We start from the raw sequence: 144179 nt of genomic DNA, 5'->3' as shown, positions 1-144179 counted from the left end.
GGTGGAGAGAAATCAGAGGAAAATTAAAACCTCCAAACAGGCCAAATTCCTAAAGGACCTGGAAGAATGGAAGGGAGGGGAATTTTTTGATTACCTCCCAGGTGGAAAGAGGTCCCGTGTTGGTAGTAAGCCAACCCCCTCAGGTGAAGAAGGTAGTAGTGTGGGATCCTGCTCCCCTGTATCATCCGCCTCTGGGAAATCGATTTCTTTTTTAGAGGAAAGCGACGACGAAGACGGCGTCGAAATAACCAGAAGAAAAGGGAGAGGAAGAGGGAAAAAGAAGAGGCAAGGAAAAGAACAGAAATTGAAACCTATCTTAAGGGTTCAGCCACCCAGGAAGGGGAAGAATCAATAGTCAACACCATGTGTGCACCAAAGTGGTTAGGTGACAATGGTGATGTTCTTTTGCCGGCCTCTCGTGACCCTACTGACTTACCCCCTCTGAATAATGATCTTTTATGCAATGTAATCAATTTATCAGATTTTCCTTTGGGTCCTGACCACATTTCCCTCCTTGGAAAGGGCTTGTCTTTTTCACCAGTTCATGGGGGGGATGAGTTTGAAATTCAAAAAGATCTCCATTTATTTGCTCGAAGGATCATGTTGAAACTTAAATATGGCCATAGTAAATCTGATGAAGTAGATGGGCAGGGAGAGAATTTGTCCCAGGAAATATTAGACCCCTTGAGCGCTAATTTAACCATCCATGATAGAAAGTCACTAAGAGAACTGGAGGCCCTGAAAGATGAGACATATCATACCAAAGAAGAGAGGCTGGTATCCGACACTTTTGGTGAGATTTCCTTTACATCCCTCAGGAAGAAATCTAATTTTATGCCCCCACCAGGTAGCAATAAGGCCCTGGGGATTTTTTTTGAAATTAGTTTCAGACGACCTTAAAACAGTCAATTGGAATCATAGAGGCCGTGATAATCTTACCCAGGGTGAAAGAAGGGCATTGATAGAATTGAGGGAGTCGCAGGAAATTGTTATTAGACCAAGTGACAAGGGGGGAAATGTGGTACTATGGACAAAGGAGGCATATTTCGCAGAAGCGAATAGACAATTATCTGATATTAACACCTACACAAAACTCAGATGTAATCCCTTTGAGAGGATTACTATGGGTGTCAATCAATTAGTGGATGATGCAGGGGAAGCAGGGATTCTGAGCCCTGTTGAAAAGGACTATCTTAAAGTGACCACATTTTCTGTCCCCCTCCTATACCTCATTCCCAAGGTTCATAAAAACCTTAATCAACCCCCAGGGCGCCCCATTGTTAGTGCCATTGATGGGCCTACTGAACGCTTAGGGAAGTGGATTGATGCTAAGATCCGTGATATTGTGTCCTCATTACCGTCCTTTGTTTTGGACACCCGGGATGTTTTGAGAAATTTGGAGGATGTTAGGATTGAGGGGGGTGATATTCTCGTGGGGATAGATGTAGAGAGCTTATATACGTCTATTCCCCACGAGATAGGTTTGGCGGCCCTGGATTTCTTTTTACAGGATGCCCACCCTGATTTGGTCGCCCACAATGAATTTATCTCCCGGGCGATGCGATATATATTGGAGCACAATTGTTTTCTGTTTGGCGGCTCCCACTATAGGCAGGTGCGTGGCACGTCGATGGGCGCGGCATGCGCACCTGCCTATGCCTGTTTACATCTGGGCCTGTGGGAACGCCAGGACGTTTATCCTATGGAGATGTTTGAACGTTACGTCCGGGTATGGCTTAGATACATGGATGATGTGTTGGTGGTGTGGAGTGGAGGTGAGGAGAGGTTGGAGATGTTCATTGATTTGTTGAACCAGAACCAGAGAAATATTAACCTTACCTATACATGTAGCCGTTTGGGTATTTCCTTTTTGGATTTGTGGATCTGGATGGAGGGGGAAAGCCTGGTTACCAGGACCTTCCGCAAACCAACGGCGGGAAATACTCTCCTCCACGCCACCAGCCATCATCCACGCAGCCTTAAGAATGGTATACCCACGGGCCAGTTTTTGCGGATTCGCCGTAATTGCTCGCGGGATGATGATTTCGGGTTAGAGGCTAGACTTATGTACGACCGTTTCCGTGAAAGAGGGTATCGGCATGAAACTTTGTGCTCCAGTATCAATAGGGCCACTAACACACCCCGACAGAGTCTTCTTGAAGGTGGGGCAAAAAGCAGGGAGAGGTCTTCAGATGTCACCCGCTTTATTAGCCCCTTTAATGCCCAGTGGCATAAAATTCGGGAGATCTTGGATAGACATTGGGGCATTCTATTGACGGATCCTGAGTTGTTTAAAATAGTGGGTGAAAGACCTTTGATGGTGGCACGTAGGGCCCCAAACTTACGTGATACTTTGGTACACTCTCAGGTGACCATAAAAGGGCCTGACACCTGGTTAGGGAGTAGAACCCCGAATGGAATGTTTAGGTGTGGAGGGTGTTCAGTGTGTGCGTATGTGGATGTGACAAAGACCTTTCTGAACTCGGCAGGGGACAGGGAGTGGGAAATTAGAAGCTTTATCAATTGTAAATCTGAATGGGTGGTGTACCAGCTCACCTGTCCATGCAAAAGGATATATGTAGGTATGACCACAAAAGCGTTGAAGAAACGCATTGGACAACACTTAAGTGACATCAGGTGTGGAAAGCAAAAGAATGGGGAATATAGAAGTACGGTAGCGGAGCATTTTGGAGTGGCGCATAAAAGTAATCCCACTGGTCTTAGATTTAGGGGCATTTACAGACTACCTGATAAAGGAAGAGGAGGTGATAGAGAGAAGAACCTCCTGCAAAAAGAGAGTCGCTGGATATATACACTGAACTCATTAGAACCTGTTGGCCTCAATAGTGAATTGGATTTCGCACCGTTTCTATGAATTCTCCACAAACCTTCCACAAAAATCTCTCATTAAAACCTTTACAAACTTTTACAAACCCCTGTATTGGACTATGTATGGAAAAGTTATGTGAGATAATGCTTACCCCTTAGGGAGGGAGATATATATATATATATATCTGGTGGAGCTGTTGTGTTTCTCTTTTCCCTATTTATCTCCTTTTGCCCCCGTTTGAAGGTGAGGGGGATTTGGTCGCATCCAAGACGTGTGGGAATCCTGTGTTGTGCATACAAGTAATGAGGAGGTCTGCTGTATCTGGCAGCCGGAAGAGACTGAGACAGGCAGAGACAGGAAGAACCAGTTTGAAACGCATATATAAAGGGAAGTGCCTTATTTTGACCAGCTACACCCAGTTGAAGCCCGTAGAAGGCGGGCGCAACGCGTAGGTGGGCGGGGTCTCAACCCGCAATCTGTACTGGAGCTGCCTGGAGTGTCTTCAGCCGGGTACACCCTTGGTATTGCACGCGTGCCGCCGGAGTCCTGCCGACCGGAGACTAGTGTTGGGCGAACAGTGTTCGCCACTGTTCGGGTTCTGCAGAACATCACCCTGTTCGGGTGATGTTCGAGTTCGGCCGAACACCTGACGGTGCTCGGCCAAACCGTTCGGCCATATGGCCGAACTAAGAGCGCATGGCCGAACGTTCCCCGAACGTTCGGCTAGCGCTGTGATTGGCCGAACGGGTCACGTGGTTCGGACCCGAACGCGCTCTGATTGGCCGAACTGTCACGTGGTTCGGGTAAATAAATACCCGAACCACGTCATATCTCCGCCATTTGTCTGTGGGTTTAGCTTTGGGTAGGCAGGCAGGGTAGTTCGCGCTCCAGCCACGCTAGCCAGGGTCCCCCTCAGTCATTGTGTGTCGCTGCTGGGAATAGTAGTACACCGCTCGCTCAGCATTCTGTTTACTGCCACTCTGTGTACCTCGCTCAGCCACACTATATAGCATTCTGTTTACTGCCACTCTGTGTCTGCTGGGAATAGTAGTACACCGCTTGCACAGCCACACTATATAGCATTCTGTTTACTGCCACTCTGTGTACCTCGCTCAGCCACACTATATAGCATTCTGTTTACTGCCACTCTGTGTCTGCTGGGAATAGTGGTACACCGCTCGCTCAGCCACACTATATAGCATTCTGTTCACTGTTCTGTGTCTGCTTGGAATAGTGGTACACCGCTCGTTCAGCCACACTATATAGCATTCTGTGTACTGTTCTGTGTCTGCTGGGAACAGTAGTACACCGCTCGTTCAGCCACACTATATAGCATTCTGTGTACTGTTCTGTGTCTGCTGGGAACAGTAGTACACCGCTCGCTCAGCCACACTATATAGCATTCTGTTCACTGTTCTGTGTCTGCTGGGAATAGTGGTACACCGCTCGCTCAGCCACACTATATAGCATTCTGTTCACTGTTCTGTGTCTGCTGGGAATAGTGGTACACCGCTCGCTCAGCCACACTATATAGCATTCTGTTTACTGTTCTGTGTCTGCTGGGAATAGTGGTACACCGCTCGCTCATCCACACTATATAGCATTCTGTTCACTGTTCTGTGTCTGCTGGGAATAGTGGTACACCGCTCGCTCAGCCACACTATATAGCATTCTGTTCACTGTTCTGTGTCTGCTGGGAATAGTGGTACACCGCTCGCTCAGCCACACTATATAGCATTCTGTTTACTGCCACTCTGTGTACCTCGCTCAGCCACACTATATAGCATTGCGTACTCTGCCAGTCAGTGTGTATATTGCTGGGATCAGTAATACTCCACTCACCGTCAACCACTATATGAGCTCAACATGAGTTCCCCAGAGACCTCCGCTGTGAGCAGCACTCCCAACAACAGCAACAGCCAACGCCCCACGCAAGCTATAACATCCACCCCAGCAGCCAGTGGTCAGCAGCAGCCCTCCCCGGAGGAGAACGTTGTGTCCATCAGTCCGTCGCCAGAGCGATTAATGAGGGCTGCCATTGAGGAGATGATGGGGCCTGATGTGGAGGAGGAGGTCTGGCTCAGGCCAGCATCCCAAGTTAATGTTGAGGACGATGAGGGGTCTGTGTCTGGGGATGTTGGGGTGGCAGAGGTGGTGGGTGGGTCAGACTCAGGAGAAGAGTTGTATGATGAGGATGATGATCGGGACCATCTGTATGTGCCTCAGAGTCCGACCCCGGAAAACATGTTGTATCGTGTGTTTAGGTACTAAAATCTGCGTTCCCTCCCAGTAGTGTTGGGCGAACAGTGTTTGCCACTGTTCGGGTTCTGCAGAACATCACCCTGTTCGGGGTGACTATATAGCAGACTATATAGCATTGTGTTTAATGCCACTCTGTGTACACGGCTCAGCCACACTATATAGCATTGTGTTTACTTCCACTCTGTGTCTGCTGGGAACAGTAGTACACCGCTCACCCGCCACTGTATAGCATTGTGCTCTGTGTCACTGCTGACAATAGTGGTACACCGCTCACCCACCACTGTATAGCATTTCTGTACTGCCACTGTACTGCTGCCAGTCAGCGTGTACTTTAAGGATAAGTGAAATGAGGAAGAAATCCGGTGAAAGAGGGAGGGGCAAGGGAAGAGGTGTTTCCCCTGACGGTTCACGTACAGGCCACAGGGGAGCACCCAAGAAAACCCACTCAATACTGCCCATGTTGTCCAGGACAACAACCCTCACAGATCCAAAAGAACAGGACCAGATAATTACTTGGATGACCTCTCAAGCGTCCAGCAGTGGGTTAAGCAGCACCAGCACATCACGCACGAGGTCCGAGTCCTCAGCCAGTTAAAGTCTGGGCTTTCTTTGAAGACTGCACTGAGGATGTTACCATGGCGATTTGCAAGGTGTGCAAGACCCGCCTGAGCAGGGGGAAAAGTATTAACAACCTCTCCACCACCAGCATGAGCCGCCACATTCTATCCAAACATCCCACTCTGTGGGCAAACGCGGCAGGACAGGGTACCACCAGCAACACTGCCTCCCTTGGGTTCACCAGACTCACCACCAGACCCGCCTCAGCAGCAGCAGTAGCCCAGCCATTGCGTGGTTCACAACATTCACAAACATCAGACGATGCTGACACTGTCACTTTCCGGACTAGTGCTCTTGAGGTCTCCCAGTGTTCATCAAACACAACAACCAACAGCCCTTCGGTGTGCAGCGCTACGGTTGAGTTGTCTGTTTCTGAGATGTTTGAGCACAAGAGGAAATTGCCAGCAAATGACCCCCGGGCCGTGGCAGTAACAGCCAGCCAGCATAGCCAAGCTTCTGGCCTGCGAAATGCTGCCATATCGAGTGGTGGAGACAAACAGCTTCAAGGGCATGATGTCAGTGGCCATCCCACGTTACGTGGTTCCCAGCCGCTACCACTTTGCGCGCTCTGCAGTGCCTGAGTTGCATGAGCACGTGGTCAGCTAAATAACCCGAAGCTTGAAGAATGCCGTTGCCTGCAAGGTTCACCTCACCACTGACACCTGGACGAGTGCGTTCGGCCAGGGTCGATACATCTCCCTTACCGCGCACTGGGTGAACCTTGTGGAGCCTGGCAGCGATTCCTCACCTGCTACGGCGCGGGTGTTGCCCACGCCGCAAACAGCTGGATAACAACAGCAGCACCTACCTCTCTGACTCCTTCTCCTCCAACGCATCTCAAAGCTGTACCTCATCCGGAAATGCTAACCCAGCACCAGCAGCAGTAGGATCGTGGAAGCAGTGCAGCACAGCTGTTGGCATGCGTCAGCAAGCGTTGCTGAAGCTGATCTGCCTTGGGGATAAGCAGCACACAGGGGAGGAAATTTGGAGGGGAATAAAGGAACAGACGGATTTGTGGCTGGCACCGCTGGACCTGAAACCGGGCATGAAGCTAGACACCTGGCACGAACTGGCAATGTACGCAATAGAGGTGCTGGCTTGCCCGGCAGCCAGCGTTATGTCGGAACGCTGTTTCAGTGCTGCCGGAGGCATCATCACAGATCGGCGTATCCGCCTCTCCACAGAAAATGCAGACCGTCTGACTCAAATTAAAATGAATCAATCCTGGATTGGAAACGACTACGCAACACTCCTGGACCCCAACCAAGTAACATGACCGATGAACATCTGGGATGGTTTAGCGTTTCCGGTCCCTGTTTATTGAACCTCTCATCTGTATTACATTTATGACTGCATGGCGGCAAAAAGCATTGCTGCTATATCCGCACGCTTTTTGTCCTCATGCAAGGCCTGGGTTGTTGTGTCTCACAAAGCGTGGCCTTCTCCTCCTGCGCCTCCTCCTGTTCCATCACGTGTGCTGCTGCTGCTGCTGCTGCTGGGTTAGCGTTGCCGCGTGGTCCCTGTTTATTGAACCTCTTATCTTTATTACATTTATGACTACATGGCGGTACAAAGCATGCTATCCGCACGCTTTTTGTCCTCATGCAAGGCCTGGGTTGTTGTGTCTCACAAAGCGTGGCCTTCTCCTCCTGCGCCTCCTCCTGTTCCATCACGTGTGCTGCTGCTGGGTTAGCGTTGCCGCGTGGTCCCTGTTTATTGAACCACTTATCTTTATTACATTTATGACTGCATGGTGGTACAAAGCATGCTATCCGCACGCTTCTTGTCCTCATGCAAGGCCTGGGTTGTTGTGTCTCAAAGCGTGGCCTTCTCCTCCTGCGCCACCCTCCTCCTGTTCCATCACGTGTGCTGCTGCTGGGTTAGCATTACCGGTCCCTTTTCCTGGAACCTCTTATATGTATTACATTTATGACTGCATGCCGACAAAAAGCATGTTACCTGTGCAAAGAAAACAGACATTTCCCGCATTTAAAAGACAGTTTTCCCTTTGAAACTTTAAAATCGATTTTCTCAAAAACTATAAGCTCTTTTTGCTAAATTTTTTTTTCCTCTTGTACCCACTCCCAAGGTGCACATACCCTGTAAATTTGGGGTATGTAGCATATAAGGAGGCTTTACAAAGCACAAAAGTTCGGGTCCCCATTGACTTCCATTATGTTCGGAGTTCGGGTCGAACACCCGAACATCGCGGCCATGTTCGGCCTGTTCGGCCCGAACCCGAACATCTAGATGTTCGCCCAACACTACCGGAGACCTCTCTTTCACGGATTGAGGTCCGGCAAAGGAGTGAAGATTCCTGCTGTGCGCACAGCTACGCTTGGAGGAGGACATAGGGAGGAAGAGTGGTGAGTCCCGCGATGCGGGTGAAGATTATCACTTACCCTATGCTGTTATCCCAGGAGCCATTGTTGTTGTTCACCCCGGTTTAGTAGTCTGACACTTTCCGGACAGCCTGCATCTCCACTCCGCTTGCTTCTTTCCCTGCAGGGTAGAACCCCGAATCCTTGTTCTGGTACCGGTACCCCTGTTTGGATGGACTGAGTGAGTGTGTTTGCGGCTTGTCTGGGCACGGAGCGCTCCAGTTGTTTTAATTGGTTTTATTGGCTTATCCCAGTGTGTGTTTTCCAACAATAAAGTTTGTTATACTTTTGCAGCCTGCTGAGTGATGGAACATTTTTTTCATTTTCATTAACTCAATATACAGAAGACATCCCCACTCTCCATGATGTTATTGGCCTCAATTCACTAGGATCATACTGGAGATAATAAGGCAAGAGAAAACTTACCACCACACATCGATCTTGCCTTAATTAAGGTGTAGAGATAAGTTTTCACAGTGAAAGAGTTATCTTATCTCTTCAGTCCTAAGTTACATCCTCTGTAGTTCGCTTCACATGCAGTTAATTAACAGCCTGTCTTTAACTTTAGAATTCTGGAGTTATTTTAAGGATTGAAGAGTTAACTTAAGAGATCTCACCTTAAAGTGAACCTCCAGACTAAAAATCTGCTGAGCAGCACTGAAAAGGCTTGATGTTTCTTTAACAGTTTCGCAGCATCAGAACTTTGTTTTTCTTACGTAAGCCTTATTTTTAGCTGTACAAAAGCTAAGCTCCGCCCCATCAAAGACAACTGCCCAGGCATTTTTCCCCTGATGCTGTGCAAAGCATTATGGGATTTCCTATGTTGCTTTTCATGTTGCCTAGCAACTGGGAGGGGTGATAAGCACAAAGGACAGTTGGAACTGTGTCTCATGCTCCCTGTCACCTCCTTTCAACCAAAAAGATGGCTGCCCTCATGAAATCAAACATTTACCTGTTCTTTTAAAACAGGGTGGGTAAGAGATTATATTACCTATCTATTTTATTTAACATAACTAATGTAACTTAATGACAGTATGTTTGTTTAGGCTGAAGTTCTTCTTTAACTTAAAGACAGAAGAGTACTTTAGGTTTGCCTGAGGTAAAATGTTTCCTGAATACTACACACCTTATCACCATGGTGATAACTCTAGAAATGTTATTAAAGGCAGGAGATAAGCTTAGTGAATTGCCTCATGGCCTCCATGGTCCTAATGCAGATTTTCTGTAGTTTCATATTAGTTCCACAATAAAACAATTACATCACAGAACAGGAGCAAGAGATTCTGCCCAATAATGTACAGGCCTATTTTCCCAAGGAAAATATAGTCAAAAAGGCCCTATAACTAGTTTACAAGATGTTGGGCAGATTTATCACTATGGTCCCTGTTGCCCTTATGGCCCTTATTGAAATTTCATATCATTGTTTTGTATTTATACCTTATTGCTGTGCTAACCAGCATTGTAAATTAAGGTGCTAAAATTACCCTACATTGGCCTAAATTCACTAAGATCATGCTGGAGATAATAAGGCAAGAGAAAACTTACCTCCACACAGTAAGAGAGTTATCTTTTCTCTTCATTCCTTAAGTTACCTCCTCTGTAGTTAATTTACCTCCTCTGTAGTTAATTTACCTCCTCTGTAGTTATTTTCACATGCAGTTAATTAACAGCCTGTCTTTAACTCTGGAGTTATTTTAAGTAATGGAGAGTTAACTTAAAGACAGAAGAGTTAACTTTAGGTTTGCCTGAGGTAAAATGTTTCCTGAATACTACATGCCTCATGACCATGGTGATAACTCTAGAAACGTTATCAAAGACAGGAGATAAGCTTAGTGAATTGAGGCCATTGCTTTCTTAAAGAGAATCTGCACTGTCCGATTTGTCCAATAAAAAACATACCAATCGAGTTACTGTAATCTCCTGGATCCCTCTTTGCCATCTCCAACGTAGTGTTGGGCGAACACCTGGATGTTCGGGTTCGGGAAAGTTCGCCGAACATGACCGCGATGTTCGGCATGTTCGGGCCGAACCCCGAACTCCCCGAACATCCCGCTTTTGGGGGCCCTATGGGGTCGCAGGCATAAGGGGGGAGCATGCCCCGATCGCGCGGGGGGGGGGGGGGGTCGGAAATTCCCCCCACCCCCTCCGCTAGCGCTCCCCCCTCTCCCTCCGCTAGCGCTCCCCCCTCTCCCCGCTTCCCCATACAAAAGTTTAAGGAAAGTACCGGGAGTAGTGGATGGCCTGGCAGTGGCACTGTGGAGTGAGGAGGAGGAGTCCGGAGAGTGACGCGTTGAGGGAGGCCGGGCAGCGGGCGGTTCAGCGGTAGTACCCTTGTGGTACTTCCGCCCTTTCTCTGACCTCACGCCCGCTGCCCGGCCTCCCTTAACGCGTCACTCCCCGGACTCCTCCTCCTCACTCCACAGTGCCACTGCCAGGCCATCCACTACCACCAGTACTTTCCTTAAACTTTTGTATGGGGAAGCGGGCAGAGGGGGGAGCGCTAGCTGAGGGGTGGGGGGAATTTCCGACCCCCCCGCGATCGGGGCATGCTCCCCCCTTATGCCTGCGACCCCATAGGGGGGCCGTATTCGGCCGAACAGGGCCCTGTTCGGCCGAACAGGGGCCCTGTTCGGCAAGGTTCGGCCAGGAATTGAGCCGTTCGGGCGAACGCGAACAGTTTGGCCGAATACCACCAGGTGTTTGGCCGAACTCGAACATCACCCGAACAGGGTGATGTTTTGCAGAACCCGAACATTGGCCAACACTGTTCGCCCAACACTACTCCAACGCTCCCTGCTGCGATCCTGGCTTTTAATCGCCAGTTTTAGGCAGTGTTTACAAACAAAAAACATGGCCGCTAACCAGGAAGTGATGTTTGTATATATATATATATATATATATATATATATATATATATATATATATATGGGTGTGTATATATGTGTGTATATATATATATATATATATATATATATATATATATTATATATATATATAATAGAGTAAGTGCCTCAACCTTCAAGCAAGAAGAGGAAGTAGCGCCCTGCCCCCAGGGCCGGTCTAAGCAAGAAGAAGGGGCTGGTCCAAGCAAGAAGAAGAAGTAGTGTCATATCAAACCAAGGGCAAGGAGGGATAATTTGCATATTCAGTAGCAGTGCATTGTGGGTAACCACAAATGTTCACTTATAGCTGAATTATTGCAGATCTGCTTCTGTTTTAAGAAGGAAAATTACACCAAGCTTTGCTTTTTTTAGTAGGAGGGCTTTTTGGTCTCTTTTATCCTCCTATACATTCTTAGTAGTTTGGGCCACCCTGAGCTGCTTGGTTACTCTTTTGTACTGGTCCAAGCCCTATCTCATACAGCCTTATCAATTCCTGCTATGTATTGATGAGGACCAAACCAGGGATGCTCATCCAAATCCGGGTACCCGACCATTTTTACACTATCCGGGTCGGATCCAGATCCAGATACCTGGGCCAATATCTGGATAGCTCTATGCAGGTATCTGGGCGCATAATCTGGGTACTGTAACAAGGGAGATGATGTCATTGAGCCAATCGGAGGGCTCCCAGCAGAAGCCCTAGCAACCAATTACAGAGGGGAACTCTGGCCAGCCCCACCTTACCTCATTGAGCCAATTAGAGGCCTCCCAGCCTAAGCCCTGGCACCCAATCACAGAAGGGAACCCTGGCCAGCCCCCCTGTGTAATAAGGAGGGCTGGCATGATGAGACAGATCGTCCTTGCTTGTGTGGCTGGCTGGCTGGTCACTGACAGACTTGCTCCAGTGCTGTTGGCTTAGCAAGTGCTGCCTGTATACAGTGATAAACCTAAAGCTTTGAGTGCTAAATACCTTCACTCTACTATTGTTCTATTGTTTTTTTTAGCTAGCTAGTGTAATTGTTTAATTTCATTCACTCAGTTAGGTCCTGTCTGTGTCTGTGTGTGCTGTGCAGGCCAGCAGGACAGTATAGGTTAAGGAATAGGATTACTGTGTTATTGTATTATATAGTTAGTTAGTACTGCAGTTAGTTTTTAGAGAGTAGTACTGTATTAGTTTACTACAGATTACTGCAGTGCTGCTGTGCTGAGCATTGTCAGTGTGATAGTTAGACAGATAGTGTGCACTGTCTGTCCTCTACTCTGCGGTCTGTCACTCCGTGCTGATTTGAAGTCCAACCCTGATTTCATTAAAGTAAAAGTACCCCACATCATCTGGTGACATCATCACGTATAAGTTGTACTATGTCTGCTGGCACTGGCAGCCGGGGGAGGGGCAGTAAGGGCAAGAGGACAGGGAGCAACATTACGGCCACCCTCAGAAGGTCTGCCGTGTCAGTGTCGACCCCAGCGGGCAGCCTACCCTCAGTCAGCGAGCTTTTCACTCCAGGCGCCACGATTGAACTCAGGGCTGTTAGCCGCAAAGAGATTGAGGAGGATGTTCTGGGTTTTGAGGAGGGAGGGTATGATGTTGATGATGAGATGAAGGACCGTGACTACCATCCACAGGATGGGGATGTAAGCTCTAACTCTGAGGAGCAGGATGCATCGGTGGGTTTGGCACGGAGGATCAGCATTGCAGACAGTGGCCGTGGAATGCGGGACCCACCACATCCTTCTGCCGCTACCACCAGCCGCACCAATCAACCCCCAACCGCCACAGGGAGAAAAGCCGCAGCATCCCATTCAGGCCGCAGGGGAATCTTCACCTCCCCAATCTGGCGGTTTTTCACTCTGCCCTCATTGGACAACAAGTTTGCCATATGCAATGTGTGCAAACTACAGATGAGCAGAGGTTGTGACCCCTACAAGTATGGCACCTCCAGCTTCATCACCCATCTGGCCAAAAAACATGTTGTTGAGCATGAGGAGTTCAAGAGGCTGAAGCAAGCTGGCGCTGGCTCCCACCGCCACGGTGCCACAGGCCACTGCTGCTGATACCACCACCTATATTCAAACCAAAACACAATTGCAGTGTCATTTTTTGGAGGAGTCTGGGCTGAAAACTGTCATGTCCCAGTTGTGCGATTGGACTTTGGACGCAATGGGCTTGATTCACAAAGCGGTGCTAACCTACTTAGCACGTCTAAAGTCTTTAGACGTGCTAACCAGGGTGCTTAGTAGGTTAGCACCGAATTATCTGATTCAGAAAGACTTTAGACGTGCTAAGTAGGTTAGCACCGCTTTGTGAATCAAGCCCAATGTGGGCTGCACGACCGCTGTCTGGAACCTAGTCCTGATGTTAATTGACAGCTTTTTTTTTTTTTTTTTCCCCATTTTATGTCCATCAAATAATAAATTAGTGTTTCCCTTTAAAAAAAACATGATGCTACATGCATCATTTACCCTAAAAACCCTTTTTAAAAGGGCACCATCGGTTTTTCTATCCAGATACCCGAATAGGTCGGGTACCCGCGGGTAATTTGGTCCGATATCCAAATTCACTCGGGTATCCGCAAGGTTGGATCCGGGTACCAGAATTGGATCCAGATAACTGGGTACCCGGATCCGGGCGGGTATTAAAAAGTACTACCTGAGCAACCCTAGACCAAACGTCTGAAATAGGCTGTCACATGTGGGTTTGATATAACTGTGTAAAACTTAAAGCTATAGGCCTTGACTTACCAAGGGTGAAAAGGAATAATTTGCATATTTAGTAGTGGTGCATTGTGGGTAATCACAAATGTTTACTTATAGCTGAATTATTGCAGATTTTCTTCTGTTTTAAGAAGGAAAATTAAACCAAGCTTTGATTTTTTTTTAGTAGAAGGTCTTTTTGGTCCCTTTTATCCACCTATACATTCCGAGTGGTTTGGGTCACCCTGAGCTGCTTGGTTACTCTGTTGTACTGGTCCAAGCCCTATCTCATACAGCTATATCAATCCTTGCCATGTACAGATGAGAACCAAAAGTCTGAAACAGGCTGTCACATGTGGGTTTGATATGGCGCTGTAAAATTTAAAGTTATAGGCTTGCTATACACCAGTGGTTCTGGATGCTTGCTTGGCTTACTAAGGGTGAAAAGGAATTATTTGCATATTTAGTAGCAGTGCATTGTGGGTAACCACAAATGTTCACTTATAGCTTAGTTATTGCATATTTCCTTCTGTTTTAGGAAAGCAAATTACACCAAGCTTTGCTTTTTTTAGTAGGAGGTCTTTTTGGTCCCTTTTATCCCCCTATACATTCCGAGTGGTTTAGGTCACCCTGAGCTGCTTGGTTACTCTGTTGTACTGGTCCAAGCCCTATCTCATACAGCCGTATCAATCCCTGCCATGTACTGATGAGGACCAAAAGTCTGAAACAGGCTGTCTACATGTGGGTTTGATATGACTGTGTAAAATTTAAAGCTATATGCTTGCTATACACCAGCGGCTCTGGATGCTTGCTTGGCTTACAAAGGGGGAAAAGGGGTAATTTGCATATTTAGTAGCAGTGCGTTGTGGGTAACCACAAATGTTCACTTATAACTGAATTATTGCAGATTTCCTTCTGTTTTAAAAAGGCAAATTACACCAATACAGTGTGCGGCATTGCAGGAAGTGACGACAGTGGAACGCAAGATGGAACACGGAAGAGGTGAGTCATCCCCTCCCGCTGCCTCTTACTAATAGTGGCGGCTGCTACTGTGCTTAAGCAGGAGGGGGAGCATACATGGGGACCCAGGTGAGGGGGTGGGGGGCTTCCTGCTGAGCTTAAGCTGGAGGGGGAGCACAAATAGGGGACCCAGTTGAGGGGGGGTCCAACCCCCCTCCCCGCCGCTGTGCCCAATACCCCCTTCCTGCCCTCTACCCTCTTATGTGGTGTATGCTACTAGTATACTCTCTTATGCGGCTAGTATATATATATATCATGTTACAGTATACTACAAGTTTTTATTACATAGTGAACTCCAGTCAGGGATTCTCACAGTTTCTCAGTATGGGCAGCTCCCTTCCCCCCCCAGACAAGCTGAAATTGAGAACAGAGAGCTGTCTGTGACTAATAAACAAAGCACACACACAGAACCTGCAGGGGCAGTGCATTCCTCTTTTGCTTGACAAAGCTTGACAAAGAAAAGAAGATTAGATATATTACAGAGACAGTGCAACTAGAAAAGGCTGCAGTAAGAGCATTAGAACAGGTATAGGAACTTATAGGATAGAAGAAATAAGGCTGAAAATTTTGTTACAGAGTCTCTTTAATGAAACTGGACTGTGATGCCACCTCCTGCAGGTATTAGTCCAAGCATCTGCATGTTTTGCCTATGCTAAAAAACAGTCATGTACACTGTCAGAAACCGGCCACGGCACGCCTGCGTATACGGTTCCCGACTGCGGGTTTTACCAGATCAAGCGGGGAGCAGCCTTATTCAAGCTAAAAACAAGTCTGTGACCCCTCTAACACTTCTTACTGCCACCACTAGCTGTTGCTAGACACGTCCACTCAGCTGTCGAGTGCTCAACACGCAATCTGCCTTTTCGTATTCGGGTCAGCTTTGCACTTTAGGCCGAATACGAGAACGCCACACACACAGTTGCAATCTTACACTGTAGTGAAGAAAAACCACTAATAGTCGTTCCGAACGATACTGTTAGACTTCCCACTCTGCTGTCGAGCGCAGAAGTGCCCCATACACACAATGCAATTACAATCTTATACGGTAGTGTTGCTCAAACGTACAATCAGGCATGGACTTATACACAGTTACACTTCAGTCTCTTCTAGGCTATGAGAGTTAGTTTAGTACAGCAGAAGTCAAACTTATTAAATAATGATTTAATATTCCAGGAAAAAAGTGGAACAATGCAGAAAATAATATATACAAAAGATGTACAAAAAACAAAGTAAAAAGTTACAAAATAAAAGTTACAACGATACACACAAGGATATTTGCATAAAAATAAAAATGGGATATAATGTTACCACGTAGGTTAGAACGTGGTTGGCGGGAGAACACCATTCCGATTCGCTCGGGATCCCTCTAGCTATGCGCTACCTCCAAGAGAAGATCATTTGTGACTGTAGAAGGCTGACTCTTATAGTCCCAAGTGTTGCCCCAGGCAAAGGATGTTTCATCCCACAATATAACGCAGTTTCCCCGTTTGTGACATCACGGTCTGCCGAGCCCCTTGTCACATCTGGGCTAGCTGTGACATCCGAATTTCAAGGCTTTTCCTGTCCACTTTGAACTTGGCAGACTCTTACCTTAATACAAAACATCAAAGCAATGCACCACATTTGCAGGATGCCAGACAAAAGGGAACCGAATTACCTGTTCCTGGCTGTCCACAGGAACTGTATGCTAATGTGCAAGCTCCCTGCTTCCAGAGGAATTCAATGCAAATGTAGGTCTATTGACACACACACAATCACATTACCAGTTTCCATGAAGCTAGCTGCCAATACCTTCAAAGCCAGACTGGCTGACATACCCTAGTGTTGGGCGAACACCTAGATGTTCGGGTTCGCGAACGTTCGCCGAACATCGCCGCGATGTTCGGGTGTTCGAGCCGAATTCCGAACATAATGGAAGTCAATGGGGACCCGAACTTTCGTGCTTTGTAAAGCTTCCTTACATGCTACATACCCCAAATTTGCAGGGTATGTGCACCTTGGGAGTGGGTACAAGAAGAAAAATTTTTTTAGCAAAAAGAGCTTATAGTTTTTGAGAAAATCGATTTTAAAGTTTCAAAGGGAAAACTGTCTTTTAAATGCGGGAAATGTCTGTTTTCTTTGCACAGGTAACATGCTTTTTGTCGGCATGCAGTCATAAATGTAATACATATAAGAGGTTCCAGGAAAAGGGACCGGTAACGCTAACCCAGCAGCAGCACACGTGATGGAACAGGAGGAGGGTGGCGCAGGAGGAGAAGGCCACGCTTTGAGACACAACAACCCAGGCCTTGCATGAGGACAAGAAGCGTGCGGATAGCAATTTGCATTTTGTCGCCATGCTCAGCTCTTTACTATGTTTTAATTTATTTCCGGCCAGCTGCTCCCACTTAACAGTTTTGCTTTTGGTGTATATGCAGAGCTTCTGTTTGGTTCAAGGTGCGTTTGCAGTCTCTGGGGGGGCTCAGCGCATCTCTGAGTTGAGGCCAATCGGTGGCGGCCTGGTGATGCGCTGATCCCACTTTTTTACGCAATTTTCAATTTTACTTGGTAGCGCGCCCAGGCTATGCATATGCATAGGTATAATTTAGTTAGTGTTAGGTCCCCTCCCATGGAGGAAAGACTTCTACGACAGTGGGAGGGACGAGTACCTAACAAGTTGCATGCAAGCTGTTAGAGGAAACCAACATCCTCCAAGCGGTAGACAGGTCATGTGTGTGCTCAGTGTGTACTTTATCCCATTAGTGGGGCTTGCACACTTTTGCAGGTAAGCATTCATCTGTTTTTAAGTAGCGCTGCTCAGCTCTTTACTATGTTTTAATTTATTTCCGGCCAGCTGCTCCCACTTAACAGTTTTGCTTTTGGTGTATATGCAGAGCTTCTGTTTGGTTCAAGGTGCGTTTGCAGTCTCTGGGGGGGCTCAGCGCATCTCTGAGTTGAGGCCAATCGGTGGCGGCCTGGTGATGCGCTGATCCCACTTTTTTACGCAATTTTCAATTTTACTTGGTAGCGCGCCCAGGCTATGCATATGCATAGGTATAATTTAGTTAGTGTTAGGTCCCCTCCCATGGAGGAAAGACTTCTACGACAGTGGGAGGGACGAGTACCTAACAAGTTGCATGCAAGCTGTTAGAGGAAACCAACATCCTCCAAGCGGTAGACAGGTCATGTGTGTGCTCAGTGTGTACTTTATCCCATTAGTGGGGCTTGCATACTTTTGCATGTAAGCATTCATCTGTTTTTAAGTAGCGCTGCTCAGCTCTTTACTATGTTTTAATTTATTTCCGGCCAGCTGCTCCCACTTAACAGTTTTGCTTTTGGTGTATATGCAGAGCTTCTGTTTGGTTCAAGGTGCGTTTGCAGTCTCTGGGGGGGCTCAGCGCATCTCTAAGTTGAGGCCAATCGGTGGCGGCCTGGTGATGCGCTGATCCCACTTTTTTACGCAATTTTCAATTTTACTTGGTAGCGCGCCCAGGCTATGCATATGCATAGGTATAATTTAGTTAGTGTTAGGTCCCCTCCCATGGAGGAAAGACTTCTACGACAGTGGGAGGGACGAGTACCTAACAAGTTGCATGCAAGCTGTTAGAGGAAACCAACATCCTCCAAGTGGTAGACAGGTCATGTGTGTGCTCAGTGTGTACTTTATCCCATTAGTGGGGCTTGCACACTTTTGCAGGTAAGCATTCATCTGTTTTTAAGTAGCGCTGCTCAGCTCTTTACTATGTTTTAATTTATTTCCGGCCAGCTGCTCCCACTTAACAGTTTTGCTTTTGGTGTATATGCAGAGCTTCTGTTTGGTTCAAGGTGCGTTTGCAGTCTCTGGGGGGGCTCAGCGCATCTCTGAGTTGAGGCCAATCGGTGGCGGCCTGGTGATGCGCTGATCCCACTTTTTTACGCAATTTTCAATTTTACTTGGTAGCGCGCCCAGGCTATGCATATGCATAGGTATAATTTAGTTAGTGTTAGGTCCCCTCCCATGGAGGAAAGACTTCTACGACAGTGGGAGGGACGAGTACCTAACAAGTTGCATGCAAGCTGTTAGAGGAAACCAACATCCTCCAAGCGGTAGACAGGTCATGTGTGTGCTCAGTGTGTACTTTATCCCATTAGTGGGGCTTGCACACTTTTGCAGGTAAGCATTCATCTGTTTTTAAGTAGCGCTGCTCAGCTCTTTACTATGTTTTAATTTATTTCCGGCCAGCTGCTCCCACTTAACAGTTTTGCTTTTGGTGTATATGCAGAGCTTCTGTTTGGTTCAAGGTGCGTTTGCAGTCTCTGGGGGGGCTCAGCGCATCTCTGAGTTGAGGCCAATCGGTGGCGGCCTGGTGATGCGCTGATCCCACTTTTTTACGCAATTTTCAATTTTACTTGGTAGCGCGCCCAGGCTATGCATATGCATAGGTATAATTTAGTTAGTGTTAGGTCCCCTCCCATGGAGGAAAGACTTCTACGACAGTGGGAGGGACAAGTACCTAACAAGTTGCATGCAAGCTGTTAGAGGAAACCAACATCCTCCAAGCGGTAGACAGGTCATGTGTGTGCTCAGTGTGTACTTTATCCCATTAGTGGGGCTTGCACACTTTTGCAGGTAAGCATTCATCTGTTTTTAAGTAGCGCTGCTCAGCTCTTTACTATGTTTTAATTTATTTCCGGCCAGCTGCTCCCACTTAACAGTTTTGCTTTTGGTGTATATGCAGAGCTTCTGTTTGGTTCAAGGTGCGTTTGCAGTCTCTGGGCGGGCTCAGCGCATCTCTGAGTTGAGGCCAATCGGTGGCGGCCTGGTGATGCGCTGATCCCACTTTTTTACGCAATTTTCAATTTTACTTGGTAGCGCGCCCAGGCTATGCATATGCATAGGTATAATTTAGTTAGTGTTAGGTCCCCTCCCATGGAGGAAAGACTTCTACGACAGTGGGAGGGACGAGTACCTAACAAGTTGCATGCAAGCTGTTAGAGGAAACCAACATCCTCCAAGCGGTAGACAGGTCATGTGTGTGCTCAGTGTGTACTTTATCCCATTAGTGGGGCTTGCACACTTTTGCAGGTAAGCATTCATCTGTTTTTAAGTAGCGCTGCTCAGCTCTTTGCCATGCAGTCATAAATTTAATACAGATGAGAGGTTCAATAAACAGGGACCGGAAACGCTAACCCATCACAGATGTTCATTGTTCATGTTACTTGGTTGGGGTCCGGGAGTGTTGCGTAGTCGTTTCCAATCCAGGATTGATTGATTTTAATTTGAGTCAGACGGTCTGCATTTTCTGTGGAGAGGCGGATACGCCGATCTGTGACGATGCCTCCGGCAGCACTGAAACAGCGTTCCGACATAACGCTGGCTGCCGGGCAAGCCAGCACCTCTATTGCGTACATTGCCAGTTTGTGCCAGGTGTCTAGCTTCGATACCCAATAGTTGAAGGGTGCAGATGGATTGTTCAACACAGCTATGCCATCTGACATGTAGTCCTTGACCATCTTCTCCAGGCGATCGGTGTTGGAGGTGGATCTGCACGCTTGCTGTTCTGCGTGCTGCTGCATGGGTGTCAGAAAATGTTCCCACTCCAAGGACACTGCCGATACCATTCCCTTTTGGGCACTAGCTGCGGCTTGTGTTGTTTGCTGCCCTCCTGGTCGTCCTGGGTTTGCGGAAGTCAGTCTGTCGGCGTACAACTGGCTAGAGGAGGGGGAGGATGTCAATCTCCTCTCTAAAGTCTCCACAAGGGCCTGCTGGTATTCTTCCATTTTGACCTGTCTGGCTCTTTCTTCAAGCAGTTTTGGAACATTGTGTTTGTACCGTGGATCCAGAAGGGTATAAACCCAGTAATTGGTGTTGTCCAGAATGCGCACAATGCGTGGGTCGCGTTCAATGCAGTCCTAGGCCGAAGAGGTCATAGCCTAGGGTCACAAAACCTGTTTATTGGGCAATTTCAATGGTGGCGAGTCTGACGTACATAAATCGCAGCAATGGCCGTTAGCAAAGTCTGAATCTCACGAAATGTCTCATGCAGGTAGAAGACATATTGTTAGACTTGGATTCCAAAGATGGGGTCCCTACATCTCTGCAAACCAGAGTTACAGGGGTCCAAAATTGGTAAAATCCCCCATAGGATTTCATTGGCTCCCTATTTCACTTTCCAAAATCTCACATCTTTTCAAAGGGCAATGGCTCAGCAGTACCAAATTTTCTAGCATTGTAGGGACCCTTAGGGGGAACATGACTGGTGAGTTTCGGGCCCCTAGGCCGAAGAGGTCATAGCCTAGGGTCACAAAAACCTGTTTATTGGGGCTATTTCAATGGTAGTGATGGTGACGTACATAAATCGCAGCAATGGCCGTTAGCAAAGTCTGAATCTCACGAAATGTCTCATGCAGGTAGAAGACATATTGTTAGACTTGGATTCCAAAGATGGGGTCCCTACATCTCTGCAAACCAGAGTTACAGGGGTCCAAAATTGGTAAAATCCCCCATAGGATTTCATTGGCTCCCTATTTCACTTTCCAAAATCTCACATCTTTTCAAAGGGCAATGGCTCAGCAGTACCAAATTTTCTAGCATTGTAGGGACCCTTAGGGGGAACATGACTGGTGAGTTTCGGGCCCCTAGGCCGAAGAGGTCATAGCCTAGGGTCACAAAAACCTGCTTATTGGGGCTATTTCAATGGTAGTGATGGTGACGTACATAAATCGCAGCAATGGCCGTTAGCAAAGTCTGAATCTCACGAAATGTCTCATGCAGGTAGAAGACATATTGTTAGACTTGGATTCCAAAGATGGGGTCCCTACATCTCTGCAAACCAGAGTTACAGGGGTCCAAAATTGGTAAAATCCCCCATAGGATTTCATTGCCTCCCTATTTCACTTTCTAAAATCTCACATCTTTTCAAAGGGCAATGGCTCAGCAGTACCAAATTTTCTAGCATTGTAGGGACCCTTAGGGGGAACATGACTGGTGAGTTTCGGGCCCCTAGGCCGAAGAGGTCATAGCCTAGGGTCACAAAAACCTGTTTATTTGGGCTATTTCAATGGTAGTGATGGTGGCGTACATAAATCTCAGCCATGGCCGTTAGCAACGTCTGAATCTCACGAAATGTCTCATGCAGGTAGAAGACATATTGTTAGACTTAGATTCCAAAGATGGGGTCCCTACATCTCTGCAAACCAGCGTTACAGGGGTCCAAAATTGGTAAAATCCCCCATAGGCTTTCATTGGGCCTCCTATTTACCGTTCCAAAATCTCACACCATTTCAAAGGGCAATGGCTCAGCAGTGGCAAAACTCACCAGTCATGATCCCCCTAAGGGTCCCTACAATGCTAGAAAATTTGGTACTGCTGAGCCATTGCCCTTTGAAAAGATGTGAGATTTTGGAAAGTGAAATAGGGAGCCAATGAAATCCTATGGGGGATTTTACCAATTTTGGACCCCTGTAACTCTGGTTTGCAGAGATGTAGGGACCCCATCTTTGGAATCCAAGTCTAACAATATGTCTTCTACCTGCATGAGACATTTCGTGAGATTCAGACTTTGCTAACGGCCATTGCTGCGATTTATGTACGTCACCATCACTACCATTGAAATAGCCCCAATAAACAGGTTTTTGTGACCCTAGGCTATGACCTCTTCGGCCTAGGGGCCCGAAACTCACCAGTCATGTTCCCCCTAAGGGTCCCTACAATGCTAGAAAATTTGCCACTGCTGAGTAATTGCCCTTTGAAAAGATGTGAGATTTTGGAACTGTAAATAGGAGGCCCAATGAAAGCCTATGGGGGATTTTACCAAATTTGGAGCCCTGTAACTCTGGTTTGCAGAGATGTAGGGAACCCATCTTTGGAGCCCAAGTCTAACAATATGTCTTCTACCTGCATGAGACATTTCGTGACATTCAGACGTTGCTAACGGCCATTGCTGCGATTTATGTACGTCAGACTCGCCACCATTGAAATTGCCCAATAAACAGGTTTTGTGACCCTAGGCTATGACCTCTTCAGCCTAGGACTGCATTGAACGCGACCCACGCATTGTGCGCATTCTGGACAACACCAATTACTGGGTTTATACCCTTCTGGATCCACGGTACAAACACAATGTTCCAAAACTGCTTGAAGAAAGAGCCAGACAGGTCAAAATGGAAGAATACCAGCAGGCCCTTGTGGAGACTTTAGAGAGGAGATTGACATCCTCCCCCTCCTCTAGCCAGTTGTACGCCGACAGACTGACTTCCGCAAACCCAGGACAACCAGGAGGGCAGCAAACAACACAAGCCGCAGCTAGTGCCCAAAAGGGAATGGTATCGGCAGTGTCCTTGGAGTGGGAAAATTTTCTGACACCCATGCAGCAGCACACAGAACAGCAAGCGTGCAGATCCACCTCCAACACCGATCGCCTGGAGAAGATGGTCAAGGACTACATGTCAGATGGCGTAGCAGTGTTGAACAATCCATCTGCACCCTTCAACTATTGGGTATCGAAGCTAGACACCTGGCACAAACTGGCAATGTACGCAATAGAGGTGCTGGCTTGCCCGGCAGCCAGCGTTATGTCGGAACGCTGTTTCAGTGCTGCCGGAGGCATCGTCACAGATCGGCGGCGTATCCGCCTCTCCACAGAAAATGCAGACCGTCTGACTCAAATTAAAATGAATCAATCCTGGATTGGAAACGACTACGCAACACTCCCGGACCCCAACCAAGTAACATGAACAATGAACATCTGTGATGGGTTAGCGTTTCCGGTCCCTGTTTATTGAACCTCTCATCTGTATTACATTTATGACTGCATGGCGACAAAATGCAAATTGCTATCCGCACGCTTCTTGTCCTCATGCAAGGCCTGGGTTGTTGTGTCTCAAAGCGTGGCCTTCTCCTCCTGCGCCACCCTCCTCTTGTTCCATCACGTGTGCTGCTGCTGGGTTAGCGTTACCGGTCCCTTTTCCTGGAACCTCTTATATGTATTACATTTATGACTGCATGCCGACAAAAAGCATGTTACCTGTGCAAAGAAAACAGACATTTCCCGCATTTAAAAGAGTTTTCCCTTTGAAACTTTAAAATCGATTTTCTCAAAAACTATAAGCTCTTTTTGCTAAATTTTTTTTCCTCTTGTACCCACTCCCAAGGTGCACATACCCTGTAAATTTGGGGTATGTAGCATGTAAGGAGGCTTTACAAAGCACGAAAGTTCGGGTCCCCATTGACTTCCATTATGTTCGGAGTTCGGCCATGTTCGGCCCGAACCCGAACATCTAGATGTTCGCCCAACACTACACGTGACCCGTTCGGCCAATCACAGCGCTAGCCGAACGTTCGGGTAACGTTCGGCCATGCGCTCTTAGTTCGGCCATGTGGCCGAACAGTTTGGCCGAACACCATCAGGTGTTCGGCCGAACCCGAACATCACCCGAACAGGGTGATGTTCTGCAGAACCCGAACAGTGGCGAACACTGTTCGCCCAACACTAGCTATGACCTCTTCGGCCTAGGGGCCCGAAACTCACCAGTCATGTTCCCCCTAAGGGTCCCTACAATGCTAGAAAATTTGGTACTGCTGAGCCATTGCCCTTTGAAAAGATGTGAGATTTTGGAACTGTAAATAGGAGGCCCAATGAAAGCCTATGGGGGATTTTACCAATTTTGGACCCCTGTAACTCTGGTTTGCAGATATGTAGGGACCCCATCTTTGGAATCCAAGTCTAACAATATGTCTTCTACCTGCATGAGACATTTCGTGAAATTCAGACGTTGCTAACGGCCATGGCTGAGATTTATGTACGTCACATCACTACCATTGAAATAGCCCAAATAAACAGGTTTTTGTGACCCTAGGCTATGACCTCTTTGGCCTAGGACTGCATTGAATGCGACCCACGCATTGTGCGCATTCTGGACAACACCAATTACTGGGTTTATACCCTTCTGGATCCACGGTACAAACACAATGTTCAAAAACTGCTTGAAGAAAGAGTCCGACAGGTCAAAATGGAAGAATACCAGCAGGCCCTTGTGGAGACTTTAAAGAGGAGATTGACATCCTCCCCCTCCTCTAGCCAGTTGTACGCCGACAGACTGACTTCCGCAAACCCAGGACGACCAGGAGGGCAGCAAACAACACAAGCCGCAACTAGTGCCCAAAAGGGAATGGTATCGGCAGTGTCCTTGGAGTGGGAAAATTTTCTGACACCCATGCAGCAGCACACAAAACAGCAAGCGTGCAGATCCACCTCCAACACCGATCGCCTGGAGAAGATGGTCAAGGACTACATGTCAGATGGCATAGCTGTGTTGAACAATCCATCTGCACCCTTCAACTATTGGGTATCGAAGCTAGACACCTGGCACAAACTGGCAATGTACGCAATAGAGGTGCTGGCTTGCCCGGCAGCCAGCGTTATGTCGGAATGCTGTTTCAGTGCTGCCGGAGGCATCGTCACAGATCGGCGTATCCGCCTCTCCACAGAAAATGCAGACCGTCTGACTCAAATTAAAACCAATCAATCCTGGATTGGAAACGACTACGCAACACTCCCGGACCCCAACCAAGTAACATGAACAATGAACATCTGTGATGGGTTAGCGTTTCCGGTCCCTGTTTATTGAACCTCTCATCTGTATTACATTTATGACTGCATGGCGACAAAACGCAAATTGCTATCCGCACGCTTCTTATCCTCATGCAAGGCCTAGGTTGTTGTGTCTTAAAGCGTGGCCTTCTCCTCCTGCGCCACCCTCCTCCTGTTCCATCACGTGTGCTGCTGCTGGGTTAGCGTTACCGGTCCCTTTTCCTGGAACCTCTTATATGTATTACATTTATGACTGCATGCCAACAAAAAGCATGTTACCTGTGCAAAGAAAACAGACATTTCCCGCATTTAAAAGACAGTTTTCCCTTTGAAACTTTAAAATCGATTTTCTCAAAAACTATAATCTCTTTTTGCTAATTTTTTTTTCCTCTTGTACCCACTCCCAAGGTGCACATACCCTGTAAATTTGGGGTATGTAGCATATAAGGAGGCTTTACAAAGCACGAAAGTTCGGGTCCCCATTGACTTCCATTATGTTCGGAGTTCGGCTCGAACACCCGAACATCGCGGCCATGTTCGGCCCGAACCCGAACATCTAGATGTTCACCCAACACTACACGTGACCCGTTCGGCCAATCACAGCGCTAGCCGAACGTTCGGGTAACGTTCGGCCATGCTCTCTTAGTTCGGCCATATGGCCGAACAGTTTGGCCGAACACCATCAGGTGTTCGGCCGAACTCGAACATCACCCGAACATGGTGATGTTCTGCAGAACCCGAACAGTGGCGAACACTGTTCGCCCAACACTAACATACCCATGTGACACAGCCAGAAAAATGAAAAAGACGCTTTTGTGCGATACCATACGGCGGCAATACTCTGCATATTATCGTACATATCATCAGCACCCCAATATTTCACCACATACACCACTGTGATTTACTGCGTCCTCTGTTCCTAGAGGAAATGGCCACACCAACAGATGACACCCACCTAATAAGAGCAGATCTTAATTCGCTGATATCATCACTTGTGGTACCGGTAAAGCTGGACTGGTAGATTAGCAATGCATGTCCTGTATGAAGAATTCTATCCTACATGTGCAATCACTGTACTTACATGGAGTTGCAGATAACAGGGGCACGCTCTATCTTGTGAAAGTAGAAATAACCATTACGTAGCATGATCCCCTCTGAGAGGACATTGAAAGAAGAAGAATCCACGGGAGGAAACAATGTTCACAGTATGAATGTGATGCTGAAGACATTTAGGAGCTTGGTGGGAGTCAATGAAAGCAACTGTGAGACTTCATTTTATTTGATATCAAAAGTATTGGCCAAAAATAAAAGAAAATTCTCGTGCCCAAACCAGTGTTTCTCTTCTCCCCATGCTAGGCACATAATTAAATAAATACAGAAGCCAGGGCTTCCTGAGCTGCTCTTACAATGGGCCAAGAGACCCCTCCGTTCCTTTGTGAACTGCCAGTGACATGATATAAACGCTACACTATCATTTCGCCAGGAAGATCAAGTACAGATACAATGTAGGAAATAAAACAACAGCTTTCCTCTCCACAAGGCACTGACTCACAGTGACCTAGAAATGAATCTGTGAGCATTTTTCTTCTCAAAGCCATTTATAAAAAATGCCACAATGCAACGTTATGTTGCTAACTGAAGGCTAGCTTATCATATACAGAAATGCATATGATAAAAAGAAGGTGAATCATTTTTTTCCTGCAGTGCACAAAATAAGGAGACCTACAGAAAAATAAATAAATCAGATAGTTTATAATCACTTTAGCTCCATTTAATAAAGTCTGTGTTAAGGTGGCCACACACCATATAATTTTTAAAATATCTGTTCAATTCAAGAATAGCAATCAATTTTTCTGACGGATTGTAACATTTCAAAAATCTGGCCAATGTACCACATACCTATGTTCAATTTTTCCCAAATTATGATAAAAATGTTTGGACAAAATTGCTAGGTTGTGTATATTAATAAATTGACAATCTAACACACACTATACAATCATTAGAAAAATTGAAGAAAAATATCTGGCATTCCGGATCGATAAAAATCAAAGAAAATGGGAAATCCGATCCGATTTTTCAGTCGAATGAAAAAAAAAAACGTTTTTTTCGGGAGATCCGATCGTTTTTATCGAATTACTGTAAAATCGGATCATTTTATTGTATCATGTGTGGCCACCTTTAGAAATACTGAGGTGTATGCAGTAAACTGTGTTAAAGGGATCCTGAAGCCAGAGGTATCTGGAGGCTGCCATATTTATTTCCATTTAAACAATACCAGAGGCGCTCGGCCACGCTATAGACGCTATACTGCATTCTCCAATATATTGCCTGATGAAGTGGGATTGAGACCCATGAAACGTGTTGCACGCTTGGAGTATCTAATAAATGTTACTGTGAATTATAGTAACGACTGACTGTCTGTTTTGTTCTACGAGGGAGGTAAGTCCACCAACTTCCCCCTTTTAAATGGATTTTAAATAGTTTTTATTCTTGTTGGCGCCTCTGTTTACATATCTGCAAATACCAGTTGCCTGGCAGCCCTGCTGATTTTTTGGCTGCAGTAGTGTATGAATCCCCCACCTGAAACAAGCTTGCAGCTAGTCTTGACAGTTTTTTTTTTTCAGAAACACGATCTGCAAATGCTTGTTTAGGGTCTATGACTAAAAGTATTAACGGCAGAGGATCAGCAGGCTATCCAGGCAACTGGTATTGGTTAAAAGGAAATAAATATGGCAGCCTCCATAGCCATACCTCAGGCTTTCATCTGAGCAATGCTCCCTAACGATCGGCCATTGCATGAATGAAACCGGCAATAGAATTTGCTGTTAGTCCTCGCGCGATGGCAAGGTGATAAGTAGCTCGCATCTGCAAGCTACTTATCACCTGGAATAGGATATGGACCTATGGCCCATATGCAAGTACATTTTTTCAACTTTTCTCCTAGGTGATATATTCATAACTTGTAAATAAAATGTTTTTATACCACCAGCAAACAAAAAAATACTCAAAATAATTTTGATAGTACTTTTTCACCTACTTTTGGGAACGTTTTCAATTGCAAAGTGCTGAGAAAATATTTTAAATAGAAGATAGAACATTATCTCCTAGGCAGGGCCAGCACTGCCATAGCATACCTCCCAACATTTGAATGATAGAAAGCGGGACACTTAGGCCACACCCCTGGCCACACCCCAACCCCCTAACCACGCCCACCAAAAAGGTTTTGTAAATAAATATTTTTAATTAATATTAATTACTAGCGCAAGGGAAGGCACGTGAGGGTGCCAGTGGGTGGGGAGGAGGGTGAGGGTGGCCGTGGGTGGGCAGAGAGGGAAAAAAAAAACGATCGAGGCACCAGCCCGGGGATGCGGTATGTGGCATGGATGGCCGCCGCCATTAAACTTCTCCCTCCCTCCCTCCTATTGTGCCCCCAGTGTCCCCCCCCCCCCTGCCTGCAGAGTAAAAAAAATGTGCAGCGGAGCGGGCTGTAAATCTTACCATTGCCTCTCCGCACCGGGATCTCATCTGGTCTTCTCGCTTCCTGGTTCCTGTGACGTCAGGGCTTAGATTTCGAGCTGCTTCCAGGGACAGCCGAGTGTCCCTTGTACAGCACTGCACTAGATTGCAGCGCTGTACAGATGTAAACAAAGGGGATTTCTTTCCCCTTACATTTACTAACAGCCTGCTAGCCGCAACAAGGCTAATCACGGCAGGCTGCTCCGTGAACCAGCAGGAAACGATCACGCATGCACACACACGTTCCCTGCTGAACTGCAGCTCCAGGACCTGACGCCAATCGGCATTAGGCGGTGCTGGGGCTGCCACCGCGGTCACGCCCATCGGCGTGACGCGGTCGTTAGGTAGTGAAACCAAACTTAATTGTAAATGACCTTTAATGATTATGTTTTTATTTATGTTTTTATTTTGATTCTTTATTCCAAAAAGGTTTTACCGGTTAGAAAGCCTACCTGATATTCTAATGTTAAAGAGATACAGTTGTGAAAAATAGGGCTTGATTCACAAAAGGGTGGTAACTTAGTTAGCATGCCTAAAAGCGCCTTAGCACGCCTAAAGCCCTTTAGGACGCGCAAAGTTTTGCGTGCTACGTTAGCACGTGCAAAGTTTAGCGATACGCAGTGCATGCGAAACGTTGCACCAGGTGTGATCAAAACGTCGCACCGGGTGCTGCGAAACGGCGCATAGTGCGATGTTTTGGGCGCACCCGGTGCAACGTTTTAGGCGTGCCCTGTGCGACGGTTTCATCGCACCTTCTGCGACGTTTCACGCGCACCGTGCAGCGTAAAACTTTGCGCGCGATCAATAAAAGCTTAGGGCGTGCTAACTGCTTAGCACCCTAGTTAGCATGCCCAAAGCCTTTAGGCATGCTAACTGAGTTAGCACCCTTTTGTGAATTGACCCATACAGTAGTAGAATGCTTTGGGGTATGCTTTAACTAATGTGGATGCCTGCTGTCAGTTTCAAGGTAATTATTAGGTTACAGTAAGAATCAATGCGCATCAAGCAAAATAAATTCAGTAATTGTCCACATTAGCCTTGTCCAGAAATGCCAAATGCCAAAACCTCTCCCTTGAAATTCTCCTACCAACCGAAAAAGTACTAGGATGAATTTGCCTTGAAATATTCATGAAAAAGATGTTCTTTTAAAGAGTAGTAATCTTTTCAGAAACAACTAAAGAATTCCACAGCATGCTATGTCATTGGGATGAAAAGCTGAAAGTCAGGACAATTTGTAAAACCAAAATATACCTCGGCCAAGGAATGTGCTGCAGCCCGCTGCTTTAATATTGCATATCCTTGGGATGCTGGAGAGCAGAACTATTTGTGAAGGACACATCCTCTGTTTAATAGATTTTGCTTTCTCTAGATATTTGGACCCTGGTCTTTAATATTTAATATTGTTTCCCATGTTGAAATAGAAACACTGAGTGATATTCCTGGGGACTTAATTTGCTATGCAAGCGTTTACATTATTTCTTGGACACATATTACAGATCTGATCAGAAACATACATCGTAGATAACTTGGCCAATGTTTCAGCCTCCCCGCTGCATTTGGGAAGACAAGATGAGTTTAACTGCTTCATTGGAAAGCCTCCTATAAAAAAAATGTAGCTTTCTTTTTTATGCCAAATATGAGCCTGGCTTAAATATGAGGCCTAGTTTTATTGTTGATCTAAGCAGGAAATAGGTAAAGGTCCAGTTGGAGTATTGAGAAGTACTAACATTTGAAAGGCCCAGTTCACACCGAGCGGATTTAGATGCGATCCACCAGCCGCATCCGCCTGTAAATTCGCGTGGCTATTGTATTTCAATGGGCTGGTGCACACAGGCGGTTTGAGGTTTTTAGCAAACCGCAAACGTGCCTCCTGCTGCACGTATGCGTTTTGCTAAAAACCTCAAACCGCCGGTGTGCACCAGCCTATTGAAATACAATAGGCAAGTGGATTTACAGGCGGATGCGGCTGGCGGATCGCATCCAAATCCGCTCAGTGTGAACTGGGCCTTTCAAATGTTAGTACTTCTCAATACTCCAACTGGACCTTTACCTATTTCCTACTTAGATCAACAATTACTTTACTCCTTCTACAGTTGGTAGGGGCAGAACTTTTAAAATTTGATGTGTAGCTAACTGGTTGACTCCCCAAATTTGAATGAGTATGGAGACAGCTCGAGAAAGACACTATTTTTTTTTAACAAAAATGTTATCTTGTAACACTTTTTTGAGGGGAATTAGTGACTGACCATTTTTTTTTTTGTTTGTTTTTTTACACAGCAGTCAGCTTAAAACACCCATATGCAGTTAACTTTTTTCTTCCTGAGTTTTCTCCTAGGTGAAATGTTTTACACCTTGTAAATAAAATGCTTTTTAAACCACCAGCAAGCAAGAAAATACTCAACATAATTTTGATAGTATGTTTTCAGCTACTTGGTTGGTACTTTTTCAATTGCAAAGTGCTGAAACATTATTTTAAAAAGAATATTCATGAGAAATTCATATACATAGAGTTGCCCATACATCTAGTGATTTTGGCGGCCAATCAACCAAGAGACAGATTTCTCTTTGATCGAAATTGATGGATGGGAGAGAGATCCATGGCTGCCATATACCGTAGGCTGATTTGGGAATAGACCTAGTGACACCGCCTTGTTGCCTCGCTGCCCCTGGCCTCTGACCCCTAAATAAAGATGTACTCCCCCAGGTGCCTTTGCATGAATACTTTACCTGTTGGTGTTCGTCGCTGTCTCTGTCTCCGCATTTCTTCCTCACACACAGGCACCCCACATGGGTGCTGGCGTATTGCATATGGGCACATCTGTGATGACATGCACAGGTGCCAGGGGGGCACATTTTACAATAAGGGGAAAGCATCGGGGGAATGTTGCATTTGTCAGTTGTCTTAATGCACGCTGTTCCTGCTGTGTATCTGATTGAGCATGTTGGCCTGAGATTTTGCAGTATGTCCAATTCTGGCCCGAAATTGGTCACATTGTCAACTGGGCATGCTCTTGGCGGCACCAATTTTCATCCAGTTTGGTTATAATTATTGAATTGGATGGTTGATTGGCCACCAAGTGGAGTAATGAATGGGCACATTTAGTCTATGAAACACTGTGTTTTTAAGAGAAGGTTTACCTTGGGTCATAGGTTAAATACTTACCTAAGAAGAGGGAAGCCTCTGCATCCTCCAGAAGCTTCCCATGCCATCCTCTGCTGCTGCTATTCGGGACCCTCCTGCACCCTGCAAATGAGCTTCTCTTCATGCACAAGTTCGCCCCGTTGCACCTACATGAGCATGGCCACTCCTGCACAGTAGCATGGAGCCCGTTGTGCTCATGCAGGTTCTCTTCATGCACAAGTTCGCCCACGTTGCACCTGCATGAGCATGGCCACTCCTGCACAGTAGCATGGAGCCCCTTGTGCTTGGGCTGGAAGAGGAGCATGGCCATGAGCTGGGAATCCAACAAAATTATTTGACTTGTGACCAAGGTTTGCCTCAGTTGCACTTTAAATAGCACACATTTAAAAGCAGGTTATAAACAAGGTAAAACATTATTTTCAACATCGGATGAAACCAGTTTGATATTTTTAGTAAGCACATTCTGGAGTCCTCCTTAAAGGACCTCTGCCATGAATATCTTAAAATTTAAAATACTTGTAAACAAATAAGAAGTACGTATCTTCCAGAGTAAAATGAGCCATAAATTATTTCTCCTATGTTGCTGTCACTTACAGTAAGTAGTAGAAATGTGACATTACCGGGAGATTTTGGACTAGTCCATCTTCTCATAGGGCATTCTCAGGGTTTTCTTTATTTTTAAAAGCACTTAGTGAATAGCAGTTGCTCTGTTCAACTGCCAAAAAAAGTGTGCAGCGAGCAGGGAGGCTGGCCAGCATCTTTGTATAAATCTTTTTCAGGGGATGTCTTTATAAAGAATAAAGGCCATGCTGAGAATCCCCCATGAATAGATGGACTAACCCAAAACCTGTCGGTAATGTCAGATTTCTAGTACCTACTGTAAGTGACAGCAATAAAGGAGAAAAGTAATTTATGGCTCATTTTACACTGGAAGAATTTTTTCTTCTTATTTGTGTGGGTTTTAAGATTATCGCGACAGTTCCTCTTTAAAGTAAATGAATCATGTGTGTGAGCATTGGCCTTGGTAAGTAAAAGTCACAGAGAGATTACTGCCTCAATTTACTCATAGGAATTCCGAGAGAAAGACTACAAATAAAACTGGAGGGTAGAGGAAGTTTTTGTTCTTTGTTTTCTTCATACAATGTTTCAAGGTCAGTCGAGTTCATTGTCAAGCACCACAGAGAATACAAAAGTAAAACCATATATGAGCACCATGCAGTTTTACTAAAGTACACTCGCTTGTCTTCAATTCAAAAACCTCATCAGGTCCGGGGGAGATAGAAGGCACTCTCTGAAACCTGATTATTTGTTTGACATGAATGCAGCCAAGATTAAAATTATTTATTTAGTGAAAACTGGTTTCAAATATTATAGGAACATAGACTAGACATGATCTATGTCCAGTCAAGAAACAACCCTACTTATATATGTAAAACCAGTAGGCATCCATTGGAAAGAAACAACTAGTAGGTGGGTTAAAAGCCAGTTCTCTACCTGGGAAGTAGGTTAAAACTGTCTCATTAAATCATCAATGTTTGTTCAAGAGGATAGCAACTGAGCATCTCCATGAGGCTTTAAAGTGACCTTAAAGGATACCCGAAGTGACATGTGACATGATGAGATAGACATGTGTATGTACAGTGCCTAGCACACAAATAACTATGCTGTGTTCCTTTTTTTTCTTTCTTTGTCTGAAAGAGTTAAATATTAGGTATGTAAGTGGCTGACTCAGTCCTAACAGGATGTGACTACAGTGTGACCCTCACTGATAAGAAATTGCCCTTTTTATCTCTTTCTTGCTCTCAGAAGCCATTTTCTACTAGTAAAGTATTTTATAGTTGGAATTTCTTATCAGTGAGGGTCACACTGTAGTCACTTCCTGTCTGAGTCAGGACTGATTGAGCCACTTACATACCTGACATTTAACTCTTTCAGGCAGAGGAAGAAAAAAAGGAACACAGCATAGTTATTAGTGTGCTAGGCACTGTCCATACACATGTCTATCTCATCATGTCACATGTCACTTCGGGTATCCTTTAAGAAGCGTACACACAGTTGACTTATGTAGCCCATCGGAAAGTGCTTATTAAGCCTTCTGAGGATCCCCGAAGGCATATTGGACCAGCTGGTCAAATACCTGTAACGGGGGTGACAGCACTGGAACAAGAACATCGAGAGCAGACTGGAAAGACGCTATAGGATCCAGAGCATTCCCTCTCCATAAGTTTATAATTTTTTTTTTAATTTTCCTTCAGTTTCCCTTTAAATTAAAATCCATAAGATATATAATTTTACTGATAACTCTGGCAGGGTTGTCAGTCTATGCCACTATGTTCTTAACTCCCCCCTCTTCATGTACAGAGATGAGTCGAGTCTCTTTCCACATGCTATGCTAAACTTTGCTGCTTGATGGTACTTCAGTGGAAAAAAATCAATAGCTTTGTCATTGGAATCCATTGTTCTGGTTTCTGGCTGTCTGGATGATCTCACTGGCTGGTTTTGTGTGATGTTTCCAGGCCATGCTGTCACACATTTCATGTGGCTGTGATGCAGGAGTGCCCAGTGTGTCAGCTTTTAGCAAGGTGTAATTCATGTCATTTGTTTGCTTCATAGCAATGAAGGAAGAGGCAATTGCATCCACTCTCCCCAATTCCTGCCACCCTTCCCCTTTAAGCAATATCTCCTGTCTTCCTTGTGCTGCCATGTAATAGTGGTGAGGAGGAGAGAAAACAACAAAGGTGTTGAAGCTGTGATATCTCTTTTTCAAATAGCAGGAAGCGATGCTTGTTGATGCTAGGTGGCTGCAGGCTTTACAAAAGGTTACACAGCAGCACATGGGAAACATGTAGGGATCTCTTTTGGGGTGTGGATGTGTTTGTAAGGGGCTGGGTGGCAATTGCTTCTTTCTGCACTATGACACCAATAATTGTACCATACTTCATAGGAAAACGGAGGGGGGGGGGGGATTACAGCTGCCCAGAATCCCTCCTCAGACCAGGGCCGGTGCAGTGTCTGGGGACAGGCACACATTTAGACACCAGAATGTCTAGATGTCTAGGCATCCTGAAGCTCACAGCACTGCCCCCTCTCTTTCCCTGCTACAGTTGACTTTGGATGTAGCAACAGTGTTTGTACAGAGCATGGAGCATCTCTGGAGAACTTAACAGTCTTAGGTATGAGCACAGCCCTGTGCCCTGCTGTGTGAATGCTTCACTTTCCCCTTCATTACCAATGTCAGCTGTCCTCACTATTATTGGTATCCAAACTGTTCCTGATTGATCCCATTGGGTCGGGAAATTGCATTATATGTACAGAGCATGATGTCCTACTATATTATTATACTGTATTGTACGTGGCTGAGGGAGACCTTTCAGGAATCCCCCTCTTGAAAATCTTGGGTTTGCCCCTGTACTTGTGTAAATTCCTAACAGATGCAATATTTGCATCCTAGGTACTTATACTAATGGTGTGACAGGTGTCTCACTGTTGACTGGTTACAGCTACCAATGCCTGAAAGGAACTGTTATCCTCCAATACATGCCTAAAGAATGCTAAGCATAGCAATTTATAAATCTATCAATAAAACAAGTGGGCTATTTCCAATTTCTTGGTTCTATATGGGAGGATCAGTCTGTGGACAACTGCAGACTAAAGACTTCTGTAAAGGTTGACAATTTTACCAAAATTAAAATTATAAACTTATTACACTTAAAGTAAACCTGTGAGCTTGAAAATGAAGAAATGGGATACTTACCTCAGAAGAGCGGAGCCTCTGGGTTCTCCTACCCCAGGGCCATTCCAGAACGGAGCCCCCCAAAGCACGGAGCTGCTTGGGCTTTTACAGAAAAAGCCAAACCCGATTGAGTCCATGCTACTGCGCAGGCATGAGCCATCAACAAGCCCTCGTCAAGTCTTTTGGGGGATGCTGAGTTGGAATGGCCCGTTAGCGGAGGAAGGGAGAAGCCTCTGGATTATTTAGAGGCTTCTATCTATTGAGGTCAGTACATATTTGGCGCACGTTTGTTTCCTTCAGGGTCACTTTAATAAAAGAAATGTCAGCAGATGCCTGACGATAAAAGTCATGTCATTTTTTCCATATTATTCCATATAGTAAAAATGTGATTCCGCTTAAATCTGATATGTGACAAATTCGATTTCGACAAAATGTAAATTCATTCAAATAAGTGTGAATGGCACCTTAGGCTGTGGTCTTCAGTTGCGGCTTTCACTGCTGTGAACATGTACAATGGCTTTGATGCATGGACAAGAGGTCCAGAGTGCCAGATCGCAAGCTAAGGGTGATCCCCTTGTTTTTCTCCTTATCCCTCACATTTCATTCCGCTTTATTGTGCTTGGCAAGTAATTTTACCTCTGGCTTCCAAAGAAACAGATGAATCACTAGCCTGTAGACTAGTGTCATGTGTGAAGAATAGCAAAGCCGCCGCCGCGCAGGGCAGCATGGCGGCGGCCTCCGCTTTCCAGCCGGCGGTTTCCGAATCCCACACGGAGCCGCCGGCGCAGAGCAGGGCAGTCACCGCCGCGGGTCCCGCTACTCAGCCGGCGGACTTCCGTGTGCGGGCGTGCGCTGACCGGGGACCTGGCCTCTCTGAGATTCAGAGGCAGAGGGTCATGCGCACGCGCGCGAGGCGGCAGGATATTTATTCTTTGAAAAGACAGGTCAGCTGATCCGGCGATCATCTGACCTTAGCCGGCCAATCACATGCTGACTTCAGGTCCAGCCCCCTGGGTGGGCTGGTGGAACTGGGCTTCTGCATTTAAGCCCACAGATGTCATTTGCTCACTGTCTGCTGTCGTGAATACTTAGGTGTAAATGCTCAGACCTTAGCTCAGTTCCCGGGTGTTGATATCAAGGACATCACACCTCAGTTTAGGATTGTATTGCATATTTATCTGTGTCTTGACTTTGGCTATCCCTGACTACTCTCTCCTCTTCTCGATTTTGTACCTTTGCCTATCTGATTCTTAGTTGCCGACCCTTCCTGTTAAACGGACTCTGAATCAGCCTTCTGTTCTTGTACTGCTACCGTCTCTCTGTTGCCGAACCTCTGCCTGTCGGACCTTTCTCTTTCCCCCAGTGGAACGTCTCCCACTGGTGGGATATCTCTGAGGCTTGCCTCTCCGAGACGCCTGCCCTAGCAGACGATTACTGCCAGGGGCTGAGATCCCAATCTTCACCTGGGCCGAGGATCTCACGCACGGGGTTCCCATTCAGAGGTAACCACACCTCTGAGGAATCACTGTGTGGTGGATATTTCCACAGTCTTGTATATTGTACATTGTTGATTGTTATTTTTTCTGCTACAGTATCCAGAGGTTAGTTGCACTTGCATTATTGGTGATTCTGCAGATCATCAATAATCAGGTGACATCTGCATTATTGGTGATACTGCAGATCACTAATAATCAGATTCTCTCTGCTTACTAACACCGATCATTACACCATGTCTCTACAAAACTTGGCCCCGATCTGTAGAACAGGAGACAAAATACTTCTGTTTGACTGATGAAACACTCCTGATAGCACGACAGAACTTAAAGGCAACTGTACATCAAATTATCATGGCTGCTATTTAGGATTCATCACTTACATGGATAATAAAAATATGAGACTCCAGAAATGTTCCATTTACTGTACGTTCATACTACATATACAATTAATTAGCTCACAACTTTATGGCCAAGAGAATAGAGATACCATCCTGCACACTTGGTCTGGAGTGGACTTATCACGCTTCATCTATCCCCCTTCCACTAGGACTCCTCTATTTATTTTCAGCAACTCACCTACACCTTCACCCACTCCAGTAGCCCATGAACCCCATGATACATCCATTATCCTGACCACCTTATTTAAAAACAAAGTTCATCCTGTGACTGTGCATGTGACTGAAATTGCAAACTTGTAATGATTTGCATCTTAACTATTCCTAGCGGCAGGAATGGTAACAGTATTCAGTGCTAGCAAAAAAATAACATTTTTAGTGAAAGATGTTCTTTAAAGTGAACCTGAGGTGAGAGTGATATGGAGGCTGCCATATGTGTTTCTTTTTAAACAATTCTAGTTGCCTGGCAGTCCTGTTTATCTTCTGACACCAGTAGTGTCTGAACCAAGCATGTGGTTAATCCAGTCAGACTTGAGTCTGAGCACTTGACCTGCATGCTGGTTTAGGATTTATGGCAAAAAAAGTATTAGAGATGCAGGAACAACAAGGCTAAGCCAGACAACTTGTATCGTTTAGAAGGCAATACATATGGCAGCCTCCATATCACCCAGGGTTCCCCTTAAAGAGACTCTGAAGCCATATTAAAAACTAGTTTTTACCTTATATTTTGTGTTAGGATGATAGCCAGGGCTAAAACGCCGCACTCCCACGGCAGAACGAGGGTTTTATAACCCCCAAATCCTAGGACAAAAATCCACAACTTTGAAAGTCGTGGATTTTGCTGCCTGGGGAGGCAGAGCTTAGCACTGTAGCTCTGCCTCCATTTGTGTCTATCCACCACTGATCGCCACCTCTCCCCGCCCCTCTCAGTGAAAGAAGACTAAGAGGCAGGGATCAGCAGTGACACGAGTAGAGACAGAGCTACAGCCCTAAGCTCTGCCTCTACAAGGAAGCGCTCCCCGATTTTTGCCCCGGGGATCTAGGAATTATCAAACCCTCATTCTGACGCGGGAGTGCAGCGTTTTAGCACTAGCCATCATCCTAAAGTGAAATTAAAGGTAAAAACTAGTTTTTAATATGGTTTCAGAGTGTCTCTAAATATGCTCTATTTATGTTATGTAAAAGAAGAATGAAACAGAGGGAAAAAGAGCCTTGGACACATTCAGGAAACCCTATAGACAACATCATTAATTAATTACTGTATGCAGCATCATTGCTACTTCCAGTCCTTGGAATACAGTATAAAGTCAGTATCTAGCTATGCCCATCATCTGACTAATTATTTTGAGTTACTCACTTGACACAAGCATGCACTCCAAAGACTCTAAACTTCTGTCATTACAGGTGTGCATTAAATTCTTCTACACCTTATTGGGAGGTTGAAATTAAAACATGCTCTCTTCAGCAAGGACGAAATTTAGCTCTTTTGTAATACAACTCTATTAATGTATCAGAACATGACACAGCTGCGCTCCAAGCTTTATACAAGCTGTTAGGTAAAACGAATTCAGATAATATTGTAACATGTGGTTCCGTTTTACCTTCTGAGCAGTTAGGATGAAATAAGATGTAAGTCTTCACAGCAGCACCCTGAATAATGAATTCGTTACCGGCTGCCATTTCACGACGAGGGCAAATTAAAAAGAACACTTTTGGATTTACAGAGTCGGCGACAATTTGCATGTGAAATGAAATAGAGAGAATTTATGGGAGCAGAATCCTATCCTAGGCAAAAGCATCACAGACGAAAGGAGATCTAATAAAATGCAGAATTATTTGTGGCAAGGAATTACGTTTCAGTGGCGGAGTCTTTGTTCATTAAACAGAACTCGGTTGACAAATAAGAATTTGCAGAGCGGGCCAATAATTTTTGTGGAATTGTAAATCAAACAAACAAGACACGGGATGTTTTATTAATGTGTTGCAATCAAAAGTATTCATCTGCATATCATCAAAGGATGATTTTAACCACTTAAGCTCTCAGTCGTTTTCACTTTATGCATCCGAGCAATGTTCACCTCCCATTCATTAGCCTATAACTTTATCACTACTTATCACAATGAACTGATCTATATCTTGTTTTTTCCACCACCAATTAGGCTTTCTTTGGGGGGTACATTTTGCTAAGAGCTACCTTACTGTAAATGCATTTTAACAGTAAGAATAAGAAAAAAAAAAAACAATTCATTATTTGTCAGTTTTCGGCCATTATAGTTTTAAAATAATACATGCCTCCATAATTAAAACCCACGTATTGTAATTGCCCATTTGTCACGGTTATTTCACCGTTTAAATTATGTCCCTATCACAATGTATCGCGAAAATATTTTATTTGGAAATAAAAGAGCATTTTTTCCGTTTTGCATTCATCACTATTTACAAGCTAATAAAAAAAAAAAAATAGAGAGAAATATTTTATCTTTACATAGATATTTAAAAAGTTTAGACCCTTAGGTAAATATTTATGTGTTTTTTTTATAGTAATGTTTTTCGTTTTTTTTATTAAACATTTTATGTGGGCATTTTTGGGAGGGTGGGATATAAAAGTGTTTTATTTGGGGAAATATTTGTGTATTGTAATGTTTTTTTACTTTTACTTGTAGTTTTACTTTTTGGCCACAAGATGGCAATCTTGAGTTTGTTTACATGACGTCACTCTAAGCGTACAATGTACGCTTAGAGGGACATAGCTTCAGAAAAAGTGAAGCTTCCGAGAGAAGCTGTCGCTTTTTCAGCGGGGGAGAGGAATCAGTGATCGGGCTCCATAGCCCGATACATTGATTCCGTGGCTACCGAATCCGCGGCCGGGAGTGCGCGTGCACGCGCACGATCGGCCGCGGGAGCGCGCCTGTCCTCCTTGACATTTTTATACGTAAAGGAGGACAAAGTGTTTAAAAAGTGACTTCAATTTTCTGACATTTCGCTGCTTTTTGGATCCAGTCAGGAGCCTAGAGAGGCAGACAGGATTTTTTTCCATAGCTGGGGTAAGCTAGGGATACTTGGATTGTGTGATGATTTGCTCAGCTGCCTGTGCAGGCAGGCAGCTTTTTGACCATTGTGTAGGTTTGCATGCTGCAGGACTCTGGAAAGAAGAGCTTCTGTCAGTTTTGCAGCTTGTGCTTGCAGAGGAATTTGCATACGTTGTCATGCAAATTGCCTGGCCACATTCATTGGAGGCGTGTACTATAAGTACTATGTCTTTCCCACAATGCTTCGCTGGTCATAAGGAGTCTTCCTGTGAAACACTCTGGAGAGTGTCAGCCATGCTCTTTGTTTGAAGATCAGCTTAGAGTAATTCCTGGAAACTGTGCTAGGCAGATTCCCTAGTGCAGTTAGGGTTGTTTATCTGTTTGTTTGTTCTGTTGCTGTTGTCCTGTCCCAGCGGTGGTCGACAGGAAATGGTTCTGATCTCTGTTCTTGGAGTATAGCTGGTGCAGCGGTTGCTACCAGCTATCTCTTCTGTTCTGTCTCCTGGGATCGCGCTAGCCACTTTTCGCTAGCGCTGTGGATCCTTCTGTTCTGTCTCCTGGGATCACGCTAGCCACTTTTCGCTAGTGTTGTGGATCCTTCTGTTCTGCTACTCTGTACCTGGATCGCACTCGCTTCGCGCTAGTGCTGTGGATCCTTCTGTTCTGTCTTCCTGGATCGTGCTAGCTACTTTCGCTAGTGCTGTGGATCCTATCTCTCGCTTGTCCCTGTTTTCGTGTGTCTGTCTTGTCTGCTACGGACGCTTGCTGGAGGCTCGGTGAGGTAACCGTTAAGCAAGCGTTTGTGTCCTCTGTTTCATGTTTGTCTGTCGATGGTTAGTTAGGCGTGCTTGTCTCTATTATGCTTATCACGTGGAGACCGCGCATAACCGCGTGCACTGTTGCGAATGAGTGCGGTGTTCGCGGTTAGCTAGCGTTTGTTATTTTCCGTATCTCCTCATTGTATGATTTGCTGTGCCTTTGCTACTCTCGTGCTCCGCCTTGCTGTAGCCTTGTGTCACGTCTGGCGATCGCACCTCTCGCGATCGCGTTCCTACTTCATATCTGACTGTGGTGTGTGCACAGTCGCAGATTGGCGCCTAGTTTTATGCACACACACACAATCTGTCTCTGTGCTCACTCTCAATCGCTTCTCTTGTGATTACGGTTCTTCCCTTCGTACAATTCCTGTCTGGCGTGTGTGGTAGGGCAGAGGAGCTGTTCCTCTGCACTCCACAGCTCCACCTGCCGACAGGAATTTCCCTCTGCAGGTGCATTGCACCTACTGCTGGGTTCCTGCAAATTTATACGCTTGTGGAGGAAATCCGCCGTGTCAGCGCACGTCTGGTGCGATGACCACGGAGACGATTCCACAATCGTTACAGTTTGGGAGCCAGCAGCACAGCTGGGTTGCCCCACATAGCCTCAACTAGCAGGCAGCAAATCTTGGGGGCTAAGCGGTGCAACCACAGTCAACTTTTTTGCAATATTAATTTTTTTAAGAGATATTTTATTTTCCATGTTATCATTTTATGTAAAGTGCACAACACTTTTGCTCTGTTCATATAGAAAAGCAATACATTTTGAATGAGGATAATACCATTTATTGGCTCTTTATATGGAGAGAAATGTAAACAGTTACACACACACGCACGCACGCACACACACACCTATGCAACTCTATGACTATAAAGGTAAAAGGAATCTGGCAGTTATCCACGAAATCAGAAGAAGAAGAATTGGTTGAGTGTCCCAAGAATTGGTTCAGGCAGCCTTTTCCACTTTTACCAAGATAAGCATTTAAACAGCTCCGTGAAATCTTTCATTTTTGTCATGAATAAGATTTCCTCCTATGGAAAAAAATACTTTTTTAAATATTTTGTGTGGCACTTAAAGGGACTCCGACCAGTACTGCAAAGATGAATATCATTCTGTAGCTGGTGCTCTCCTCTTTAATTTGATGCATGAATCACGTTTTCGCTCAATTTCAATTTATAAAATCACGGCCATCATCTTGGATAAGTTATAACTTCCGGGTCACCGCTGTCCAGAGGATTTTGTTAGAGAAGTCTGTTAGAGCAGTGCATAAAGCAGGAAGAGGAAGTGACACGCATGGCCATTGAACAAGTGAAGGAAGCAGGAAGAGTACATTACATGCATGTTCATTGAAAGATGCTCCTCCGCAGAGGTCATAGCACGACTTTGTATGAAGTCGTCTGGCCCCATGCATTTTATAGTGACGATACCAGGGGGAGTTTGGATAAAACAAGTGGCTGGTAAGTGTGCTGACACATTCAATTGTTTGTGAGTGTGCTTAAAGGCATACCCATGAGAGGAGCTCAGAGTCCCTTTAACCTGTCATGATGCATAATAAAAGTCAATCTGTCTTGGAAATCAGTGATACTTGAAAGGCATTGAATATATCCATTGATTGGCTATCACATTTTGAGCTGCTGCCAGGATGAGGTGACCAATTTCTGGAATTTTCACTCTCCGCCCAGTAGATGCTCCCCTCTCGCGTGGTGCCTCAGAGTAGTAAAAAGGTACAACATGAGGTAGTAAGACAATTACTCTGCTCAAGTTCATATGAAGCCAGCGGATGGACACCACAGCTCAGTCTTTGAGATTTGTTGGTGCCGCATATTTCAATCCCATTGAGGGGTCCCTATGCTAGCAGTAGAAACATACCAGATAGAATGCTCCCAGACTTAGCTTTATTCTGCATAGACTATTCTAATACTTTGAGATTTTGAGTAACAGGAAATTGTATTTGGATTTTTTCTTTTTGTATGTGCTGTATTTGCCTTATAAGGAAGGTGGGGAGTATTTGCCTTACAAGGAAGGTGGGGAGGGGAGCAGAAGTAGAAATAACTAGGAAACCATCAATACATGAGGATCGCATTTTATTTTATATATTTACTATTATTATTTCACAGTAATAATTTTGTTTAATAATGAGGTAATGAGAACAACCCTGGATTATTTTATGAATAGAATGGATAATTTAATATGTGGCTGTTTATAACACATTTTTATTAGAATGCTTGAAAGAGAAAAACCTACAAAAATGAATCCATTGCAGCGGTGTTGAAAGAATAGAAATTGACTACAGAAGTTTCATAATAAGACAGCTTTACTGTACACTAGAAACAGAAGCATTAGAAGCTCATCACTGGAATTTTGGTAGATTATTACCCAATCCGCTGGAGTTGAGTATATGTAATATATGCTGCTTTCTCAATATTTCATACTTTTTTATTTGTTTGTTTTTCTCAACATATAGTCAGTGATGAATAATACATTGAGGCCTTTTAAATGAAAGTTATTACTACTAGCCTGACACTACCTCTATTGCTGCTGCTGCTGCTGCTGCTGCTGCTGCTGCTGCTGCTACTACTACTACTACTACTACTACTACTACTACTACTACTACTACTACTACTACTACTACTACTATTTTATTGTTTTGCTCACTGACACATTCATTGAAGTATGCCAGAGTTAAAATCTATGAACTATTGTTCCTTTTTATCTCTTTCCTGCTCTCAGAAGCCATTTTCTACTAGAAAAGTGTTTTATAGTTGTAATTTCTTTTCAGTGACGGTCACACTGTAGTCTGACCCAGCCCTGACTCAGACAGGAACTGCCACTTACATACCTGATGTTTAACTCATTCAGGCAAAGAAAGAAAAAAAAGGAACACAGCATAGTTACAGTATTTGTGTGCTAGGCAGTGTACATACACATGTCTATCTCATTACGTCAAATGTCACTTTGGGTATCCTTTAAGGTTTTACCCGTGCAGTGATAACCATTATATAACTATTATTTTAATATACTGTATACAAATATTACCCAGAGCAGCTAAATGCTGGTGAATTTCTGTGCCCGATTAGGTCATTGCCAGGCTCTAATGCCAGTGTTTCTAGCTTTCAGTGGGGATGAGAGCAGTGTGCATGGGCAGTATGTATGTAAACATGAACTTCCCCACCCCACCCATATATACTCTCTGACAGCACATAGATATGCTCCAGTTTGCAGTGCATGGGAGTGCTCCAATTTTGCACTGCCCTCATTCCCACTGGAAGTCAGAAGTGGCAAAACTGGTTCCCAGCAATGGCCAGAGTGAGCATAACAGTTTTCTTTGGGCTTCTGCAGGTATGTGTATATCCTAAAATATTACCGTAAGTCTAACTGTACTGTTTTAAAAGTTAAATATGGTATAATTTCTCTTCAAGATAAGAATAATGTTATTGGTCCAGAGACACGGGTGCATCCGCAAGTGATCATAGGTGCTGGTTTGCATGGCATTGCAAGGAAGGGGGCAAGCTAATAAAACAGGAAATGCGGGTGTCCTAAAGTACCCATGTTAATTGCAGCTACAAACAGAATTTGGGTGCCAGAGGTGCCAAATGAAATAGGGGTTGTCAGGGCTGCCTGATAAACAAACTGCAGCTACAAATAACATAAGCCTAATATTTATCGTATATAGTGGTGAAGGCAGCATGGATATTGACGGGTTTGCAGTGTGGGTGTGTTGTGTGTGTTGTGTGTTGTGTGTGTTGTGTGTGTTGTGTGTGTTGTGTGTGGTGTGTGTGGTGTGTGTGTGTTAGGCATAGGTGGAGATCAGTTAGGGGTAAGCATCTGTTGGGGCGCTTAGGGTTATGCATAAATAGCGAGAGGGCCCATGTGAGAATAGAGTAAGGTTTAGCAATATTTAAATAACAGTAACATTTACTGATACATTACCTGGCCTGGGCACCCTGTGTCTACCATATATCACCTACTCCGTCTGGTGTACTTCTCTTTATATACCATGCATCGAACAACACATTACCTCCCTTGCATCCACTAGACATTATTTACTACCTACAGCTCTCCCTGCCTCTCTCCAGATGCAGTTCCTGGGTAAGCCTGCCTTCATTCACCATTGCACTTTCTCTTATACACCTTATATTTATTGTTCCCAATGTGGGTCCTATATTTTTGTACCATTGCCATATGTCTTAATGAGGTTTGTTATTTATGCACAAGGCACTTTTGTTGATTATTTATTGGAGTTTTGAAGCACCATTTTTCTTTTTGTATTTTTGATATCGATGACACTTGGCTTTTCCGGATGTATTTTGTCACCAGCTGCTTGCCCTCAATTTTGTATACCTGTTTGATTGTTATTTTATATTTGCACTGGTACTTTTTTCCTTGAGAGTTCTGTTTATACTCCATAATAGAAGAGATTTTAAATGTTTTTATTATTTTATTTTTACTGGATAAGACCACAATTAAACAATTAATATTTTGTCTCACTTGAGTTAACCCCTTAATGGGGCACTTTTTCTTGATCATTACATAACATAAGGTAAATCAATTACAAAAATGATAAACAGAAGATAGTGACTTTTTGATTCCTTTCCCCTCAAAAAATGGGTTAAAAACTAGATAGCTGCTGGAACATCACTGTGCTTATTAGATCCCGCTTGTGTCATTTGTCCAACAGCAAGAAATTTTAATGGCGAACATCTGGATTTATCTCACTGAATGCATATGCTCATCCCAGTTTTATTTTCCCATTGTAATAGATTTTTCCAAAATGACGGCTGGGCTGCACATAGCTTAGCAGAGGAGAACAGATGTTAAACTAATACGTATCAGTCTTTATCAAGCAGAGAAAGAAATCAACAATGCAAAATACAGTTCTTTGGCGTCCAGTACAGAGTCACTTTATCTAGTGGGAAGGTTTTTTATAAGAAATTGTGATAAGGGAGAGCTGAATAGCATATGGAAATGGGATATGGAGGTCTCGGAAATGTTTGTCTTGCTCTTGATGATCCTTGTTTCCATTGAATTGCAATAACCTGGAGTGATTGCTATCTATCGAGAGACACGTACAGTTAATAGCGCAGATTACATAGATCCCTGATTTTGTAAAATCAACCAGGCAGCAAATACCTCCCAGGAAAATAAATACATCTGCTACACTGATCAGTCTTATGACAGATACACTGACAAGGTATGTGGCTGGCCATAAATGGATAGGTGTGTCCAGTGGCGTAGTTAAGGAGCTTTGGTCCCCGATGCAAGTTTTACATGGGGCCCCCCAAGCACTCTATACATAACAATTGATACGTCGCACCAAAATCTGCCAATGGCAACTACAGTGTCAGAGGTGCAAGAAGGGGATGAGGAATAGTTTGTTAATGATTACCACTATTCAAAGTATCTATAGAAGTGATTATTATGAGCACAGGACCTATAGAGAGCTAATACTACAGTTGAAGGAGGGCCCTTCGGGGCCCCTTTGGCCCAAGGGCCCCGATGCGGTCGCAACCTCTGCAACCCCTATCAGCCAATTGGAAACAAATGATTGTGCCACCTTCCTATCTTCTCTCCAGTTTGGTTAACATGTGTTGGTAGTTGACGAGCAGTGAAGTGGGGGGGAAATTTGGGTGCCCACTGTCAGTGGCCGATAAATATTGATATATATGACCATACTAGTATCATATAACGTGTTAGTGTGTATTTATTGTGATAAATATTGTGCTCTGGGTCAGCCCACAATGCAAAATATGGCTACCAACAGTGGGCACAAGCACCTGCTATTTGTAGCCATATTTTGCATTGTAAGCGGCCCAGGTGCCTGATAGGGATGTTTATTCAAATTTTGTAGAATTGAAATTTCCATGTTTCTGATCGGAACTTGGAAATTGGGAAATGGTATGAGGAAATCGGATTTATGCGGAAATACTGCATTACTGCAGCTCGTTAATTTTAGCCCAATCACAGAACTCTGAAGCATTGGACCAATCAGAGAATGCAGAGTCAAGTTGGAAGTATTTGACTAATCAGAAAATGCAAAAAATTACAAAAAAAACCCCAAAACAAAATACTACTCTGAAATTGGAAAACAAAAATTGGAAATCATAAATCCACAGAATCGGTAATCAGTATTGGCCAAACAGAGCAGAACTCTGAAGCATTGGACCAATGAGAGAATGCAGTCAAGTTGGAAGTAATTGACCAATCAGAAAATGCAAAAAATTATAAAAAAAAACTACTCTGAAATCAGAAAACAAAAATCAGAAAATGGACTTCTGAAGAAATACTGCGTTACCGCAACTAAGTAATTTTACCCCAATCACAGAATTCAGAGGCATTGGACCACTCAGAGAAGGCAGAGTCAACTCACAAGTATTTGACCAATCAGAGAATGAAAAAAATGACAAAAAACAAAACAAAACACTATTCCGAAGTCGGAAAACAAAAATTGGAGCAATCAGAGAATGCAGAGTCAAGTTGGAAGTATTTGACCAATCAGAAAATGCAAAAAAATGACAAAAAACAAAACAAAACACTACTCCAAAGTCGGAAAACAAAAATTGGAAATCATAAATACACAGAATCAGTAATCGGTATTCGGTATTGACGAAAAGCTGAATTTTTGCAGAATCAGAAATCAGCATTTCTGGCCACCCCTAGTGCCCAATATTTATTGGCTGCCACGGGTGCCCGAATTTCCCTGCATAGCCATTCTTTCAATGGGCGCCTATGGCAGCACCGAAATCTCCTGTTTCTATTTTTTTTATTGCATTAAATCAGGTATAAAAATATAAATTATGCACAGGAGTTAATTTTATGTCTTGTCACTATAAGGCCTAGTTTAAATGGATTTTATTCAAGCATTTAAACACTAAGTTTACATGTACCGAAACTGCACATGTGTGAAATTCCCATTCATGTCAGTGTACCAATGTACATGAGAGGTGTTTTGTGGCATTATATTTGGTGGTAACCAAGGATCCCCCCCACCCATGTTTTACGTTGCCTGTTATTAAACTTTGAAATTAGCGAGTGAAGTTGAAACACTGTATGTATTGCTTCCCTTGATTTTCCTGAGCTGTTAGTATATGTTTTTTACAGAGTTACAGATCAGTATGACCTGATCCATTATACAATGTTTATTCTAGGCAATGTTTCACGCCCATGGTGATGTCTTGTAATCAACTCTTACAGCCATGTGGAGCCTTCAGTAACCCACTGCTCTCAGTGGGCCCCAACTAGGAGGTTCTTTGAGGCTATTCTTCATGGTTGCTCCATCTTACCCTCTACTTCTAATGTGACCTGTCAGTGGAGCTCTGCTCACACCCTTTGGAATTCAGATAAATTACACAGTGTAAAAAGGTTTTTTTGTGGCCTAAGAGATCCAAAGCTGAATTACGTATCAGACTGAATAAAAACAAAACTTGTATGCTTTACAAAGCGTATTACCAATAAAGTAACAGCAATCTGAAGAGACAGACACATTTTGGAACCCAGGTTGGCAAATGCAAATCATTCTTTTTATTTGGTTCACTCTTTTATGCCAGAAACGTATATCTCTCTGTATACAGTTTCTTCACTGATTTCTTTGCTCATATGTATTTCATTGCATGCTTTCATATATTTCATCAACTCTCAGCACAGGAATCATTCTTATGAAATAAACATTCAAATATTTGCACTTTAAAGCCATACTGTATATTCACAGCAGTTCACGATTACATAGTGTGCCACATTAAACATTTGTGAGAGATGATAGCCATAAATCAGCCGATTGGCTTCCCCCCACCAGTGCATCACATTCCCATGAATGTTCATCAGAATAGCATGCTTAATATGTGTTCCTTATGTCCATGATCTCCATTCGAGTAGCCACCAGATTCCAGATTCAGAAAGATGTATAGAAGCAAATGATTTAGCACAAATAAATGCTTAGAAAAGCTTTGGATTCCTTTGTGCTTTATCATATTTACAGGAGCATTTGCTGCATAGATGGCTGTTTCATAATTTTATATTGATACATTTGTTGGGAGCCTGCATTAGATGGAGCACTGTGAACACTATGAAGTGTGTGTGTGTGTGTGTGTGTGTGTGTGTGTGTTTCTCTGTCTACCTCATTCTTGTCTCTCATTCCCCCCCTCTCTCTCTCTTTCCTGCTCTCTCTTGTTCCCCATGGACACACTGACTGACACTCACTCACTCATGTCTCTTCCCCTTTGCAGTCTCTCACTGTCCTCTCTCTATCGGTCCCCCACTATCTCTTTCTCCCACTCTCCTGTCTCTGTGTCACCATCTCTCTTCCACCCTTCTACCCCCTAAAAATGACCAAATTCAACATCGTCTCATTCTAAAGACTACAGTATTTTTTATTTATATAGCAGTGACATCTTCTGTAGCGCTTTACAGAGTACATAGTCGTGTCACTGACTGTCCTCAGAGGAGCTCACAATCTAATCTTACAATCTAATCCTACAATTGTAATATTATAACGCCCTACCATATTATTATTATTATTATTATTATTATTATTATTATATACAGCACTGACATCTACTGCAGCACATTACAGAGTCTCACCATATCACTATTACCGTATTTTGCGGAATATAAGACGCTCCGGCATATAAGACGCACCTAGATTTAGAAGGCAAAAATCAGGAAAAAAAAAAAAAACTAAACCTAGGTGCGTCTATGGTGCAGGGGTGTCTTATGGACCTTTACACAACGTAACGGCGTCCTTTTCCTAGTTACGGTGCCCCCTTCTGTGTGACGAGCAGCGCATGTGCGCCTGACGTCATGCGTGACCCCGGCGCACATGCGCCGCTCGTCACACAGAAGGGGGCACCGTAACTAGGAAGAGGACGCCGTTACCATGGAGGATGTCGGCGAGGCAGCAGCACGTGATTACCGCATGGCTGTGTAAGGCTTGGTGGTGTATTCTCCACAGTCAGCATGCAACGCATGAGCTGACGTGGAGGAGGTACACACACTAGCACAAGGAAACAGGCTATCCCTAGTATAGTGGAGGGGAGGACTGACTCCAAAAGGAGATTGTGGCGCACAGAGCCGGTGCAGATCCGACAGCCACAAACAATGCTTTCACTATAACGTCTCAGCGCAAAGTAGCGCTGAGCGCATAAACCAGAACTGAGGAGATCAGGACAGGTAGACAGAATGAACGCTTGCTAGCTAGCCGCTACTTAGTGACAGCAAGCGTCCACAACAAGACAGACTGGAATGAGGCAGCCAATGCGTTGCAGCGATGGCGTGCCTCACAAAGACAGGACAGGATAGTCAGGAAATAGCAGGATCAAGATAGATGAACGTAACACAGACAAATGTACAATAAGTATGTTTTCCTAGCGTATTACAATTACAGCTATCAATGAAACTATTTGTAACGCCTGACTAACATATGTATATATCGGCAATGAACCGATATATGACATAAGCAGGAACACTGACTTAGGACTGGAACGATACAGGGAACAGGACTCAGAAGGATTCGCTATCTCTTCGCAGAGATAAACGCAATCCACAAACGGTAACAGGACAGGATTCAGAAGGATTCGTTATCTCCTCGCAGAGATGAACGCAATCCACAAACAGGACCAGGAGCAGGATACTAGCTCAGCACGGGTGCTCACGATACGCGCAAACTACTAAAACGTGCTGGAAAGCTGACTAACTGCACACAGGATATAAACAGTTCGTGTACGTATACATCAGCGACACTGATGTATCAACGTAACACGAATACAAGGAAAATAATAAACGTGCTGGTATGCATATATATGGGCAATGAACCAATATATGATGCAAAACCAGCAAAGTATCTTTTAGAACAAGAAACACGATCGGGGGCTGAAGCGACAGCAAGACAAGCTTAAACTGAAGCTATGAAAACCCGAGGAGTCCTGCAGGAAGCAGATCTTTATACTGAGGTCATCCAATGGGAGCAGACATGCAGATTCCCACACAGGTGAATGATAATCAGTCACAAGCTGACAGCAGGGAAAGGCAGACAAAGCTATGCAGCTTGCTTGCATGGAAAGAGATCAGAACTGCCTGAGCTGCAGCACTACTACTTCCAGCAACACCTGCTGCAGCAGCGATCATTACAGGCTGCTGTCTGCAGTGAAGATGATCTGGCGACTAGGACACTGAAGAGCCGGGATTCTGGATGGGATGGCTGGGACCCTCAGATGACCACAGCTGGGACTCTCGGATGACCCTTGGATGGCGGCAGTCAGACGGAGGAGGACAGGATCGCGGCAGCAGGAACAGTATGTTTTGGGGCCCAAATACCGTACCTTTAGAATATAAGACGCACTCACTTTTTCCCCCTAGTTTTGGGGAAGAAAAAGTGCGTCTTATATTCCGAAAAATACGGTATGTATTTATATAGCCCTGGCATCTGCTGCAGTGCTTTACAGAGTTATAGTCATATCACTAATTGTACTCAGAGGAACTCAGAATCTAACCCCTACCATAGTCATAATCTAATGTCCTACCATATTATTATATTGTACGTCATTGCGCGAGAGCTTTTAGGAATCCCCCCCCCCCCTTGAAAATCTTGGGTTTGCCCCTGCTGCTTTACATTATTTTTAGAATGCCACACAAAATGTTAACCTTCTTACTTTCCAAGCATACTCTTAGAACATATCAGCAGAAGGCCTTACATAGCCTAAGCTGCAGTCTTGTCAAGGAGAAGAATTATGTTCCAAGTTTCTATATCATTCATTGTTGTGGTGTGTCAGACTGCCTGTTCATCTAAACAGGAGCATAACTGGAATCCCACATAGGACAACAATCAATATTACTTTACACTCTTTACTTGAGTATGCTTTGTTTAATTGACCTTGACTGTTAGGATCTTAAAAGGTATTATGTGGTCAAAGACAAGAAGCAGAGATGTCATTAAAAATGTTTGATGCATTAAGATCAACAAATTATACAAAGAGGACTTGTGCTATGAATTCACTCTCAGGATGTCTTGGTTATATATGATTTTACAAAAACACCCAAAAACACAAATCCCACAATGAAGTGCAATAAAACAAAAACTATAATGTATTTTTAAATACTATAAGCTAAAGAAAATCAGTTTCAGCACTTAGGAGTTAAATGACCTGACCACCAGGTTACATATTCCACCTTGAAATATGCATTGCTTGTCTCAACTGGTATCAAGATATTCCAGACTTCACTTATACATTTCACATAAATAACATTAGCAGCTTGGCACGTGATGAACATGCCTATTAAAAATAAAGGAAAATTAGACTACATCTTATATTACATGAGGCAAACTACATTGAATGGACAGTTGCTACAAGTCAGTGCCAAAGTTCCTAATTGGCACATTTAAATATAAAGTAGGGAGCCAAGTGTATCCTTGTCTACCTTTTATACAAGTTATATTATTCAAAAGAAAGAAAGAAAGAAGAGAAAAAAAAGAAAGAAAGACTTGGATTTGCTTTTGGGAATATTTTCTTCTAGGAAATACTCTGATAATATTTTTCTATAATATTAATAAATACATTTCAATTAAATCTGACACAGATTTCTAACTTACACATTTTGTAAAAATTTCCATGAATTTAAGTTTTTTATAATTTTGGCTTAGGTATCAGTGAGTTTTCTATGAAGATTTAAAACTATTACATTTGTTTTGAGTTCAGAGAGATAGAAAGAAAACGATGTTTACTACATTGTTCTGAGATTTGGGTGCCTGCAAATCCTGTCTAGTGATGAGTAAAAAAAAAACCCTCTCTTAAAGTGAATCGAGCACCTTTGTAGCACTCAGGACATTTCTATAGCACATGAAAAATGCATGCCAACAATATGTTTCATTATTAAAATAAACTTTCATTTACCTTGTATTTTACAATCAAAGTAGTAGTATTAGCCTGTTTCAGCAGACCTGACCATCTGCAAAGCTCTTTTATTGCGCTAATTACCCATAAGTAAACAATAGCTTTTCTCTCAACAAAGGGGGTGGGTAATTAGGACTGTCTGACACATACTATGTCTTTGAAGAAACAGTCCTTCTGGGTAATTAGCTCAATAAAAGAATTAGCGTCCTGAGAGCTCTGCGGACGGTCAGGTCTGCTGAAACAGGCTAAAAATACTACTTTGTTTGTAAAATACAAAGGTAAATGAAAGTTTATTTTAATAATGAAACAGATTGTTGGCATGCATTTTTCATGTGCTATAGAAATGTCCTGAGTGCTAAAAAGGTGCTCGGTTCACTTTAACAATTTATGCAGCACGGACGTGGGCCTCACGTCTGCAGTGGCAGCTGCTACAGCCGCAGGGACGCACTAGTTACATCCCTGCAGTTTAAAGGGGTTTTCACGCTATTGTGTGGGCAAATGCCAGTGATTGCGATGTCCCCTGTGCCAATTCGTAGATGTCCACAGAGAATAAACACTGTTTTTGTTCAAAAACAGTGTTTATTCTTAAATAGAGCTGCCACGCTTCCTTCCGCTGACGATTTCCGCCACTTTCCGCTGCCGATCATTAGATTTATGAATGGGAACAAAGTTCCCGTTCATTGATCTCCCCGCAGTCCACCCATGATCACAGGCTTCCATTGAAGCCTGCCTCACTTCCCTAGTTACAATGTAGCAACTAGCAACACGTTGTTTCCTATGTAGCGTACTTGTACGCTAATAGGATTTGCTCAGCGGGGACATCTTGTGGCTAAATAGTAAAATTACATCTACTGACTTTCAGGGAATAAAAAAAAAATGTATATGTATGTCAAGAGGACATAATATTATAAATTTATGGGCTAAAAATTAGCGATGGATGTAAAACTGAACAAATATACCTTTATTTCCAAATAAAACATTGTCACCATACATTATACTAAGGATATAATTTTAACGTTGCAATAACCGGGACAAATGGGGAAATAGAATGTGTGAATTTTAATTACGGTAGCATGTGGAGTTTTAAAACTATGATGGCCAAAAACTGAGAAATAATTATTTTTTCAATTTTTTTCTTAATTATTCCCGTTAAAATGCATTTAGAATAAAATAATTCTTAACATAATGTACCACCCAAAGAAAGCCTAATTGGTGGCGAAAAAAAACAAGTTATAGATCATTTCTTTTGATAAGTAGTGATAAAGGTATTGGGAAATGAAAGGGAGGAGCGCTGAAATGGGAAAATTCCTCTCGTCCATAAGTGAAAAATACCTGTGGGCTGTAATGGTTAACTTGCAAATCTCCACTCACCTAAAAAGAAAAAGAAACTGGGTTTACCAATGCCAACAACTGCCAATCTAAACCCAAATTTGGGGAACTGATTAACTCATCAGTATGCTTTTGGAATATGGGAGGAAACAGGGGTGCCCAAGGGAAACTTACAGAAAGTTTTCTCTCACTCCTGGTTTCTAGGAGTTTCTAGGAAATAGGGAAACATGGAAAAATCCTTCTTTCAGATTTCAGAAACAGAATAGTTTATTTTGCCAAGCACAACCGGGGGGGGGGGGGGGGAGGGGGGGGGGGAGGCATTTGTACCCGGCATTGGTGTTGGCTCATACAGGTTCTGGAAGGATGTGGGGGATAATGTTCAAAAGCCAAGAGCCGAGGATTCCATACTATGTAAAGTTTACCCAAAATGAAATAAAATAAAGAAAACAAGCAAAAAACATATACTCAGCGCTGCTTGGAAACCCCTTTTCAAAATTCGGTTCCGATTCGGATCCTGATACCCCGATATCCAATCTAGGTTGGATATCCGAGTTCAAAATTTTCCAATTTGAATCCAAATCGGATATCTGACCTCAGTATCCGGCGGATTCGGATATCCGGATAGAAAACCGGAAGTGGCCTTTAAATTGCTTTTTAAATCGTTTTTAGGGTAAATGAGGCCATTAGCATCATTATTTTTTAAAGGGGAACACTAATTTATGATGTGGGGACTTAAAATCCCCCCCCCCTTCAAAAAAAATGGCTGTCAATTAACATTAGGCCTATGTTCCAGACAGCGGTCGTACAGCCCACATTGTGTCCACTCCAAAGTCCAACCGCACAACTGGGACATGACAGTTTTCAGCGAAGACACCTCTAAAAAATTATGCAGCAATTGTGTTTTGGGTTCAATATAGGAGGTATCAGCACAGCAGCAGTGGCCTGTGGCACCCTGGCGGTGTGAGCAGCACAGGCAGCAGGAGCAGGGCAATGCAGCAGCAGCAGCAGCAGGTGTAACCTGTGCCAGGAGCATGCCGGACATGTCACGTGGCACTTGGCAGGTGTCACGTGGCACTTGGCATGCATCACGTGGCACTTGCCACGTGTCACGTGGCACTTGCTAAGTGCCACGTGACATGTGGCAAGTGACACATGACACGTGCCAAGTGCCACGTGCCAAGTGCCACGTGACACATGGCAAGTGACATGTGCCAAGTGCAACGTGCCAAGTGCAGAGTGACAGTCAGACAGCAGAGAAGAAGACACTAGTTCACACTAACTGTCACACTGGCACTGCTTACAACACAGCAGTTCTGTAGAAAGCTAACACAGTGGTACTACTACTCTAACAACTACTAGCACTGACTGCAGTACTACAGTACTAGCTACACAATAACACAATAATCCTATCCCCTAATCCCTAACCTAACTAACCTATACTGTAGCTAGCTAAGGCTAATAGCTGGCCAGCAGGCAGCAGCTGGCCTGGTCTGTGCATAACAGCTGCCTGCAGCACACACTCTGACTGTCACACAATGACATCAAGCTAATTAATGATTTAACAATAGTGTAGTGATAGTTAAGGGGTTAATCACTGAACAGCTTTAGGTTTATAACTGTGTACAGCCCTTGCTAGGCCAGCAGCACTGGAGCACACACTCTGACTGTCACACAATGACTGTCACACAATGAAATCAAGCTAATTAACGATTTAACAATAGTGTAGTGATAGTGAAGTGGTTAATCACTGAACAGCTTTAGGTTTATAACTGTGTACAACCGTTGCTAGGCCAGCAGCACTGGAGCATGTCTCTCAGTGAGCAGTCAGCAAGCTAGGACGATATGTCTCATCACGGCAACCCTCCTTATTATACAGAGGGGCTGGCCAGTGTTACTTTCTGTGAATGGGTGCCAGGGTTTTATGCTGGGAGCCCTCTGATTGGCTCAATGAGGTCAGGTGGGGCTGGCCAGGGTTACCCTATGTGATTGGTTGCTAGGGCTTCTGCTGGGAGCCCTCTGATTGGCTCCAGGACGTCATCTCCTTAGTTACAGTATTTCGGATCCGGATATCCACAATATCCACGCATATCCGCGTTATGCGCCCAACTATCCGCAGATAGCTATCCGGATTTGGCCCAGGTATCCGGAATCCGAATCCTGTCAGATAGCTAAAAAAGGTCGGATATCCTGGTTACCTGGATATCCGGAATCCTGATGAGCAGCACTACATATACTTGCCTCAGAAGATGGAACTTTCTGCATCCTGCAGAGGCTTCCCACATCCTCCTGCCCACCACTGCCTTGGTTTGTGCGAGTGGACCCCTGGAACATTTCTGCCATGAACCGCACTGCCATAAGTACAGCTGTGCCTGTACAAGTACAACTGCATTTGTGCTACTGTGCATGAAGAGAAATGGGACTGTGAACTTCCAGGGGGTCCTGGGCAGCGGTGGGCAAGGAGGACATAGGAAGTCTCTGGAAAATCCCCCTACATTCTGCTTAGATAAGCATCTTTTTTCTGGTTTAGGTTCACCTCGGGTTTTATCTTATTCTGTGGTGGGAGCATTAAAGGGACACTGAGCAGCTTTAAAAAACACCATTTGTACTTACCTGGGGCTTCTTCCTGCCCACCTTACGCCATAAGGTCCCCCGGCGTCCTCCAGGCTCCTCTCCTGGTCCCGCTGGCGGCTCCGTTATATGGCAACTTCCGCCCGAAGTCGCCAGTATGAGCAACCCTTTTTTTTAAAGCTGCTCAGTATCCCTTTAAACCATTTCTCTGCTGAAGGGCAGTTTGGGATGTACAGTATATTATTCAATGTTCTCTGTAAAACATAACAGAAAATGTGTCAGTGCTAAATAATAATAATAATAATAATAATGCACAAATGACCAAAAGACACCTTCGTGCTCTGACCTATGCTCACAGTACAAAATATCAAAGTTATAGTTGCTATAAACAAAATATTTGAATAAATAGGTCTTCCATAGGGAGCCAACAGGCTTTATTGGTCGTTTAGGTTTCTGCTGAAACAAACAGAATAACAGTGTCACATATCTACAGTATACAGTATATACCTTACACACTTAGGTATAAGTTACACATCCTGCAACATGACCTACTGTGGGTTTGTGTAGCCTTTGTGTCCTCACGTGGCATACACTAGTTCTGATGAAATACCAAAGCTCCCTCAGCTCATGCTCAGTGAGGGGGATGTTAGATCACTGCCTGAGTGGATGACTTTGACATTTTCAATAGGTCATGTCTTCCATCCACATATTCGCTTACATAGATCACATTTCTGGGGGATTCAACTTCCTATAGTAAGAGAGAACAATGTGTACAGACAGCAGCAACCCACAAACCTCCCACAAAAATGACGAAAAGACTCTCAGTACAACACAAAAGGGACGCAACCAACGAATATCAGATATTGAATTTCATGGAATTCTTAGGCCTGAAGACATGTGTGTTTTATACAATTTACAGCTTCCTTCTATTATGATTAATGATGCTAAAACCTCAAGGACGCAGAAAGCACATCTAAATTCAGTATGGAGGGGATAAACATATTTTATACTCAGCATTTCGAACAGAGACTTCCTGGTCTGAAATTCTTGCTCCTAATGATCTGGCGCATAGCTTAATGTTTAGACCATACTCCAGGGTACACTTAGGTATAAAGCCTATTTAAACGTCTCGTGTCTTCTCTGAGTACATACCTCAGCGGCAGTTTAAATGTTGCTCATTATTAGACTAGTACGGTATCAGGAAAATTCTACTAAACTTGAACATAAATGTAACCAATCTCTTAGAAATGTTTTGCAGTCAAGCAAAGTGTATTTTTTAAATTCCAGCAGTGTTTGTAGCAAGAGGCCAAGAACAGTGATGCATAAAGGAAAAAAAACAAAAACAAACAAAACAAAAAACTAAGACCTGGATAGCACAGCCTTCCATGTACTGTGTTGTAGTCAGTTGTTTAGAGCAATCTGTGTGACGGCCAATGGAGACAGAAACCCCCCTGCTTTATAATATATAATACTTTCCTAAATGCTGTCTGCTGGATGCCCATTGCAAACAGCTACTTCCCTGACCACTGTCTAGTGGCTGTTTATTGGAAACTACTAGTACTTCCCTAACCACTTTGTGTTGGATATGGGGACCCATAGCAAAACTTTCATGGGGCTCTTAGATGTAGGCACTCTTTAAAGGATACCCGAGGTGACATGTGACACGATGAGATAGACATGTGTTTGTACAGTGCCTAGCACACAAATAACTATGCTGTGTTCCTTTTTTTCCTTTTCTTTCTCTGCCTGAAAGAGTTAAATATCAGGAATGAAAGCGGCTGACTCAGTACTGACTCAGACAGGAAGTGACTACAGTGTGACCCTCACTGAAAAGAAACTCCAACTATAAAACACTTTCCTAGCAGAAAATGAGAGCAGGAAAGAGATAAAGAGGTTCAATAGTTCATATATTTTTAGCTCTGGCTTACTTCAATGAATGTGTCATTGAGCAAAACAAAAAAATAGTTAAAACTTAAAAAGTAGATTTAAAGCGGTTTAAACCCTGGCATAATATTCCATAAAAACATGTTTACCTACTTTTTATATGCAATACGTTTATCATATTTGCATTTTTTCATAAGTATTATTATTCATTTAGAACTTATAGGTTTCCAAAAGTACGGTTTTTATTCATTGCTGTTTTGCAGTGTAACATCTGTGGCTGCGGGCACGCAGGGTGTCCCCACAGTCGCCTCGGTTCCCTGTTCAGAGGTTTTTTCCGTTACGCCGGCGTCTAGCATGCCGAGGATGGAATAGTCATTGGCACTTAGGGTTGCTGTATCGCGCGGCCGCGCGCGTAGACAGGACCTTTATGCTGGGAGGAGGCGCGTCAGCTGACCCGCTGGTGGGCTGACGTCAGAGGGGACTCACGCCGCTCAGGATTGGCTAATTGTAGTGGGCGCGGCTGTGAGGTCTCCTCTGCTTCTTAAGCCTTCACGGTTCACTCGCAACCTGCCTGCTGTTGCGAATACCTACGTGTTAGCGCTCAGACCTTAGACTAGTATCCGGTGTGCTTTGAACTGGGAGGAAACCAGGGATTTCACACAAGACTAGGAATATTGCTTTATTGTATTATTATTGATATTCTGTGTATGACTCTGGCTTATCTCTGACTCTGCTATTGCTTTACGTTTCTGTACCTCTGCCCATCTGATCTAGTTGCTGAACCTCTGCCTGAATACCTACTACTCTTTTGCCTACTGATTCTGTACTGTATCTGCCTCTCAGTTGCCAAACCTAGTCTGTCTGACCTCTCTACTCACCAGTGGGCCCTTGCCACTGGTGAGGTGCTCTTCTGATAGTACCCACCAGCTCCTCTGGTGAGGTTAAGTTAAATCTACTCAGTTACTGTTTCTGATAGTACCCACCAGCTCCTCTGGTGAGGTCTCATTAAACTAATCAGTTACTGTTGCACCAAGCACATCTCATTCTGTGTTCCTGTTAGCTATACTTGCATTATTGGTGATTCTGCAGATCACCACATAATCAGGTACAGCGTCTGTATTATTGGTGATTCTGCAGATCACCACATAATCAAGACGCCTGTGTTGCTACACCAAAACGTTATACAATCGTTACAGAACAGCAGACCAGAAAAAATATGGATACGCTGTGCAATCGGATTGAACTTTTGACCACGTCCGTTACCGATCTCGTCAAGATGGTTAATGTACAGCAGGCCCAGATAGACCAATTGCTTGAGGCAGTTAATCGTCTGAAAAGTCCTAATGCACAAGTGTCATCCCCTCCTGTTAATGAGCCCAGGATGCCCCCTCCTGAAAAATTTTCAGGGCATCGCTCTGACTTCAGAAACTTTAAAGAGGAACTCCAGTGAAAATAATGTAGTGAAAAAGTGCTTCATTTTTTACCATAATTATGTATAAATGATTTAGGCAGAGTTTGCTCATTGTAAAATCTTTCCTCTCCCCGATTTACATTCTGACATTTATTACATGGTGACATTTTTACTGTTAGCAGGTTATGTAGCTCCTAGCTGTTTTGGCTGTTAGAGACAGCTGTAAACAGCTATTTCCTGTCTGTGAACCTTGTTACATTGTAACAAACTGCCAAAAGTACCGCGGTCCCAGAGCTTCTTGTGGGAGGGGTTTCAGCACAAAATCAGTCATACAGCTCCCCCTGATGGTCTGTTTGTGAAAAGCATTATATTTATCATGTAAAAGGGGGTATCAGCTACTAATTGGGATAGAGTTCAATTCTAGGTTGGAGTTTCTCTTTACACACCGATGCCTTTCTTATTTTGAGTTACGGCCAGTATCGTCAGGCACAGAGAGCCAGAGAGTCACACTGATAAAGACCTTATTATCAGGTGATTCGCAGTCCTGGGCCTACAGTCTCCCTGATGGGCATGAGGCATTGGCCTCTGTTCAGGACTTCTTTAACCTCCCTGGCGGTAAGCCCGAGCTGAGCTCGGGCTATGCCGCCAGGAGGCACCGCTCAGGCCCCGCTGGGCCGATTTGCATAATTTTTTTTGTTACACGCAGCTAGCACTTTGCTAGCTGCGTGTAACCTCCGATCGCCGCCACTACCCGCCGATCCGCCGCTATACGCATCGCCGCAGCCGCCCCCCCCAGACCCCGTGCGCTGCCTGGCCAATCAGTGCCAGGCAGCGCTGTGGGGTGGATCGAATTCCCCTTTGACGTCACGACGTCGGTGACGTCATCCCGCCCCGTCGCCATGGCGACGGGGGAAGCCCTCCAAGAGATCCCGTTCTTTGAACGGGATCTCTTGATCTCCGTTCGCCGAAGGCGATCGGAAGGGCTGGGGGGATGCCGCTCAGCAGCGGCTATCATGTAGCGAGACATTGTCTCGCTACATGAAAAAAACAAAAACAAAAAAAAAGGTATTTGCTGCCCCCTGGCGGATTTTAACAAACCGCCAGGGAGGATAAAGTGATGGCAGTTATATATGATGATCCGGATTTAGCAATGACGTCAGAGAGGAAGCTTAAGACTCTCAGGCAGGGTCATAACTCAGTTGAAAATTATGCCGCTGAGTTTAGAAGGTGGGCGGTGTCAGCGAGATGGGGGCAGTATGCATTATTAGATTGTCTTTTGTCAGGACTATCTGATGCAGTGGCTGATATTATGTTAGGTCACCCCGAGCCTAAGTCAGTTGATGAGGCCATTTCCCTGGCAATTAAAATTGATCGCCGAGTGCTATACCAGAAGCAGACTCGAGGCAGAACGCCAGGGAGACTTGCTTCTGGCATGTTCTCTCCTCCTGTTCCTCCCTCTCCTCTGCCTGATGAGCCGATGCAAATTGGACAGTCCAAGCTCACTGAGGTTGAGAAGGACAGGAGGCGTACCGAGAAACTCTGTCTTTATTGTGCAGAGAAGGGGCATATCGTAGCAAATTGTCCCAAGAAGGCGGAAAACTCCATCGCCTAGGTGTAGCTGGAGGTACTACCCTAGGCGATCCTGTCTTACCTCTAAAGAATAAGCGTGTACTTCAACCATATTCTATTACCTGGGAGGATAAAGTCCATTCCACCCAGGCCTTTGTAGACTCGGGTTCTGCAGTTAATGTAATGGCATATGACTTTGCCATTAAGTTTGGTTTTCCTCTCCTTCCTGTGGGACGTCAGATTATAGTGGCTGCAATGGATGATTCACCGTTGCAAGGGAAATTACCACTCACTCAGACTCCGTTATTGTTGTGTCAGTTGGGGGTGTTGCATAAAGAACAGATACAGTTTTTGGTTCTAGAGATGTCTACCTCCACAGTGATTCTCGGTATGCCGTGGCTTCGAAAACACTCCCCTCAGATTGACTGGAGTTCCAGACAATTGTTAGCCTGGTCCTCCTACTGTCATCGTCATTCTTTGGAGAAAGTCACAGTAGGAGCTACCGAGATCCAAGTGGAGGGGTTGCCGTCTCACTCCTCTGGTTCCACTGATATTGAGGCCTGGAAGGACTGGGCAACTATGCTGAGCCCATTTCAGCAGGAAGCCCCAGAAGGGAAACCAGATGGAGTTCTATTTGTACCTCTCCAGTTCAGATTTAAGATTCTTCATGTGTTTCACTCCCATAAGAATGCAGGTCACCCTGGTGTTGCCCGTACGCAGGAGTTATTGGACAGATGTGTTTGGTGGCCCTCCATTGTTTCTGACTGTAAGGACTTTGTGGGGAGCTGTTCTGTTTGTGCCAGGAGCAAACCCTCCAGACGAACTCCCGTTGGCACTTTACAGTCTCTACCTTTGCCAGAGCAGCCATGGACACACTTGTCCATGGACTTTATAGGGGAACTGCCCAGGTTTCAGGGAAAAACTGTCATATGGGTAGTAGTCGATAGGTTCAGTAAAATGGCCCATTTCATTCCTTTGGATGGAATCCCCTCTGCTCAAGAACTGGCATAGCTCTTCATTCACTACATTTTTCGTCTGCATGGTATCCCGGAGAATGTGGTGTCAGATGGGGGGGGGGGGGTCCAGTTCGTCTCCAAATTTTGGAGGGCCTTTTGTAATCATCTGGGCATGAACCTATCATTTTCCTCTGGCTACCACCCACAGATGAATGGGCAAACGGAAAGGGTTAACAAGTCCCTGGAACAGTTTCTGAGGTGCTATGTGGCAGACGCCCAGACGGATTGGGTCAAATTCTTGCCGTTTGCAGAGTTTGCCCATAATAATTTGAAGAGTTCCTCCTCGGCTCGGGGTTCTCTTCGTTTCAGGTTGTGACGGGGAGATCCCCTAAGTTCTCTTCTTTGCCTGTGGTGGCATCTCCTTTCCCAGCACTGGAGGAGTGGCAGGGAACTTTGAAAGAGATCTGGGCCTTGGTTCAGAAAAATCTCAAGAAGGCTTTTGTGAGCCAGAAAAAACAGGCAGACAGGAGACGTTCGGGAGAGTGGGACTTTGCACCGGGGGATCTGGTGTGGGTGTCTACTCGACATTTGGCTCTAAAACAGCCCTCTGTCAAATTGGGCCCTAGATATATATGCCCATACCCTGTCTCCAAGAGAACCAATAAGGTCACATATGCTGTTTCACTTCCGTCCAGTTGGAAAGGTGGTAAGGCATTCCATGTGTCCTTGTTAAAACTTGCAGTACATGTGGATTCCTCGCCCCCCCCCGACCCCTGTGGTGATTGATGGGGAACCTGAGTGTGAGATAGAACAAATTTTGGATTCTCGGTTTGTGCGCAACTCTATACAATACCTGGTTCATTGGAGGGGGTATGGGCCTGAGGAGAGATCTTGGGTTCCCAGTCATGCATGCGGAAGACCTTAGAAAAGAGTTCCATAGGTTGCATCCTGACAGACCTGGTGGCCCGTGTCCGGAGTCCACGCCTCAAGGGGGGGTACTGTAACATCTGCGGCTGCGGGCATGCAGGGTGTCTCCACAACCACCTCGGTTCCCCTGCTCAGAGGTTTTTTTCCGTTCCGCCGGCGTCTAGCACGCCGACTCGCCGAGGGTGGAATTGTGATTGGCACATAGGGTTGCTGTATCGCGTGGCCGCGCGCGTAGACAGGACCTTTATGCTGGGAGGAGGCACGTCAGCTGACCAGCTGGTCGGCTGACGTCAGAGGGGACTCACGCCGCTCAGGATTGGCTAATTGTAGTGGGCGCGGCTGTGAGGTCTCCTCTGCTTCTTAAGCCTTCACGGTTCACTCGCAACCTGCCTGCTGTTGCGAATACATACGTGTTAGCGCTCAGACCTTAGACTAGTATCCAGTGTGCTTTGATCTGGGAGAAAACCAGGGATTTCACACAAGACTAGGACTATTGCTTTATTGTATTATTATTGATATTCTGTGTATGACTCTGGCTTATCTCTGTTTCTGCTATTGCTTTACGTTTCTGTACCTCTGCCCATCTGATCTAGTTGCTGAACCTCTTCCTGAATACCTACTACTATTTTGTCTACTGATTCTGTACTGTATCTGCCTCTCAGTTGCCGAACCTAGTCTGTCTGACCTCTCTACTCACCAGTGGGCCCTTGCCACTGGTGAGGTGCTCTTCTGATAGTACCCACCAGCTCCTCTGGTGAGGTTTAGTTAAATCTACTCAGTTACTGTTTCTGATAGTACCCACCAGCTCCTCTAGTGAGGTCTCATTAAACTAATCAGTTACTGTTGCACCAAGCACATCTCATTCTGTGTTCCTGTTAGCTATACTTGCATTATTTGTGATTCTGCAGATCACCACATAATCAGGTATAGCATCTGTATTATTGGTGATTCTGCAGATCACCACATAATCAATCGCCTGTGTTGCTACACCAAAACGTTATACAATTGTTACATGCAGCCAGAAAAGCTTTCAGTGTCTCTCTGTCTCCAGCTGCTTCTCCGCAGTCAGAGAATGTGTCACATTCCTCACTTGATACATTTAAGTAAACACAATATAACATTATCTGAAGTTCGGATGCGGCAGCATTTCACTGCACTCAACTTTCAAGCTCTGTGTGTAACCCTTCCAATGCTGGTCTAGTAAAAAAAAATGCTGGTTGCGTATAATATGCTGTAAATAATGTTTTAGCGCAAAGATGAAATGCAGGGTATATTCCACTTTAAACATAAAATAAAACTGTGGAATATCTTAAAAAGTCATTTTTAGGAGAAGGAAGATAGATACAATCATTTATTTCAGTAGTTTATTTTCGCCTCAGGTGTCCTTTAAGCGATACCACTTGCCCCTACCTCGTGGATATGAGTTGACTGGGCAATTTACATTTCCATGCAATTTACACTGTATTTACTCCATGGGTACTGAGACAAAGTCAGAGGGTGGAGAAACAAACTGAACACATCAAGTACCACATGAGCCCTCTCCTTTCAGGGCCCCATAGCAGTTGCAATGGCTGCTATGGCTATTGCTACGACTACTACTTCCCTAAGCATTGTCTGTTGGATACTCCTAACCAGCTACTACTCCCTGACCATTGTCTGCTGTATACCAATTGGTGACTACTACTTCCCTGACCACTGTCTACTCATTGCTAACTACTACTTCCCTAAACACTGCCTGCTGGACACCCATTGCTATCTATTACTTCCCTGACCACAGCCTTCTGGATACTCATTGCTATCTATTACTTTCCTGACCACTGTCTGTTGGGTACTCATTGCTGACTACTACTTCCATGACCACTGTCTGCTGGATACTCATTGCTCACTACCACCTCCCTGACTATTGACTGCTGGATACTCATTGCTCACTACTACTTCCCTAACTACTGACTGCTTGATATCGATTGCTAACTACTACTTCCCTAGGCACTGTCTGCTGAATACCCATTGCTAGCTACTACACCCGGACCACTGTCTTCTGGATACCCATTACTGACTGCTACTTCACTGGCCACTGTCTGCTGTATACTCACTGCTGACTACTTCTTCCCTGACCATGCTCTGCTGTATACTGATTAGTGACTACTACTTCCCTAAGCACTTTCTGCTGGATACCCATTGCAAACTACTACTTCCCAGGGCCGGATTCCTGAAAAGGCCACAAAGGCCCAGGCCTTGGGTGGCTGTAGCCTAGTGGGTCACCCGAACATAAAAGAGGGGTTGCTACTTGCAACTTGAAGAGGAGGATGAAAATGGAGATCAACACGGAAAAAGGGGAAACTGATGCCCAAGGGAGCTGTTCATAAAGGAGAGGGGTTACAATACATGAATGATACAGATAGAAGAGCGGCTGCACATGTAAGGGGATGGGCGCTGCTGCACAAGAAAGGGGAGCCACAACATAGTCAGCCCAGGGGCACAAAAACTATAAATTCGACCTTGCTACTTCCCTGACCACAGTCTGATGGCTGCCCATTATTACTATCAAATGTGCTGCGTACCCAACTTATGGATAAATCACAACAATGGAGTTTAACTAACAATGTCCTCATATCTATACCACACGATTACAGCGCCAAGCTTTGCATAAGGTAATGGTTTGCACAGGGATTCTCTATGCAAATACTATATACAGGGGACCCTATACAGAAGGGTCACAAAAATCACCTATAAAGGAAAAAACCTTAGCATAATAGATGTTATTATCAAAACAATTGTGTATCAATATGATCTAGTCCTCCAATCAATATGATCCAATATACACAGTTCATAATACAGTCCCAGCGTCTTAGGCAATATCGTTTATAACTGGTGCACTTCTAAAAAAAAGAATGAGCTGTTTCTTCAAGATATACTAAATTCAATATCAGATCAGATATTTTCACATGCAGTTAATTAACAGCCTGTCTTAACTTTAGAGCTCTGGAGTTATTTTAAGGATTGAAGAGTTAACTTAAAGACAGAAGAGTTAACTTTGGGTTTGCCTGAGGTAAAAGGCTTCCTGAATACGACATGCCTCATCACCATGGTGATAACTCTAGAAACGTTATTAAAGACAGGAGATAAGCTTAGTGAATTGAGGCCAATGAAATGAGTGCAACTTACTTATTTCAAGCACACCTGTTTCATCTCTTCACATCTTGCTTTTATAGACCTGCCCTTTATATAGTCTTAATGCGATTTTATTTTTATTTATTTTTTTAGCCATGAAGCATATACCTTAAATGCTTTACAATTATACTGAAGACATTTCGGGGTGCAGTTAAGTGGATTTTTTAAGCCAACATACAAAGTGGTGTCTTTGATGGTAAGAACTACATTTTAATTGGTGGCAGTTTTCCCCCCTTTCCTAAAGTGTTCAATGATTTTCATTTCTGGAGTTCTTTCCTGGATGTAGCACTGAGAGGAGCTGACAAGAGCTGGAGCTTGGCCAGTCAGACAGCCAGGACCTCCGCTTCACATGAGATGGCGGCAGTGCTAGCTGAAAGCTGAAGGATATTTACAATAGTCAGTGCCAACTCCTACCCAAAAAAGCTATTTGTAATGGTTACTGCAAACTCCTGCCTCTAATAGTTATATCCATATTACAGCTTTTTGTGTTAATGCGATTGCTCTTTCCCAGAGCTGTTCTTCATGCAGTACGAATGTGGGTTACATTAGATGTGAAGTATGAAGTGACACAAGTATTCATAACATTGTAATGATAAACAGAGGCACAGCCCTTGATTCCAGCTCTGCTCATGGACTGCAGGCACCTTTTTTTTATACAAATTTATAGCAAATACAATAATGCAGTAGGTATTCATTAAAAGATTAACCCCAGGCAATCAGAACCAGCTGCTATAAATCAAATTGTGTATACAGTAAACAAATGAAATGTATTCTTTTATTCGGCCAGTACCTAAATCTGTCTTCTGTTAATTGTTGATGAGCAGCTCTCAGACTGGGGAGGGAAAGAAACAGACCAGTCAGTGGCGTAACTACAATTCATGTGGCCCCCCCCCTATCAAAAATGTGATGCCCCCTCCCAATATTAACACCCCTTCCTTTTCCTTCCATTGGTGCCCTTCACGCGTTGGGGGCAAGTCTTACAAGGGTCATAAGTGTGGCCATCATGATCTTCTCACCCAATACCAGTGTAGCCACCAAAACACCTGATCTGAAGTATAGTATCCTGCATCGGAGGAAGGGAAGGATAGTAGTTGGGGCTCTCCACAGCTCTGTCTGAGCCCCCGGCGATCGCAGGTGCTGCTCCCCTCTAGTTACTCTATTGAGACCATCATAATTATACTGATTCATAATTGCGCATCATAATTGTAAAGTAAAAAAAGTAAATAAATGCTTACAAATTTACACGTAAAAATTACCGCTATGCGTAATTACTCCTGTTACACGTAGTTCACATGTATATTGCGAAATCACTTATGAATGTATTATATGCGTACATTTTTACACGTACAGATGAAAATCACGCATAGGCATGCGCATTGAACGAATGTACTAGATGTACACATACAAAAATACTCATTTTCAAGGGGAATTTACGTATAGAATCAGTTAATGATTGCAGACTTTATTCTGCATACGGACTTAAGCGTTCGCATAGAACTATGGAACTATGTTCCGCTTGCACGTAATTGTGTAATTTAATGCGTAATTACGTTTGACAACCGCAGGTGAAAGTTGGTTACACCTATGTAATTCCGCTACGCGTAATTGTGGAAAACTACGCATATTTAAACGAAATCATAGTTTGCGCATTGCGAGCAACCCTAGTTGTGATTGCAGTAATGACTGCTCCCTTCCCTGACCTGCACAGTACAGCCAGCAGTGGGGCAGCTACAGTGTCATGGGCTTCCAGTACACATTTTACACTAAGACCCCCCCTGCGCTTTTATAACAATTGTACGACACAGACCACCAGAACAGGCTTTCAAAGGACAGCCTCTGTTGAGAGAGGTGCAAGCAGAGGAAAAGGAATGGTTTGGTAATAATTACCACTATTCAATGTACATGTAGAGGTGATCATTCCCAGGGCTGGATTTCTGGGAAGGCCACAAAGGCCCGAGCAGCTGCTGCCCAAGGGGGCACGTAATATGAAAAAGGGTTCCTACATATGAAAGAGGGGGCTGAAAATGTGCAGCAACACATGCAAAAGGGAAAGTGATCCCTGATAGAGCTGTTCATGAAAGAGAGGGGCTGCTGTACATGGATGATACACATGGAAGAGGGGGCTGCATATGGATATCACATATGGAAGAGGGGGCTGCATATGGCTATCACACATGGAAGAGGGGACTGCATATGGCTATCACACATGGAAGAGGGGACTGCATATGGATATCACACATGGAATAGAGGGCTGCATATGGATATCACACATGGAATAGAGGGCTGCATATGGATATCACACATGGAAGAGGGGGCTGCATATGGATATCACACATGGAATAGAGGGCTGCATATGGATATCACACATGGAAGAGGGGGCTGCATATGGATATCACACATGGAATAGAGGGCTGCATATGGATATCACACATGGAATAGAGGGCTGCATATGGATATCACACATGGAATAGAGGGCTGCATATGGATATCACACATGGAATAGAGGGCTGCATATGGATATCACACATGGAAGAGGGGGCTGCATATGGATATCACACATGGAATAGAGGGCTGCATATGGATATCACACATGGAAGAGGGGGCTGCATATGGATATCACACATGGAAGAGGGGGCTGCATATGGATATCACACATGGAAGAGGGGGCTGCATATGGATATCACACATGAAAGAGAGGGGCTGCTGTACATGGATGATACACATGGAAGAGGGGGCTGCATATGGATATCACACATGGAAGAGGGGGCTGCATATGGATATAACACATGGAAGAGGGGGCTGCATATGGATATCACACATGGAAGAGGGGGCTGCATATGGATATAACACATGGAAGAGGGGGCTGCATATGGATATAACACATGGAAGAGGGGGCTGCATATGGATATTACACATGGAATAGAGGGCTGCATATGGATATCACACATGGAAGAGGGGGCTGCTGTACATGGTCTGGATACACATGGAAGAGGGGGCTTCACATGGAATGGGAGGTGCACTGCTGCACATGAAAGGGGTGCCACAACATACTTGACCACTTGGCACAAATAGTGCAAATCCAGCCTTGATCATTGCAACCACAGCACCAACATAGAGCTAATGCATGATGACTGACAGAGGGGTAGAAATAGAGGATGCAACCGCTGTGACTGCACCAGGGTGCCTGGATTCGAGGGGCCACATGAGCTCCTCCTTCAATTCATTTTCAAAGAGCCCTTAAAGAGAACCTGTAATGAGAAAAAGGGCCCCCTCTACACAGTAGAGCGGACCCGACTGGGATCGGCTATTTCCGCCTGATCCGAGCCGAGAGCCGCTATTGTGCCTTTGTTAGAGCCAGGGAAGGTAGATATTGCAGACACTACTGTACCTGCGCTACAGCCAGCCACAGCCTGCCAAATTGTCAGCTGTGGCTTACGAGGGGCACAGCGAGACCACCGTGGGACTGAGGAGGACAGGGGAAGCCTCAATCAGATTCAGAGGCTTCCCCCTCCCGAGGTAAGTACCCCCCAGGGGCCCTTTTTTTGAGTACAGGTTCTCTTTAAAAAATAAACGTTGGATAATATTTTTTATATAATTGGGATTTACAAAAGGGCCTTAAATGTGCCTGGATAGTGTACTAGTTAAGGGTTTTTCCTCTGACACACAAAACCAGGGGTGGATTCTTGGCTCTTCCTATTCAGTAAGCTAGCACGTATTCAGTAAGGAGACCTTGGGCAAGACTCCCTAACACTCCTACTGCCCACTGAGCACTTAGAGTTCGCCAGGAGTAAAGCGTAATACAAATATTCTGTGTCTTGTCTAAACACAGTGTGAGCTTAGGTCTTTGTTATTCCTCATTTTATAGTGGTACAGCTAAAAGGTTGTAACAGCATATGCAACATTTTAATAATTTGTTATGTATTAAACTAAATAAAGTTTGTGTCTTTAGAGGAGATTAGGTCACTTTAGTCCTGATGCTGTAAACTCCGGTAAAATTGGCATGCGCAGGGAGTGCCATCTGTTAACCCTTAGGGCTTGCTTCCACTACACGCGAAGTGATGCGTCTACATAGCCACATCGCACCGCGGCCGAACTGTAACCAATGCACGGCAATGGAACAGTTTCCATTGCGTGCTGGTTATGCGGAGCGGTAAGGAGCGATCTGCATGCTGCAGATTCTTACACGGCTGAATCCATCCGCATACCTTGCAATGCGGCGAGGTAGCCACATTCACATCACTTCGTTAGTGGAAAAGGGCCCACATCTTTCTATTGTAACATGCTTTACGCCAGACATTAGCATAGCAACGTGGGCATTAACTGTAATTTGTGACACTATGGGGTTAACATCAGGTGCTCCACGTGAGCAAGTAACAGTAAAATTGCTGTGCGCTCCCTGCGTACAGCAATTTTATTTGAGTTTACTGCATCTTTTGGATCATAGCATCTAATATATAATTACGTTATGATATCAATCAGTGTGGTTTAAAATGGCTTCCTACAGTGATTTACTGGTGTTGCGCAAGAAAGACGTTCCCTGGATAAATGTTTCATTTATTGATGATAGTATTTGAATCTTTATATTACAGTAGAGGTGCAGATGTACGTAGAGCTTTCTATTTTTGGAATTGAGTGTCTCTTATTTGGAGTTGATGTTCGAATCCAGGTATTCCAGAAAATGTGTCAAGATTCTTTGAAGGCTTCACACCTCTACATTCTGGAGGCACATAAGCTGCTAAACACAGAAATGCTACACATACCTTTATTTGGTCAAGTGGCTGTTGGAAGCCTCTACTGTTTAGCTTAGACGTCAAGTAACTTTCTGCACCATTTACCACTTGTAGTCTGGAGCATGCGCTCTCCCAGTTACTCTCTGCAAGGTGTTAAATGACTTTCCAGTCCAAGCCATGGTCACTCCTATAAAGCGCCTGAAGGAGGTTAAGTGATGCTGCCTCTCCTCTAGGAATAAGTGAAAGGTAGTTGGTGGCGAATCAGCAAAAAAGGCATAGGAACACTTATGGAAAAAATGGTGCCGCCATAAGCAGCAAAAAATGTATATTTAGGCGTGCGGCGGCTCCCACGAGTTCCGAAATGTACCTTCTTTCCCATAAATCGTGGCTCTGCATCAGAGAGGGGGTCTAAGGTTTAGGAGGAGTGGTTTGTAGTGCCACGGAGGGGGGTGGGGTTAATCATAGAGTTAGGCATCACCAAAGGGGGTCTTAGAGTTAGGTACCGCCAGGTGGGGTCTTAGAATTAGGCACCATTGGGAAAGGGGGGGTCTTAGGATTAGTGTTGGGCGAACACCTAGATGTTCGGGTTCGCGAACGTTCGCCGAACATCGCCGTGATGTTCAGGTGTTCGACCCGAACTCCGAACATAATGGAAGTCAATGGGGACCCGAACTTTCGTGCTTTGTAAAGCTTCCTTACATGCTACATACCCCAAATTTGCAGGGTATGTGCACATTGGGAGTGGGTACAAGAGGAAAAAAAAGAGCTTATAGTTTTTGAGAAAATCGATTTTAAAGTTTGAAAGGGAAAACTGTCTTTTAAATGCGGGAAATGTCTGTTTTCTTTGCACAGGTAACATGCTTTTTGTCGGCATGCAGTCATAAATGTAATACATATAAGAAGTTCCAGGAAAAGGGACCGGTAACGCTAACCCAGCAGCAGCACACGTGATGGAACAGGAGGAGGGTGGCGCAGGAGGAGAAGGCCACGCTTTGAGACACAACAACCCAGGCCTTGCATGAGGACAAGAAGCGTGCAGATAGCAATTTGCATTTTGTCGCCATGCAGTCATAAATGTAATACAGATGAGAGGTTCAATAAACAGGGACCGGAAACGCTAACAGATGTTCATTGTTCATGTTACTTGGTTGGGGTCCGGGAGTGTTGCGTAGTCGTTTCCAATCCAGGATTGATTCATTTTAATTTGAGTCAGACGGTCTGCATTTTCTGTGGAGAGGCGGATACGCCGATCTGTGACGATGCCTCCGGCAGCACTGAAACAGCGTTCCGACATAACGATGGCTGCCGGGCAAGCCAGCACCTCTATTGCGTACATTGCCAGTTTGTGCCAGGTGTCTAGCTTCGATACCCAATAGTTGAAGGGTGCAGATGGATTGTTCAACACAGCTATGCCATCTGACATGTAGTCCTTGACCATCTTCTCCAGGCGATCGGTGTTGGAGGTGGATCTGCACGCTTGCTGTTCTGTGTGCTGCTGCATGGGTGTCAGAAAATTTTCCCACTCCAAGGACACTGCCGATACCATTCCCTTTTGGGCAGTAGCTGCGGCTTGTGTTGTTTGCTGCCCTCCTGGTCGTCCTGGGTTTGCGGAAGTCAGTCTGTCGGCGTACAACTGGCTAGAGGAGGGGGAGGATGTCAATCTCCTCTCTAAAGTCTCCACAAGGGCCTGCTGGTATTCTTCCATTTTGACCTGTCTGACTCTTTCTTCAAGCAGTCCCCCTAAGAGTCCCTACAATGCTAGAAAATTTGGTACTTCTGAGCCATTGCCCTTTGAAAAGATGTGAGATTTTTGAAAGTGAAATAGGGAGGCAGTGAATGCCTATGGGGGATTTTACCAATTTTGGACCCCTGTAACTTTGGTTTGCAGAGATGTAGGGACCCCATCTTTGGAATCCAAGTCTAACAATATGTCTTCTACCTGCATGAGACATTTCGTGAAATTCAGACGTTGCTAACGGCCATGGCTGAGATTTATGTACGTCAGCATCACTACCACTGAAATTGCCCAAATAAACAGGTTTTTGTGACCCTAGGCTATGACCTCTTCGGCATAGGGGCCCGAAACTCACCAGTCATGTTCCCCCTAAGGGTCCCTACAATGCTAGAAAATTTGCCACTGCTGAGCAATTGCCCTTTGAAAAGATGTGAGATTTTGGAAAGTGAAATAGGGAGGCAATGAAAGCCTATGGGGGATTTTACCAATTTTGGACCCCTGTAACTCTGGTTTGCAGAGATGTAGGGACCCCATCTTTGGAATCCAAGTCTAACAATATGTCTTCTACCTGCATGAGACATTTCGTGAAATTCAGACGTTGCTAACGGCCATGGCTGAGATTTATGTACGTCAGCATCACTACTATTGAAATTGCCCAAATAAACAGGTTTTTGTGACCCTAGGCTATGACCTCTTCGGCCTAGGGGCCCGAAACTCACCAGTCATGTTCCCCCTAAGGGTCCCTACAATGCTAGTAAATTTGCCACTGCTGAGCAATTGCCCTTTGAAAAGATGTGAGATTTTGTAAAGTGAAATAGGGAGGCAATGAAAGCCTATGGGGGATTTTACCAATTTTGGACCCCTGTAACTCTGGTTTGCAGAGATGTAGGGACCCCATCTTTGGAATCCAAGTCTAACAATATGTCTTCTACCTGCATGAGACATTTCGTGAAATTCAGACGTTGCTAACGGCCATGGCTGAGATTTATGTACGTCAGCATCACTACTATTGAAATTGCCCAAATAAACAGGTTTTTGTGACCCTAGGCTATGACCTCTTCGGCCTAGGGGCCCGAAACTCACCAGTCATGTTCCCCCTAAGGGTCCCTAAAATGCTAGAAAATTTGCCACTGCTGAGCAATTGCCCTTTAAAAAGATGTGAGATTTTGGAAAGTGAAATAGGGAGGCAATGAAAGCCTGACAGGTATATGTAAACCATTTCTGAGTAACATAGATGAAAAGAGATGATTATTTCTAATATATGAAACCTTTCATTTCGTTATAAGACTACGATATGAATACACATATGCAAACCAGACCCCCTTGTTATTAGAGTAAATCTCCTCTTCACATAAAAAAAATTATGATTTATCCCTTGGGTCAATAACTTTACCGAATACATAACCATATCTACAGATAATTAAAGGGTTAAATATAATAGTTGTCTTAGCTGAATGCTTCAATATATAATACTCTGTATCTTCATATTGATGTTAATGTCTAATGTTTAAAGCTACTGTTATGATTTTGTCAAAGTTATGTTTGACTATTTTATTTTTGAAAAATTCAATAAAAACTATCGAAACCGAAAGCCTATGGGGGATTTTACCAATTTTGGACCCCTGTAACTCTGGTTTGCAGAGATGTAGGGACCCCATCTTTGGAATCCAAGTCTAACAATATGTCTTCTACCTGCATGAGACATTTCGTGAAATTCAGACGTTGCTAACGGCCATGGCTGAGATTTATGTACGTCAGCATCACTACCATTGAAATTGCCCAAATAAACAGGTTTTTGTGACCCTAGGCTATGACCTCTTCGGCCTAGGGGCCCGAAACTCACCAGTTATGATCCCCCTAACAGTTCCTACAATGCTAGAAAATTTGCCACTGCTGAGCAATTGCCCTTTGAAAAGATGTGAGATTTTGGAACTGTAAATAGGAGGCCCAATGAAAGCCTATGGGGGATTTTACCAAATTTGGAGCCCTGTAACTCTGGTTTGCAGAGATGTAGGGAACCCATCTTTGGAATCCAAGTCTAACAATATGTCTTCTACCTGCATGAGACATTTCGTGAAATTCAGACGTTGCTAACGGCCATGGCTGAGATTTATGTACGTCAGCATCACTACCATTGAAATAGCCCAAATAAACAGGTTTTTGTGACCCTAGGCTATGACCTCTTCGGCCTAGGACTGCATTGAACGCGACCTACGCATTGTGCGCATTCTGGACAACACCAATTACTGGGTTTATACCCTTCTGGATCCACGGTACAAACACAATGTTCCAAAACTGCTTGAAGAAAGAGTCAGACAGGTCAAAATGGAAGAATACCAGCAGGCCCTTGTGGAGACTTTAGAGAGGAGATTGACATCCTCCCCCTCCTCTAGCCAGTTGTACGCCGACAGACTGACTTCCGCAAACCCAGGACGACCAGGAGGGCAGCAAACAACACAAGCCGCAGCTAGTGCCCAAAAGGGAATGGTATCAGCAGTGTCCTTGGAGTGGGAAAATTTTCTGACACCCATGCAGCAGCACACAGAACAGCAAGCGTGCAGATCCACCTCCAACACCGATCGCCTGGAGAGGATGGTCAAGGACTACATGTCAGATGGCATAGCTGTGTTGAACAATCCATCTGCACCCTTCAACTATTGGGTATCGAAGCTAGACACGTGGCACGAACTGGCAATGTACGCAATAGAGGTGCTGGCTTACCCGGCAGCCAGCGTTATGTCGGAACGCTGTTTCAGTGCTGCCGGAGGCATCGTCACAGATCGGCGTATCCGACTCTCCACAGAAAATGCAGACCATCTGACTCAAATTAAAATGAATCAATCCTGGATTGGAAACGACTACGCAACACTCCCGGACCCCAACCAAGTAACATGAACAATGAACATCTGTGATGGGTTAGCGTTTCCGGTCCCTGTTTATTGAACCTCTCATCTGTATTACATTTATGACTGCATGGCGACAAAATGCAAATTGCTATCCGCACGCTTCTTCTCCTCATGCAAGGCCTGGGTTGTTGTGTCTCAAAGCGTGGCCTTCTCCTCCTGCGCCACCCTCCTCCTGTTCTATCATGTGTGCTGCTGCTGGGTTAGCGTTACCGGTCCCTTTTCCTGGAACCTTTTATATGTATTACATTTATGACTGCATGCCGACAAAAAGCATGTTACCTCTGCAAAGAAAACAGACATTTCCCGCATTTAAAAGACAGTTTTCCCTTTCAAACTTTAAAATCGATTTTCTCAAAAACTATAAGCTCTTTTTGCTAAACTTTTTTTCCTCTTGTACCCACTCCCAATGTGCACATACCCTGTAAATTTGGGGTATGTAGCATGTAAGGAGGCTTTACAAAGCACGAAAGTTCGGGTCCCCATTGACTTCCATTATGTTCGGAGTTCGGCTCGAACACCCGAACATCGCGGCTATGTTCGGCCCGAACCCGAACATCTAGATGTTCGCCCAACACTACACGTGACCCGTTCGGCCAATCACAGCGCTAGCCGAACGTTCGGGTAACGTTCGGCCATGCGCTCTTAGTTCGGCCATATGGCCGAACAGTTTGGCCGAACACCATCAGGTGTTCGGCTGAACTCGAACATCACCCGAACAGGGTGATGTTCTGCAGAACCCGAACAGTGGCGAACACTGTTCGCCCAACACTACTTAGGATTAGGCACCACTAGAGGGGGATTTTAGGGTTAGGCACCACCGGGAGGGGGTCTTAGGGTTAGACATGGGTAGAGGCAGGGATCTGTGTGAGAGTAGGGTTAGGTTTAACCATAGTAAAATATCGGTAAACATAACTGATATTTTACTATCGGAATCCAGCAGTAAAATATTGTTTATTTTAGCCAAATTCCATACGCCCTTTTTTCCAGGCACCATTTTTCATGTAGGCAGTTGGTGGTATCATGACACCCCAGACTATGGCAGACTATGTATTCATACATTTTTTTCTTGTTTACTGTGAGAAGCATCTTAGAAATCCTGTACATTCACTTTAAATCTTTGTACATATTAATATCCCTTTCATGGTGCTTTGCAGTTTCACAAGTCAATACAATCGTAGTAGCCCTAATATTAATCACTGGGTAAATGTGGAGTCCTCTGAGCTTTGATAATGTTCTGTAGGCTAAAAGTCAATGCTGAACTCTGTGGTCTCCAGTGCAAAACAAATAGAGCATTCCAGTGTAAGAACACCATAACAGCAGTCAGTCATGGCAGAGGTGTGAAGGTGTGATGGCGTGACAACACTTTGCTGCCTCCAAACCTGGAACACATTCTGTTATAAAAGTGCCATGAATTCTGCACAAAATTATTTAGAAGAATTTCCAGTCACCTCTTTGTGAGCTAAAGCTGGAGTGTAATTGAGTTATGCAGGAAGGCAATTATCCAAATCACTAAGGCAAATCAACATCTGAATGCCTGTAGAAATAAAACTGAAGGTCTGTTTTGGCCTAGTCAAAAGTACTGTTAATGTTACCAAAATAGATGCTATGGGAAGACCTGACACAACTGGTTCAGGGATAAAAGATCTATAAGTAATATTGTGAAGGTGTAGACTGCTGTTTCATCACTGGATGTCAAATGATTCATCAGTTATACTTATATCCACATTAAAGGGGAACTGAAGAGAGAGGTATATGGAGGCTGTCATGTTTATTTCCTTTTAGACAATACCAGTTGCCTGGCAGCCCTGCTGATCCTCTGCCTCTAATACTATTAGCCATAGCCCCTGAACAAGCATGCAGCAGACCAGGTGTTTCAGTGGTTCAGACTTATAAGTCTGATCTGACAAGACTAGCTGCATGCTTGTTTCTGGTTTAATCAGATACTAGTGCAGAGAAATAGAACAGCAGGGCCGCCAGGTAACTGGTATTGATTAAAAGGAAATAAACATGACAGCCTCCATATACCTCTCTCTTCAGTTCCCCTTTAATATAGTGAGGAAAGACTGCAGGAATTTTATGAAAAAAGTCAGCAGTGGTAAAAAAAAGAAAAGGATTTTGTCTGTAAAAATGCTGGAAAATTGCTAATCAGGGATCAAATATGTGTTTTAATGGTTAATTTGTGATCTTTTATTTCTGGGTGAGTAGGGTCTGAAACCCCAAATTTCACTCCTCATTGAGACCCTTTCTCACCAGGAACTGCAAGGGAGGGTGATCAAAAAAAAGGGCGAGTGGTGTAAACGATAAACAGTATTATCGTTTATTGAAATATTGTGTAGAATTTCGTTTAGAAATAGTGTTTTAAGAATTTATAAATCACTAAATAATGTGTATGAGATCGGCAATTCTTAAAACGTTAATCTTCCCTATTTGTAAACTGAAACTTATATTTACGTTTGTTAAAACCCTCCCTGTACCTATCCCTAACCCCTAGACCCCCTGTTGGTGCCTAAACCTAAGACCCCCCAGTTGGTGCCTAAACCTAAGACCCCCCTATTGGTGCCTAAACCTAAAACCTCCCTGTTGGTGCCTAAACCTAAGACCCCCCTGTTGGTGCCTAAACCTAAGACCCCCCAGTTGGTGCCTAAACCTAAGACCCCCCTGTTGGTGCCTAAACCTAAGACCCTCCTGTTGGTGCCTAAACCTAAGGCCCCCCAGTTGGTGCCTAAACCTAAGACCCCCCAGTTGGTGCCTAAACCTAAGACCCCCTGTTGGTGCCTAAACCTAAGACCCCCCTGTTGGTGCCTAAACCTAAGACCCCCCTGTTGGTGCCTAAACCTAAGACCCCCCTGTTGATGCCTAAACCTAAGACCCCCCTGTTGGTGCCTAAACCTAAGACCCCCCTGTTGGTGCCTAAACCTAAGACCCCCTATGGATAATAATGTTTTACAGACATTAATAAATAAAAAATGTAAATAAAAAAATGTAATTATTTTTTTTGGGTGAATAATAATGTTTTAGAAATGTTTTAGAAATGGTGAACTGGGGGGGATATGGAGAGGAGAATGATGGAGATGATGGAGACCTTTGCAAAAAAAATACAACAGACAGTGGTGACGACAGTACAAAATAGTATCAAAGAAGCGGTAGCCAATGAAATTCAACCTATCAAAGATGAAATAGTGCAGCTAACTAAAGATATAAAGAAGATTGATGATAAACTGGATGAGGTTTCTACAGCTACAAAGACGTGTACTGAGTCCCTTAAAACCCATAAAAAAAAAATCTATGAGATTAATAGTAAGCAGGATGATTTAGAAAATCGAAATAGGCGTAATAATATTAAAATAAGAGGACTTCCGCAACAGATTAGAACAGAGGAGCTTACAAAGGTGACAACAGACCTTTTTAAACATATATTGGGTCAAGAAGCTCCAGAAGAAATAATCATTGAAAGAATACACAGAGTTGGCAGGGAACGAGGCAAGAAGGGCGAGGGAGGAGGAGCAGATGTACTTTGTAAATTATTGATGTTTCAAGTGAAAGAAAAGATTATGAAAAAAGCAAGAAATATGGGTACTATAAAATATAAGGACTCTAATATAGAAATATTTCAAGATCTTTCCAAAAGAACAATGGAAAGGCGTAGATTGCTCAGACCTCTATTGGAAGAAATTAGACAAAAAGGAGGCACGTACCGCTGGGGCTATCCACTCTCACTGATTGTGTCACTAGATAATAATACTATAATATTGAGGGATGGTGACCCATTGGCAACAATTACAGAACCCTTAGGCCTCACAAAAAGGGAGATCTCTGAATGGGAGAATATATAAACAACAGAGGTACAACACTGACTAGAAAGGCCAGGTGGGGTAGCTATACTGGACACGGGGCCTTCAATTAATAATCCTTTTTAGGAATATGACAGAAGGCATCTGGAGAAAGAGGTTAATTCAACCTCACAAAGATGGCACTAAAAGGTGTCCCTCTTCAGATAGGGATCTAAAGGGATGTATGGGGTTATGGATGCGAATGAATGAGGAAGAATGTAAAGTAGCCGGTTTATTCCCCGCCTCCACTCCTGAGGTCTACTTGTCCGTGTGTCCTCATGCTCTACCTCTAGTTAATTTTATATGCATGTTTTTTTCCTTGATAAGATGAATACAATTAAAATTGAATTAATAAATGTAAAAGGAGCCAACTCTGGTTGTAAAAGAGGTAGAATTATTGAGGAATTTGTGAGAAAAAGGTAGACATAGGGTTTGTGCAAGAGACACATTTTAAAAATGGGAAAATCCCAAAAGCTTTTGATAAAAGATATAGTAGATGGATAATTAATGCAAATAAAGAGAAAAAAGCAGGAGGAGTGGCAATTGTTTTTAGCTCCAAACTGTCAGATAATTGATAAAGTAATAAAAGACAAGGATGCACGTGAACTAATTGTGCTTGGAAGGGTTAATGGTGTAAATCTTACAATGGCAAATATATATGCACCCAATAGAAATCAAATTAAATTTATTACAAACTTTTTAGATAAAGTAAAACAGGTAGCAATTGGCACTGTTATAATTGGGGGAGACTTCAATGTTGCAATCAGCCCTCCCCAAGACACATCAAGTGGCAATAGCCAGATATCAGATACTGAGCTAACACTATTGAAAGATAGATTGAGGATACTGGAATTATCGGATGTATGGAGAATTTATAACACGAATAATAGAGAATACACTTTCTACTCCAATAGACATAAGTCGGCCTCAAGAATTGATTACTTTTTTATCCCTCAAAAAAATATAATAGAGGTAATTGATATTGAGATTGGGAGGATAACTTATTCAGACCATGCGCCAATTTGGTTAACACTTAATATAGGGACCCCCCCACAACAGAAGAATAATTGGAGATTAGATCCTTGTCTATTAGAAGATGAAGATACAAAAAAAAAAATTAATTGCAAGTATAAAGGAATTTATTATAATGAACAAATCCCCTGAGATTTCTCCAATTACTTTATGGGACACAATGAAATGTGTGATAAGGGGAGTGCTGATTGCAAGGAAAAGTGCTAAAAATAGAGAAAGAAGGCAGAAAGTAAATGATTTACTTATTAAATTTGAAGAGGCAGATAATTTAGCTAAACAAAACCCCTCTAACAATAACAGAATTAGTTTAAATAAGATTAAATCGGATTTGAATTTATTTTTGGATAAAAAATGTGAAGCAGAAATAAAGAATAAAAAAATAGCATATAAAAAGAATATTAATAGATCTGGTAGATATTTGGCAAATTTTCTTAAAGAGAGCCCGAGGTGTGTTTAAAGAATGTTATCTGCATACAGAGGCTGGATCTGCCTATACAGCCCAGCCTCTGTTGCTATCCCAAACCCCACTAAGGTCCCCCTGCACTCTGCAATCCCTCATAAATCACAGCCGTGCTGTGAGGCTGTGTTTACATCTGTAGTGTCAGTCTCAGCTGCTCCCCCGCCTCCTGCATAGCTCCGGTCCCTGCCCCTGTCCCTTCCCTCCAATCAGCAGGGAGGGAAGGGATGCAGGCGGGGACTGGAGTTCTGCAGGAGGAGGGGAGAGAAGCAGACTGACACTATAGAGATAAACACAGCCAGCTCTGACAAGCTGTTTGTCAGCAGCGTGGCTGTGATTTATGAGGGATTGCAGAGTGCAGGGGGACCTTAGGGGGGTTTGGTATAGCAACAGAGGCTGGGCTGTATAGGCAGATCCAGCCTCTGTATGCAGATAATATTCTTTAAACCCACCTCAGGTTCTCTTTAAGGGTGAATTTAAAGGGAAAAATCATATTGATAAAATTAGAGATGTGAATGGAGAAATAAAAACTAGGACGGAAGAAATAGGAGCAGTATTTTCTAAATATTATGAAAACTTGTATAATCTAGATAAGAAGTCAACTCGGGACCCGTAGGAATATCTGAAGAAAGTGGAGATACCAGGGATTGGGGAGGAAGAGCGGGCAATGTTGGACGCCCCAATATCTGAACTGGAATTTAAAGAGATAGTGCAAAAGCAAAAAAAAGGCAAAAGCCCGGGACCGGATGGATTTCCAGGGGAATTTTATCAGTGTGTGGTAGAAGAGGTGGCCCCCCTATTCTGCAGTCTTATAAACCAGGATGAAATGCCTATAACTTTTTCTAATGAAACAAATAGCGCTTACATCTCGGTAATACCAAAAGAAAATAAAAACTTAGAGCACTGTAATCAATATAGACCAATATCACTAATCAATACTGATGTGAAAATTTACTCTGGCATCCTGGCCTCAAGATTGGACAAAGCTGTAGATAAGTAAGCAACAAAACGGATTTAGGAAAAAAAAAATTGATTCAGGAAAATATCTACGCAGCAATTAGCTTTATCCATGACTGTAAAAAGAAAAATAAAGAAGGGATAGTAGTTACAATAGATGCGGAAAAAGCTTTCGATAGAATTTCGAGAGAATTTCTGTTTAAAACCTTAGAAAAATATGAATTAACTGGTAAATTTATCAATAGAATAAAAAAACTATATAATAATCAGTCATCAAGTGTGCGGCTGAATGGCTGCGTGACTAAAAGTTTTGGACTGCAGAATGGGGTGCGGCAGGGGTGCCCACTGTCCCCACTCCTCTTCAATCTCCGTGTTGAATCTGTTATTAGTCAGATCCAAAGAGACCCCCAGATAGAAGGGATGCCGATGAAGGGGGGAGAATTAAAATTATTAGCATATGCGGACGATTTATTATTGACCCTAACAAACCCAAAAGGTTCACTGCAGAAAGCCTTAGATATTTTAGAAGAATTTAGTATGTATTCAAACTTTAGGATTAATCAAGAAAAAACAAAAATCTTAAATATTGGATGCTTAAAGGAGACACGAATAGCGATACAGAGAGCAAACTCACTCACATGGTGTGAAAACTCAGTGAAATACTTCGGTATTATGCTGAGTAGCAACACTAAGGCTCTTTTCTCAAATCATTTCCCCAATTTACTAAAAGAATGTAAAAATATTCTAAGAGGAGCTGATCGTCCTTGCTTTAATATGCTTGGAAGGTTGGAGATAATTAAGATGCTGGTTTTACCAAAAATATTATACGTACTGCAGTGTCTGCCAATAACCCTTCCCAGCCAATGGTTTGCCAAGTGGAATAAGGTTTTTCAAAAATTTATATGGGCAAATAATAAACACAGGATTAAATATTCGCAATTAATGAATGATAAAGAACCGGGGTGTGTGGGAGCACCAGATATTGAAACCTACTATAAGGGCATACACTTAACAAGAGTGGTGGAATGGAGAGTGGGTTTAGAAGATAAACTTTGGGTTATGGCAGACGAGAAAGAGATTAATTTTAATCTTGTGTTTACTTGGATCCCAGAGAATATTAAGATTATCGGTCATGAGGCTACACATCCCCTTATTAAGCCTACACTTAAGATACTTTTTGATTTTTTATTGAGGTGGAGTAGGAGGACCGGCACCTCCCCGCTGGTCACGCTAAAAGACAACCTAGAATTCCCTCCAGGTAGACAAAAAAATTGGTTTGATATTAATAAAGTTGACAGGGAAATACGGATATTGGACCTTAAAGGGGACCCAGAGTTAGGCATAGGCGGTCTGCTGGAGGGAAGTAATGACATCAAACCCTGGGGTAAGGTGCAAGTTACTAGTTTCCTCAGATCCCTAGAGAAAAGTAATAAAGGTATTAGACCTAAGATAAATATGTTAGAAAAATGGGTCTTTTTTAAAGAAAAAACGGCAAAACTGCTATCATTAATGTACAAGTTTATTCGGGGGGATATAACAGAGAAATTATATCTATGGCAGAAAAAATGGGAAAGGGACCTAGGGGTGACCTGGGGAAAAGAAGACTGGCATAGGATCTTTGGCTTAGTATGGAAATATCCGAATCGTAAACTGCAACTTACGCAATATAAAACGATGAATAGATGGTATCTTACCCCAGCAAGGGTGGCGAAATTCACCAGGGATGGAGAGGACAGGTGCTGGAGGTGTGGCCAGGGGGGAGATGACGAGACCCATATGTGGTGGAGCTGTGTGCAGGTGAATGGCTTCTGGCAAGAGCTGTCCGGGTTCTGGACTAGAATTCTACAAAAGAATGTATGTATTCCACCTCTTGAAGCTATACTTGGGGTTATAGAAAAAGAACAAAATAAACAAATAAAAGAACTGAGAGAAATTGGTAGCCAGGTGGCACGTTATATATTAGCTAAAAGGTGGAAGGAAAAAATGCCAATTGATTTGCCAGCTTGGTTTGCGGAGATGTGTTACTTTTGGGAGGAGGTTGATGGGGAAGAGATGGACCCATTAAAAGAAGGTAAATTAAAAAAATTAAAAGCCCTTTGGTTGGACCTATTATGAATGAAGGAGGAAGAATTAGGAGGAATAAGAGGTGAAGAAGAGGCTGACATATGGAATGTATGATTGATAGTAAGTAAGGAATGAATGTATGTGTAGGATGGGAGAATAGAAGAGATGATAGGGGTAGGAGTGATTTTATGGAAGGGGAGAATGTAAGTTGGGGGGTAGGGGAGGTATCGGCTATAAGAATGGATTTTTGCTCTTTGTGCAAAATTATATTTTTGCTTGCTGTTCGGCTTATTATACTATTAAATAAAGGAAAGAAAAAGAGAAGAAATATAGTTGAGGTGCGAACTATGATGCAAATTAAAGAGCTAGACACTGGTTGTGTCCCAATGAAGCCCGCAATTAGGTCTTGCAAGGGCAAGGCCAAGCTGAGTTCGCAAAAGAAAAAAAGAAAAAAAAAAAAAAAAAAGAAATGTTTTAGAAATAGTGATTTAGTATCTTTATAAACGTTATTCGTCACGGGCTCATTTTGTAAAGTTAAATCATCACAAACATAGTTATAAATCCTTAAAAATCTCTGGGCGCCGTTTGTTAAAACGTTAATAATCTCCGGCGCCTTTTTTTCCCTGTTCGGCGCCCGGTAAACGATATTTATAATGGGAGTGAATGGGGCGCCCTTTTTGTCCACTTGTCTCATGCGCCCAAATCTCCTGCTTCCGATCAAAACACCTTAAAAAGAAAACACAGATATAACGGGAGCCCAAATGGTGCAGTATGTCACAAGCAAGGAAAAAGTAGGAAACAAGGCAAGGTTGGTACTCACAATGGAGGATTCCAAGGGAGACAACCAGCAACTGGAAGCAGGTGGAGATGTATAAATCTGCCTCCACCTGGGTGCCCAGATGATCTTGCTGCGGTTGCATGCTTATAAAACAGCCACAAGGTCCTCAAAGGTGGCTTCAGCAACGTGGTGACCAAAAATACCCCTCACATTAACCTCCCCGGCGTTCTATTGAGATCGCCAGGGAGGCTGCGGGAGGGTTTTTTTTAAATAAAAAAAAAACTATTTCATGCAGCCAACTGAAAGTTGGCTGCATGAAAGCCCACTAGAGGGCGCTCCGGAGGCGTTCTTCCGATCGCCTCCGGCGCCCAGAATAAACAAGGAAGGCCGCAATGAGCGGCCTTCCTTGTTTTGCTTAGATCGTCGCCATAGCGCCATAGCTGTTTGTGTTGTGACGGCTGTGCTGAACTGGTGCGCACCATGGCGAGATTGCTCTTCCTCAGTGATATCAGGTAATGTCTGACTGCCTTATCAACTTTCGATGGTTCTTTCTCTACAGTTAAAGCTTACATCTTTTTTTTATTACATTTTCTGCTGGCTGTTCAGTACCTGTAACGAGAATCTGTTATGGAGGGCAAGTCTGCCATTGTGAGTGACCATGGGTAATGGGCGGGGAATCAGGGTTCGCTTCCGGTCTGTAGTGGGAGCCTGAGAACCGGCTACCACCACCACACATCCAAGTAAGGACCCATTTGCTGTATAAGTAATATACCTGCCCTGACCGTGCTTTGCAGACCAGGCATCTTTGGTCAGATGTAGAGATGGCCCGAACCTCCGATTTTCGGTTCGTGAACCTCCGCAAAAGTTTGGTTCGCGCGAACTTTCGCGAACCGCAATAGACTTCAATAGGGAGGCAAACTTTGAAAACTTGAAACATTTATGCTGGCCAGAAAAGTGATGGAAAAGATGTTTCAAGGGGTCTTACACCTGGAGGGGGGCATGGCAGAGTGGGATAGATGCCAAAAGTCCCCGGGAAAAATCTGGATTTGACGCAAAGCAGTGTTTTAAGGGCAGAAATCACATTGAATGTTAAATTGCAGGCCTAAAGTGCTTTAAAACATCTTGCATGTGTATACATCAATCAGGGACTGTAACCCCAACACACTCATATAGCCGACGGTCATTGCTTCATTGTGATACGCAAGCCCCTTCACCGCTGCAAGGTAACGATCACGAAGGGGAATTGGCACATGTACATGCCTTTTGTTTTGTTGTTGCAGCTGCAGTGCAGCCAGAAAAATTAGGCAGGCATGTAGACGCACCAGAAAAATCAGTATAGCGGCCACTGCTAGCAGCAGCCTTGAAAATTCAGGAATCCACGTGGAGTCCTGGACCCAAGCGGCCCGTGGGCAGAGGTGCTGTGTGGGGAGCGATTTAGTCTTGGGGCAGGCAGTCACACGGCGTGCGGGCAGAGATGCTGTGTGTGGGGACTGACTTAGTCTTCGGGCGGGCAGTAGCCCTCCGGGATCCATGTCTCATTCATTTTGATAAAGGTGAGGTACTGAACACTTTTGTGACTTAGGCGACTTCTCTTCTCAGTGACAATGCCTCCAGCTGCGCTGAAGGTCCTTTCTGACAGGACGCTTGAGGCAGGGCTAGACAGAAGTTGGATTGCAAATTGGGACAGCTCTGGCCACAGGTCAAGCCTGCGCACCCAGTAGTCCAAGGGCTCATTGCTGCTCACCTACCTGCCGGTCCAGGCGTTGGTGGAGGGTGGTTCCGGAAGGGCTAAGGCGAGGCGTTTGATTAAAGAATGTCCGCATGTCCGACATCACCATAAGATCGCTGGAGCATCCTGTCCTTGCCTGCGTGGACATGGGAGAAGGATTACTGGCAGTGGTACCTTTATTGCATTGTGCTGTGACATCACCCTTAAACGCATTGTAAAGCATAGTTGCCAGCTTGTTCTGCAAGTGCTGCATCCTTTCTGCCTTCTGGTGATTTGGAAACATCTCCGCCACTGTGTGCCTATACCGAGGGTCTAGTAGCTCAGCCACCCAGTACAGCTCATTCCCCTTGAGTTTTTTTATACAGGGGTCCCTCAACAGGTTGGACAGCATGAAAGATGCCATCTGCACAAAGTTGGATCCAGATTCCAGACATACTATCCATCTCCTCTTGCTCTTCCTCAGTGACGTCAGGTAAGTCCTACTCCTCCCCCCCAGCCACAAACAATGCCACGGGAACATTGAGCAGCACAAGGCCCCTGCGACGCCTGCTGCGGTTGTTCTTCTGCTGCCCAGGCCCGTTTTTAGGGCCGTACGGCCCGTGCGGGCGCCCTGGGCGCCGAAGGAGTTGTGGGCGCTGCAATGGAGGGGGGAGTCAGCCACGGGGAGGGCAGCCCGACCTCTCCCTCCCTTCCTCGCCACGGGTGCCCTCCGTGCTGACCCCTCCGAGTCTGACTGAAGGGAAGCGCTGTCACCGCTGTGTAGGGAGGGAGGGGCAACTCACCTCCCTGGATCCAATCGCAGCCGGTCTCCTCTTCTGTCTTCTCTTCATACTAGCTGCTGATACACACGCTGCTTCCGGCTACAGGGAGCAGCGTGTGGATCAACGGCTAGTATGAAGAGAAGACAGAAGAGGAGACCGGCCGCGATTGAATCCAGGGAGGTGAGTTGCCCCTCCCTACACAGCGGTGACAGCGCTTCCCTTCCCTGCAGTCAGACTCGGAGGGGGGAGCACGGAGGGCGCCTGCGGCAAGGAAGGGAGGGAGAGGTCGGGCTGCCCTCCCCGCGGCTCCCCCTTCCATACTGGGGGGCACCTACCTAATCTAAACTATACTGGGGGGCACCTACCTAATCTAACCACACTGGGGGGCACCTACCTAATCTAACCACACTGGGGGGGCTCCTACCTAATCTAACCTATACTGGGGGGCACCTACCTAATCTAACCTATACTGGGGGGCACCTACCTAATCTAACCACACTGGGGGGTACCTACCTAATCTAACCACACTGGGGGGGGGCACCTACCTAATCTAACCTATACTGGGGGGCACCTACTTAATCTAACCACACTGGGGGGCACCTACCTAATCTAACCACACTGGGGGGAGGGGCTCCTACCTAATCTAACCACACTGGGGGGCACCTTTCTAATCTAACCTATACTGGGGGGAACCTACCTAATCTAACCTATACTGGAGGGCCCCTACCTATCTAACCTGTATTGGGGGCATCTACCTACCTAGCCTATACTGGTGGCAACTATATTGGCTACCTATATTGGAGGCACCTACCTAACTAACCTATACTGGGGGCACCTACCTATCTAACCTAGGCTGGGGGCAACTATTCTGACTTCCTATATTAGAGGCACCCACTTAGTTAACCTGTACTGGGGGCACCTACCTATCCAGGGCTGGCGCTACCATAGAGACAAAGGAGGCTACCATAGAGGCAAAGGAGGCAGCTGCCCCAGGGCCCCAGAGCTTGTAGGGGCCCCCAGTGGCTACAAGAGGAAAAAAATTTCAAATCGGCCTTATAGTTTTTGAGAAAATCAATTTTAAAGTTTCAAAGGAAAAAAAATACACATTTAAAAACCTGCCGACTTTAATGGTTAATAGCAAATCCACCTTAAATGCTAAAAACCCTAAATTTGCAGGATATGTTAAGGAGATCATTAGGAATAAGAGGAAAAAACAATTTTTCAAAAAGACTTTATAGTTTTTGAGAAAATCGATTTTAAAGTTTAGAAGGAAAAAAGTATACTTTTAAATGCGGTAAATGTCACTTTTAGTAGCAAACCTATCGGTAGTGTAATTTTACATGCATTAAACGAAAGCGCAATAAATTTCCTGACGGGGTTTCCAGGGGGTCCATACGCAGCCGCAGCACTTTGGCCAGGGATCGCTATACAGCCGCAATAGGGCTGTATGAAGATCCCTGGCATTTTTTCCTATTTTCCCAATTTTTTTTTTATGTTTAGAGTGTGGGATTTAAAAAAAAACAAACTATGTGGAGTCCCCCCTCTTGAAACTTTTCAACCCCTTGTCCCCCATGCAGGCTGGGATAGCCAGAATGTGGAGCTCCGACCGATTGGGACTTCACACCCTGACTATACCAGCTGCAAAAAAGGTCCCCTAATGCAGATTTTTGTTCCGGGGTATATGTAGGGGGGGGGCCCCCCAGGTTTATTTTGCCCTGGGGCCCCATTGTTGCTTAAACCGGCCCTGTACCTATCTAACCTATACTGGGGGCAACTATACCGGCTACCTATACTGGAGGCACCTACATGGCTAACCTATACTGGGGGCAACTATACTGGGGCACCTATGCCTGGCTACCTATACTGGGGGGACCTATAGCTGGCTACCTATACTGATCGCAACTAGACCTGGCTAACCTATACTGTGGGCATGTATACATGGGAAGGGGGGGGGCAATTTTAACACCCTCGCCCTGGGTGCATTTTAGCCTAGATACTGCCCTGCTGCCGCCGCCTCTTCCTCCTCCTCCAAAGAAACGCCTTCTTCATCATCCGAGTCTGACTCCTCTTCCCCACATGACTCTTCATCCTCCTCCCCTCTCTGTGCTGCCGCAGGTGTTGAGGAAACATCTGGTTGTGATGTGAATTGATCCCACAACGCTTCCTCCCATAACTGTTCATCTTCACGCTCCTCCACAGCTTGATCCACCACTCTACGCATGGCACGCTCCAGGAAGTAAGCGTACTGGATCAAGTCGCAGATGCATTTTGCATGATTGTCCAGTTGTTGGGCCAGAACATCCCCATCTCCCCAGACTGTGTCCTTCTACTGAAATTGTAAATGTACTGGGTGACGGCTTTCGCCTGTTCTAGCAGGCGAGAGAACATAAGGGGGGGTCGAATTCCAGCGAGTCGGGCTATCGCAAATGAGGCGTCTCACCGGCAACTTGTTTCTCCGCTGAATCTCGACAAAGTGTGCCATGGCTGTGTAAGACTGCCTGAAATGCCCACACAACTTCCTGGCCTGCTTCAGGACATCCTTTAAGCTTGGGTACTTTGACACAAATCTTTGAATGACTAGATTCAGCACATGTGCCATGCAGGGTACATGTGTCAGCTTTCCCAAATTCAAAGTGGAAATGATATTGCTGCCATTGTCACAAACCACGTTGCCGATCTCCAGCTGGTGCGGGGTCAGCCACTGATCCACCTGTTTGTTAAGAGCAGCCAGGAGAGCTGCTCCAGTGTGACTCTCTGAGGCAAGACATGTCTAAGATGGCATGACACCGTCATACCTGGCATGCAGCATAGGCCCTGGGGAGCTGAGGCTCTGTAGCTGGAGAGGAGATCGCAGCGAGAGTTGAACTGCCACTCACCCAAGGAGGAGGAGGAGGATGACAGTGAAGAGGATGGAGCAGGAGGAGAGGAGGTGGCAGGAGGCCTGCCTGCAAGCCGTGGAGGTGTCACAAGTTGGTCCGCTGCATAGCCACGTACTCCCTGCTTGCCATCGGTCACCAGGTGGACCCAATGGGCTGTGTAAGTAATGTACCTGCCCTGACCGTGCTTGGCAGACCAGGCATCCGTGATCAGGTGTACCCTTGGCCCAACGCTGTGTGCCAGAGATGACACCACTTGCCTCTCAACTTCACGGTACAGTTTGGGTATCGCCTTTTTAGAGAAAAAAATGCGGCCTGGCATCTTCCACTGCGGTGTCCCAATGGCCACAAATTTACGGAAGGCCTCAGAGTCCACCAGCTGGTATGGTAACAGCTGGCGAGCTAAGAGTTCCGCCAAGCCAGCTGTCAGACGCCAGGCAAGGGGGTGACTGGCAGAAATTGGCTTCTTCCGCTCAAAGATTTCCTTCACAGACACCTGGCTGCTGTGGGCAGAGGAGCAGGAAGCACTCAAGGTCAGAGGCAGAGTGGAAGAGGGTGGCTGTGAAGGTGCAAGGGAGAAAGTGGCTGAAGATGATGCACGTGAAGGAGGAAGAGTAGGAGTGTGGCTTTTCTTTTGTGTGCTGCTTTTGCTCAGGTGCTCTTCCCATTGCAGTTTGTGCCTTCTCTCCATGTGCCTTCGTAAGGCACTTGTCCCTACGTGGGTGTTGGCCTTTTCACGGCTCAATTTTTAGAGAGAACAGATGGCATTGCTCTGATCTGAGGCAGACACATTAAAAAATTTCCAAACCACTGAGCCCCCCTGGGGTAATGGCACTATGGTGGCATCAGCAGCTGACGTTGAAGGGCATGTTGGCTGGCTGTCCATAGGTGGCGATACATGGTGCCAGACACTGCCCCCAGCTGTTTCTGAAGACGAGCTCCCCCTGCTTCTTTCAGGAACTCGTCTCCTCCTACTCCTCTCTGACTCGCCCTCTGAACCGTCCCCCTGTTCATCTCCTCAATTGGGAACATACGTGGGATCCGTATCATCATCATCATAATCATCCTTCCCAGCTTTGTTTGCCTCAGACACCTCCAAAACTGCACCAACAGCAGGAACTACATCCTCCTCCTCCTCACACGTTATGTTCATAGTGTCGCCTAACTCAGATATATGAGGTGGTGTAACTTGCTTAGTGCCTTCATCTGGTTGTAACAATAATGGCTGTGCATCAGTGATTTCCCCACCAAATAACTTCTGTGAAGTGTCAAATGCAGCGGATGTGGTGCTTGTAGTAGCGCTGGTGGCTGCGGAAGATGAGGTGTTCTGTGTTAAATAGTCAACCACATCCTGACAATCTTGGGAGTTGATGGGACGTGCCTTCTTCTGAGCACTTTACTTTGGTAAGAAGGGCAGGGAAGCACTTGTGTGCTGCGGTGTACGGCCCTACAGCGAGGCCTTAAAGATGCAGTGTCCTAATTTGCAAAAAATAGCCTAGTCACGGGGGGGGGGGGGGGGGGGGGTTAAACGGTTAAGAATGTAAGTCAGGATGAGGAAAGATTTTTCAATGGAAAAACAAACACTGATTAAATAATTTATAAGTGAACATCTCGTGTGCGCGTGCGCCGGGCGGGTGCGCGCAGGCGCGCGGAGACAGACCTAGCCCGTTTTTAAACGTGCTAAGGTCACTAAGGTCACAGACATAGGCCCTTATAGATATATATGCCTTATTCAATTAACTTTTTCTCCTGAGTTTTCTCCTAGAAGATAAAAAATTATTCTGTGTATTTTCTTGCTTGCTGATGGCTTAAAAGGCATTTTATTAAAAAGGTGTGAACATATCATCTAGGAGAAAAAGCGAATCCATTGACCCACATGCAATTAACTCCCGTGTATTCTCCTAGGTGGCATTTTTAAACTTGTCAATAACACGCCTTTTAAATCACCAGCAAGCAAAAAAATACTCAAAATAATTTTTTGTACTTTTTCCTTTGCAATATGCTGAAAAGTCTATTCTAAATTGAAGATGACAAAATTATCTCCAAGGAGAAAACTCAGGAGAAAAAAAATAATTGCATATAGCCCATTGTGTCTTACCTCCTTTGAAGAACAAAGCAAGTTTTAATGGAATAATATTTATTAATGCATATAAGACAGGAGCTTAGAGGCGCTCACGCTCCTAACTACTGCTACCAAGGCACTTTTATTGACCTGAGGAAGTTGTCCAGCAGCCATGAAACGCATTGTCTTATGTGCATGAATAAATATTATTCCATGAAAACTTGGTTTGTTCTTCAAAGGAGGTAAGATATTGCTTATCTAGAATATTAGAGTTGTATAGGAAATATACCTAGGGCACCTCCAACAGTGTTACTTAGATTGTGTTTATGAATGTTCTCTTCATGTAGAACACATTTTATATAAAGATCACAAAACCATTCAGCATCAAAAATGTGCAATAATAGAGGAAATCAGGAATGCGTAAATACACTGTCACATCCTAGTATACCTATATCTTTTGCTGTTTCGATTTACATATATATTTGCCTGCTTGTTCCTACCAATCTACAATTCAATTTTAAAACTGATTGAAACGAATGCCTTCCGTAGCTTTTGTGTCACCTAGTGTGTATAGATGTGACAGAATAAACATTCTGCAGAACTGTAAAGTACACAAACACGCACTTCACGTTGCCAATAGTGTATGAGAATGCTAATGCTTCCCAAAGAGGATAAACTCTTCAACGATATTACTCTTTATGCCAGCCGGTTTTGTTTTTAAATGAAGTGCGGCCCACTTGAACCTTGTACTTTCTTTAGCTAAATACAGATGTGAGAGGAATAAGTAGAGCAGCAAATTAGCCGGGAATGTGTATTTATGCAAGGAGAACATTTGCTACATCTTCATGGAAATCAAATGAATTGAAGGGAAATGAAGATGAAAATAAACCATATCTGATTACAAGAGAGGTTAATTAATATTTTAAGAGATACATCGGAGAAATAAAGAGGAGGTCGGGACCCGTGGTTAATCAATAAACACATACTTTAGCAGGGTAATTGCTAGGTCAGCATAAGCATATCATTTGGGAGGATAAGATTAATAAAACCGCTTGAAAAATGCCCCATAGGACTCACTTGACATTCCGCTAAACTGAAGTCTCTGTACGTGTTACACATAGAAAAGTGCTGATCAGCTGCTAACTACGTAATGCTTACTGATGGTCATAATGTGCACATTTTGCTTACGAGACATTTTGCGTTAAACTTTGCAATTATGATAACCCGTAATAACAATTTCAGAATTAAATTGATTTTATGCAGTAAATCTTGCATGTTACATTAATGTAGAGGCAAATAATCTTTCAAATGTGCCTCCAGAGCTCTTTATTGGTCACTGGGCACCGGAGGTGGAGAAGAGCCCCTTGCTATGGATTGGGCAAGAGCTCTGGGAGAGAAGGGGAGCCTTTGCAACCACTTTTCCAGTGCCCCCCTAACATCATAGTTTGCCCATGCAGGCTGGTATAGCTCAGGGTGCGGAGTGTCAAGCAGTCAAGGCTACAAAATCAGGAGGAACCCACACTGTCCATTTTCTTAAAATGTGTATATAGAACTTGGTATTTACTTAAGTATGAGTATACGCATGGTTTAAACGCATAGTTCGTACGCATAAATAAAAGCCGCGATCAGCCCCAGTAACTTGCTTAGTCGAGTCCAGTCTGGGTCTTTTGCGCATCCGTGAACCTCTCACGCATGCGCAGAAGACCCAGACTGACGCAACTGTAGAAATTACTGGGGCTGATTGCCACTGAACGGCAGACCGCGGGAGGATGGCGTGGGACTCAGACGTGTTTATGGGGCGGGAGGAAGCCCTGGGTAAGCATCAGATCTTTAGCTAACGACGTCTCTGGTACACTTTAGAAAACATTTTTTCTTTGGATTTTTTACACTTGATTTTCTCAGAAACTGAAAAGTCTTTAATTTTTAAATTAAAAGAACCACATTTAGCATGTTTGTGTAATTATGAGTAATTGCTAAATTATGGAAGATCATTATGGTTACCCCCTGTAATTGATTATGAATTTGACAGAATTTTTGCATTACGATTTTGCACTGTAATTGCAAATTTTGATGTAAAATTACGATTATGTGTAGATTCGAGCTCAACACCAGCAATGCTACCCACATATAATGTGTGGTCATCTCTACTGGAAAACACAATCATTTGAGCGTGGACACAAGTAATCTGTAAAGGCCACTTACGAGAAGCTGCACTTCTCAGTCACTATTATCTAGAGGGACAAAAAGTAGGGATAATAAAAATTGCACCCTGCAGGAAGAAAACACAGAGACAACAGGAGCCCAAATGGTGCAGTATGTCACAGTACCAGAAGTATGTAAAATATGCGGATGAATTATACTCACAAAGGTGGGTTGCAGAAGGGCAACCGACCACTAGAAGCACGTGGAGATGTATAACCCAGACTCCACTCGGGAGACCAGACGGAGCTGGTGATGTTCGCACTCTTGATAAAAAGAAAACCTCAAATGACCTAAATTGGTGAAAGAGGGTTGATCCCTCTCCAAAAGGAGGCTGAAGGCACAGGATAAAGGGGAAAGAGGCGCCCAGAGAAGATAAAATGCGGTAAAAATAAAATAAAATGATAAAAGTTAGGTGACTGACCTCAATGAAGACAAATTTACGTATTAATAGAATTTTATTGCACTGGCAACGCATTTCGTGGGTGCATACCCACTTCCTTAGGCCAAAATCGCAGTACCTTATAGTGCTTGTAGCCACAAATAAGAGGCGCCCTATTTGTGGCTACAAGCACTATTAGACACTGCTATTTGGCCTGAAGAAATGAGTATGCACCCACAAAACGCGTTGACAGTGCAATAAAATTCTATTAATACGTGAATTTGTCTTCATTGAGGTAAGCCACCTCACTTTTTTCATTTTATTTGTTTTTAATGCATTTTATCGTCTCTGGGCGCCTCTTTCCCCTTTATCCCATTATCTAGAGGGATCTGGTAAGGTAGACATTTTTGTTGCATTTTGTTGTCGCAGTAAATTAATCATCCATGTGTGTTGAATCTGATGATGTCCTAAGACGACATATCACCAACACATATCCAGGGTCATTAAGAGGGGCAGAAAACGAAAAAGTTATTTTTTAATTTATACTGTATAGCGACAACATCTTCTGTATCGCTGTACATAGTACAAAAACATACAATAACGAGGAACACAGATACATGAGCAGTTAACGGACCACTACTAATACGAACAGAACAGACAGGTTTTGGGCCAGTCCATCTCCTCGTGGGGGATTCTTAGGGCCTGTTTCCACCACACGCAAATGTAGAATGGATGCAGAAAAACTGACTTCAATGAATGCCTATGGAAAAATCTGCATCAGAAAAATCGCGTTTAGTGGAAACAGGCCCATATGCATTCATTGGAGTCAGTTTTTCTGCATCCAATCTGCTTATAGTGGAAACAGGCCCTAGGTGTTTTTTGTTTTAAGCATTTCCTGAACAGCAGTTGCAAAGTCTAACTGACAAAATAGTGTGCAAGTGAGTAGGGAGGCTGACCGGTATCTTACTATTTTGACAGTTAAACTGCTGTTCAGGAAATGCTGTTGAAAGCAAAGAAAACCATGAATGTGCCCACACACCATACAATTTTTAAAAAATCTGTTCAATTCAAGAATAGAGAGGGATAAGAAAGTGCAAAAGTCGGCACTGCTGGCAACTGTGTTTATTTCCAAAGGGATATGGCACATCAAAAATACATGTGGAGCAAAAAGTTGCACATACCGTGATGTCGGAGGCTGTGAGCTGATGGTGGGTACTGGGCACAGATTAGCCTAGATTAGGCTAATCTGTGCCCAGCACCCACCACCAACTCACAGCCTCCGACATCACGGTATGTGCAACTTTTTGCTCCACATGTATTTTTGATGTGCCATATCCCTTTGGAAATAAACACAGTTGCCAGCAGTGCCGACTTTTGCACTTTCTTATCCCTCTCTTACAAACTTGCATCAATTAAGCCAGAGCACGCTGGCCGTGCCAAAGGAAAGGAAGGCTGTGTATCCTGCCAATATCCCTCTGCCACATGCAGAGTGTACTGTAGTGCCTACTTCTTCCTTTTTTTCTTTCTCACCTCTTCAATTTCAATTCAAGAATAGCAATCCATTTTTCTAACTGATTGTAACAATTCAAAAATCTGACTGATGTACCACACACATGTTCAATTTTTCCCCAATCATGAAGAAGATAATTGAAAGTTTAGAAAATAATTGATTGGATCTGTACATCAAGTAATTGACAATCCATCACACACCATACAATTCTTGATAAAGTTGGTGTGAAATTTCCAACATGTCCAATCTCCAAAAATCGAAAAAAGAAAACGGGAAATACGATCGTATTTATCGATCGAAAAACAGAAAAGCTCATGATTTTTCGGGACAACTGATCAAAATTATCAAATTGGTGAAAAATTGGATAATTTAATTGTATGGCGTGTGGCCACCTTGAGAATCCCCCATGAGGAGATGGACTGGCCCGAAAAACTGTTGGTTCTGTCAGATTTTAACTGCCTACTTTTTTTGCGATAGTGGTCCTTTAACACACAGTACAATTATGACATCCAGCAACCCAAGTACAAATACACACAATTGATGTGTAGTTTGCAAACATCTCCAACTGGCACATGTTCATTTAGTAAAATGCAATAGAAACAAGGAACACTAGGGGGCAATCCGTGCCCTTGCAAGCTTACAATCTAGAGTTGTGACCTTTTTGCTTTGATGGATTGAGGACATCCTAGGTGCATTGTGGGTAGGACAGAATATGAAGCAACGTACTCAGACGTTCTGTTGTTACTCTGTCCACTTATCCTATTTTTCACCAAACTCCTTTGGTGCTACTAAAACCTGTTTTATGCCCCTTCCCTAAGAATGTGCTGCCTTTGCTTTATCTCCCAATTAAAAAAAGATTTAACAGCCACAAGAAAAGTTTAGTGCTAATTTAATGCCTAATTATGTGTATACTAACACATTTGCCTAATTTGCAGATATAATATTATTATAATATTATTTTTGCCACTAAGAAGTGCTCAATATAAACTTTTTAGTTGACTCTCCTGTGTGGTTTAGGGTCAAGGTGAAGACTGTTTACAGGTAATGCACAATGGAGCTTCAGCTTTGTATATTTTACTTTCAGATGCACCCGCTTATTGATATATGACATCTACAACTTGCATGAACCTTTTTCCATTTATGAGTTAATTTTATACTCCCTGATCATCTTTGGTGTGGGTTAGCTCAGAACTGGTAGTTTTTACTCAATGCATACTGCAAAGAGCATTAGTGATTAAAGAAACACTGAAGCCAGTTTAAAAACGGCCCTGCTATAACGACGCTATCCCACGGCAGAACGAGGGATCTTTAACCCCCAAATCCCCCCTGCAAAATCCACGACTTTCTTGGTCGTGGATTTTGCTGCTCATGGAGGCAGAGCTTTCGGCTGCAGCTCTGCCTCCATGTGTGTCTCTCAGCCGCAGATCTCCACCTCTCCCCCGCCCCTCTCAGTGAAGGAAGACTGAAAGGGGCGGGTGGAGGCGGAGATACGTGCCGATAGACTCGTGTAGAGGCAGAGCCGCAGCTGAAAGCTCTGCCTCTCATGGAAAGGGGGGTAAAGACGCCTCGTTCTGCCGCAGGATATAAATACAAGGTAAAAAGCTGTTTTTAAACTGGCTTCAGTGTCTCTTTAAGCTGGTGCATGGATCAGTGAATAATGGCGCACAGCGCCTATGCATAAAAATGGCGCCGCATTAAAAAGATACGCTTATCGCTATTTATTGTTAGTACTGCATAATAATGGCTCACAGGGAAAAAAGAAGAAAAACGGCACACAGTAACGTTATTTATCAATAGCGCCGTTCATATGCCAAACAGCAGATATTATTGCGCACAGTAACGTTATTTATCAATAGCTAACCTACATAAGCCAAACTGCAGAAGTTATTTAACTGCAAAACAGTGAATGGATTTAATGTAACACTGTCAAGGTTAGGGTTAGGCACCACCAGGGGAGATTTAGGGTTAGGCACCACCAGGGAGGTCTTAGGGTTAGGCACCTCCAGGGGGGGTGGTTAGGGTTAGGCACCACCGGGGGGGCTTAGGGTTAGGCACCACCAGGGGGGTGGTTAGGGTTAGGCACCACCAGGGGGGTGCTTAGGGTTAGGCACCTCCATGGGGGTGGTTGGGTTAGGCACCACCAGGGGTGTGGTTAGGGTTAGGCACCACCGGGGGGCTTAGGGTTAGGCACCACCAGGGGGGTGGTTAGGGTTAGGCACCACCAGGGGGGTGCTTAGGGTTAGGCACCTCCATGGGGGTGGTTGGGTTAGGCACCACCAGGGGGGTGGTTAGGGTTAGGCACCACCAGGGGGTGTTTAGGGGTTAGGGATAGGTACAGAGAGGGTTCTGTGTGTTACCGATAAATAGCGATAAGGCCTAAACATTAAATATCGATAAGCGACAAACGGATTAGCAGCAACACCGTGCGCCATTATTCTCAGGCGCCATTTTCAGATGGATCCGCTGGTGCAGGCTTACGCCAGAACATATTAACTGCATATGCTAATTTAAATTTTCTGAAAGTCATGAAAGGCAGAGTTCCTTAAGTCCTACTTAAAGCATTGAGAGATTCATATTTATGTTTTTTGAATATAAATTTAATGAAAAAAATATATAAAATAGACATATGCCAAAGTATATAATAAGTGGGAATCAAAGGTTAACATTTATTTAAAGAGGAACTGTAGTGAAAATAACATAATTGATAAAATTGCTATTCATTTATAGATTATTTAGTCGGTGTGAAATTTTTCACTGGAGGAGACATCTTTAATTCTGCCAGAATGATTCTGTACAGAACGTTTGTTATTAAGAGTTCTATGCACAGAGGGAGATATTGCTTGCTTGGCAGTTGGAAAAAATCCAATGCAATGAGGTTCACAGAGAGCAAACTGTGAGGTCCATGGCCCTGACATCACGCTGTGGAAGGGGTTTCACCACGGTATTAGCCATAAAGACTTCCCCCTCCCTCCCCCCCCCCCTCAAAGATCAGTTCGAGAAAAGGTAAAGAATTATCGTGGGAAAGGGGATATCCGCTACTGAGTGGAATTAAGTTCAATTCTTGGTTTAGCTCCTCTTCAAGCAAAAGACTGCCTGCCTGGTTTCTGATAAGTAAAAGTAATAGTTTTCTTCTATTCATAACCAAATGTGTTTATAAATTATAATAACTGAAAATTAGACTTTTGATCAATAATACAATGTGCTTGCAATACTTATTTTACTTTTAAAGATACAGATGTTGCAACAACAGTATATACAGTATAAGCTATTGCGATGTGCATATACTGATAGTACACACTGATGGCTATTAGACTAAGAGGTGCCCCAGGGTCCCCAACCCTCCCCCCAACACCTTAATCTCTAGTTATCTGGATTGCAGTCACTGCCATGTATCCCCTTTCCTTATTTCTCTCTGCTTCAAACACAATAGGGCAGGGGTCTCAAACTCGCGGCCCGCGGGTCATTTGTGGCCCTCGATACAATATTTTGTGGCCCTCGCTGGCAAAAGCTTCCTTATAGTTTGCTTCAGTGCTCCCAAGTAATCCGCCGGACCGCCGCATCCAACTGAAAGTTGGCTGCATGAAAGCCCACTAGAGGGCGCTCCTAATCCGTACTTCTGATCGCCTCCGGCGATCAGAAGTAACAAGAAGGGCTGCGATGAGCGGCCCTTCTTGTTTTGCTTTCCTCAACGCCATGGCGACGAGCGGAGTGAAGTCATGGACGTCAGCCGACGTCCTGACGTCAGCCGCCTCCGATCCAGCCCTTAGTGCTGGAAGGAACTGTTTGGTCCGGCTGCGCAGGGCTCGGGCGGCTGGGGAGACCCTCTTTCGCCGCTGCACGCTGCGGCGGCGATCAGGTAGCACACGCGGCTGGCAAAGTGCCGGCTGCGTGTGCTCCTTTTTATTTCGTGTAAATCGGCCCAGCAGGGCCTGAGCGGCACCCTCCAGGGTCTCTGGACGAGCTCAGCTCGCCCAGAACGCTCAGGAGGTTAACATGTAAGTTCAATGAATCCAAACATACAACATCCCATCCTTTAGTGGCCAGCTACATCCAGTAATATGCATATCTAAGGAGAGTGAAAGGTGTGTGCTTCTGACCCGTTTCACCTGACTTATATACTGGCTGCCTCAAGTCTAATGACTCATTTAAATTTAAACTGACTCTCGTCTAATTAAAATGGCAAAGCATTGCAAACTGCACTCTCCTACCAGATTGTGCAGGATCTAAGGCTACCTTCCTGACATTCCTGCAGGAGTTGGCCCACGCAAATTCTTGCATCTCAACAGGGACGCCGTGTGTAGGCCTCCTTGTACCCCCAAGAAATGAGGGGCAGCGCAAACACCCCCCACAAAGCATCCACTGCCCGGGAGAGCTGCAACTGCCTCTCAGGGGGGGAGCGAGAACACATGAACGGTGTACTCCCCAGACGCGGCCCACGCCTAGGGAGAACCATCCATGCTGCCCCCCCCCCCCACCCCCAAAGGATAGATGCCCCATTGTCGTTGTGTGTTCGCTCCCAGGATGCGCATATGCACTACAGGTAAGCAAAATATGCAAGAGTAGGGCATCTATCCTTTGGGGGGGGGGGGGGAGCATGGATGGTTCTCCCTAGGCGTGGGCCGTGTCTGGGGAGTACACCGTTTATGTGTTCTCGCTCCCCCCCCCGAGAGGCAGTTGCAGCGCTCCCGGGCTGTGGATGCTCTGTGGGGTTGTTTGCGCTGCCCCTCATTTCTTGGGGGTACAAGGAGGCCTACACGTTGCGCCCTTGTTGAGATGCAAGCATTTGCGTGGGCCAACTCCTGCAGGAATTTCAGGAAAGTAGCCTTAGATCCTACACAATCTGGTAGGCGATTGCAGCTTGCAACGCTTTGCCATTTTAATTAGACGAGAGTCAGTTTAAATTTAAAAGAGTCATTAGACTTAAAGAGGAACTCCAGTGAAAATAATTTAATAAAAAAAGTGCTTCATTTTTACAATAATTATGTATAAATGATTTAGTCAGTGTTTGCTCATTGTAAAATCTTTCCTCTCCCAGATTCACATTCTGACATGTATTACATGGTGACATTGTTACTGTGGGCAAGTTATGTAGCTGTTTCTAGCTGCTCTGGCTGTTACAGACAGCTTTAAACAGCCATTTCCTGTCTGTGAACATTGTTACATTGTGGCAGTTTGCCCAGAGTACCGCGGTATTCAGAGCCTCTTGTGGGAGGGGTTTCAGCACAAAATTAGTCACACAGCGCCCCCTGATGGTCTGTTTGTGAAAATCATTCTATTTCTCATGTAAAAGGGGGTATCAGCTACTGATTGGGATAAAGTTCAATTCTTGGTTGGAGTTTCTCTTTAAGGCAGCCAGTATATAAGTCAGGTGAAACTGGTCAGAAGCACACACCTTTCACTCTCCTTAGATATACATCCAGTAATATGTCAGTTGTAATTGTCATAGCTAGCTAGACTCTCTTTCCTGTATAATATTCATACGAAAAAACTGAAAATAATCTATAAAAAACAATAAAACTAATATTACATTGTACTGGATGTGATTCACAGTCTCAAAATCCTGTATGCAGCATATAAGTGTTAGCGCATTACCATAATATGGTAATCACAAAAGGAACATTTAATAGAGGCGGTTTCTCAGCACACACAAAAACATTTGTATCAGTATCATTTAAATGCATTCTGTTCATACATAAAAATACCGAGAAGTAACTTTGGAACATCTGCCATACATTGCTATGCAAGATGAATTATGTCACATTAGCACAAGCAATTTTTAAGGCCGGAGAAAATTCAATGCACAGATGGAAATGGCCTTGCGTATCTAATTATTACACTGTTGAGTCATTCTATTCCTTTATAAGCTGTGATGATGCCAGCAAAGTTATCCGATTGTCCTTCTGATGGAATTTGAATTGAAAATCAGATTACTGTTTAACTTTTGTAAAGGCTCAGGTTCAGTATTTATTCCCGGAGAGAAGAAGTCCTGCAACTATTGTATGTGCCTGTGATCTCCAAGGCTCTAACTTAATGAATACTTTGCTGGTGAGAGAAGTATTCAATATCTGTCTTCTCACTAAAAACAGGACTTTCGGCCATTATGCCAGTCTGCTCATCAATGGACCATTAAATCAACTCATCTGAAACACTCAGCATCACTCTCCCATTTCAAACCATTACCCTAATCGTGTCAAGTTACTACGGGGTTAAAACAAATCTGTCACAAGTTTGGATAAGAAGAGAACAATAAAATGCATTACACTTATAATGGTGCTTTACTTTCAATGAAACATTACTTTTGTTTACATATAAGGTTACATATATGGTATATAGTAAGTGTGGTTGTAAGTTGGACATTAGTGCATCAAGTCCAACCAGAAAATAAAGAAGTAAAATAAATAAATCAATAAATACATAAGTAAGCATTAGGCACCTTTCTCTCCTGCACCCTCACATAGATCAGTTGATCCAGAAGAAGCTAAAATAACCCTTAGGCCCCATTCACACTTATGGTGAAGAGAAGAGCAAATAGAAATCTGGGCACCAGCCAGTAGGATACGCTGTACAACACCTTTTATTCCATCCCCAAGTTCCCTGACAGAGTATTGTATGGGCCTAACAGCCGTTTCACAGACAAAACTGCTTCTTCAGAGGCAATAATAAATTATACAGTAGCAAAAACCACAATTATATACACTTCATGATAGATGACAATAGGCTTACCGCACTTCCTGGACGCCCCACCGCCGAGCGCGCGCCCAGTAACGAGCGCCGCCCCGAGCCGCTGATTCGCAGGCAGATCATGACGTCACCCTTTCGGGAGCGTCTAACAGGCAGTGCCTGATTGGTCTGCAGGGGTTCCTAACACTCCCTTTCGGGAGCGTCAGGTAAATAGAGCCTGATTGGTCCACACCGGCTCAGGTGACTCCTCCTCCACTTCCCCTAATCCAGTCTTGCGCAGCGGTATCAGTGGGGAGTATGGGCTGGCGTCTAGTTGTCTAGGCGACCAGTCCTGAAGCGCGGCGTGCCTACAAAATAAACAAATACACAAAAGGCCATTTAAAAACAAACATATAGCAAGGCAGCACACATTACAATTGAGTACAAAACCTAAGGGGATAGAAAACATTATTATCAAGAAACAGGCATGTAACTAGCTCAGTACCTATTAAAGACTCCCTCCAGATTCATACCCCCATAGGAACAGCAGTATACCAGCCTGGGCAGCGGGACAAAACGGGGAGTACCCCCCTAAAGTAAACAACTCAGAAATCACTGAGTGTAAATCCCAACTTAAAGAGCCCAAACTTAGGTGAAGCATAGCTAAAAAAGTCCAGCATGCTACACTATTCCCAAGGGCAGAATCTGGTGGGGACGGAGAGAGATATAGGAGACACAGGAAGGACAGGAAGAGGAATAAGAGGAGAAACGGAAGGGAGGGGAGAAAAAGAAAAAGAGGGGAGGGAAAGGGGAGAAGAGAGAGCAACAAAGGGGGGGAGAGGGTTGGTGGGGGGGAGAAGAAAAAAAGGGGGGGGGGAGAAAAGGAAAAGAAAAAGGGGAGAGAGTAAGGGGGGGGGGGGGGGTAAGAGAGAGGGAAGGAGGGCAATGAAACAGGGCAGTCGAATACAATCCCTTAAGAATCAGTGTTTATCGAGAAAGCACCATAACTCATTACGTTCATTAAGTTCATAAAAGGTAATCTCACCTCTTCCACGGCAGAGTCCATTTCACTCTCCACCTGTATTTTCTCATTTTCTTGTAAGAGTGATAATAAATCATTAAATACCTGTAGATCTATCCCTGTATTTGGTCTAAAAACGCCCAGGTCGTTGGGAGCACATAATGATGGGGTTGCCTCAGAACTTCTTCCATGGGTGAGAATGACCTCAAGATTATTAATATCTCAGGAGTTAGACTCCCTGATGGGTGTGACTCTCTTTTAAAGAAGGGTTTACATTTTTCTGTAAACTGTGAGTTTGACAAATTCCAATTTGAAGTGGATTGGTACAAAGCCATCAGAAGGCTGAATATTTCTACCTTCCATTTCAAAGGAAGTTCTGAGGCAACCCCATCATTATGTGCTCCCAGCGACCTGGGCGTTCTGGGCGTTTTTAGACCAAATACAGGGATAGATCTACAGGTATTTAATGATTTATTATCACTCTTACAAGAAAATGAGAAAATACAGGTGGAGAGTGAAATGGACTCTGCCGTGGAAGGGGGGGGGGGGGGGGGGTCAGATATAGATCTGTTTGACAAAGTTGCCCAGGGTGACTTTAAAGCTTTAATCTATCCCAAAGGGACACGGAATTTGACAATTAAAGAGATGGCAGCCTTGAAATGGCTCAGCCAGAATGATCAATTTGTGTTGAAAAAAGCTGACAAAGGAGGTAACCTTGTGGTAATGTCAAGGGAGGGATACCTGCGGGAAGCTTTGAGACAACTTGAGGGAGTGGAGGGGTTCTATAAAAAGTTACGGGGAGACCCTACGCAGCAATATAAAAAGCTATTAACCACCCTCTTCAGAAAGGGGGTGGAGGCTGGCTGGTTAACCCGTAAACTTGGAGAGGGCCTCCTCCGGGAAGCTTTGAGACAACTTGAGGGAGTGGAGGGGTTCTATAAAAAGTTACGGGGAGACCCTACGCAGCAATATAAAAAGCTATTAACCACCCTCTTGAGAAAGGGGGTGGAGGCTGGCTGGTTAACCCGTAAACTTGGAGAGGGCCACCTCCCTGATTTCCCCAAGAAGCCGTTTGGTATTTCCTCCCTAAAGTTCATAAAAGTCTTGAAAACCCTCCAGGACAGCCAATTGTGTCAGCCAGAGGCTCAGTTACGGAGCCTTTGTCCAAATATCTGGACTATTTACTTAGGCCATTTCTTGAGTGAGTTCCCTCTCACCTGGCTGACACCCTGGCCGCCTTGAGATTGTTACCAACCATCCAATGGGAAGATCATTACAGTCTAGTCTCGATCGATGTCGAGAGCCTGTACACCAGAATCCCCCAAAAGAAGGGGGTGAAGGTCATTGAGACCTTCCTCATGGAGCAGGGGAAGGATGAGCAATGGGTAAAGTTTGTGGGGGAGTGCCCAATGTTTGTGCTCACTCACAATTCCTTTTTGTTCAACAATCAATGGTACAGGCAGTCCTCTGGCGTGGCGATGGGGACATCGGTGGCCCCAACTTTCGCCAATCTGTTTTTGGCCTATTGGGAGGCGGAGTGTGTTTACTCGACCGCGAATCCCTATCGCCACGCCATTGGCTCTTGGCATCGATATATGGACGACATGTTGATGGTATGGACTGGAGAGGAAGGACTGTTTTATGAATTTGTGGAATGGTTGAACATCAATGACCTAAACATGAGATTTACAGGGGTATGGGGAGGTCAAAAACTGGAGTTCCTGGATCTGACCCTGTATGTGGAGGGGGATAGGGTGTTGTCCAAAGGATATCGCAAGTCCACAGTGACAAACTCCCTATTATCCTATTCTAGTTACCATCCAAAACATGTTTTGGATGGGATACCTTACAGCCAATTCTTACGACTAAAACGGAACAATAGTAAACTGGAGGACTATCTGGAACAAAGTAAGGAGCTGATAAGGAGATTTCTAGATCGGGGATACCCCCTCCCGTTGTTGGTAGAGGCCTTTAATAGGGCCAATGTGAAAAGAAGGGGAGACCTCCTAAAGAAAAAGAAGAAAAATAGGAACAACTTACCTGGTGTGGACCAATGTAGAGGAACTATAAATAGGGTTCCCTTCATCTTCAACTATTCACCAATGGCTTCAAAGATCAAAGAGGTGGTCAATAAGCATTGGATTGATTTGAGGTCGAAATCCACTTGGGGGGGGGACCCTAAGTGAACGACCACTAGTCACCTTTCGCCGAACTCGTACGATCGGTGATTGGGTGGTGAATAGTGAATTTTTGATTAAAAAAGAACCGAATTGGCTCACTGCTATGAGGCCTGCGGGTAATTACCGCTGTCTGAATTGTACACACTGCCACCAGTTTATTCCAGGTAAATCAATCTCCCTGGGAGGACATATAGTACCAATCAAGGATTTTATACATTGTGGATCGAAGTTCGTTGTATATGTGGTGGTCTGCCCCGTGGAAGATTTTATATAGGGGAGACGACTAGGCCAATTAAACAACGATTTCAAGAACATTATAAATCGATTAAAACTGGAAAGGGGGCAGGTAGATTGATATCCCATGTGAGAGAGGTTCATGATGGTAATGCCGATTGCTTGCGCTTTTGTGGCCTGAGAACTGTGGATACCCCACATAGGGGTGGAAATCGCGAGTTGTGTTTACGTAGGGAGGAAGCTAGACTTATCTCACAGACTGAGGCATGTGGGAGATTAGGACTTAATGAACATAATGAGTTATGGTGCTTTCTCGATAAACACTGATTCTTAAGGGATTGTATTTGACTGCCCTGTTTCATTGCCCTCCTTCCCTCTCTCTCCCCCCCCCTCCTCTCTCTCCTTTTTCTTTTCCTTTTCTCCCCCCCCCTTCTTTCTTCTCCCCCCCTCCCCCTCTTTGTTGCTCTCTCTTCTCCCCTTTCCCTCCCCTCTCTTTCCTTTTCTCCCCTCCCTTCCCTTTCTCCTCTTATTCCTCTTCCTGTCCTTCCTGTTTCTCCTATATCTCTCTCCGTCCCCACCAGATTCTGCCCTTGGAAATAGTGTAGCATGCTGGACTTTTTTTAGCTATGCTTCACCTAAGTTTGGGCTCTTTAAGTTGGGATTTACACTCAGTGATTTCTGAGTTTTTTACTTTAGGGGGGCACTCCCCATTTTGTCCCGCTGCCCAGGCTGGTATACTGCTGTTCCTATGGGGGTATGAATCTGGAGGGAGTCTTTAAAGGGAAGGTTCAGGGACGCTGTGAAAAAAACAAAAATCCAAATCCACTTACCTGGGGCTTCCTCCAGCCCGTGGCAGGCTGGAGGTGCCCTCGTCGCGGCTCCGCAGGCTCCCGGTCTCCTCCGGTGGCGCGCCCGACCTGGCCATACAGTTATCATATTTGCATTTGTGCATAGGTATTATTATTCATTTAGAAATTATGCGTTCCCAAAAGTACAGTTTTTTGCTTTGTGAGCTGACTTTGCATTTTATTCATAACTGGTTTTATTCATGTTGTATTGAAGGCAGAAATGCTTTCAGTGTCTCTCTGTGACCACGAGCTTCTCCACAGTCAGAGAATGTGTCACATTGATTTACTTGATACAATTAAAGCGGAACTCCAGTGAAAATAATGTAATAAAAAAGGTGCTTCATTTTTACAATAATTATGTATAAATGACTTAGTCAGTGTTTGCCCATTGTAAAATCTTTTAAATCCCTGATTTACATTCTGACATTACATGGTGACATTTTTACTGTTGGCAGGTGATGTAGCTGCTGCATGTTTTTTTGGCAGTTGGAAACAGCTATAAACAGCTATTTCCCACAATGCAGCAAGGTTCACAGACAGGAAACTGCCAGGAGTACGTACTTTTTTTGTTTCTTGTGGGAGGGGTTTCACCACAATATCAGGCATACAACGCCCTCTGATGGTCTGTTTGTGAAAAGGAATAGATTTCTCATGTAAAAGGGGGTATCAGCTACTGATTGGGATAAAGTTCTATTCTTGGTCGGAGTTTCTCTTTAAGTAAACACAAGATAACATTATCTACACATTTCTCTGCACTGAACTTTCCAGCCCCGTGTGTGAGGGCTTGTTTCCACTGTAGCGGTGCGGAATCGCCTGGATTCCACCGCAGAAGAAATCACATGCGGCTGCGTTTCCGCATGCGGATTTAGCCGCGATTTCGCATGCGATTTCGCATGGCAAGGAGCCAGGCGATTTTAACCATGTCACTGCCTGAGTAAAGCTCCATAGCAAAGCATGCGAAATCGCACGCGAAATCGCGGGGAAATCCGCATGACAAAGCCGCATGCGATTTCCCTATTAAATACATTAGCGGCGATTCGCATGCATTCATCTCGCAGGCGAATTCGTTGACTCTTTTGTGCGTTTTTTTACCGCTGAAAAAAACGCACCTCAACAACGCTACAGTGGAAACAGGCCCATCCACTTACATTACATGTGCGAATCCGCATGCGTTGGATGCATGCGGATTTGCGATAGTGGGAACGAGCCCTAACCCTTTGAATGCTGTTCTAGTACAAAAAAAATGCTGGTTGTATATAATATGCTGTAAATAATTTTTTAGAGCAAAGAAGAAATGCTGGGTTTCATTCCGCTTTAAAGGATACCCGAAGTGACATGTGACATGATGAGATAGACATGTGTTTGTACAGTGCCAAGCACACAAATAACTATGCTGTGTTCCTTTTTTTCTTTCTCTGCCTGAAAGAGTTAAATATCTGGTACGTAAGTGGCTGACTCAGTCCTGACTCCTTTTATAAAATGATCTTTGGGTGCAATCCTTTATAACGTGAAGGATCCCCACCTAGCAGCGTCCTCTTCACATCGCCGTTGGGAAGGCCATTGTGTGCGTCTGGTTAGTTCAGACGCCTTCCATCATTTGATTCTTTATTCCATTTTGGCTTTTTTCTTCTGGTTGAGCCACACAGAGCTGGGTATCACGGCCTGATGAAGGGCACATACAAATTTATATAAAAGCCCGAAATGAACATGTGTCGTTGCCTTTGAGATAAAATACCCATAAAGCTACAATCATCTATTAAGCCAAGTCAGATTATGTCTCAGTCCTCTATTTGGTCAAGTGATGTATTATTGATAATATGAAGATTGATTGTATAAAATTGAAGAACCTCATTTTTATACCATTTTTGATATACTTTTTTTCTACATGTGTCAATAAAGTTTTTTCATAAAAGCATCCTTCTGCATTTTTGAGATTGCACTATTCACTTAAGTCCTTTTCTAAAGTAACAAAGAAATCAGTACTGACTCCTGACAGGAAGTGACTACAGTGTGACCCTCACTGATAAGAAATTCCCCTTTTTTACCTCTTTCTTGCTCTCGGAAGCCATTTTCTGCTAGGAAAGTGTTTTATAGTTGCTAGGCGCTGTACAAACACATGTCTATCTCATCATGTCACATGTCACAGTCACAGTCATATATATTAACCACTTGAGGACCCACCCTTTACCCCCCCTTAAGGACCGGCGCTGTTTTAGCTGATCTGTGCTGGGTGGGCTGTGCAGCCCCCAGCACAGATCAGGGTGCAGGCAGAGCAACCAGATCGCCCCCCTTTTTTCCCCACTAGGGGGATGATGTGCTGGGGGGGTCTGATCGCTCCTGCCTTGCCTGGGTGTTGCGGGGGGGCACCTCAAAGCCCCCCTCCGCGGCGAAATTCCCCCCCTCCCTCTCATACCTGTCCCCTCTAGCAATCTGGGCTGCACAGGACGCTATCCGTCCTGTGCAGCCAGTGACAGGCTGTCCCCTGTCACATGGCGGCGATCCCCGGCCGCTGATTGGCCGGGGATCGCCGGTCTGCCTTACGGCGCTGCTGCGCAGCACCGCCGTACAATGTAAACAAAGTGGATTATTTCCGCTTGTGTTTACATTTAGCCTGCGAGCCGCGATCGGCAGCCCCCAGGCTATTCACGGAGCCCCCCACCGTGAATTGACAGGAAGCAGCCGCTCGCGGGAGCGGCTGCTTCCTGATTAATCAGCCTGCAGCTGGCGACGCAGTACTGCGTTGCTGGTCCTGCAGCTGCCACTTTGCCGACGCGCGGTATGAGTGCGCGGTCGGCAAGTGGTTAAAACCAAAGCTTTTATTTTTTTATTTTAATTTCTGTTTTGAGACCTGGAAAGTGGCCGAGAGGGCTGCACCATCTTCCATGTAAAATGAAGAACCTTCAGATTGCTTCATAGAGTGTATTTTGGCTGAGTATTCACTTCCATCATTGACTTCTATACATTATGTTAGTATAACATCACTGCCAACATTTTTACACATTGTAAGCAAACAATAAAGCTTATCATTAGTAAAGACTCAATGGATGATCAAACCCTGTCCAGCTTTGCCAAAATCAAAAACATGGTTGGAGTTCCAATCAAAGTCATAAGGACAATATCAACACAGATCCTTCATCTAGTAGTGACCAGCCTAGCACAATATATTGTTTTCAGCCTTTAGGACGGTCACAGTTCCCAGACACCAGATGTCCAGGCAGACATTATGGGTGAGTGATTTCATATCACAATTAAGGCTTAAGACCATTCCTTTTTCTTTTTGAGTGATTGCTACTTTAAATGGACATGAGACTCATTAGTCACCTTTTAGTTAAATACACCTAATTATGGCAACTATATAAACAAAACTTATGGCTGATCTTTTTCACAAGCAAGCCATTAGAAGAATGCTAGCACATGGCTAATGATACGTAATTATGAAACTGTCTAAAATAACTCCTTCTCTAATAGTCTCTCCCTAAACACACGTTCTTTTCTCTGTCTGTTCTGCATATGAACATTGAAATAAATGAGTTTTGTAATGTGCTGTTGCCATCCCAGCACTACTTTAACGTTATGTGACAAGGGAGGAAAAAATGAGATGGTGAATGCTATTGCACATTGAGCAAGTCAACTGTAGCAGGACACACATCCCTATAATATATATAAACACAAGAGGTAACAGGCAATACATAATTTCTGAAAAATGATCCAATATCATCACCACTCTATCTAAAATATGGCTAAAATAGATGAGATTCCATTTTATGTTGCACATGCTTTTGAATGCCACTATTCCTCATGCAGTAGAAATGCAAAGAAAATGAGCGGACCCCAAATGAATGTGTTAAAGAGGACCTGCGGTGAGAATAACATAATGAATAAAATTGCTGATTGTTTACAATATTCATTTATAGATTAGTTAGTTAGTGTTTGCCCATTGTAAAAATCTTTCTTCTCCCCAGTTTACATTCTGAAATGTATTGCTGGCGATGACATCTTTAGTTCTGCCAGGTGATCTGTACGGAATGTTCGTTACTGAGAGTTCTATGCACAGAGGCAGATACTGCTTGCTTAGCAGTTGAAAAGAGCCGTTATTTCCCCCAATGCAATGGGATTCACAGACAGAAAACTGTCAAGACCTAGGAAATGGCATCACACTGAGAGGTTTCATCAAATATCAGCCATACAGGTCCCTCTGATGATCTATTTAAGAAAAGGAAAGATTTCTCATGGGAAAGGGGGAATCAGCTACCGATTGGAATGAGGTTCAATCGTTGGTTACAGATCCTCTTTAAATACAACTTTGTGATCAGAAATAATGTATAGCCTGAAAGAAATCCCTTAAAGCGGAATGAAACCCAGCATTTCTTATTTGCTCTAATAGATTATTTACAGCATATTATATACTACTACTAATTTTATTTTACTAGAACAGCATTTAAAGGATTAAACACAGGACTTCGAAGCTCCCTGGCAGGAAAGCTGGATGCATCCGAACTTGAGATAATGTTATCTTGTGTTTACGTAATTGTATCAAGTGAGGAATGTGACACATTCTCTGACACTGCAGACAGACAATCGGAAAGCATTTCTGCTTACATTAGAAGATGAGTAAAGCAGTTATGAATAAACTACAAAGTCAGCTCTTAGAGTAAAAAAAGTATACTTTGGGAAATTGTAATTTCTAAATTAATAATAATACTTATGCACAAAAGCAAATATGATAACCGTAGGGCGTATAAAAAGTAGGACAACATGTTTTTATTGAATATTATGTCAGGGTTTTATACCGCTTTAAAGCGGTCCTGGTTTATTGAGATTAATAATTTGCTTAAAAACATCTGGTTATCTACAGCAGAGTTCCCCCAACCTGTCCTCAAGGCCCACCAACAGTACATGTTTTGCAGGAAACCACTAACAATCGCAGGTGGGGTAATTAATGTTGCAGCAGAGCTGATTAACTACCTCTGTGGATTTATACAAAACATGCAGTGTTGGTGGGCCTTGAGGACAGGGTTGGGGAACCCTCTACAGTGACAACTATAAGGCTACATTTTCAATTGTATATAAACAAGGAGAAAAAGGGGTCAAACGAGTGGCACTCCCTTTGTAATGAGCATGGTTACTTGCATGTGTGAAATGTGAAAGCAAATGTCCTCACCGTCTCATCAATGGTCACCTCCTGTCTATTTTGCTGGGACGTGTGCTCCACGGATACAGTATGAAGAAAGCACAGATATATTGTAATGTCACGGGAAGAAGAGAGATGAAATCCGGGCACCTTCCATCCAATACTGTTTATTGCAAGTCAAGACAGACATCCATAGGTTACCACAACCATAAATACCTCATTCTGGTGGTCTTAAAGGGTGATGATCGGTGGAGGTGGGGGAGCCAGGGCACTGAGTGGGTCCGACCTCCACCGATCATCACCCTGTAAGACCACCAGAATGAGGTATTTATGGTTGTGGTAACCTATGGATGTCTGTCTTGACTTGCAATAAACAGTATTGGACGGAAGGTGCCCGGATTTCATCTCTCTTCTTCCAGTGACATTACATTTTCAATTGTTCCAGATATTTGACCTGATGTGATAATAAAGGCAAGTGGAACAATGAGCTGAGCTCGTAAGCATTCCTACTGGTCAGTGAAGCTATCCATCAGGTCAAGAAACCAATGGGTTGACTTGAATTTGAAAATGGGAAGGACTTCTTCTTGACTTTAACGTACGGTACTTTCTCTTGACACTCAAAGCAACAGTAATGTGCCTAGTGCCTATCATTTCAGGGCCATAATCTCCATAAGAGAAGAAAACAGCAATCCCACACTATAATGCCAAAATCTATTGATGATACTTTGCAGGAGAAGGATGCTGATAGCAACAGAAATAAGAGTACGACATTCCTGCTCACCCTAAAGTGAACCTGAAGTGAAAATAAACTTATGAGATAATTAATTCTATGTGTAGTACAGATCCACAACAAAAAAAATCCACACTTTGTTAAACTGAAAAAGAGAAGTAATGAGCCTTTAAACTTTCCTGCACATAAACCCCACTAGAAGTCCTATCTCACAGTTTCTTGGCTGCTATAGCCCCTTTTTACTTTTCTAGAAACTGTCAACAAACTCAAGTTGTTTTTAACTATTGCTGTACAGTAAAACAGCAAGGGATCCTATTTTAAACAAAGAATCGGTCCACATCTGTCCTTTACCAGCTCCGTTAATCGGGACCCCATCTGAGTGCAAAGTCCGGATCTGTTTAGTAATCCCCCAGTGCAGATGCATCTCCATAGACGTTCTAAATATAAAATCCTGGGTCTAGGATCATCCACAAATTAGTCAAAAATAGAAAAGTGTGTTCCCAGATCCTCACCCTGTACCAAGGGGTCAATACAGCACAGTCCCCAAAGGATCTGCACCACACAATGTAGTATCAATAGCTCAAATACTTTATTAGGTCATAGAAAAGGCATTTTTTACATTTGGAGCAACTTGAGAAAGGCCAAACCAGGCCGAAAAAGCAGGCTGTTGTCACAGTCATATTCTATGACCTAATAAAGTATTTGAGCTATTGGTGGTGCCAATCCTTTGTGGACTGTGCATAGTCATTCTATGGAAAGCATCTGTTCCAGATGAGAGTGAACATCCCCGTAGCAACACCGTGCATCTGATAAACTGTTTGCTCCAGCAATCCAGCTTTCACATGTTGCAGTGTCATTCTGCCACTTAAAGAAAATACAAACAGGAGGTTATTATTTTTACTGAAAAAAAATTATTTTTTCTCCTCCAGGCTGCTTTTTAACTACCATGGGTAAGAACCACAGTAAGGTCATAAAGGCTTTGACTGTTTATCTTCAAAGAAGCTAGGTCTAAATTCTTACTGTATATGGTGGAGACAATCATCATATGTCCTAGAGCAATGGATACCGTTAAGAAGCTGCAAAGGTAGCTCTTTAATTTTACCAACCATTATTAAATATGTTAATGGATTTCTTAGGAAGAGGAGGACATTAGTTTGTCAGAAATCTCAGAACCAGTCACATTTCCCAACTAATACCCATGCATACACCCTCTGGGAAGGTCCATTCCATTATAAAAATGATGGAAAGGGTGAATAATCATTTATCTTCATATATTGTATAGACTGTTTCTTACAGCCAAGTGTACAGGGATTACAAGCTCATGTCTGGAATTTGTTACACACGCTCCAGATTCTAGCTTCTAATTTTTAGTATAATATATTTTATGGGCATTATTAAATGAGTCTATACTGCTAGTATCAAAAGGAAAAAAAAGTACTGAATTTCAAATTCCCACCAAGTCTGCAAACAATACCTGCCTCTAAGATAAATTAAAACAGATGTATTCATTGGACATGTATTTCTGTTTCACTTTGTTTGCTTAAGGAAACACTTGTTCTATTTGTTTGTTAATACGACCCATATGGCAGTATTTATTGTAGTTGTGTTCTTTCATGTAGGTTGCACTGCCTGGCCTTTAAAAAGAACCTGGGCTGAACCTTGAGTTAAAAAACAAATACTTACCTAAATTTTAAAGGGAAGCCTATGGATCTAATGAGACTTCCCTAGGCATCCTCCACTGCTCCCTGGGAGGCTCCTGCTGATTGGGGCCATGCTCCTATGCTGGTAAGAGTGTGGTTGCACTTGCCCAGTAGCATGGAGCCACTCACGCATGAGCAGCTCCAGCTTGCTGCACAGGTACGGCTGTAATTGCGCTGACACACTATGGCTGTGCACATGCTTCAAGAGGACCACGGCCATGATCAGATTACCGACAATCCCTTGGCTATGGAGGGTCCAAGCTCGGTGACGAGGGACCAGAGGACAGGGGGGGAAACATCAATAGGATCAAGAGGCCTCTCCCTCCTTAGGTAAGTATTTGATTTTGCACCTGAGTTTTGGTTCAGTACACTTTAAAAGTTAGGTTTGGAGAACACCTATTTTTGCTTCTTCTTAAGCTATTTATCCATCTTTTTCCAATGATCAAATCTATTTTATCCAATGAACTTATACTGAATACATTCACAGAAACTGTTAAGAGATAGCGCAAGGGGACAGATATCTTAATTACAGAGCAGAGCTAAAAGTACCCATACATTGGCAGATAGGGCAGCAAATTCGATCATCAGAGAGATTCTCTCTGATCGAATTTAATCAGAGAGGGATCTATTGCTGCCACACATCTGCACATCATAAAATCTTAATTGTAAAGTGTAAAGACAGTTGATTGGCACCAGATGCCACCAGCAGCCTCCAGGGGGTCAGTGGGATACTCTCTGTGCCTCTGGAAAAACAAGCAATCCTGCAACAAAGTAGGAAAAAAGATCCGGGCACCAGTAGAGTTGCATACAGCTTCCGCCACACAGCGCTTGCTTCCTCAGAGAGTCTCTGAGGAAGCAAGCGCTGCTTGTGAAATGGCTGTCAGGCCTTTTGTCTATGTATCAGTTTATGTTGGGGATGAAATAAATTGGTGGAAGCTGTATGCAACTCTACTAGTGCCCGCATCTTCTTTTCTACTTTGTTGATGGACATCATAAAATCTATTGGAAATCTGTGCAGCCGCCTCCACCTGGCGGTCCACCAAGGCTTCCCTTATCAAATGTGTACCCCCTGCACTCATGGTGAGTGGTGCAATATTTTTTTGGCTCACCTGTCAACAGGCGCACCCATTGCTGCCGGGGTGCCTGAACACTGTGACGGGGATACAGGTATCATTGGTGGCAAGAAAAGACACAGGGCATAGGAAGAGGACGCCAGTTGACGGGGAGCCAAACTATACTGCAAGACTCACCCACAGGCCAAGGGGGTACAAATTACATAACATATGGGGGGAGAATGGCTTAGGAGGGTCCTTTGGGTCTGTTGGCAATAGGAAAATTAAATGCTTTTAACATTGCACGCCTGAGCAAAATCTTTCCAGCATGCACCGGATCAATTTTTTTAAAACAATTTTGGATGTAAATCAGGCGGCCATGTTTTGAACCGTATGACTGAATCTGTGGGATATTGATGCCGTGAGTTAAGTAATGTATGGGCACCTTAATAAACTCTCTACAGTAGAGCTACCTAACGGGTGAGTCAAGGAAACAACTCCTTAAGATTCCACATACAGGATTTGATAGATCCTTTAAGAAAATACAGGAGACAATAAATACTTCCCCCGAAGTGCAAACAAGCTAAATAAAAACGTTATCATTGATTTTGGGACTGTTCTTTTACTACACATTACAGAATAATGTGTTAGCCATATTACTACTCTCAAAAGTTATATATGACCACAACTGGCCACTTCTGTTTTGCGAGTTATCCCCCTAGGGTAAATGAGTCTTGTTCCTTTAGAAAGTGGTCTCCTTGCTATTAAAGGGGAACTTCAGCCTAAACAAACATACTGTCATTAAGTTACATTAGTTATGTTAATTAGAATAGATAGGTAATATAATTGTTTACCCACCCTGTTTTAAAAGAACAGGTCAATGTTTGTGATTCATGGGGGCTGCCATCTTTGTCATGGGGGCAGCCATCTTTTTGGTTGAAAGGAGGTGACAGGGAGCATAAGACACAGTTCCAATTGTCCTGTGTCCTGATAACCCCTCCCAGCTGCACACACTAGGCTTCAAATGTCAAATTCAAAATTTAAAAAAAAAATTGCACCAAAACAGCAGAAGGAGAGCAACAACATCAGAAATCCCATCATGCTTTGCACAGCATCAGGGGAAAAATGCCCGGGCAGTTTTCTTCTGTGCAGCTAAAAATGAGGCTTGTATAAGAGAGACAAAGTTCTGATGCTGTGAAACTGTTAAAAAAACACCAGGCCCTTTCAGTGCTGCTGACTCGATTTTTAGTCTGGAGGTTCACTTTAAGATCCAGTTGCACTCTGCAATTGAACAAGTACCAAAGTAGGTGTAAAAGTACTTTCAAATATATTTTGCATATTTTCTTGCTTACTGGTGGCTTAAAAGGCATTTACAGTATTAATAAGGGATGAAAATGTCACCTAGGAAAAAACTTAGGGAAAAAGGTAAATTGAAGGGCAGCTCACCATTATGCCTTGCAGTGCTAGGTCCCCAGGTTGAGTTCCAGCCAGGGCCCTACCTGCATGGAGTTTATATGTTCTCCCCTTTTCTGCATGGGTTTCCTGTGGGAATTCTGGTTTCCTCGCATACACAGAAAACCCAGAATGGATCCGACTGAGCCAGTTACCGGGGCTGATCGCAGCTGCACGGCAGACCGTAGGAGGATGCCAAGGGATCCAGACCTGTTTATGAGGTGGGAGGAAGCCCGAGTAAGTATCAAATCTTTACTTTACGAGGTCTCTGGTACACTTTAAGTACATAAACTACAATTATTATTCTTGCTACTATTATTTAAAAATTTTGAAACTTACTGGAGAACAAAATCACTTAACATAGCATGCCTAATTTTTTCAGAAATATTACAATCACGTTATAATAGACATATTTTCACAAGTGTCCCACATGGACAAAGATGTCTTTAGATTAAAGGCTAAGATCAATGTATTTATTTATATCATTAGTTTCGGTGTACAACTGTTATGCTGAAGTAACATACCGGTATCTACAAAGGATAGAAAGTTTGAGCTAAGTGTTTTATTCACGTTATTTTCTCTCCATCCCAGACACACAAACAACATTTTATGGTTCAGCTGCTGTGCATGAATGAGCTACTATGAAACACTCAATGAAAATGAAATAGTTTTTGATGTGGCCATGGTAATTGCGTTTTGGGCATGCATTCACAAATGGTGAGCATTACAGAAAGCACTGGCATTAACCAGAGCAGCTGAAAAAGTTACAAAGGTATAGCCTAGAAAGTAAAGGCTCTGTACTCAGTATATTTTATCTGATGCATGCATGGGTTCCATTGGACAAACACATCATATAGTCTGCCATACTGTGCATTAAAACCAGAGTACAGTAATGCACACTGCTAAGAACCATGACATGAGCAGAAATGATTCATGTGCAGAAAGAGAGGTGAGAGAACAATATTTATGTATTTTATATTCACAGCACAAATGGTGTAGTGCCTCTTTCTTCCTGTAGGTGACCATTAACAAGACAATTCCATGGACAATCGGTCATGCCCACTAATGGCCAAAAACCCGCTCATCAATGTGATCAAATTGATGGAATCAAACCCATAATCGGATCAATTCATCACTCTAATTTAATTGGTTAGCAGGAATCAGCAGTTAGTGAGCATGGCCGATCATTTCCAATTGATCTTAACGAGGAGCATCCTCACAAGTTTGCCTCAGGCAGCAAAAAGTCTAGCAACGGCCCTGGTGCTCAGACACATACAATCAAAATTGCTTATGTGTGTACAGGGACACAACCTGAAAAGAAACAGTTATGCAAAACAACTTTCGCTTAGGCAGGGGACACACTTGTCACACTTTTGTGCTCATTTTCTGCACAGAAAAACTGATTTAAACTGAGAATTCATGTTAGTCAATGGGTTAGTTCACACATACATTTGTTTTTCGCATGTGTTCTCACATGAGCGATGAGCTATCTATCCAATCACAAATGCTGGTCCTGCACCATTTTCTGAGAGTTTGCAAATCAATAGAAAGGATAGGAAAATCGCTTTGAAAAGCGATTTTCTGAGTGTTTTTAATGAATAAATATATTGTATTTATTCATTTCCAGGGCAAAGAGTTCACTTAAAAAAAATTGATACACAAAAGCGCTTAGAAACATGCTTTTCTAAGTGCAAATCGCTCTGAAAGCGCTTAGAAAAGCGCTTTCAATACCACTCAATAAATCGCTCAGTGCTTGTGATAGCACTGGCGATTTAAAATGTTAACAAGGCCTTAAAAAATGCACACATTTATTTGCATACAAACACACATGCATTGCCTCAATTCACTAAGCTTTATCAAACACTTTATCAAACGTTTGATAATTTACCTCATGTGTAAAATCTCCTTTTGAATTCACTAAGGTGTTATAGATTTATTGAACATTTTATCCACAAAACATTCGATAAAACTATAACACCTTAGTGAATTCAAAATTAGATTTTACTCATGAGGTAAATTATCAAACGCTCAATAAAGTGTTCGATAAAGCTTAGTGAATTGAGGCCTATGGCCTCAATTCACTAAGCTTTATCAAACACTTTATCAAACGTTTGATAATTTACCACATGGGTAAAATCTAATTTCAAATTCACTAAGGTGTTATAGATTTATTGAACATTTTATCGATAAAGCATTCGATAAATATATAACACCTTAGTGAATTCAAAAATAGATTTTACCCATGAAATAAATTATCAAACGTTTGATAAAGTGTTTGATAAAGCTTAGTGAATTGAGGCCAATGTGTGCAGAAAATACATGCAGAAAAAAGCCCACAGAAAACTGAAAGACAAGTGTGTCCCTTCCCTCAATCCTTTGCTCTACGCAAAACAAAATATTTCTATGGTAGACTCAAGAGCTGGATTCAATACTGTGTATACTCAGAATAGGAAATAGCCTAAAATGATCTTATATCATTAATTCAAATACAAATATTACATTAAATGATTATAGAAAAATTACAAAAAACAAAACAAAACAAATAACAATATAGTGCACTGTAAATGAAGGAAAATAATATGAAATAAGTTACTTAAGTTTCTCTCTGTCCGATCTTTAGGGTTACTGTGAATGATGGGGTTCTTTTTAGTTCCTTGCTTTAACCTTCCTAAGACTCTTTGTCTAGCTCCACTTTTTTAATATGAGAATAAGTAGTAACATCACAATTTTGTGTTCGCAAACACGTTAGCGCATTTTATCATGAACTAATTGGTTGGGGCGAGCCTATTGATTTTAATGGCCAATGAACTTCTGAAACCTTCAGGGCTTCACTGCAGCCGCAATTCTTTCAAAAAGGTGTGCAAAGTGTACCAAAACACAGACAGTGGCATGGCGGAGGTGGATTAAGGATACAATATTCCACCCCCCCCAAAAAAAAAATCAAACCGTAATTTTTATGCACCCAAGAGCCAATCCTCATTTTTTGTTGCTACTTTATTAATTTATGCATAAATGCCAAAATTCACTTTCTTTTCAATTTCTTGATAAAGATTTTTAGAATTACCTACCTTTAGAGAGGCCTAAAATCCTGTATGTGTAATACCAAATGTATGCATTATATTTTTAAAAATTGTATATCATCAAAATTTTAACTTTCAAATGTCATCTGGTGTACAACATTTTAATGGCATCAACTGGATGAGAGGCCTAAAAAATATGTGGTGTAAGAAACTCCAATCTAGAGCCACACCCTCCTTCCTGCCCCAATGGAAAATGGTGCCTGTCAGAGAGGCCTGAAATACAGTATGTGGTATTGAAAATGTATCTATGACATTTTTAAACAGTTTTATGTCATCAAAATGTTTCCACTCTAATTATATTCTAGAATAGGCCTGCAGCAGATGGCAGAATAAATATTGTTAGTTGCCTCCACCGTAGGAGAGGCCTGAAATATCTGGCATTCTATTTATACAATGCCAAATTTTTTTTTGCAGCAGGCACTGTAGCATAGGCTTGGAGAATATAGCAGGTGGCAGAGAAAACATAGTTAGTTACCTCCGCTGTGGGAGAAGCTTAAAATACCCGCCATTCTATTACGAAAGTATTACATTTTTATTTTATTAAAGTTATTAAAGTTATTTTTACAATTCAAATTTGTGACGTTATTTGCAGCAGGCACTGTAGTGTGTGCCAAGAGAAGGCGGCAGAGAAAACATTGTTAGTTGCCTCCACTGTAGGGGAGGCCTGAAATATCCAGAATTCTATTACCAAATAGAGATGGCTCGAACCTACCATTTTCGGTTCGCGAACCTCGACCGCGAACTTCTGTAAAAGTTCGGTTTGCGCGAACTTTCGCAAACCGCAGTAGACTTCAATGGGGAGGCGAACTTTGAAAACTAGAAACAGTTATGCTGGCCACAAAAGTGATGTAAAAGATGTTTCAAGGGTTCTAACACCTGGAAGGGGGCATGGCGGAGTGGGATACATGCCAAAAGTCCCGGGGAAAAATCAGGATTTGCCGCACAGCAGCATTTTAAGGGCAGAAATCACATTGAATGCTAAATTGGAGGCCTAAAGTGCTTTAAAACATCTTGCATGTGTATACATCAATCAGGTAGTGTAATTAGTGTACTGCTTCACACTGACAAACCAAAATCATGGTGTAAATCACTGCAAACAGCTGTTTATGTAGTGACGGCCGTGCTGGACTGGTGCGCACCATGGCCAGAGTGCAGGCAATATCGGTTTTCAAGCCCCTATGGTCGCTGGGCTGAGGTAGCTCAACGACAGAACAACAGTGACTGTCCAACTGATTGAATTTGGTCTGTCCACAATGAAGCAACGACCTTATTATCTTGGGTGTGCCCCCCCGAGACACTCATATAGCCGGCGGTCATTCCTTCATTGTGATACACAAGCCCCTTCACCACGGTAACAGCACGGTAACGATCAAGAAGGGGAATTGACACATCAGCCAGAAAAATTAGGCAGGCATGTGCACGCACCAGAAAAATTATTATAGCGGCCGCTGCTAGCAGCGGCCTTAAATATTCAGGAATCCACCTGGCAGTTCTCTGGGATCCATGCCTCATTCATTTTGATAAAGGTGAGGTACTGAACACTTTTGTGACCTAGGCAACTTCTGTTCTCAGTGACAATGCCTCCAGCTGCGCTGAAGGTCCTTTCTGACAGGACGCTTGAGGTAGGGCAAGACAGAAGTTGGATGGTAAATTGGGACCGCTCTGGCCACAGGTCAAGCCTGCGCACCCAGTAGTCCAGGGGTTCATCGCTGCTCATAGTGTCTACATCCACACTCATGGCCAGGTAGTCAGCTACCTGCCGGTCGAGGCATTGGTGGAGGGTGGATCCGGAAGGGCTAAGGCTGGTTGGACTAAAGAATTTCCGCGTGTCCGAAATCACCATGAGATCGCTGGAGCGTCCTGTCCTTGCCTGTGTGGACATGGGAGAAGGATTACTGGCAGTGGCACCTTTATTCCATTGTGCTGTGACATCACCCTTAAACACACTGTAAAGCATAGTTGCCAGCTTGTTCTGCAAGTGCTGCATCCTTTCTGCCTTCAGGTGAGTTGGTAACATCTCAGCCACTTTGTGCTTATACCAAGGGTCTAGTAGCATGGCCACCCAGTACAGGTTATTCCCCTTGAGTTTTTTTATACAGGAGTCTCTCAACGGGCTGGACAGCATGAAAGACGGCATCTGCACAAATTTTGATGCAGACGTTCTATCCATCTCCTCTTGCTCTTCCTTAGTGATGTCAGGTAAGTTCTCCTCCTCCCCCAGCCACAAAGAATACCACAGAAACGTTGAGCAGCACAAGCCCCCTGCGATGCCTGCTGCCGTTGTTCTTCCACCTCCTCTTTAAAAAAAACACCTTCCTCATCATCTGACTCCTCTTCCCCACACGACTCTTCCTCCTCCCCCCTCTGTGCTGCTGCAGGTGCAGAGGAAACATCTGGCTCTGATGAGAATTGATCCCACAACTCTTCCTCCTGTTCCTGTAACTGTTCTTGGTCACGCTCCTCCACAGCTTGATCCACCACTCCACGCACGGCACGCTCCAGGAAGAAAGCATATGGGATCAAGTGGCTGATGGCACCTTCACTGTGAATCACCATGTTTGTCACCTCCTCAAATGGCTGCAGGAGCCTGCAGGCATTTCGCATGAGTGTCTGGTACTTCAGCCAGAACATCCCCCTCTCCCCAGAGCATGTCCTTTCACTGTAGTTGTAGAGATACTGGTTGACAGCTTTCTCCTGTTGTAGCAGGCAGTTAAACATCAGGAGTGTTGAATTCCAGCGAGTCGGGATATCACAAATCAAGCGCCCCACCAGCAAGTTGTTTCTCCGCTGAATATCAGCCAAGCGTGCCATGGCCGTGTATGACCGCCTGAAATGCCCACACACCTTCCTAGACTGCTTCAGGACTTTCTGTAAACCTGAGTACTTACACACAAGTCTCTGAATTATTAGATTCAGCACATGTGCCGGGGGGGGGGGGGGGAAGGGGGCTGGCTTGTTCTGCTGACCAGCCAGCAGAACAAGGCTGAGAGCTGAATTATGGAAGAGGCTACACTGGCTGCCCAGAGCAACTGCAGCTCTGGGCTTCTGATAAGACGCAATGGCAGCGCAGTGCAATGTTGTGCTGCTCTTGCAATAGCAAACATTCAGACAGATACAAGACAGACTGGAGTGAGGTAGCCAATAGCAACCACAGCAATGACTACCTGCAAGGACAGGACTAGGAGGACAGAGGCTGACAGAATGAATGCTTGCTAATCTAGTCACTATCTCAGTGACAGCAAGCATTCACAAAGACAAGAGTAAGGTAGCCAATAGCAACCACAGCAATGGCTACCTCGCAAGGACAGGACAGAATAGTCAGGAAATAGCAGAATCAAAAGGCAGGCAAATGTAATATAAAAATGCAATAGATATGATTTCCTAGCGTATTACAATTTACAGCTATCAATGAAACTACAAACGACTGACTAACATATGTATATATCGGCGATGAACCGATATATGATATAAGCAAGGAACACTGGCTAGGATCAGGAGCAATACAGCAAACAAGACTAGGCAATACAAATCTCTATACTAGAAGGAGTACGTATATATGTCCCCGTGGGAAATATATAACGTAGCTCCACAGGATAACTGAACTAAGACAAGGAATATATTTTACAATATCAAGGGACCCAGTAACCGCCTAGACAGAGCTGAAACTATGACGGGCGGAGCACGCTTGCAGGAAGCAAACCTTTATACTGAGGTCATTCAATGAGAGCAGAGATGCAAATCTCCACACAGCTGAATGGTAATCATTCAATCCTGTGCTGGCCTGAACACCATTTGCTAGCTGAAAGATCATCATCACAAATGCATGCAGTACTATGGAAGAACATGCGTGCAGGAAATCCAGGGCTAACTGGCTGCAGCTCAGCTGCAGCAAACCATTAGTGGAATAATGACAGTATTCTGAGCTGTCCAGAACTGCAGAGCAATTGCAAATGACAAAGTGACTCACTGCGAATGCACAACCGAATGCAGACTGACAAACCAGAACTGTCCACTTGCGGCTCCACCTGCAATAGACAGAACACGTCACAGGAGGAATCCTAACACTGCCGTTATCACACACCACATTGCCGATCTCCAGTTGGTGCGGGGTCAACCACTGATCCACCTGTTTGTTAAGAGCAGCCAGGAGAGCTGCTCCAGTGACTCTCCGCTTTGAGGCAAGATATGTCTAAGATGGCGTGACACCGTCATACCTGGCATGCAGCATAGGCCCTGGGGAGCTGGAGAGGAGATCACAGCACCAGTAGAGTAGCACTGCCACTCAGCCAAGGAGGAGGATGACAACGAAGAGGATGTAGCAGGAGGAGTTGGAGGAGAAGGAGAGGAGGTGGCAGGAGGCCTGCCTGCAAGCCGTGAAGGTGTCACAACTAGGTCCGCTGCACAGCCACGTACTCCCTGCTTGCCAGCGGTCACCAGGTTGACCCAATGGGCTGTGTAAGTAATGGACCTGCCCTGACTGTGCTTGGCAGACCAGGCATCCGTGGTCAGATGGACCCTTGTCCCAACGATGTGTGCCAAAAAAGACACCACTTGCCTTTCAACTTCACGGTACAGTTTAGGTATCGCCTTTTTTAAGAAATAATTGCGGCCTGGTATCTTCCACTGCGGTGTTCCAATGGCCACAAATTTTCGGAAGGCCTCATAGTCCACCAGCTGGTATGGTAATAGCTGGCGAGCTAACAGTTCCGCCAAGCCAGCTGTCAGACACCGGGCAAGGGGGTGACTGGCAGACATTGGCTTCTTCCACTCAAAAGATTTCCCTCACGGACACCTGGCTGCTGCTGTGGGCAGAGGAGCAGGAACCGCTCAAGGTGAGAGGCGGAGTGGAGGAGGGTGGCTGTGATTGTGAAGGTGCAAGGGAGAAAGCGGCTGAAGATGATGCACCTGAAGGAGGAAGAGGACAAGGAGGGTGGCTTTGCTTTTGTGTTCTGCTTTTCTTCAGGTGGTCTTGCCATTGCAGTATGTACCTTTTCTCCATGTGCCTTCATAAGGCAGTTGTCCCTACGCGGGTATTGGCCTTTCCACTGCTCAATTTTTGGTGGTAGAGAGAACAGATGGCATGGCTCTCATCTGAGGCAGACACAGAAAAAAATGTCCACACCGCTGAGCCCTGGGGTGATGGCAGCTGATGTTGAAGGGCATGTTGGCTGACTGTCCATAGGTGGTCTATACATGGTGCCGGACACTGCCACCAGCTGTTTCTGACAATGAGCTCCTCCTACTTCTTTCAGGAACTCGTCTCCTCTTAATCCTCTCTTACTCCCCCTCTGTACTGTCCCCCTGTTCATCTCCTCTATTGGGAACCCACGTGACATCCGTATCATCATAATCATCATCATCATCATAATCATCCTCCCCCCGCTTCACTTGTATCAGACACCTCCAAAACTGCACCAACAGGAGGTCCTTCATTATCCTCCTCCTCACACCTTACGTCCATAGTGTCGCCTAACTCAGGCATATGAGGTGGTGTAATTTGCTTAGCGCCTTCATGAATCAGTGAATTCCCCACCAAATAACTCCTGCGAAGTGTCAAATGTAGCGGATGAGGTGCTTGGAGTAGCGCTGGTGGCTGCGGAAGATGAGGTGTTCTGTGTTAAATAGTCAACCACATCCTGACAATCTTGGGAGTTGATGGGATGTGCCTTCTTCCGAGCACTGTACTTTAGTTCATGGCTGCACGAAATCCTGTCAGCACGACCTCGAACAGAACTGCCGGGTGGCCTGCCTCTGGGTCTGCCTGGGGGGGGGGGGGGATAAAGTGAAAGGTATGCACTGTGCACTGACTTGACTAATACAATGTGCAGTCACATATGTGCAGTGAAAGGTATGCAGTGACTGGTATTACAATACAATACAATACAATGTGCAGCTGTCACACAGGTGCAGTTAACAGGTATGCACGGACTGGTATATAAAACAGTGTGCGGTCACACAGGTGCAGTGGACAGGTATGCATGGACTGGTATTACAAATGTGCAGCTGTCACACACACAGGTACCGTGAACAGGTATGCAGTGACTGGTATATAACACTGCGTGCGGTCTGGTATCAATACAATGTGCAGCTGTCACACACACAGGTACCGTGAACAGGTGCAGTGACTGTTATATAACACTGTGTGCTTCTGATACGCAGGTGCAGTACACATGAACAGGTATGCAGTGATTGGTATTACAAATGTGCAGCTGTCACACACAGGTACCGTGAACAGGTGCAGTGACTGTTATATAACACTGCATGATTCTGATACGCAGGTGCTGTACACATGAACAGGTATGCAGTGATTGGTATTACAAATGTGCAGCTGTCACACACAGGTACCGTGAACAGGTGCAGTGACTGGTATATAATATAACACTGCGTGCGCTCACGTAGGTGCACTGAACAGGTATGCAGTGACTGGTATCAATACAATGTGCAGCCATCACCCACACAGGTACCTTGAACAGGTGCAGTGACTGGTATATAACACTGCGTGCTTCTGTCACGCAGGTGCAGTAAACATGAACAGGCATGCAGTGATTGGTATTACAAATGGGCAGCTGTCACACACACAGGTACCGTGAACAGGTGCAGTGACTGGTATATAACACTGCGTGCTTCTGTCACGCAGCTGCAGTAAACATGAACAGGTATGCAGTGATTGGTATTACAAATGTGCAGCTGCCTGTCACACACGTGCAGTGAAAAGGTAGGCACTGAATGTGCTGGGCCTGGCAGTGGCATAGTAGGAATTAGCAAGGGGCCAAGGGCCAGCTGCGACTGACTGACAGGGCTGTATATAACAGTGTATAACAGTGGCTGGACAGTGTAATGGTTAAGGGCTCTGCCTCTGACATGGGAGACCAGGGTTCGAATCTCGGCTCTGCCTGTTCAGTAAGCCAGCAGCTATTCAGTAGGAGACCTTAGGCAAGTCTCCCTAACACTGCTACTGCCTATAGAGCGCGTCCTAGTGGCTGCAGCTCTGGCGCTTTGAGTCCGCCAGGAGAAAAGCGCGATATAAATGTTCTGTGTTTGTTTGTTTGTTTATATGTAACTGTAAGTGGGACACTCAAAAAAAAAAATAGATCACAAGAACAACATTAGCTCTCAAAAGAGCTGTTGAGGGGTGCCTGTGTCTGCTGACTGTGATGTAGAGGGTCAAAGAGAGGAGTGGTCAGACAGGCAAGGTTCGGCAACAGAGAGGCAGTATTAGTACAGAAACGACAGGCATGAGAATAGTAGGTAATCAGGCAGAGGTTCAGCAACAAGGGTCAGATAGGCAGAAGTACAGAATCAGTAAGCAAATGCGAGGTCAGAGAATAGCCAGAATCATACACAGGTAATCAAATAGTAACAATATACAATAGTCCTAGTCTTGTGTGAAATCCCTGGTTTCCTCCCAGATCAAAGCACACCGGATACTAGTCTAAGGTCTGAGTGCTAACACGAAGTATTCACCACAGCAGACCGCTAGCTAATGGAGAACGGAAGCTTAAGAAGCAGAGGAAGGCTCTCAGCCGCGCCCAGCTCAGAAACAGCCATTTCGAGCGGCGAGAGTCACCTCTGACGTCAGCCGACCGGCAGGTCAGCTGACGCGCCTTCTCCCAGCAAAAAGGTCCTGTCTCCGCGCGCGCCCGCACGAGACAGCGACCCTATGAGCTGATGACAATACCGTTCCCGGCGTGCTAGACGCCGACGGAATGGATGAGGTCTGGGAAGAGTGAACAAAGGTGGCTGAGGGGACACCCTGCGTGTCCCCAGCCGCCATTCCTACAGATGTTACAGCTCAACCCTAACATCTCCTTACTGCGTTTACTGCGTTATGCCTAACCTTAATCCTTGTCCTGTGCTTAAGACCAACCCCTTAATCCTAACTTTTACATATTATTATTATTATTATTATTATTGATTTATAAAGCGCCAACATATTCCGTGGCACTGTACAAGTAAGAAACAAACATGGGGTACATAATAATACAGACAATGGTGTACACCAATATACAAGATACATAATTAGTGACAAAATACAAAAATGATACAAAATACAGAACAGAAAATACAGAATTGGTAATGACAGTGATAAAAGTAACGTGATAAATAAAATGTATAATGATTTTCAAGACACAAAAGGGGGAGAGAGCCCTGCCCTTGCAAGCTTACATATCACCCTGTGCCTAGCCCGCCCCTAACCTCCGCCCTCAGAGTTCTGGACCTTTCCCACCTCCCTACAATGTTGTGCCTACCTTCCACCCCCCACTATGATATGCTTACCATTAACCTTCTCTTACATTAAGTGACTACCCCTAATACCTCCCAATGTTTGGTGTTTGGAACTCTATCATGTGTATAACTGTTACATTTTCTTCCACATATACATTATCTCACTGCAGGCTCCTTCATCCATTTTATTCGCTTTTTATTGGTGCTATGCTGATAATGAACACCTCTATACGTGCATTGAATTGTGGTAATACTTAAAAAGCTATTTTCTTACACTGATTACACCTCTTTGACACTGCAGCTGTTTTTGGTATGGTTTGGGGCTCCATATCAATAGAGTTCTTGGCGCCCCATGTAAAACTCATACTGGGACCCCAAGCTTCTTAGTTACGCCACTGGTACCGAGACATTGCTAGTGATAGTAACAACAGCAGCAAATGATTTAGAAGACTGTATGTGACTCTATGTACATAAATGATGAGAAAGACATTATGTAACTGTTTTGGAAATTAAAGAGAAGTCCACTACACCGGTAACACCAACACAACAGTTATTTGAATGTAGCAATAGAAATTTTCTTTCAGTCTTTGGTTGCATCTGATATCTGAAATTGGAAACTCGTTCACAGGAAATTGCGCTGAATAATTGCCAAAACAAGAGGCAGGACGAGTAAACAACTTAACAATATCACAGGGAAAGGAAATGGCAGGAGAACTTTGTTAGAATAGCCGTCCAGGAAAATAGAGAGCAGAGTTAGAGACAGGAATAATATGGGGAAGCAGCCATTTGCTCTGCATGACCTCAGGAACCAAGTGCTCAGTCTGGACTGTCAGACGCGCAGCCTCACTCTGCTACAAGAACCTAAATATTAAGCTTAATTTATTATACATTGCAATATATGTAGAGATGAGCCGAAATTTTCGAAATTTCGAACTGCTTTAATTACGAATGCGAAATTTAACATTACGACCCAAATTCGTAATTTCGTAATTAATTTTCAAATCGTGATTTACAATTTCGTAATCGAAATTTCACTCCCGTAATGACGAATTTCGTGTCTCCAACCGAAATTTTACTTTTTCGGGTTTGTAAGGGTTTCTATCCCTCTAGATGCCTAAAATGAATAGCACAGCCAGCCTCCGCCTCCGCCTCCTCCTCCTCCTCCTCCTCCTCCTCCTCCTCCTCCTCCTCCTCCTCCTCCTCCTCCTCCTCCTCCTCCTCTCCTCCTCCTCCTCCTCCTCCTCTCTCTCTCTCTCTCTCTCTCTCTCTCTCTCTCTCTCTCTCTCTCTCCAGAGATTTGTAGTATTTCAAAACCATACTCACATTCATGACATGTCCAGGGATCAAACCCAGGCCAACCACATGGAAGACAGCTATGCTCACCACCATACCACCAAACACACACTAAATAGACTGCTAACCTAAATCTTACTTGTAGACAGTCATATGAGACACGTGCTGGGTGCAGGGCTTTGTGATTGGACCATGCGATAGAGTGAGGTGCAAAAATGAAATCATGCCTAGCAGAGGATGGTTTCACAATGCTAAATGCTAGGCTGGCTGTGGTGCAATTGGTTAGTGCGTCTGGCTGGTAACAGCAATGTTACAGGTTCGATTCCATCCAGGCATGTCTTTTCCTTTTGCGTTCAACAGTTGTCCAAACAGAGCCAACAGAGCCCCAGATAGCCATGTAGAGTTAGGTCACAGCTAGCCTGGCTGTGGTGCAATTGGTTAGTGTGTCTGGCTGGTAACAGCAAGGTTACAGGTTTGATTCCATCCAGGCATGTCTTTTCCTTTTGAGTTCAACAGTTGTCCAAACACCGAGCACAAAGTTTTGCATGCGTAAAGTTTTACGCACGCAAAATACCCCATGGGGTTCAATGGCGCAGCGCGCGCACGCAAAAGGAAAAGACATGCCTGGATGGAATCAAACCTGTAACCTTGCTGTTACCAGCCAGACACACTAACCAATTGCACCACAGCCAGGCTAGCTGTGACCTAACTCTACATGGCTATCTGGGCTCTGTTGGCTCTGTTTGGACAACTGTTGAACGCAAAAGGAAAAGACATGCCTGGATGGAATCGAACCTGTAACCTTGCTGTTACCAGCCAGACACACTAACCAATTGCACCACAGCCAGGCTAGCTGTGACCTAACTCTACATGGCTATCTGGGGCTCTGTTGGCTCTGTTTGGACAACTGTTGAACGCAAAAGGAAAAGACATGCATGGATGGAATCGAACCTGTAACATTGCTGTTACCAGCCAGACGCACTAACCAATTGCACCACAGCCAGCCTAGCATTTAGCATTGTGAAACCATCCTCTGCTAGGCATGATTTCATTTTGCACCTCACTCTATCGCATGGTCCAATCACAAAGCCCTGCACCCAGCACGTGTCTCATATGACTGTCTACAAGTAAGATTTAGGTTAGCAGTCTATTTAGTGTGTGTTTGGTGGTATGGTGGTGAGCATAGCTGTCTTCCATGTGGTTGGCCTGGGTTTGATCCCTGGACATGTCATGAATGTGAGTATGGTTTTGAAATACTACAAATCTCTGGAGAGAGAGAGAGAGAGAGAGAGAGAGAGAGAGAGAGAGAGAGAGAGAGAGAGAGAGAGAGAGAGAGAGAGAGAGAGAGAGAGAGAGAGAGAGAGAGAGGAGTATGGTTTTGAAATACTACAAATCTCTGGAGAGAGAGAGAGAGAGAGGGAGGAGGAGGAGGATTATTCATTTTAGGCATCTAGAGGGATAGAAACCTTTGCAAACTTTAAAATACTAAATTTCGTAATCGTAATTACGAAAATTTGCGTAATTTGCGAAAATTACGAAATTTCGATTACTGCTAAAATCGTAATTGTAGTAATTTCGCGAAATTTCGGAAATTCGTAATTAGGTCATTACGCTCATCCCTAAATATATGTGATTACAAATATTTATAATAGATTATTTATAAAAGAGTCAGATTTTATTTCTGTACTGGAGGTATTTTTCTGACAGCCATATAACTCCTTATTCTGTCAGTTCACAGAAGAGATTTACACTGTATAGTATTTTAGATTCTTTATTTTGTGATATTAATAAGGGTTTGTACAGGATTTGACTCAGCATTGCAGGCATTTGTAATATAATCAGCATTTGTTATTATACTGACACATGATGTGAAATGCATTGCTTTAATTCTGAAAAAAGACAAAAATATTATCAGGCCTGGATTTATATCACAGAAGCCTATAGGCACAGATGTCCTGGCACCTTAGTTTTCACCTTCCATTGAACTTACAAACCCCTGCGGAACTGCACCACAAGTGTGCTGGCTGCCCCAGCTGTCACTTCTCTCTTACTTCCCTTGCCCATCATAGGTAGCTACCAACGTCCCTCACCATTAGATAGTCAGAGGTACCCTCAGTATTAAGTTGTCCCCTACTGAAGGGAGATCTCATCAGTGGAATGCCGACACCTGTGTGAGTAACCTCTCATTTATACTCCACTCAGGATCCTTCATAGGTAAGGAGGGAGGGAGGCACTCTGGTAGTAGAGTGAGACGACTTTCCATCATGAGGCGCCTGTAGACACGTGCCTACAGTGCCTTATGGTAAATCCAGGCCTGTGTATTATTATTATTATTATTATTATTTCTATAGCGCCAACATCTTCCACAACACTGTGCAGATTATATATTGTCTTTTCACTAACTATCCCTCAGAGGGGCTCACAATCTAATCCCTACCATAGTCATATGTCTATATCAGGTAGAGTATGTATCATAGTCTAGGACCAATTTAGTGGGAAGCCAATTAACTTATCTGTATGTTTTTGGGATGTGGGAGGAAACTGGAGTGCCCGATGGATCCCCACGCAAACATGGGGAAAACATACAACCTCTTTGCAGATAGTGTCTTACTGGGTAAGTCGGGTACCCAGTGCTGCAAGGTAAGACTGCTAACCACTATGCCACCAGGCGGCACACTCTGTGTGTAAAATATTAGAAATAAGCTTTTCTTGAATGCCTGTGTGTAAGGCTACATTCACAGTGGGGCATTGCGGTGCAATGTAAAGGGCACATTGTAACGCAGAAAGTTGTGCTGAAATGCAAAACCTATGCAGTGTTCACAGTGAGGCTGGTGGAGTGGTGTGATCTAATTAAAGTGAACCAGAGATGAAGCACCCTCTTGTATTTTACCAAAAATATCAGTGGGAACATTAGAGAAAACACCTACCATGCTCTCTGTTTCATTCTTCACTGCTCAGCTACCTTGTTACAGCCCTGAAAAAATCCCCGACTGAGCATTCAGTCTGGCTTTGCTCAGGAATCTTTATAGCTGAGTCTGTTTTCTCTGATGTCTTTTCAAGCCCAAGCCTGCCCCTTCTGGCTTTGCTATAATGACTCAGCTATAATGATTCCTGAGCAAAGCCAGACTGAATGCTCAGTCTGGGATTTTATCAGGGCTGATAACAAGCAGGCTGAGCAATGAAGGATTAAACAGAGAGCAGGGTAGATGTTTTCTCTAATGTTCCCACTGATGTATATGGTAAAATAATAATATAATTTGTCTCTGGTTCCCTTTAAGTGTGGCATCCCACCACACTGCATGCATGAAGGGCGCATTAACAGTGACAGTTAAGCATACGTTTTATTGACCCAACAACAGTCGAATAATGTGTGGTGTGACTTTTTTGTTCTGTTCCATGGCGTTCCTGTTTTTACAGCAATGCCCCACCGTGACCGTAACCTAAAAATCTTTGGTTGCTTTCAGGACTTCCCACTGCCAATCTGGACAATTTTTGCTGACAATATTCATTCATGGATTTTGTTCATGTAGCCTGAGTGAAATTTTGATAAAATGTTTTAATGAAGGATCTTTTTACACAGATGGTCAAGGGCACTTTTATACTGCAATCCCAAATGCAATGTGATTTTGTTAAGATTTTACAATGCAGTTTTTCTGTGATTACACTTTGCGACTTTCTCTGGCTGCTAAGAATGCAAGGGAGAAAAGCAGAAGAAAAGCAGCATACTATCAGGAGAAATCGGATTGCAATTGGATCGCAGTGGTATAGAAGGTTTTTTTTTCTTTGAAGATGTCCTCATATTTTGCGATTTGCATACAATCAGAAATGGATCGTAAAATCTGGTATAAAAGAGCCCTTACTGGTAACCAACTGCTGATCTCCTAAGAAGCAGCTACCATTTATTTGTGTGCTTCCGACATGAAAGAGACCCAATTTTATTCTTTTCCCTAAAATATGTTTTGACTAGCACTTTTATTTCCTTCCTTTATAGGAAACCTGAGCAGGACCATAAAATGGGAAAATGAACTTACCTGGGGCTTCCTCCAGCTCCTCGTAATTGGTGCGCAGAATGCTTACAGTGACAGGCGTGTGAGCGAGTCGGGCGTGTGGAGAGTCTGCACATGCACAGTGGCCCATGACTTCATCTGAAGTCGCCGCTCTAACGGAGCCGGGGTATGTGAATTGTCAATAGAAGAGTAGATCATTTTGAAAATTTGGCCAACACTTAACAACTTGATGGACCATATGACCAGACTGCTAATTGGTCTACAAATACAAAAGTGCCAGGGGTTGAGTGATATAATTTCTTGTTGAATGTGGGTGTTCATTTCAGGACTTAAAATGGACCAGAACTCTTGCATCGAACTCAAGGAAAACAGAGAGAAATGCACCCTGTATGTATTTAGAGAGTTTAGCCTGTCTTGTCTTTTGTAATTTGATCACTCCGCTGTGTCAGCTGACTGCCAGGGCAGATAAGGCAGATAAGCTCATTTGCAAGCACAGAATGTTAACAATATGTCTGCTTCCATGAAAGCAGGAAGTAGAAACAGTGCAGAGTTATTTAAGGATTTGTATCAGCTGTAACAAAAAATGTTTTTCTTTAAAGAGAATCTGTACTGTCCAATTTGTACAATAAAAAAACATACCAATTGAGTCACTGTGATCTCCTGGGTCCCTCTGTGCTGTTTCCGCTGCTCCCTGCCACGATCCTGGCTTTTAATTGCCAGTTTTAGGCAATGTTTACAAACAAAAAACATGGCCGCTAACCAGGAAGTGATGTTTGTGTATATATATATATATGTATATCATGAAGTTTTTATTACATGGTGAATTATCTGCTCTCCAGTCTGGGTTTAGCATGTGACAGGCAGCAACTCAGAAAACTGAGAGCAGAGACCTGTCTGTGAGGGATAAACAAAGCACACATACAGAGCCTGCAGGGGGCATGGAGGAGGCGTGCATAACTTCTCCCTATTACAGCAGAGGCAGTGCATTCCTCTCGGAGTCGACAAAGCTTGACAAAGAAAAGAAGATTAGACATATTACAGAGACAGTGCAACTAGAAAAGGCTGCAGTATGCCAGAGCACATTAGAACAGGTATAGGAACTTTTAGGATAGAAGAAATAAGGCTGAAAATTTTGTTACAGAGTCTCTTTAAATATTATAATGCTGTACCGTTACTATCTTCTGCTATCTAGCAAGATCATATATTGAAGCCTTTTCTCTGCCGCATCACATTTCTTCTGTATGATCGACCGTTTCTATTTTCACTACTGTCCTGCCTGCATGCAGAGAATGGGCTTGATTCACAAAGCGGTGCTAACTGTTAGCACGCATGTGAAAACCCCCTTAGCACATCTAAACAAGCTTTTCGCGCATAAAACTTTACGGGCGTACTGCACAGAGCGCAGGGCGCTCCGCGCAAAGTGCCCATTAAAGCCTATGGGACTTAGCGCGCGCGATCTGATTGAGAAATCCGGTGCTAACCTACTTAGCACCCTGGTTAGCGCGTCTAAAGACTTTAGACGTGCTAAGTAGGTTAGCACCGCTTTGTGAATCAAGCCCCATGTCTGTTTTATATAACTGCTATTTCTTCAATAAAATTACTTGCTGAGTTAAAAAAAATGTTATTATGCTGTTGTTAATCTTTTAGGCTTCTTGCACACCAAGACGTTGCATTAGGTGGCACGTTAAGGTCGCATAACGTGCACCTAACACAACGTATGGTGCTGCAAGAGCCGACGGTAGAGTGAGCCGCGTTAGGCGGCTCGAGTCCTATAATGTCTCCCAGAGTGGCGCTGATTGGCCAGCGGGACCACGTGATGCGGAGCGAGACACTCCGCATCACGTGGTCCCGCCGGCCAATCAGCGCCCGCCAGTGCAGTGAATATTAAGTAGCCATGTGCGCGGCTACTGTAGCTGGCTCTCCCCGCCTCCTCCGCCCCCCACTGCGCATGTGCAAACAGTCTAACGCGGCTATAGCCGCTCCAACGCCGTAGCATGCTGCACTTTGCACAGAACGTGCAGCGTTACATGTAACGCAACGTGGGCTGTGTGAACAGCCCACTTGTGTTACATTGCTGTGCGTTGGGGGAGCGTTACAGGCGCACTAACGTGCGCCTGTAACGTCTTGGTGTGCAAGCAGCCTTAGTGTAGAGAGGAAGTTCTGGGTTCAGGTCCGCTTTAGGAAAAAGAAATTGCATATAGTGGCTCTGAGAAACACTTCTGCCTGTCCCTGAAATATTTTTCTACATGACAGTGTTTGTGTGAATGACTGTTTGCATCATATAAAATCTAAATTCCCCTATTGGACTATGGATGGCGCCATCTGTCCCATTACCATCATATCCTCATACAAGATCATCTACACACTGTCTGGTGAGAAGTGGGGACTTGTAAATGACAGCAAAGGACATTCTCTACACAGCTTAACAAGTCTGTTATTGTCAGGTTTGTAAAAAAATGCTTTTCCTTGAAATTCAGATAAGGACGAGACTGCATCACGTTTTGCTGTATTACAATGACTACAAAAGGCAAGCTTAGCATATTAAAAACCAAAACATTGCATACTGAATGAAATTGTCCTCTAACATGAGGGCAGGTTTTTAATATGAGGATGCATCTAAATACTTGTTTTTCAATGTCTCTTATTAGCTATTTAAAGGACCACTACAGTGAAAAAAGAAATCAGTTAAAATTTGAAAACAAAGAAAACCCTGAGAATCCCCATGGAGAGATGGACTGGTCCAAAACCTCTCGTTTCTGCCAGATTTTAACTGCTTACATTTTTCGCTGGAGTGGTCCTTTAAGCATGAAAATGTGTTCCCCGTTTCCCTGTGTGGTGTGCTTTATCCCAGTTTCCGATTGATGAAGGTCCTATTAATGTGTTTTGCACCTGGCTGTAATATCTCATCTCCTGCATCCAGCAGAGACTTGTTCTGATTTTTATGTGCACTGACATTTGAAATAAAAAAAAGTTAGCTCAGGAGGGGAGAGGTCCAGCAGCGATGACCAGACGTCCATCTAGTGTTGGGTTTTGTGTGCCTGTCTCCCTGTTTTGAATTAACTTTGATCAAAGTGAGGGAGCATGGCTGTCAGTGCTGTCACACACAGGACAACTTGCAGATAACAGAGAAGGGTTAATCCGGAGCCCTGGGTCATGTTGAGAGGATATCAGATATCCAGAAAAAGCTACATCACAGGTTGTGATGATGTTTTCGCACAGTCACAGCTCATCACAGGATTAGAATGATCAGAGACAGTCGGAAACTCTTTATGTTAGGATGGTAGGTCTTCATGGTGAGAGAAATGGACATGAAGGACAGTGGAAGCGTAACAGATAACTGGACTTACAAGTGGTGGAGAGTTTTAAATCAGGATGACAACATTTATTGGCTAACTTTAATAGATTCAAAGAGTAAACTATCAGTATATTAGTAATGCCTTCTTGATACACTACATCCAGTGTACTACACAACCTGCACATCCTGTGTACCGCACAACCTGAACATCCTGTGTACCCCACAACCTGCACATCCTGTGTACCCCACAACCTGCACATCCAGTGTACCGCACAACCTGAACATCCTGTGTACCCCACAACCTGCACATCCTATGTACCCCACAACCTGCACATCCAGTGTACCGCACAACCTGAACATCCTGTGTACCCCACAACCTGCACATGCTGTGTACCGCACAACCTGCACATCCTGTGTACCGCACAACCTGCACATCCTGTGTACCGCACAACCTGCACATCCTGTGTACCGCACAACCTGCACATCCTGTGTACCGCACAAGCTGCACATCCTGTGTACCGCACAACCTGCACATCCTGTGTACCGCACAACCTGCACATCCTGTGTACCCCACAACCTGCACATCCTGTGTACCCCACAACCTGCACATCCTGTGTACAGCACAACCTGCACATCCTGTGTACCGCACAACCTGCACATCCTGTGTACCCCACAACCTGCATATCCTGTGTATACCACAACCTGCACATCCTGTGTACCCCACAACCTGCACATCCTGTGTACCGCACAACCTGCATATCCTGTGTACCCCACAACCTGCACATCCTGTGTACCGCACAACCTGCACATCCTGTGTACCGCACAACCTGCACATCCTGTGTACCCCACAACCTGCACATCCTGTGTAAGGCACAACCTGCACATGCTGTGTACCCCACACACAGGCTGTGTACCGCACAACCTGCACATCCTGTGTACCACACAACCTGCACATCCTGTGTACCGCACAACCTGCACATCCTGTGTACCGCACAACCTGCTCCTCCTGTGTACCACACAACCTGCACATCCTGTATGCATACTGCTCAACCTGCACATCCTGTGTACCGCACAACCTGCCCACCCTGTGTACCGCACAACCTGCACATCCTGTGTACTGCAAAACCTGCACATCATGGGCTTGATTCCCAAAGCGGTGCTAACTGTTAGCACGCCTGTGAAAACCCCCTTAGCACGTCTAAACGAGCTTTCCGTGCGAAGTGCCCATTAAAGCCTATGGGACTTAGCACGCGCATAGGACTTTGTGCACGTAAAACTTTGCGCGCGATCTGATTGAGAAATCCAGTGCTAACCTACTTAGCACCTTGGTTAGCACGTCTAAAGATTTTAGACGTGCTAAGTAGGTTAGCACCGCTTTGTGAATCAAGCCCCATGTGTGTGTACTGCTCAACCTGCACATTCTGTGTACTGCACAACCAGCACATCTTTCATACTCAACAATCTGCACATCCTGTGTACTGCAATGTCTGCACAACCTATATATTCCATGTACAGCACAACCACCCAATTTACCTTTGTCAAGGTATATCAATAGAATGGTATTGCCTTTAATAGAATTGTATTGCCTTTCTGTTGATATAACTTGTCAAAGGGGACCCGCCAAGGCCTTGAAATGGTTGTTGGAGACTTAATGGATGTCTGTTTTTTTATGTGAATAAATCATGCTTCTACACTCATTGGTTGTGCTGACTTTCTGGATTACTACAAGCAATTCCTACAGAACAAGAGTAGGGGCTCGATTCACAAAGCGGTGCTAACCCAGTTAGAGACTTTAGGCATGATAACCATTGCACCATGCTGGTGAAAAGCCAGTTTAGGCATGATAAGTTTAGGTGTGATAAGTTTAGGTGTGATAAGTTTAGGCATGCTAAGTTTAGATAAGTGTAGATAGCGTGCAAAGTCCCGCACGCAAAGCAGCGCCATTAAACTCTATGCAAAGTGCACCAGACTTTGCTAGCGCAAAACTTTTGATCAGCTGTGCACTGCGGTGCTAACGCAGTTGGTGCTTAAATTTATCATGCCTAAACTTATCACACCTAAACTTATCATGCCTAAACTTATCACACCTAAATTTATCACACCTAAACTTATCATGCCTAAACTGAGTTTAGGCGTGATAAAGGGCTTTTCACCAGCGTGCTAACTGCTAGCACCGCTTTGTGAATCAGGCCCTAGGCCTGAGCCTGTATTCACATAGCTTGTTTTGAGCCCTTACAATGTCTTGACATGGACACCTTGCCAGTGGCAAAGTGTTACAAGATAGCTGGAACTTCCATCATTATGGGGACTGCTAAGCCTGATGTATTAGAAACCATGTGAGTTTATATAGTTCATATAGCAACATATCTTGAGAAGCCCTTATCTAGAGCTGGTAATATTTTACAATAAAACACTTTGAGGCTGACACAAAACACAGTCTTGAAGGAGCATGTTATACTGTATTATGTGTTAAACTGTGATTTGTTTGTCAAATGCTGGTTTTGCTTTTAGTTTCAAATTTAGACCAACAATAAATATTACATTTTAAAGCTCCAGGCATCAGCAGTTGCTGCAGCAAGAGGAATCCAGGCTACAGGTGTTCAGGGCTGTCCACCGGTGATTAGAATTCAATTAATTCCTTCCCCCAATCAGAGATCTACAGGCAGATTCACAGAGAATGGATGCTTGCCACGAATTACAAAGGGCTTTTGAATTTACAAGTTCAGATACAATTAGAAAAGCAATTGTGAAATACAAGTCACTGCCGAAATGTAAGCGTTTGTAATAGACTTAAATAAACATAAAAATGTAAAGCCCAGCCAATTCCAGCCAACACAGCTTGGTAAGGGGTGCAACCATGAGATCTTTGCTGTGTGTCCCCATTGGGAAGACTTAAAGTGTAACTGTCGGGCAAAAAATCAAAAATCAATTCTTTATTTTTATCTGGTAAACAACAAGTAATAAGGATGCTAACCAGGCAATCCAAAAGTTAAAATCACTATTACTTTTCTTGTTGATAAATGATCATTCCCCAGTTTACCTGACTCTTATTTAGTACACACAAAATTTGGTACACAAAAAGGAAGTTGCAGGGCATGCTGGGTTGTCCTTTTTTGCTTCTCTACTTCCCCTCAGACTTAACTAATGCAGCCTGATTGGCTGAAGCTTCTTTCCCTCCTGTTTTCCCCTCCCATACCTCTCACACCTCTGTTCCTCTCTGATTGGCTAATATCTCTCATGCTGAGATAATACACTTTCTATAGTCAAGGGCAGGCAAATCAGGCAGAGGAGAGTAAGGGAGAAAATGACATCAGGATTAGGTTCAGTTCAGCCACAGTTAAAATGGAAATGCTAAGAAGGATTTTCTCTTTTTTTTACTGTAGAAAAATCATGACAATCAAAATGTGGACAGTGTAATACATGTTATATAAGTAGAGCAAGTATTTATCTACTTACTGTATATATGTGTTTTTATTCATGAGATAGCATGGCTGACAGCTTAAGCAATATTGTAAGATTTCCTGTATGCTAAAATGCTTCCCATATAATAATAAGCATGTGTCGCTGCGTCCAGCAGTTATGCAGCGTCCCTGTTATTTTATTACTGCGCATGTGTGCAGTAACGGACAGCTGGAGGGACCAGGGAGTGAGGTGGTTGGGCGGACAGTTGCATGCACGCGGCGGGCGCGCGGTGGGCACGCGCGGCAGACACGCGGCGGGTGCGCGTGCATGCGCAGTGAATGGCGGCGGCGGTAAAAAAAATTGGGTCTACTATTTTTGCTAGAATTATACATTGCCCAATATATTTCCCAAGTTCCAAGAATTTCAAGGATCTAAGACTCACTCTGGTATCTGTCTACAAATCCCATCAGCTTATACAGCTAAGCCTCACTTTGGTATCTCAGCATAAGGGCCCGGGGACCCACCAGCAGCCTTTTATAAGCGCCAGTGATTTGAAAAGCTCTTGGTAATGCAATGCTATGGGGGATTTTTATAAAATCACATCGCTCAAGTGGGATCACACCCATAGCATTATATTAGCAAGAGTTTTTCAAATCACAAGTGCTTAGAAAAGCATTGCTAGTGGGTTCCAGGCCTAATAGGAGAAAGCACAAGGCTAATGGATACTGATACAAGTTAAGACAAACAAGACAAGACAAATAACATTTACATTGCGCTTTTCTCCTGGCGGACTCAAAGTACCAGAGCTGCAGCACGCTCAGTAGGCAGTAGCAGTTTTAGGGAAATTTGCCTATGGTTTCCTACTGAATAGGTGTAGTTTACTGAACAGGAAGAGCCGAGGTTCAAACCCTGGCCCCCTGTGTCAGAGGCAAAGCCCTTAACCATTAGGGACCATTCACATTTGCAAATCGCAAAACACTAGTGCTTTTGCTAGCGTTTTGCTCTGGTGATTGTTGGTGATTAACGCAAAAAAAATCGGCATTCACATTTGGCGATTTTTTCGCAATAACGATTAGCACTTCTATAGCACTAAACGCGATCGCCAGAAAATCGCCTGAAAATGGTGCAGGATACAAATTTGCATTTGGCGATTTGCGTTAATTGTTGGCAATTAACTCAAATCGCCCAAGTGAGAACGGGCCCATAGGGTATTATGGTACTAGCGCTTTACAAAGCGCTAGCGCTTGAGCATTTTGCCGAAATCGCCAATTTGATTTGATTGACTTTTCCAAAAATAATTTCTCTAAAAACGGCTGAAGCAAGCATGTAGTCCACTATTCACAATTACTAGCAATGAAAGATCTGAAAGGATTAACTTCAATGTACTGTATATACAGTATGAAGGCTCACATATTTTTTTTAAATGTTAACCAATACCAGCTGCCTGGCTGCAGGGCCGGGCCGAAGCATAGGCTAGAGAGGCTCCAGCCTCAGGGCGCAGTGTAGGAGGGGGCGCACAATTCATTCATGGGCAGCACGGTGGCGTAGTGGTTAGTTCTCTCGCCTTGCAGCGCTGGGTCCCTGGTTCGAATCCCAGCCAGGGCACTATCTGCAAAGAGTTTGTATGTTCTCTCCGTGTCTGCGTGGGTTTCCTCCGGGCACTCCAGTTTCCTCCCACATTCCAAAAACATACAGATAAGTTAATTGGCTCCCTCTAAAAAATTGGCCCTAGACTACAGTACTTACACTACATAATATAGACATATGGCAATGGTAGGGGTTAGATTGTGATCTCCTTTGAGGGACAGTTAGTGACAAGATATATATATATACACTGTACAGCGCTGCGTAATATGTCGGCGCTATATAAATACTAAATAATAATAATAAAATAATAATAATTCAGTTGTCATTCCTAATTGTGTATGAAGCAGGAAGAAGTAAGAAAAGGGGATACATAGCAGTGACTGCAAGCCAGATAACTAGATATTAAGGTGTCGGGGAGGTTGTGGGCCCTGTGGCCCTCTTAGTCTAATAGCAATTAGTGTGTGACGGCTGGGGTGGGAGGGATGGAGGGGCGCAATTTGGTGTCTCAGCCTTGGGTGCTGGAGGACCTTGTCCCTGCTCTGCCTGGCAGCCCTGCTGAGCCTCTGCCTCTGATACTTTTAACCATAGACCCTGAACTAGCATGCAGCACATCAGGTGTTTCTGACAAAAATCTGAATAGCTGCATGCTTCTTTTAGGTGTGTGATTCAGACACTACTGCATCCAAAACGATAAGCAGGACTGCCAGGCAACTAGTATTGCTTAAAGTATTGTTTAAACATTCCCAAAGCTGCAATAATAATAAAAGAAAAAATAGTTTTGGACCAATTCTTGCACAGGACAGAAGGAAATCATAGGGGAATGCACCCTGTATGTATTTAGAGAGTTTAGCCTGTCTAATCCCCCTCATCTGTGTCTAATCACAAATTGTAATTTGATCTCTCAGCTGTGTCACATGACTGCCATGCCAGATAAGGCCGATAAGCTCATTTGAAAGCACAGGATGTGAACAATATATCTGCTTCCTTAAAAGCAGGAAGTAGAAATACTGCACATTTATTGCAGGATTTGTATCAGCTGCAACAAAGAAATGTTTTTCTTTAAAGGTTATTATGCTGTTGCATATCTTTTAGAGCAAAAATAAAGTTCTGAGTTCAGGTCCACTTTAAAAGGAAAAAAATATGGCAGTCCCCATATACCTCTTCAGGTTCCAAAGTATTGATACTGTGACTTTTTTTTGGCACGGGGATCATTGG

The sequence above is a fragment of the Hyperolius riggenbachi genome, chromosome 4 (genome assembly GCF_040937935.1).
Source record: "Hyperolius riggenbachi isolate aHypRig1 chromosome 4, aHypRig1.pri, whole genome shotgun sequence".
NCBI lineage: Eukaryota > Metazoa > Chordata > Amphibia > Anura > Hyperoliidae > Hyperolius > Hyperolius riggenbachi.
This window is presented reverse-complemented; position numbering follows the sequence as displayed.